At 40.5% G+C, this 144,179-nt stretch overlaps 7 protein-coding genes across 10 annotated transcripts; 3 read left to right on the top strand and 4 right to left on the bottom strand.

Annotated features, from left to right (window-relative positions):
• The first annotated feature begins 44,073 nt into the window (after window positions 1-44,073).
• On the top strand, window positions 44,074-44,961 carry ngfb (nerve growth factor b (beta polypeptide)). Its single transcript, XM_086041138.1, has one exon. It carries the CDS (start codon window positions 44,083-44,085, stop codon window positions 44,683-44,685), a length of 603 nt encoding a protein of 200 aa, XP_085897264.1. The 5' UTR covers window positions 44,074-44,082; the 3' UTR covers window positions 44,686-44,961.
• An 8,651-nt stretch (window positions 44,962-53,612) lies between these two features.
• LOC147141726 (CD9 antigen-like) lies at window positions 53,613-63,178 on the top strand. Its single transcript, XM_086040270.1, has 8 exons — window positions 53,613-53,846; window positions 56,972-57,074; window positions 60,596-60,693; window positions 61,005-61,079; window positions 61,584-61,676; window positions 61,744-61,815; window positions 62,131-62,214; window positions 62,328-63,178. Exons 1-8 carry the CDS (start codon window positions 53,778-53,780, stop codon window positions 62,391-62,393), a joined length of 660 nt encoding a protein of 219 aa, XP_085896396.1. The 5' UTR covers window positions 53,613-53,777; the 3' UTR covers window positions 62,394-63,178.
• Window positions 63,179-63,182: 4 nt separating this feature from the next.
• slc25a55a (solute carrier family 25 member 55a) lies at window positions 63,183-71,482 on the bottom strand. Its single transcript, XM_086040269.1, has 10 exons — window positions 71,330-71,482; window positions 70,651-70,728; window positions 70,414-70,539; window positions 70,161-70,216; window positions 67,809-67,899; window positions 67,603-67,721; window positions 67,261-67,462; window positions 67,026-67,180; window positions 66,862-66,937; window positions 63,183-63,900 (listed from the first exon to the last, which is right to left on the bottom strand). The coding sequence occupies exons 2-10, from the start codon at window positions 70,668-70,670 to the stop codon at window positions 63,741-63,743; spliced, it is 1,005 nt and encodes a 334-aa protein (XP_085896395.1). The 5' UTR covers window positions 70,671-70,728; window positions 71,330-71,482; the 3' UTR covers window positions 63,183-63,740.
• A 3,180-nt stretch (window positions 71,483-74,662) lies between these two features.
• tshba (thyroid stimulating hormone subunit beta a) lies at window positions 74,663-79,509 on the bottom strand. Of its 3 annotated transcripts, none has more exons than XM_086041146.1 (3): window positions 79,274-79,509; window positions 78,438-78,629; window positions 74,663-75,121 (listed from the first exon to the last, which is right to left on the bottom strand). In XM_086041146.1, exons 2-3 carry the CDS (start codon window positions 78,597-78,599, stop codon window positions 74,849-74,851), a joined length of 435 nt encoding a protein of 144 aa, XP_085897272.1. In that variant the 5' UTR covers window positions 78,600-78,629; window positions 79,274-79,509; the 3' UTR covers window positions 74,663-74,848. The 3 variants fall into 3 exon arrangements, with proteins under 3 accessions (XP_085897272.1, XP_085897273.1, XP_085897271.1); XM_086041147.1 differs by lacking the exon at window positions 79,274-79,509 and adding an exon at window positions 79,122-79,149; XM_086041145.1 differs by lacking the exon at window positions 79,274-79,509 and adding an exon at window positions 78,698-78,717.
• Window positions 79,510-82,658: 3,149 nt separating this feature from the next.
• slc5a8l (solute carrier family 5 member 8, like) lies at window positions 82,659-95,003 on the top strand. Its single transcript, XM_086041143.1, has 15 exons — window positions 82,659-83,012; window positions 83,823-83,888; window positions 84,075-84,126; window positions 85,927-85,994; window positions 86,132-86,286; window positions 86,765-86,905; window positions 86,997-87,126; window positions 87,216-87,304; window positions 88,499-88,611; window positions 92,065-92,132; window positions 92,205-92,291; window positions 92,388-92,566; window positions 93,979-94,088; window positions 94,172-94,257; window positions 94,350-95,003. The coding sequence occupies exons 1-15, from the start codon at window positions 82,659-82,661 to the stop codon at window positions 94,461-94,463; spliced, it is 1,812 nt and encodes a 603-aa protein (XP_085897269.1). The 3' UTR covers window positions 94,464-95,003.
• A 237-nt stretch (window positions 95,004-95,240) lies between these two features.
• sycp1 (synaptonemal complex protein 1) lies at window positions 95,241-110,715 on the bottom strand. 2 transcript variants are annotated; one of them, XM_086041072.1, is made up of 36 exons: window positions 110,587-110,715; window positions 110,375-110,512; window positions 110,140-110,253; window positions 108,063-108,138; window positions 107,934-107,974; window positions 107,025-107,189; window positions 106,866-106,933; window positions 106,719-106,792; window positions 106,580-106,638; window positions 106,440-106,506; window positions 106,293-106,366; window positions 106,126-106,234; window positions 103,954-104,048; window positions 103,626-103,810; window positions 103,474-103,541; window positions 103,321-103,382; window positions 103,117-103,233; window positions 102,934-103,029; window positions 102,735-102,838; window positions 102,535-102,652; window positions 102,348-102,418; window positions 98,944-99,025; window positions 98,808-98,870; window positions 98,676-98,735; window positions 98,544-98,606; window positions 98,358-98,474; window positions 97,370-97,480; window positions 97,198-97,290; window positions 97,048-97,113; window positions 96,889-96,975; window positions 96,713-96,802; window positions 96,494-96,547; window positions 96,352-96,423; window positions 96,170-96,277; window positions 96,027-96,092; window positions 95,241-95,941 (listed from the first exon to the last, which is right to left on the bottom strand). In XM_086041072.1, the coding sequence occupies exons 2-36, from the start codon at window positions 110,393-110,395 to the stop codon at window positions 95,807-95,809; spliced, it is 3,051 nt and encodes a 1,016-aa protein (XP_085897198.1). In that variant the 5' UTR covers window positions 110,396-110,512; window positions 110,587-110,715; the 3' UTR covers window positions 95,241-95,806. The 2 variants fall into 2 exon arrangements, with proteins under 2 accessions (XP_085897198.1, XP_085897199.1); XM_086041073.1 differs by lacking the exons at window positions 96,352-96,423; window positions 96,494-96,547; window positions 96,713-96,802; window positions 96,889-96,975 and having other exon boundaries at window positions 110,375-110,686.
• Window positions 110,716-111,661: 946 nt separating this feature from the next.
• slc16a1a (solute carrier family 16 member 1a) lies at window positions 111,662-118,016 on the bottom strand. The gene is made up of 4 exons (XM_086041074.1): window positions 117,800-118,016; window positions 114,987-115,130; window positions 113,362-114,135; window positions 111,662-111,973 (listed from the first exon to the last, which is right to left on the bottom strand). The coding sequence occupies exons 1-4, from the start codon at window positions 118,014-118,016 to the stop codon at window positions 111,750-111,752; spliced, it is 1,359 nt and encodes a 452-aa protein (XP_085897200.1). The 3' UTR covers window positions 111,662-111,749.
• Between the last annotated feature and the right edge of the window lie 26,163 nt (window positions 118,017-144,179).

Raw genomic sequence — 144,179 nt, 5'->3', positions numbered from 1 at the left:
CCCATTTGGTAGTTTTGATTAAATTGGTTTGTTTTCCTCGAACCTTCTTTGCTCCACTGGGATAACTGTTTAATTTTTCTCACAACAAGTTTGTTTTTCTGTACTCAACTCAAGCAAGGGTCGGGCAACCGCAGTCACTAGCAATCCCCCAGTGACCACATGAGTAGCCTGCGAGCCTGTTCTAAAATAACTCACCAGTGATGGAACAATGGGACTTTCTTGGAATGTTTTTAGTAAAATGCCCAGCTCTGTTAATGGTCGTGCTTTGCACGGGGCCTGGGAGAAAGAGAATACGCAAAATAGCTTTACATTTTCGCTACATTAAAGTAAAGAAAATAATCCTTATGCTTGACTTTCGTCGAAGAGAAGGAATGTGGGCAAGGTAGTTGTGTCATGTGTCATCTTCCAAACCGCTTATCCTGTGCAGGGTCACAGGGAGGTGCTGGAGCCTATCAGAGCTGACAATGGGCGAAAGGCCAGACTACACCCTGAACTGGTCACCATCCAGTCGCAGGGGACACAGACAGACACCGTCACTGAGCGGGAACGGATCCCACGCTGCCTGCACACAACTCAGGCGTGTGTACCACTACACCATCAGTGACGCAAGGTAGTTGGAAAAAACACAATGTAAGAGACAAGTCGCAGTTCACCACAAAGACATTGTTGCAAGATAACAAAAAGTTTGGTTGTGGTTGTTAATGTAACATTATACAAGTGGCTATAATGCTCCAACAATAATGTTAAACTGATAATTTACTAGATTGTAGCCTGTAGCGATAGTGGCCACTTGTTGATATAATTGTGCGTCAAGTTCAATTTGCGCTAAATGAATTACATTATACTGGTCGGGCAACTACGGTTTCAGTTTAGTTAAAGCAGACAGAAGTATGAGCTCATCTCGGATCTTAAAGCGAACTATACCCAATACTCAATCACCTGGGCAGCTAATCCAAACTAAAAACTAAAACGAACTAAAACAATTCATATAGCTAAAATAAATTAATATGCTACACAATTCAAAACAATTTTCACCTAGATTTAAATGAAATAAATACATTCAAATGTTCATTATTATCTGCTGACAAAAAATTTAAAAGGGTAAAATGATTGTCCTGATTAAAACTGGACTAAAATGTTGACAGTTTTTGTTGTAAAACCAGATGAATAAAATTATGTTTTCTTGGACTAAAATAAAGACTAAAATGCTTGACTCATAGTCAGAGCTGGGCACCGGTTAAGATGTTAAATAGGCATGTACGCTTAAGTGTGGTTAGTCTGTGTCGTCTATGAAAGTGACAACTCTGGGCCCACTCTTTGAGTAGCGCAGCCCAAGGATTTATCTGCCACGTCGTGTGCGGCCGTGGCAGACCGGACAATCAATAAGAACGAGAGAGAGAGAGAGAGCGGCATCGATCGGGTGCTCATACATGGGCCACCATGCCAGCCAGAGCGGAATCATTATGAGCTCACACGATTGGCTGCCGCGAGGCAAGGTGAAGGCCAAGGTCGTAAATAGCCGGGCGATTTTACTCGGCTTGATGAGAAGCGGCCGGGGCCAGGGTTAAACGGGAGACGTTAGCGCTGATTTGTCTGAAACCTGATGGGGCTACTCAAGTGGCCAGACCTGCTTCATTACAACAATCAGGCAAGAAGAATAAATGCCCGCCTCTACACAAGATGGTAGTTGTGATCAACGTATGGTCTTTTGGTTTTCAAAGGGATTTTTACACTATTAATTTTAGCATTATTAACAGCCAGTCTCCTTCTTTCTGGGATGCATTTTAAGCAGGAACACTGATTATTCATCAATTGACACAATGTTGAAGACCAGAACATGTTACCGCTTGACACTTAAGTAGTGACAATTTGCAATTGCTAACCCGCCCTATCAGCAGGAGATTTTTAGAATCTTCAAGCTCTTCAATTAACCTTTGCTTCTCCTTATCCCTTTCCGCATTCTCTAGTTCTGGGGTCACCAACTCCTGTCCTTGAGGGCACTTGTCCTGCAGGTTTCCCATCTCTCCCTGCTGCAACACACCTGTTAAAATGACAAGCTCATCAGCAAGCTCTTGAGAAGCCCGATAACGATCCTGATCATTTTAACAGGTGTGTTACAGCAGGGAGAGATGGAAAACCTGCAGGACAGGTGCCCTCGAGGACCGGAGTTGGTGACCCCTGCTCTAGTTGCTTCTTTTCAAAGACCTCATTGTCATCTTTATCCTTCTTAAACTCATTTTGGCATCGATTCAGTAGCAGCTTCCGGAAATTCACAGTGTCTCCTGGCTTATCTGTGGCTTGGACTTTTAGCCCCATAACGCAGCGGCACATGTTGGTATAGGTCACTGAACAGTCTGGCTCAGAGATGGCCTTTTCAAGGGTGAGGTCTATGATAACCTTTTAACCTCTCCTCCGTGTCAATAGTAAGTTCCGACACGTGTTTTATTAGCTGTTGAAACTTTTGAGGGGTCAGTTTGTTGAGGATACTGTGGGCCTTTTTCAACAATTCTTGTGTCTTGAGTTGATCTGGATCATTCTCCACAGTCTCTTCTGCTGCGCAACCACGCATTCCTTTTTTCAGTGAAGGCTTCCATGCATTCGCTGACCTAGCAACTTCAGAGCTTCCTTCAACCTCAGAAACCATGCCACTGCAACCTCCAGCCTTCTCCAGCTGGAGAAGTATGTGATCAACATGTCTGTAGGACTCTCAACTCTTTTGACAGTAGTTGCAATGGTTGGGTTTCTCTTAACCTCAGAAAGTGTGGTAGAGTCCAAAGGGAACCGTGGCCACTCCTCTTCCGACTTCCAAACCATTTCTGGCGACGAATGACGGACGGGAACCCAGGGCGCTTTTACGGATGATGAATGACGGAACAGCAAAAATTTGTAAAATGCCCACCTTTGGTAACTTGCTCTCTTGAAGTCATGCCACAGCATTTCGGATGGGTTGAGGTCCGGCTCTGACTGGGCCAATCCAGAAGCCATTTTGTCTTCTGTTGAAGTCATTCTGTAGTTGACTTGGTTTTTGTTTTTGTATGGCTCCATCCTGTAGTTTGGCAGTATTCTGCTATACCACATTTCTGTGTGTCTGCTCTTAACAACCTCTTCTCTCTTTGCAAGAATAAAACTCAAATGACAGCTCTCTGTGTTTCCCAGTGATGGGATTAAAAAAAAAATGAAGACAGGTGGTTGCTATTCCTAACGACATTCCACCAGTGAAACGTGAAGGCCAAAACGAGCATGTGGGTCTGGTAAGAGGAAGCATCCCCCTAAGGGAGGACCTGCTCGGCTCCCTGTATGACACCCTGTCAGCATAATGAATTGGCAAGATGCCTCCCAAAGACTGGAATAGTTGCTTTACACCCACCCTGAACAGAGGAGAAATGGACCTGAATGCTAATATTGATTGACTGTGGACCCTTCACAGTTATTTATATGTTTTGGAGGAAGGGGAGAGGCAAGAGATAATACAGGACCCCTGGGACTCACTTCCATTCTGGTCTGTGAGCTCCTTTTATATCTAAAATCCAATCAAAATAAATACAATCTGGGAAAATGGGAGCAAGTTCAAAATTGGTCATGCTGCAGCCATTAAATGAGGAGCAGCAAAACCCCCACAAATAAGCAAAGGCAGTTGCCAGTTGTGGCGACGAGCCTTCTGGCAAGCGCCACGTTTATAGAGAAGTAAGGGATGGTGTGAAAAAGTGTCACATCTGTTGTCCTGTCACAGTTTTCTTTGGCAACTTGTGGCATTGCAAGAAGAACTCTTGTATTTATTTTTACCCACTTTATTTTATAGTTAGCACAGGTAACATAGCATCTGTATTCTTACTTGTACTGAATAGCCACCAGATCCATTGCTCTTCTTCATCTCTTATCTACTGTATGTACTCCTTTTATATATAATGCCCCCTAGTGTGCAGACCGAGACACTGCATTACTGAAATGCCTTGTGTTACAGGCTACATTTACTGTAAATAAAATGTGTGGTATGATTGTTAGAAAACCATGCAGTTAGACGTTATTTGATTGAAACATATCCCATGTTCAAGAAAAGTTTGTTTTTAATCTATATTTGATCCAAATAAAATGCATTTTCATCATAATTGCAAGGTGTGATGTCATTAGCAATTTTGATACTGATAGTACTCAAATCTAAGTGCTTGTACTCGCACTCGGTCGAAAAAAACCTTTTTGTTTTATTTAGAATTAGTGTTAGGGGTTAAAAGTTATGCGTTAGAGTTAGGGTTGTGGTGTTTATTTGAAGTAGAATTATTAATGTTCTATTCTTACCTTACTTTAACTCTTTGGACAAAGTGTGAAACGCTTTGTTGTTACATTTTGTCTTTTTTTTTTCATATTCCAACTAATTAAGGTAATCTGCAAAGGTGAACGGCACAAGCATTTTTGCTTTATTTTCGGTGAGTTATTGACTTGATATGATTTCCAAAAAACATTTTTAAATTAGAAGTACATGGAAGTCAACAGATTTCAATCAGCTTTGGAGATCCCTTCGTAATCAAACAAATGTCACTTTTTCGGTGTGAGTAAATTCAGTCATTCATGATTAAACAAGATTACCCATTACCCAAGATTAAAAATTACCCATCCATTGTCATACTCGAATACAAGAAATGACAATTTCCCTCCTTGCTGCCTTGTTTCTCTGCAGCTAATTAATCCGGCTCGTGAGTGTGAGACACGCCTTGGAAGCGTGTGAAGCACACACTTTCAAAGGAGCAGATGGGCTGACGAAAGTAACCCCTGACGGGTGCCAAATCGCAGCGTGGAGAGGTGGCAGCAAGCCGTAGTACGGGGATGTGGCCTGCAAGGAATCGTGGAGTGGGGGCTCACTTAAAAAATTGTCGGTGCCATCATAAACAACCCACATATGCTCGGTCAGGATTGGGCTTTCTACAGCTTTCTACAGCTTCTTTGTAGAAAATCCTGACAACAACTGGGAGTGGTTACGAGGCAAATTGCCATTTAGTGGGAAATGAGGTGTGTGAGCTGGCCTGAAGGCAATTCAACCTTTACTGGAAAATTCATGAAGGGGAAATACACAAGCGTGTTATAATTTCTGTACTCTTGTGCAATCCAATGAGAGCTAATGCATGAGCTGTCTTAATGGGGGCGTAATTTGGCAATTTGACTTTTTAATTGCTTGGATACTAACAGTGGGGTCTCTGGCATGCCTTGCCACCCATCATGTGTGAAATTAAATGTCAAGTAAATCTACTTTCATCTACCTGTCTATGAAAATGTGTCTGTGAGTGATGTCGGAATGTGATGTCCCAATTTGGCAAATTAATATATCCCACCCCACCCTTTGCAGAGATTCTCCACCCAAAATTTGCAAGTCTTTCTGAAACATCCTAAGATGCCACAAGATGCTACCAAAGGCCTGTCTGAATAGGAAAATAGCACAATAATTGGTGATAAGGAAGTATATTGTAGCAACGCATCTCAACTAAAGGACATCCTTTGTATTTCTGAAGGAACTAAGTGTAGCCAGGGTTACTGGATACTTTCTGTAATATTTTCCATTTTCATCAAAAAGGCAAAACATTTTTTGTGGGGTGTAAAATTAGTCATTGTTTTTCCAGTATTTGTGGCAAGGCTCCGTCACTTTCCCTTGTGAATTGCCCTTACCTAGATGATTTCAGTCAGACATTTTTTTCTTTCCAACAACATAAATTTGCCAGAGCTGGGAATTTGGCTAAAAATTGAGCGTACGTCATCCGTTATCAGCGAGGGTACCCTTCCATCGTCCGTCATCCGTCATTTTTCCCGGGAGGAAAAAAACACTATCCGTCTATAGGCCAGTCAGCCTCTACAAATGGCCGGCCGTCGAACAGTCAGACTAAATTTCCACCACCCTGGGATCCCGTCAGTGTTTTCAAATTATTTCTTTTTTAAAAATTACAAATTAAAATGGCGGCATGGTGGACAACTGGTTAGCACGTCTGCCTGACAGTGAAGTCAAACTTGTCCCGTCGTTTGTCGACTGTCAGCAAAATGAGGCTCCTGTAAGATAACGTCCAGCATTTCCATCCATATTATGAAATTAACATCTTAAGAACACATTTCACAGTCGACTGAGCCCACCGTGCGCAACAGCTGCACCCTCCTCTCCACAAACACACACACATGTAAACTGTGGCAACATGTGCAAAGTAGGATTATATCTTACTTTTTGGACTTTCATTTGCTGCCAAAGGAAAGGAAAATCCAGGCGGAGTCTTCACCCACTTGCTTTCATGTAGACGCAAACAGTTTCACACACACACACACAACAACGCAGCTGCTAATGACGTGTGTGTGCGTGTGTGTGTGTGTGTAATAAAAGTAAAGTCTTGCTTGTGTTTCTCACGAGTGAATTATGTTAAAGTTCTATCCAAAATGAGTGGCCACACAGTGATTAAAAGTAACACCTGCTACACTATATCCATTACTGCCCCCCCCCCACACACACACACATTAGTCAGTAGGCACGGAAATGTTTACCGACATGGAGGCGTGGGCTGGCGATCCAGGTCAGTGGAGATGATGTCAGAGCGGGAAAAGACCCCAGTGACGGCAAACAGGCAAGCAGGCATGCCGCGCTGCAGGCCGCAGTGTTGATGCAGAGATTTAATTGGCATAATGAGGATTTCCGCTCTTAATGACGGCGATGCCAAAGAGGAAGCGTTTATCCGGATGTGGGATTTCCCTAAAGGCGCGCAAAATCAGGACACGTCGTGTTTAGGAAGTCTGAGTGCTTTTGTCTTATTGAGCTGCATGATGCAAGACTTTTATGTAATCCAAAAACAGAAGTATTTAATGCACTTTTAGCATGGTAGATCCATTAATGTTTTTACATCCGCAAACAAGACTAACATTTGACAGCTCTAACCGTAGTCCAAATCCAAAGGATCATTTGGATCCTTTAAACCGATTCCTAAAATGTGAGTGACTTCACATATCACTAGGGGGAAAAAATCTGTATTGATGTTGATTTTCTTACATTGTAGCACATTGAAACAGTAAATTATGCATTCATCACATTTTTACTCGATTACTGTAATCCACTTAATTTTGGAGTCAGCCAGCCGTCCCTCAAACGACTCCAGTCAGTTCAATTTGCTGCCGGTCGTTTCTTCTTGTAACACGTAAGACGGAGCACATACCTTTGATTCTGGCCTCTTTCCATTTGCTTTTTGTTTACTTTAAAGTTAATTTTAAGATTCTAGTATTTGTTTCAAAGTCTCCAATGGGGTTCGCCATGCCTTATTTCTCTGAGATTCTCCATCTCCATTCATTGTCACTTTTCTCCAGCTCAATACCAGTATGAGTGCTCAGCTCCGCAATACAGAATTTGAATTTAAAATTAAACACAAAATACTCACTCTGATTTATACAATACAATACAATGCAATTGTATTTATATAGCACATTTCACAACAGCTACAGCTGTAACAAAGCACTTTACATACAACAACTAGCCATAAGAAAACAAGTGAATTCAATAAATTAAGACAAAACATGATATACAATAGGCGGCACGGTGGGCGACTGGTTAGCACGTCCGCCTCACAGTTCAGCGGTCATGGGTTCGATCCCGGCTCCAGCCTCCCTGTGTGGAGTTTGCATGTTCTCCCCGTGCCTGCGTGGGTTTTCTCCGGGTACTCCGGTTTCCTGCCACATTCCAAAAACATGCATGGTAAGTTGATTGGACTCTCTAAAAAATTGCCCCTAGGTGTGATTGTGAGTGCGGTTGTTTGTCTCTGTGTGCCCTGCGATTGGCTGGCAACCAATTCGGGGTGTCCCCCGCCTACTGCCCGAAGACAGCTGGGATAGGCCTCAGCACGCCCGCGACCCTTGTGAGGATAAGCAGCATCGATAATGGATGGATGGACTATAGACACTGGGTAAACAGACGAATATTTTTCCATTCTCATGACGAATCAAAAGCCAACGAATAGAAATGTGTCTTGTCTTGTGTCTAACTTAAAACTTTGGAAACACATGCCTCAGCTTTTTAAATATATAGTTTTATAATATTTAAGTATCCCAATACATATTGGATTGCAACCTAACCCGATACGGATCACGATAAAAATCGTCCCAGCCCTAAAAAGCACTGTTGGCTTTATTGCATTCAACAGGAAAAATTTCAGAGATGGGGGACTCGAGTCATATGAATTGACTCGAGTCAGACTCGAGTTGCTATTTTTCGGACTTGCGACTTGGTTGCCAAAAACACATGAATGACTTGACTTGGGACTTGGTATCTAAGTGACTCGACTTGACTTAGACTTGGACCTCGTGACTTGACAAGTCAACCTGTTTATAGTTTTAAATTTACATTTGAAAACAGTTTGCCTTTTTAGGAAGGAAACCAAGAAAGAAAGAAAAAAAGAGGGTTTTTTGTTCATTCACGCCAACCTGGTAATCTGGTCAGCGTCACTGTTAGTGTGACAACATAAAAACCAAACAGCGTCGGAGCAACTCCGAGGATCATTCATTTGAATTGACGATCTTGTCAGTAAAGTTGGCAAAAATAGGATGACAAAACGCATGGTTTGGAACTCATGGAATGAAGAGACAACAACGACAACGTCTAACTTCATTCGTCATTATTACAAAATCCACAAAGAGGTAAGCCAACCTTAGTTTAGCTAGCTCTACGAACATTGGTTTGGGACAGCTAAGTACAGGGGTCACATGGTTTGTGAAAACTGTCCGAACCGTTTGTTTTGACTGTGGTGTTTCCATTCACATATGCAAAAAGTTCCTCCGGCCCTCTATTTAATAATGAGGTGAAGTGCAGTGCACTTAAAAAAGTAAATTCTATGAATCAAAACATAAGATACCGGCATGTTGCTAGCATAGAGCACTATGGAGTCTATGCAGAGCACTTCTCTGGTCGTTAACGTATCCACCATATTTGATGTGACAGCGCCCCCCCAAACTAATGCACGTCAACTTCACTCAACTTCAAAAGGCGACAACCTAAAAAGTGCACAAAGTTAATGCCTTTTGTTCACCCATTAACACACACCAATTAGATTTGGGTAACAGATTGGCACCTGAAACAAAGTACCGTATGTAGTTTTTAAATCTGATAATCCTACACACTTACACCCTCATTCAGCATATTTAACATGCATTCTTCTAAATAATTTAAGTGTAGATAATCATTTTATAATTTAAATGTTTTCATTTTGAGATGTAAATGTTTGTTAAATTTATAGAGATAATGTACTTTTTGTAGTAAGATCAGCGAAAAAAATATTTATTTTTATCACTCCATCATATGTTTTACTGAGCAAATTTTATGACTTGATTTATGACTTGCTTGAACCAAGTCATGACTTGACTTGCTTGAACTTTCGTGGCAACTTGACTTGCTTGATTTTTTTCCCACAGTAACACAGCTTGAGACTTGATGGTTACGACTCAAGACTTGTGACTTGCACGTATGTGACTTACTCCCCTAAGAAAAATAGACCTTATTAATGCATTGAATAATAATGGGCCCGTGACTGGTATCGGTAGTCTTTGCAGTATCAAGTAAGATACCTTGAAATATCGGTACTCACTCATTGCTAATCTCTATGCTTCATGTTGGACGTCCTTAGTCGGGACAAAAACAGCCCATTTATCTATACGCATGTACCTGTCTTAAGGCAGCGCAAAGTTAAACACCAGCTCACAGCCCATGCCCTCTGCGTTGAAAGCAGTTGTTCCTGTCGCGCTGACGTCACCACACACATCGATTATCCCAATGCGCCAAGCCACATTGGCTGTGTTACTGAACAAATCGGAAAAACAATCAACAGACTACTTTGTGCTTGTCGGAGGTTATGAGAGACGTTAACACCACACTTCTACGCCAGTGTGGCCTGAACTGTATCTAATTATAACCGCCATTATTACTACGCTGCGTTACCTTAAGGACGAGCATGCTGAAAGCCTTCACGCTGAAGTGACTATCTGCCGAACAATTGTTCACTATGCACATCACGGCATCCTAATGCTTCTCGGACCAGAACTCATTCCTGACTCACGAAGATAAAGTCACTTTTTGCCTGGAGGGCTGCGATTTTATCCGGCACGACGCACTTGATTTGATGCACCTCCTCTGAAAGCTACGATGCCTCGCAAAGAAAGCCTCATTAGGCGACAACTTTGAGCTTTCCAACAGGCGACATCTGCTGTTGTTGTTGTTGGCCTGCCACGCCAGCTCAGTCCCTGCGAGGATTCATTTGCTCTGTCGTCTAATGAGCGCTTGGACCCCCATACTTGTCCTGTCACTCGTACCTCTGGGACTCTAAAGGCATCAAAACAAGATGTGTTGTGCTGAACTGTTTGCAGGGAAGACACCATTGCTGTCATATGTAGAAGTGCTGTTTTGAAGACTCTCATTCAGGTACAGTATATGCAAGTAACTGAACTTTCTTTGAATATATGATCCAAAAACCTTAGGAATCTACCCCTTGATAAAAAACATAAGTGCCCATTAGATGGTGTAGGCAAAAAAGCTCAGCATCCCCGATTGATTCGGTGAGTGGTTCACTGGTTCCCAACCAGTGCCTCCTGGCACATTAGTGTGCCGAGAGACATCATTGGGTTTGTTGTAGGAAATCGCCCAATTTCACCAATTTTAATTGGTCCGAAAATTATTTAAAATCATGTTATATTCAATATGTTCCACTATGTATGCCAGAGACATACCGCGGCAGACGGAAAAATTAAAAGCTCTTCCGCTAGATAGTAAAAGGTACATAACGTTAGCACAATTGCCCAAGTAAATATTTAACCAATTGTCAAAATATCAATAAAATATTAGATGTGCTTTGGTGTTGTGTTTTTTTCTTGTTCTGAAAAAACCTTCAAGTAGGACTTTTAGGCAATTATGCAATGAGGATAAAAATCATTAACTTGAATCTCCACTCTTTGTAACACTTCAATATTGCCTTGGCTCACAATGCCTTGTACTCGGGTCCAAATAAAGAGAAAATATATCTCCTGAACATAAGACTTTATAGTTCTTAAAATTGTTTTTCAAACAGAAATCGTGCAAAATTGCTGCAACAGAAGACACATTATTTATTTGCTGCATGGTGAAATGGCATCCATTCAGATAGTCACGTAACTACTATGACATATGAATGACTTCAACACTACACGGCAGTGCCCAACTTCACACCCCTTAAATGCAAAATTGAGCATTATCATTTGACATTTGTTGTTTTCCACCTAAGCAGATACTGTGTGTGCCCCTTCCAACAAAGTTAAAAAGATTTCAAGTTGCAGTTTGAGCTACAAATTTTCATGAGGCTCTCATTCCTCAATTCCGGTTGTCTGTTTAAGGGTCACTCCACCGAATCAATGCCATGATAAAATAAAGTTACATTTTTGTCAGTGTTCAACTCTAAATCTGATAACATTCAAATGGAACTACTCCAAACGTGTTACGGTCCATCTCAGGCAATTCATTTTTATGTCATTATTTTATTGCACTAAAACTCCATATTTGAGTAACATGATAGAAAGTAACAGGAATGAGTTTTAACCTAGACTTACACGCAATATTTCCACATGGCATTGAAGCTAGTATCTTGTTGACACTGAGCACATTACAGCGATGAAAAAAAGGTATTTAAAAATAAATACATGTAAATAAATAAATTAAATAAATAAATAAATAAAGTCTAAAACACTAATTAAAGCACATGACACTAAATAAGCTATTAACCTTATTGTTATTATTTATTATTATTATTATTATTATTATTATTATTATTATTATTATTAATTAATTTATTTATTTAAAATTATTTCAACAGTAATTACAACAAACATGAATTTTGACAAATAAAATGCTGCTTGTAAGCAGGCAATCAATTAGCTTACAGCTCTAGAATGAAAATATCATCATATGGAAATGAGGTTTGTTGAAAGAGGCCATGTCAATCATTGCTTGTACAAGAGTCTGCAGCATATATCCACAGGGGGGCAGTAGATAGATTTACATATTTGCCCTCGCTCCGGCCTGACTTTTTTTCTTTCCCTCTTTTTTAACCATCTTGTTTCAATTGGAAACACAGAGAGCAGCGGCACTGCTGGAACCAAACGTGTACGGCATGCTTAATTGGAAATGACAGCAAAAGTTCAGAGATAGTTTTTTTTTTTTGTTGAGCTTTTTTTGAAATACACATGTTTGAGGTGAGGCAATCACATGCTCACCAAAGCAGATCGTCTCAGAGGGGCAAGGGCACGTGAAATAGTTGTGAATGCAGGTCACACTCAATGCACAAGGAACAACTCTAGTGCTTTGTTATGTTCTAACATATAGTGTTAAAGCCCATGTTGCCATATAAACTTTATACGATTTTTCCGTGCGGTTTAACTCAGATTTAAATTGACCTGCACACTCTAATGAGGTCAACACACGAGCGGTATCCAAAAGTCTACAATAATACTCTATTTGTTTATGAGGTATTAATTTGAAGCTTATAACTGTAGTTTTTATTGATATTAAATGGAGCTGTTTTTAATTTTTTGACCCTCTCCTTAGCCAAATAATTAGCAAATGACACCGTTTCTTGGTCTTGGAAAATCCCTTTCACTGTAAAAAAAAATTGGTGTGTATATACTTTGAGGAGTGTGGGGGGGGGGGGGGGGCTTCATGCTATCAGAAAAAGATATTTTGTTGGCCTCCTCATTTGTGGCATTGAGTGTTTTTTATTTCATCGCATCCAAGTATCGGTTACCGCAAGACAATGGCAAAGAGTCCGTGTCATAAGATATCGCCTGTGTCCATGTGTGTCAACCATATTTGTTTCAAGTAGCAGTACTTTCATTTAAAGGATAAAAATGCTTATTTGACATTTTTCACAATGGGTACATGGTCTAATTGCCGTGCTGGGGCCTATATCAGCTCATTAACATTTCTACAAAGGAGAACCTAATGAATAATGGAAAGAGTCATAAAAGGGGTTTAATGATAATAATGGGGAAAAAAAAGTTATCCCTGCAGGAAGAATGTGCCACTGCTTATTGACTGCATACAAAATGGGACATTATTGATCCATTAATGTTTACTGTGGAGTTGAGATAATCTTTCATTTAATATTTTTTAATATGTTATTATGTTTAACTTAGTAAATCAAAATTGGCTTAAATATTTTGCGGAGGATTGACGCAAAACGGACAGTACTCTCCACCTTGAGGGGGCGGAAATGAAGCAGCACAACCAACCACATACGGACACATTCTCTCTCTCTCTCTCTCTCTCTCTCTCTCTCTCTCTCTCTCTCTATCACACACACACACACACACACACACACCCAAAACACACACACACATACACTATAGAAGCCATGAATTGGTGCCATTTTGGAGTCTTGTTACTCAACTGGAAATCCGATCCAATGCAGAAACGATGTCCTACACAACACGGTCATTGTCCTGATGCAATGTAGAGGCTTCCCCTCTAAAAAGGCTATCTTGCCCGGGGGTTTAATCTGGCCTGGGAGGGCTGGGGTATGGGGGGTAGTTCAAAGGTCACACGCTTTGGATGACATTGTTGCCCATCAGAATGCTCAATCTCAATTCTGAGAACCATGAAAGTTACATCCAATGCACTACGTTCTATAATTCATCCACTCTTCCTTCTCACTTTGGCACCACCGATCAGTCTGTCTGTTTTGTAAACCGAGAGTCTGAAATTGTGGAAAAGGACAAAGTGGAAATCCACATCTGGCCCTGATCATCTCCTTCTACAAGATGGAGGAACTCTGCGGGATGTTCACAATCTTGACAAAGACTCAGCAGAAGAACACTTATGGATCACACACCATGTTCTCAGTGAGGGGGCTTTGTGTATATTATTTATGAAGGTCAATAGTACTGGTAGTGAACCTTTCTCATAAACATTAGGAAGCAACAAACGCTTTCACTTCTCTATTGATATACTGTATAAGGGGGGATCTGCTGAGTTATTTTTTAATCTTCCTAAACTGTGACATCATAACCACTCTTAGATGTCTTCATCAAGTGATATGGCCGCGAAAGGAAAGGAAGAGCAATGAAAAGGAAAATGAATGAATGGGAATATATTACAGAAGAAGAGAAATGGCAGGAAGGAAAGAGGTGAAGTACAAAATGAAACAAAATAATGACAAGGAATAGTGGGAAGAGGCGGAGAGATGACAAGCAAAGAGGAAAGAAAAATTCGAGACCAAAATAAATGGATGATTTCAAAAGGGACTGAGTGAAAGAGGGAAAGAAAAAAGATAAAGAAAAATACTAAAACAAAAGCAAGGGGAAAGGTGAAAGGACTGAATGAAGAGCCCAGAATGCAAGGAAATTAAGAAAGGAGGACATCGACAGAAGTGTGGGGGAAGTAGCATTTAAAGAATGAGAGGAGTAAAACAAGTGATGGGGGGTTGAGGCAGGGGTAAAACAAGGTCAAGGGGAAGGAGGACATTGATTAAAAAAGGAAAGCAAAATAAAGAAAGAGATGGAGTCAGTTAAAGGGGTGGACGGAAAGAATTAAGAACCAAAGAAAAATTAAAGCAGAGGATACCACAGGATGGAAAGAACATTCAAAGCAATGAGATGAAGACAGGGAAAAGAGGGAATGGAAAAGACAAGAAAGGAAGAAAGGAAGCTTGAATGGTGAAGGAAAAGAGGATGGAGAGAATCAGATTGAATGCTGAAACAAAAGAAGATGAAACAACCATATTTTTCGAACTATAAGTGACACATTTTTTTTATAGTTTGGCCGGTCCTATGACTTGTATATATCATAATTAGATATCGGACTGGCATCCAAAATCCCTGTTTCCTAATTGTCTTGTGTTTCTGTGCATTGGGCTGTAATGCACCAAAAGTATTTGCCAACCGCCAAAAGACAGTAGAACAAGAAAGAAGAAAAAGAAGTAGTCATACATCACCTTTATAGTATGTTAAAGAAGGTCGTAGACGAGAAAAGTAGAAGGAGAAATGAAAGCAGAAGAATTAGAAGACGAAGATCTGTAGTCATGGCAACTAAGGTGTGATGGAACCCTGCTGTTGCCGCTAGTACTACGTCCGCCACCATGCGGCATCCGCCACAACGGGGATTTACTATTTACAGCAGCAAAGGCGCAATAACCGACCAGGATTCTACCTTTGGCCTTTGGCAATGCGATGCAGGATTCTAGTTAAGGTACGCCATTTTAAACTAAAAAGAAAAACGTTTCTGTACTTAGAAGCAGAAGTTTAATCCAACTGGAAATGTTCGCTGCTGTCAACTGCCACTGTGCATTCGGAAATTCACTCTGATGCCCTAACACCACTCTGAGAGCGCGCTCCCCTTCTATTAATTTTCCCACGCAGCTTATCTTATAAAGCAATCAGAAGCTTGTGCTCGGTTTCCTTTGCTTGTAATGCCTGATGCACTGGCAGAATGGAAATCGTGCACACGCAGTTAAAAAAACAAAAATATACAATGTAAAAACAGTTGGGTGAAAAATAACACAATTTGGGGTCAAAAATGGACTGAACCACTAATTTAGGTCAATTTGACCCACTTTCTTGCATTGTTTTGTACAAAACAGTCCAATTTCATGGGTTGTTTTGCACAAAACTACCATGTGTTTGGGTTGTTTTCTGCATAAACAACAGAAAGTTGGATCAAATTGACCCAAGCAGTGGATTGGTCCATTTTTGACCCAAAATTGTGTTATTTTTAACCCAACTGTTTTTAGAGTGTAAACTTACAAATACATGATGTTGACTTACTTAATTTTCAAATGTATTGGAATTTTGTGGACCAAATGCTAAATACATTGCATTTTTTTTACTTGCACATACGCAAGTCAATACCCCGTGGCATTATGATAATAAATGCTATTATTCGCATTTAGCCTTTATTTAATCAATACATTGGAATGTAAAAAAAGAGTATTTTTGAAAATGAGAACCAAGATTTAGCAGCCAACAACCACAGGTCAACAGAGTTGCGTTGTATTTTTTTCATTTTATCAGAGGACAGTGAGCCCCTCCTCCACTCCACTCCAAGAAAACCAGTGTAGTCACTCCAGCGAACAAACAGAAGAGAAGATTTTTCTGTCAGTTATCAACGAAACGGGAGTCCGTCATTGGCGGATCTTCCATTGTTCCGAATGGGAAATGGAAAAAACGATGCGCCTCGGCTCAATAAAAGTTGTGAAACTATGGCCTAGAGCTGTCTTAATAACCCCACGCCCCCTAGCGTTGCGAGCGCCTAATTCAAAGCAGCAGCGGCAGTGGTAATCCTCGTGCGTAACGCGGTAAGCAGATTTGGCATCCATATGCTCCCATTTGGCTCCAGATGTGCGAGGCCGCTGACATCAGTGTGAACAAAAGCGGCGCATTTATTCCTCCACCGCCGTCGTCTCACTTATGAGGAATAAATCATCGACTCCCCTGCGACCTTGGAGTAACCTTGGGGCGAGGCGGGGGAATGACACCCACCGTACACATATATGTATTCCACACAACGTGAAACTGGATCTCATAAGCGGTGTTGATAATAAAGGAAAACTTTTAAAGGGCGATTTTCAAATTTTTCCAAAGTTAAAGGGTAAATGTTTGGCACCGGGAGCGGTTTGCTGAAAGTTCGCCAGTGCTGCCTCCAATTATATATCCAATTTGTAAACTTGTAATGCAAAACTTGCCCTGCAGGTAGAATGGCACACACAAGGTGATCCAGCGTGAGACATCTGCTCGCGATCAGCTCTCGAGAGTAATACTTTTGGGAATCACTGTACTTTTACACGCAACTTCGTAAAAAGTGCACATGTTTGAGTCGAACGGTGGGAAAAGGGAAAAGTAAGAACGAAGATCAGAGCTTTGAAAACTTCTGCATGAGGCCCTAACTTTCTTTTCAGAAACTTTACGCTATCTTCACGGCTCCTTAATGCTTAAAATTGCTGTATGAATGTTATTCCATTGCCCAATATCCAATTCAAATGTTTTTGCATATGTTTAGTTTTTATGTTGCATATCGTCGCTGTCCTGTGAAAAACACTTATGTCCATTTTTTTCAATGTTCTTATTTTTACGTGAATGGTGTTAACGCGTTACAGACATCGCATCAAAGTGAAAATGTAAAAAAATTCCCAAATTGGACACAAGTGTTTTTCACAGGACAGCGACGATATGTAGAAAGTAATACCTCATTGATCTCACAGAAAAACAGCATCCCATATGCAGTAACAAGATTGAAGTATGATCTTTGTGCAAAATGAAATTCTCTTTAAAGTGGAAATCAACCCAAACATTTTTTTTTTCAAGAATATGTTCCCAGCAGGCCCACCAGTTGAAACACGGCATTCTGATTAATATTGCGTTTATGGAATATAAGTTAAGCAGCAAAATACACCCGCTTTTAGCCATCTCAGGGGGCGGCCATTTTGCCACTTCTGTCGACACTTCTGTCAACTGAAAATGACAACTACTCAGGGCTCAGAGATGGCAGGGATGGCTAATAACTGGTGGCTTAACTCTTATTCTTCAAACGTAATATTTATCAGCATGCCTTATTTCAACTAGTGGGCTTGCATAGAACACATTCTTGAAAAAAATATGTTTGGGTCGACTTCCACTGTAATGGTTGGAAAACGTTGTTAGTGTAATAATTATTGGGATTGACCAAATTGACAAATTGGAACATTGACACCGAGTAAAATTGTTGGTTGGTGTTAAGGATTTTCTACCAACTTTTGGTGTTTTGCGTAACTTTTCAATATTGAATCTGGAATGTTGGACGTTTGTAATACAGTACTGCATTTAAAGCACATTTAGAACAAGCAGTACATTTGGGTTCAATTTAGTGCTTTGTTTCCATCGCAAAAAAATGGCATAAAGTAAGTGATCCATATCGTACCGCTTTTTGGCAGCCTTGTTGTATACAACAACAATATAACAACCACAGTGGCACAGCGCCTGAAGCTAGACACATTGCAGTCCACTGGAAAGAGAACGGTCACGTTTTCAAACAAATCAACCAAACGCAAAATGGCGAGTTGCATGTAAGGAATGAACAACAATGCTTTCAAATTATTTAAATTTCAGTTTGGGCTATGTGTATGCAAACAAAGCTTAGTTAGAAATAACTGTGACGACTCCTCCCCTGCAAGTTTATTGAGGGTGAGAGCTTATGTGCCGGGAAAGTGTGTGTGCGTGTGTGCGTGTGTGAGTGTGTGCGTGCGGATTGTATAACCTATTCCTATTGACCTCGCTCGATTTCAGTGAAACAAGCAATCTACACCAATATCAAAAATGAGATTGCTCACTAAGACTGCCTTACTTGAAAGTGAGCTGATGTTTAATTTTTAAACTGGTGATTTGATGTCAACCAAGGTGTGTCCTCTAAATTAGCATCAAATGTGTTTCCAAATTTGTAATCAGTCAGCTATTTAAAGAGTGACAAGTAGTCACTGTGCTGTTACCACTAAACAAGGAAAGGCAACCTAATGCAAAGGACAGAGATGTGAAGGAAAATTATAAACAAGCATGTTAAAGGTCAACGCTATGACTGTCTCCGAGCAGTTTGACTCAAGTTATTTCTGTGACCACTGTGGCCTACAATTTTGTCCACATTTGTATGACACAAGATAGTCTCTGTGAAGTTAAAGGTGGCTAATATTGAACATTATGATCCAACATCCAAAATTTCTTTTGTCAGCATAAAACAGTTTGCCATGATGGCTCTGAGTGCTGATTTTGCACAACAGTGGGCCTCCTCTGCGTTTATTCACTCTCAATGGCATGCAAAATGCACCCAATAGATCTTTATAGAGCAATTAAGGAGTGCAAATATTTACAAGGCACTTTAATAATGCGGCAGGAACGGAAATACTCCACATGAGTCTCACGGTTTTCAAAGTAATCGTTTTAAAAATATTTCCGAATACCGCAGTCTCGAGCCGTCCCAAAGAGCCAGTTAAGAGGACCAGGCCCTCAAAGAGGCAGGCACTAGGACCTCACAACACCCTCAACAAAGACACACAGTGTCTTGCTATACTTGCTCACTATCAGAACAAGTTTCCAACAAGTGCAGTGTTCCGAGAGCAACGTTTGAGACAAATGACAAAGAATGTGCTGGTCTCCTCCCGGGCATCCTGTGGACGCAAAGTGGAATATATGTCAATAATCCTCTGGAGGAGCAACAAGTCACCACCATTTGACTTTCAACCCCTTGGAATTACAGAAATCTACAATGCAGCAAAAGTAGTTTAAGCCACTCTTCACAGGTAAAACAATGGAGGTTTATTGAGCTTTCGAGGGGCACCACTCCCCGACTGACGCGACTTTCTCAGGTTTCATTTGCACACTCTTTATGTTTCCTGCCTCCGTGTTTGGTGATAAACACAACCTGCTGGTGGATTTTAATGACCACTGAGACACTTTCTGAGGGCTGAGCGTGTTGTAGATCAGCTTCAGAGGGGAACCTCCATCCCCTGCGAGACTGCTGAAGCGTAGCTGCGGGGCTCATCAGGTTACACCGTGGCCACTTGCATAGCTGCACACCTCTTCTCTGGAGGCACAAGAAAAAAAAAAAAAAATCCTGCAGAGTTCCAAGGTTTGTGTGGTATGTTGGCGTGGAAACACGGAGGTAGCTGCGGGGCAAGTTCTTCAAATTATGCTACAGAGCACGGCAACTGAATGATTGCATTCTTGTCATAATAGCAGGTGATTATACCGGAGAAGACTTGCTACTATTTGGATGTCTCTTCAGGAGACAATTTGCTCATAGGGTTGATAGGGTTTTCCTCAAAATCCATTCCTAAAGCTTTTTGGGTCCCCATGACAACCTGTACATTGTGTTTCATAGTTTGCATGCATACATCATCTTCCTCTGGGCGCAGTAAAGCTTGAACTCCTGCAGATGCGATTACTGTTCATTGTTCCACAAAGACTATTTTCCAAGTTTGGTCAGAAGACAAAAGTCAGTTTATAATACTGAGGAGTGATGGAAAATAAATCAGGGTGGGACAGGGAGGATGTTGGTCGCAGAATAGAACGTGAATGACATTTCAACAAGAAAATGTGATGGAAAAGTAAACTCATCATTCTTCTCTGTTTTTTGTCAATTAATGAACTATGATTCAAGAGGTGGGGAGTGTCAGGAAGACTTTTGGCTTGGTTGTGACCCCGTGTTGCCCTCAACTTGTCCTCTGGAGGGGAAACTATAAAGTAGTCGTGAAACTTTAGTTACGGATGCACTGGTTGAAGGGTCAAGTGGCTCTCAAGCGATTGGCAGATTTCTAGTTAGACCCTGTTTTTGCTGCAGAGCTGTCGAGTAATCCTTGAAGGTGCTTATGCATTGATTTACTAGTCAAATAATGGTGTCAAGTGGTATTCAAAGAGGTCTAACCCTATAACCTTAACTCATATCGCAAAGTGCCGCCACACACTGAGCAATGCGGCGGTGCGGGGATCTTTCATGAGTGGCCAAGCATTGCTCGCTGGCGGCGATTCCAAATTTGAATCGCTATCTCTCTCTCTGTCTCTCTCTCTCTCTCTCTCTCTCTCTCACTATACTGTATATATATATATAAATATTAATATGAATATTGACACTTGTGATAAAAATGTGTAGCATGCGGGTGGTATACGCACCGGTTCCAACAAATGAATGGGAGCAAGCCCCGCCTTTCAATATATCCCAATTTTATCATTCTTTATTCTCACCCATAGCCTGTTTCTGTAGCAACCTGCATATTTCTTAACTGACACTCCATCTTTTTTGGAGTACAAAAAGTGATAAGTTACAACATACCTTATGAGGAGCCTCAGATCGCGATAGAGGCTCGCTATTAAGTTAACATCACAAGGAGTCATTATGCTAAGTCACCAGTGTGCGTTTTTTTGCGATGGTCATGTCCTAGTTGGATTCGGAAGCCACACTTGAGCTCAGACAACAGCACTTAAATCTCATTGGGATGGCAGAGTTTTTTTTCAACCTTCCATCTAAAAGGAGAGCCCTGGCTCGTAATGTTCAGGGTTATCTCCGTATCATTCCAGACCCAAAGTTAGCAGGGGTAAGAGGCAAGCTGCCTGAAAGTGTACCCTGGACAAGCAATATAGTTAGTAGATAAGGGATGGGCAACTGGCAGCCCGGGAGTGGCCCCTTGATCGATTAAAAAAATAATGACTAAATAAATAATGACTAAATAAATAATGACGAAAAAAAAATGGTCTATGGGGGGATTATTAACATCTTTGCTCTACTACAGTAGGTCCCCAAATACTCTGTATGCACCCGCAAATTCACTTATTTTCTGACTTTTTTCCCCAATATTTTATGAAATGTTGGTGGGTTTTTTTCTTTGTTTTGGGTTTTTTGGGGGGAGTAAATGCCTGTTTTTGTACATTGTATGTATAATAGGTTTTTCAGTGTTTTTTTTAATAGAATTAAAAAAAAAAAAATTCCACCAATGCATTTCACTGGACGTCAGTTTTACGCAAATGTTTGCTATTGGCGGATGAAATACACACAAATATATATATATATATATATATATATATATATATATATATATATATATATATATATATATATATATATATATATATATATATATATATATATATATATATATATTCCAAATTTTAGGATGTTAGGGTAAAAGAGGCTCTGAACATATCTGTATGTTGGTTTGCTGTTTTTAGCAGTTTTGTGCCACCCTTGAATGGTAATTTTCATGCAAGAAAGCGCTTTGCATTGGTGGGGGTGGTGTCGGAACTCACAGTATGTGTTTATTTTTTTATTGTTCACCCCCTATGTTGTTGAAGGCTTGGATCTTTCATACATGCACTGACAACTGAATTATGACAAACAAAATAGATTAAAAACAGGTCTTTTGCACATATGGACGTATTATGTCCATATTTTAAATGACTTTTTTGTCATACTTCTGTTTAAGAGGTGCGTGGTCCTACGTGGCACCCCAATAACACTGATGAAAATTTGTGGCCCCATCCATCATTTAAGTTGCCCATCCTTGTGGATGGATGGTGATGAAAAAAGGGTCTATCTGAATCTTGTTATTTTAATTGACTTAAAACACCGCATTCAAATATAGTTTGAAGATGCTTCCTTTTTCTCTAGCACAACAACAACAACAGTAATGCTCTTAAGATTTTCATCAGTTTGAATGCATTGCTTGGTCCATATGTAGGGTCTGATTGGGGATACGGCCAAAGACCATAGATGTGGTCCGTCTTTTTAAAGTTATATATTCATATCCGGTGACTGACTAGTTTAGAAAGATAAGAATCTATGAGGCAATGCGGTGATTTTTTTGTGTTCATGATTACTGTCCTTGCAAAGAAATGTTGATATTCAGTAACTGATAACTGCTTGGGTGGAGAAGAACAATAGTTCACATCCTGAAAGAGATGCTTATTTTTAGGGATGGGTGAGTACCGATATCAGGTGTCTGTATCGGGACGATACTGGCTTTATTTTAAGATATACGGTTCTCTTGGAGGCTGCTCATACCAGCCACTGATACTTAAGGCAAAAAAAACAAAAAAACAGACATGGAGTAAGTCCTCCTCGACAGTAGATGGTGCTATATTGTGGCGGTTTAACACATCGGCCAATCATCCCCTGCATCAGAAAGAAAGATCTTGGTTCAAAATAGTCTCTCATTTTGTTAAATGAAATTGTGTGTATCAAAAGTAATAGAGGTATCGATACTCAGTATCGGTGAGTACTTAAAGAGTGAGTACTCGTATTGGTATAAAAAAATCGAACATCATTGCTTATTTTGTTCTTTGAGTTCGGATTTATAGGGAGCTAATTCTGTTAGTGAGGAAGAGAGCTTCAAATATCATTGCAGCATTAGCATTTGGTGATTTGTCTCCATTCACACAATTCTATAAAGTTTTTGCTCTGGACATCAATCACCTTTTCATTTTTTCTCCAAACCAGCTGTTACACATGTTTCCAGAATATTCTGGTTAAAACATTCATCAAACAAACAACAGTCCAAAACTCTTGGAGTAGTTCCCTGTGTGACTTCAGTAGCATACTTAGCAGTGCAACAACAGCATCACACTTAAAAAAATAATACTGTGTCAGGCAGTATGTTGGCACACTCTTTATAGTTTAAAATGGATTATGGTATTAGAATCCCTTAATTTTAAAGAGCCCATGTTGATGACTCCCCATAAAAGTCATTGACAGTCCCAAAAACTTTTCAATCATATTGAGTCATCTCTTCTTTGGTTTCCTTAATGTTCATAACCAAGTAATGGACAACGAAATGCATCATCGTTTGAGATGACTACTGATCCCCGAGGAGCAATCGATAATGAATTCTTGCTGAGACAGACAGATGAACAGCATTCCAATGGAAGTCCAGCATTCAAATTCTTTATCCTTGATCTTGAGCTTGCATGTGTACATGACTCTTCTGGCCCACAGATAATGGAACATGCCTACAAGTAAATTTGCTTCTTGGGAGGATGCTTCTGATGTCTCTCCAAACGCTTGGTAAGAAAAAAAATACAAAGTGACATGGGCCTCTACTCATCGGACATGTGCGAGCCCACTGTTTAGACACTGGGATTATTGCTAATGATTTTAAGCACGATGTTGGCTGGAGGCAGAATGAGGTAAACGATGTTTGGGGGGAAAAAAACTCTGAAAGATGATCCACAGCTGGTCCAACTGATTTATCTTGGGTTGGCACGCTGAGGGCTGGTTATGGGTTTAGTGTCATTTGAGGGCATTGTTTTTACTGTGAGACCACAAACTACACCAGCTGCTTTCGGCAGCAGAGGGAGAATGTGTACCTTTATAAGTGACAAGTGCAAACATGTCCTATATTAACACACCGGGTTTAGTGAAATTACTTCATTGATGTCCATACGGTAATTGAAAATACTGAACATTGAATACTCTTTAGAATCCATCCTAAGCTTCAACAGTTGTGAAAAACTCCATATAATGCAGGCATGTCCATCTTCGGTCCTCGATGGACAGCGGTCCTGTGTGATTTATATGTCTCCCTACTTCAACACATCTGATTCAAATGATCAGCTCATCAGCAAGCTATGAGGAAGCCTGATGATGATCCTGATGATTTGAATTAGGTGTGTTGGAGTAGGGAAACATATGCAGTACAGCGGGACTCGAGGAAGGGCTTTGGACACTCTTGAATTGTAATGGAACTAAATGATACAACTTGTTGAATTATTTCAACAATACACTCAAATTGCTGCCAAATGTGTAATTCGGTTTAGTTCCCGATGGCGTTGCATATGCACTGTGTCTGAAAAAAACGTAACACTTCATTACGATTTTGATGGTTTAACATTGATTGTGTGTATTGCGCGTCTTATAAGAAATGCATTGCTTAGCAACTAATGAAAACATGTTTTATAAGACTCACTACACAGAGAAAGACAAACTCAAACGCTGATGCTTTGTTTTGATAGTCAATTGCAGACCATCTAAGAAAACTGTCATGATAGTTTGAGCAGATGATTGAGAATAAAGGTACTGTTCCTGATAACTATATTAGATTCGTAAAAAGTGGATATTGGATGATGATGAGATTGTTGTGCTTCCATGGCCTCACAAAGAAAATGAAGACAGGAGTTTGTGTCAACCTCTCCCTCGTTGGCTTCCAACCAGATTCAGGCAGCCTTTAGTGTGTGTGAACAACGGCAAGCATTTAAGCTTCCACGCAGACATGTCCCGTCGTCTCTCACGGCCTCGGGCGCTCTCCCTGCGACGGTGATACCAACGTAAGCAACGGTGCGAGAGAAATGTACACGGCTGCAACTTGAAAACTCCATGATCTGTTGCGGGAACCTTTTGACTGGATTTCACCAGCCCTCACATACCGTTGTACTTTTTGGGGGGCTATTAATGAATCAAATTCAAACACAAGTGAAGACAGAGTACAACTACATTAAACATTAAGGAGGAAGCTGCAGGGGTACAACAAGGCCACACACACAAAACACACACACCAACTCATTAAACCATGTGACTCACTACTCATAACACCGCAGACGTCTGAGTTGATCATTTAAAACAAGCATTCCTCAACTTTTTCAACTAAGAACCAAGCATATCAAATTTCGTCAGACCCGGACCATCAACATACTGTAGTCCGGTGTAGAAGAAATGTATTCAATCACCTGTCGTAAATAACTCTGAGGGACTATCCAGCATCAGGAAGTGTTTTAATACTACTCCATCGGAGCCTTAGGACAATCCTGAGTCATGTGAGATGAATGACAGTTTTACAACAAGGTATTTTGTTCAAAATATTTGACAATATTTAGAGACCAAAGACAAAAAGTTTAGTTATTTTAAAAAGGAATGTAAGCATTTCAAAACTGAATTCACCTTTTCGGGCCCAATTTGAGAAGTTAGGAATGAATCAAGGGCTAAAACTTTCTGTTTATGAATGCAAATAAATTATAATTTGACATATTAATCAAGACGTGCTTTATTTTCTGTAAAGTATAAATAACAGGAATGTGCGCGCAAATGGTTGTTCGTCTATGAGTCCCTTGCAATTGGCTGGCAACCAGTTCGGGGTCTACCCTGCCAACTGCCCGAAGACAGCTGGGATAGGCTCCAGGACGCCTGCGACTCTCGTAAGGATACAGATACAATTTCAAACTAAAACATTGAGCGCAATCGCTGTATTAAAGTAGTAGTAAGGGGGAATTTGTTGGCCAAATAGAATAATTGCCGAAGTCATTTGAAAATTATGTCACAATAGCAATAAAAAAATATGTGTTTGCTAAAAATTGTATTTCTTGTTTTATGTTTGTGTAAATTCTCAGTCATGTAGGTCATACTAAGGTTCGGAAAATGGAAGGATATATATTACAATACAAAATTCATAGGTACAAATAATTATTTTTTTATATTAAAATGTCTTGGTTAATTACAACAAAATGATTTGGCATTTTAATCATTAAATACAAATAGTTTTTTGATTACACTGGTCAACAGCAAATGTTATCCTTTAAGTATCCCTTAAGGTACTTTTTTATGGTGATTTAAAAAATGTATTTCATTGTTTTCAAGTTTGACCTATAAAACAGCATGCGCAATATGGATTTTACCATGCATTGTAATTTATAGCCATGACGTTTCAGAAAAAAAAAAAAAACTTTTGCTGAACCTAACCCTTAATTCATAAATATTACTAAATTATATTACTATATTATACAATACGGTTATTAAATTATTATTATTATTATTATTATTATTATTATTATTATTATTATTATTATTATTATTATTATTATTATTATTATTATTATTATGAAAACCTGATGTGCTAGAGTAAAAAAACAATGGCAGATTCAGAATCAGAGCAAAAAAAAAAGTTTAACCCTAATTAAGTGGAGTGGCCCAATAAAGATTATTTAGCACTCTACATATGTTTGAATAATGGAGAACACACTGATTTCATGGCATTACGTTGATGTAGAGCATCCTGATAAACAGTAAAATAAAAAGTCTTGGAGTGTTTTACTGTTCAGCCAATGAAAACTGAAAGGCTTCCACTGAGAGGTAATGGAAGAAAAACACGGTAGAAAAAAAAAAGGCAGCCCTGATGAGATTTGACGTTACCAAAATATTAACCTATTAATTGATTTCTGAAAATGACTTCTGAATAAAACATCACAACTCTTTCAGGTAGTATTGTTCTGATAACTTCAACACTGGAACTGTGATATCCCCCTTCCCCCAAATCATAATTGAAATAACAATTAATCAAGAGTGAGTTTCCTTCTAGTCCATCTAGGAAACCCAGTCCAGAAAAAGGCAACATCTGACGTGCCCCCCTGCATCTTTGAATGGTTTGGTTCAACTGCTAGAATAGCGATGAAAGATATTGAGGAAGAACAACAATTAGACCTCCACAGAGGCAAACAGCCACAGCTTGTAATTCGCCGTGAATGCACAGCCAAAGTACGTCTACCTTGACGGAGGTACTGAAACAAATGCACTTCCCTATTTCTAAGACTATCTCGTGCCTGCTATTGTTTAGAGACTGTCAAAAGCACTAAAACGCAACATGCAAGCACAAACTATTTGCCCTGGCAATCCTCACAAATCCTACCGGGAGACATGCAGAGCTATAAAACAAAGATCTGCTCTACACTTGTTCTCCTGCAGACTGGCGTCTTCTTAAACACATTCTGTGATTTATTGTGTTTGCAGCACGACGGCATGCGTGCAGCGCGGGCCGCGAGGTACAAAAGGCGACGGACCTGCTGCAACGATGGCCGAGGGTGGAAAAAATGACGTATAGAGCAAATTAATTCCTTACGGCAGGGGTGAAGTTAGAACGTTTCGGTCCAGGCGTTGAAATTTTTTCTGGCAACGGAAGTCGCCGTGCCTTCCAGTGACTGAACAGGCCACCGCAATCAAGGAAGCTTTGGATGGGATTGATTTGGATTCCCAAGCATGCTAATGTACACTTCAGTTGAGGCGATGCAATCGTCTATCTTTTAATTCGGGAATCTGCCGTGTTGCCTTTAGTGACCGAGCCAAACTGTGCCCCACGTGTTTGTCATTGACACTCATTATATTTCATGTCAACTGGTATTAAAAAAAGCTGTTGCGGCCGTATGGAACATTCCTTCTAGAGCTGGTTTTACTTATCCCTGACAGCATGCATTTTCATAGATTTTCATATACTAGTGTGTGTGTGTGTGTGTGTGTTTAACAGGAAGTGCCGAGTCTTCTTACGAGAACTTTGCAGATTGTAAATCACACAAGTCACAGAAATTGTGCAGTGAGTGTATTGTGTTACACGGCGGACAGAAAAACAAATGTCTGTCACGCTCGTCCAGATGTTACCTTCAGGTCTTCTGGATATCACAGCTGTCACTGAGTTTGGATGGAAAGTTAGGATCCAATTGTCAGTGCGGCAAAGGAACAGATCACCGTTTAGAAGGGAGGGGCATGGGAGAAATGATATTTAAGTTTAGGTTGGCTTTATATGAAAAGTGGTTGCATTAATCCGTTCAGCAATACTGTAATGCAATGACAGTAAATCACCCTCTGCATTTACAGCACTTCATTTTTTAAAAGGTCTTTACAAACCCTTTTAAAAATTATACAAACACATTTTTATTGTGTATTATATTAAGACAGAGCCAGGAAAATGATAGCAAAATAATATTGTACAATCAATGTAAAATGTGTACTCACACCAGCAAGGATGACAAAGGCGATGATAATGATGATGATGATGATGAAGATGATGATGATTATGAGGCTGCCACAGTACAGTATATTCCTTTATAAAAAGGAAATTAACAGACTTGTCATTTGTTGAAAAGTTACGTCAATAATGAGCATGAGCATTAAAGTTGTGCATTAACATTGCACATACATCTGTGACATCATTTTTTTTTTTTTTTCGCAAACATATTTACAGAGCTGCCAACCTATAGACAGTGTGTAAACCTAAAATCCACGAACTTGCCACATACAAGAATTCCCCAATCTCAGAAAAGACGTTGAGGTAAAGCTACATAATTAATTACCCTTTCTTTAACTTGGCACTGGTTCAAGACATTAGTTTTGCATGCTGTATTAGCGTGGGTGTGTTGACCATTTGGTTCCTTTTCTTTGCTCTCCGGAAGACCTTTAAATGGGAACTGTGTGCACGTGTGTGTGCGTGTGTTATTCTGTTCGAACGAAATAGCGGCTCATTAATAAAAACCTTATTTCGAGAGGTGGGTCTACCTGCATGAGTCATCATGTCACAGTTCAAATCAATCCAGTCAGTTTATAGGGTGTGTTAAGGGATGAGCATTTTGAGAATTTAATGGCCTTCAAATTATATGACGTGAGGAGGAAATATCCGGTAAAAATACGTTTTACTTTTACTCACCAAGCACGTTTCAGAGCCTGTCCTTTTTTACTTTTATTTGAGTAATTATTTGAATCAGTATTTTTACCAAAGCGATTTACACAAGTAATTGTACTTTTACTCAAGTACAGAATGTCAGTACTTTTCCTGTCTCTGATTAAGGGTCATTGTGCTTTTTAGATATGACTTGAATGAATGTGCCACCAATTGCGGTATGCAAAAATAATGAACACTCTGATTGGCTGTTAATTACAGGTTGAGGGGGCTATCACTTTTTCACACAGGGCCATGTAGATTTGGATTTTGTTCTCCCTTGATAAAAAAAAAACTGTTTAAAACTGTATTTTGTGTTTAGTTGTGTTGAACAAATTTAAATTTGTTTGATGATTAATATTTAAGTGTGACAAACATGCAACAAAAAATAAGAGATCACTTTTTCACACAAATACAATAGACACATGATTGATGCAAAGTTTTTTCAGTCACACCATCCCATTTAGGCAGAGCATTGCATCGATATTTTAATATAATTTGAAAAGGGTTGAAAAAGAAATAGATGTACATGTTATTCTTTATATTCTTCCATGTGGTTGGATGCTTCTTATGCCACATAGTGGTACAACAGCATTAACATTGAGATTGTGTTCACAAAAACACACACGCATGGAAGAACAGTGATTATGCATGTCGGGTTAAAAACAGGGCCCATTACCTCGCTGATGTCATTTTTTTTTTTGTTATTTTAAAAGAAAAACACCAAACCTCACATCATTCATACTCTGCTGTCCTTGTGTAACAACTTTGATTCCCACATAATCAAAATGTTAATGTTCCAAAACAAAATTTCCCAAACATGTATGAACCTCAGCCTTGACCAGAGCTGCAATTTGCGGTGCAGTTTAAGTAGCTTTCCTTGGGTTTTGCTCTGTTTTCTAAATGTGTGTGTGTTGGTGCATTTGTAGGCTTTTGCTAGCATACAAGGTTTGTCAGACCTCCGCCAAATGCAGAGCTGCCCATCTATAGAAATTCACTTCCTGCCCAGTTTATCTGAATTATCACAGCAGAACTTTGAGCCGGACATTGTTTCAAACATGTCAATGTGTGTGTGTATGTATATATATTTTCATCATTTTTAAATCATAGATGGCAGTGCCCATGGTTACGGCGGCACGTCATGATTCGTCATATCCTTCCAGTGAAGTGGCAATCACATTGCAGTGGGGTGCGTCCTGCATTGGATTGTTTTTTTGTTTTTTTGGGGCCCTGCATCGGAGGCTCCTCCCGTTAGAATCATAATGACGCTAACGTCACCAATGAAGATATGCTACAGAGTGCATTTGCAACGCAAGACCTCTGGTACACAAAACGCATGACTTGGAATTACAACTCGCTGGAAATCGCTAAACTGAGGTGTTTTGATTATCAAGGAAACTTGGTTTAACAATAGTAAGGATAATAATAATAATACATTCCATTTGGAAGTGCCTTTCAAGACCCTCAAAGACAATGTATATCAATAATTAACAGTTAAAATGGAATTATACAGAAGAAGTAAGAAAATTTGATTAAAGATAATAATAATGAAAAGAAGAAGAATGAAGATGGTGCAGTGCAGTCACAGTGAGGGTTTGAATTTGAAGGTGGTAAGCAAGAGTGAGTTGCAGAGGTCAGGTGGCAGAGAGTTCCAAAGCTGGGGAGCAAAGTGGCTGAAGTCTCTGCTCTCCATGGTGCTGAGATGGACAGGTGGAACAGTCAGTCTGATGGAGGAGGAGGATGATGTGAGTGCGCAGACTGGAGTGGGTGATGTGGAGGAGGTCAGACAGGTATGGAGGAGCAAGATTTTTTGTTCGTTACGCCCATAACATTGAATGTAACGACGTAGCATTCAGTAATTTCTGTAACAAAATACGGACAATTGGTAACAGTTGGCAGCTCTGCAAATGTATGGATTCACACCAAATTATAATGGCGAAACTTATAAATGGATTTCATAAAAGATAGGATGTCATGCACAAACAAACCAACCTTTGGGCACAAAAACCCTCAGCTCCTCTGTGGAGGTAATAAAGTCCCTACGTGGCGTATGAAAAAAAAAATTGCCTGGTGAAGTAAAAGACAACACAGTTGCCGCAGCAACAAAAGGAGCCTGACTTTTACCGCCGGCTGCCTGCAAAATGCTATTCAGGTTGTCTCTCATGATAACATCACTGTGAACCATTTGATGTTAATTAAAGGATTCACAGACTATTATGGCAGATAGGAGCGGTTCAAGTTATTAAGTATAACTGCTGTAGAGTGGCTACTGGCAATATGACGTGTTTTTCACTTGACGTTTACAGCCCTTGTAGTGCTGCATGACAATCGATCGCAATCTTTCTGTATAATGCAAAAATAACTACACATACTGAATACATTAGATTAGTATGTAAGGTGACAGCAATTCTGTCTATCATAGATATGTTACAGGTTGCTAGAGTGTTGGAGGGATGGGATGGTTTGATATATGGAGGAAATGTAATGATTTAAGTATGATGGATGAGAGAAGGTCATGGATGGATAATGGCTGATAAAAGGGCACACAATGGATGGATGAATGGCAGAGGTAAGGGATACTGTATATAGTGAAAGAACACATTTCAATGATACATGGCTTTGGTGGAGGTCTGTCATCTTTTGTGTTAAAATGTGCAACTTGGAGCTTTTGGTGCTGAGCAGAATGAGGATTTCTTGAGGGTCCTTGGTGGAGTTTAGCTCCACCGCGTGTCATTCTTGCTGGATGGTTGCAGAACGGTAATGAATGAACGTCATACTAGGGGTGAAACAAGTCCTCTATTAATTTGACTGCGTCGATTCAAAAAAAATGCTCATGGATTTTTTTCTGCCTATGGTGACTGTTTATTGGGTGTGCATCATCGAGAAGACCAGTCAAGCCGACCGCGGCAACAATTATTCATGCTATGCATGACGGTAACGTGCCGCCAATGTGGTGAGAAGGCCAACTCCAAAATAAAAATTTACCAAATAGTATATGGGCATCAATTTCATGGTATGCTTTTATTTTGAAGTTGTTCCTGGTGGTGCATGGTGGCATGGCAGCTGAATTGACTTGTCTTCAAGCCTGGAGGCTGGGATAGTTTGAGCCCAGTTTATATTGCCACCAATATCAGCACAACGTTATCCTGAAATCATGTTTAATTGTTAATTAAGGACACTCCATCCATCCATCCATTATCCAAACCACTTTTTCTCACGAGGGTCGCGGCGTTTTGGAGCCTATCCCAGCTGACTTCGGGCAGTTCCTTGAACAGGTTGCCAGCCAATCGCAGGGCAAATATAGACAAACAAACATTCACACTAACAATCATACCTAGGTCCAATTTAAAGCAGGGGTGCTCAAGTCCGGTCCTATCCAGCCTGTTTTCCATCTCTCCCTACCTGAACACACCTGATACCAATGATCACAATCGTTATCAGGCTTGTGCAAAGTTTGGTGATGAGCGGATCATTGGAATCAGGTGTGTTGCAGGCAGGGAGGGATGGAAAACAGGCTTGATAAGGGCCCTTGAGGACTGGACTTGAGCACCGCTGATTTAGAGTGTTCTATTAACCCACCGTGCCTATTTTTGTGGGAGAAAACCAGAGTACCCGGAGAAAACCCACTCAGGCACGGGGAGAACATGCAAACTCCACACAGGAAGGCTGGAGCCCAGATATGAACCCCCACCCTAAGCACTGTGAGGCGCACGTGCTAAATTAAAGACATTAAAAAACAAATACACTATACTCACGTTGTATAATACGGCTTATGGGTTACTCAAATGGGCTGTTTAAGATGGCAAAATCGCTGCGGTTCTGCTGTGACTTCATATTATAGATCAAAATCTCACTTGCAAATGTTTCTAGAGAAGAAAATACAGATATGCACAATTTAAATTTAAAACATTTTGATTTTCTGAAAATGAAAACTAATTGGTCATGAATGTGCTATTTTCTCTTCCGTATTCATAATTGGTCTTGAACAAAGCAAAAATACCAGCAAAAATTTAAAAATATAAAAAAAATGTTAATATATTTTATCTGAATACTCAATTATTCAATAGAATTTTCAGTAGGATATCTGAATACCAAAATATTCAATAACTGCAGCCCTTCATCACACTGAAAGGTGTTTCTAAAATTTTGGTTACTGTAGTTGTCACTCATGACTCCATTGGCCCCGAGCTCAATGCTGGTGCGTGGCCCAGTCTTGTGAATTCTTTTAACCCGCCGAGTTGAGAAGCAACTGCTGAGTGGACACTTTTATTCTTTTCACTAAACCACTAAGACATTTTCGCATCAGACGTCTGTTTTCTATGAGCGACCTCCGCCATCATAAAGGAGGCCAACACAAGTAGAGGACACAAGATTTACATATCAATAAATTCCTCACACACTATAATTCATTTGGAAATTACCTTGACTAACACACAATAAGGCTTCCTTTGCTTTCCCTCACAGGGGAACATTTGGGTTGAATAAAAGTGTTTTTTTGTTTTTTTCACAGAGTAGCTGTGTTAAAAGTGCACACTTATAACCGTTGTTTTGTTTTGTCCATTTTGGAGGGAAAACTGACATAGGACTGCTGCTAGTTAGCTTATAAATAGCTTAGCATGAAAATAAAACATTCATCACGGCATCATTAAAAGAAACAAACTTCAAGCAACTTAATGTACAAATAATGACGTGAATTTACAAAATTAGATGGGCTTGGATTCAGAAGCTCATGGGTGCCATTCAACTTCCTCTTCCTGGTTGGACAAACAGGGGGCTCATCTCATTTATCTAATTGCAGCTTCCCAGGTCCTCACTCCTCTGTTTACATGCTTGCACTTCCCACCAGAAATTCGACTTACTATAACTGATAGTTAGGCTAATCTCAGACAAAAGAACTGCTTCTTTGGCATTCTTGTCTGCCATCTCATTCCCTGCTACTCCTACTGTATGTGCGATGGAAACCATACAAAAGCAACACAAACCCCACAGCTCTGCAACCTATGCCCCAACTGCACAATATTCCATTACATGTCTTGACTTTGATGATCCATTTTGAATACTCAGCACTGCAGAGGGGGAATCTGGTCTACTACCACACTCTTTGGTCTATTGCTCTCTACCCAAGAACAAACAGGAAGTACTGTTGTGTCGGTCGTGAGTATTTTGATCAAAAGAAAGAATCTTTTGAGTCAACGTAACTGAACGGATCACCTCTTGAAGTGATTCGTTCTTTACTCAGTTCCTTTCAGCGCAACTGCACACTGCCGGCTGGGAGCGGGAACAGAACTGCGGAGTCTGACGCTCGCTCATGAACCTTCGCCAACGACCAATCAGCAGCCAGTGTCAGGCGTAGCAGGGACTTTACGGAACATACGATCTTCCACGAACGAGTCGATGAGTTAATGTCCTGCGAACCACGAATCACTCACGTTCACTTAAAGAGCTGGTAATGTCGTTCTCGTTCACAAACGAGTCAGTGAACATACTGCCCTCCTCGTTCTCGTTTGCAAACGATTGGGTGAATGAATCTTTTTAACGGCTCTATTAATTAACCCGAGGAGACTAACATCGGGCGGTTTTCACCCACACCTTTTTTTGTGGTATTTTTTTATTGGGAAATTTAAAAAGACAACTTTAAATTTGGTATATAGTGCTGTAATTTTAAATAAATGAATGAAAACTGTATTGTATTTATTATGTATTATTATCCATCCATCCATTATCGATACCGCTTATCCTCACAAGGGTCGCGCGGCGTGCTGGAGCCTATCCCAGCTGTCTTCGGGCAGTAGACGGGGGACACCCTGAATTGGTTGCCAGCCAATCGCAGGGCACACAGAGACAAACATCCGCACTCACAATCACACCTAGGGGCAATTTAGAGAGTCCAATCAATTTACCATGCATGTTTTTGGAATGTGGGAGGAAACCGGAGTACCCCGAAAAAACCCAAGCAGGCATGGGCAGAACATGCAAACTCCACACAGGGAGGCCGGGATCGAACCCACGTCCTCTGAACTGTGAGGCGGATGTGCTAACCAGTCGACCAGCGTGCCTCCCTATGTTTTATCATTATTATTATGTTATTTATTTATCATATTGAGTTAAATGTACCCAACATCAGTGATGGTGTTACCAATCTTAACGTTACTATTCTAGGGTTAAGTGGACTGATTCTAATGATTTAGGACACTAGTGCCCATCACTAACAGGAAGTGATGCATGGCAAGCGCCTTAATTGACACGCATTGCATGCATTCAAGACTGCTGGGAAATGTCCCACTTTAAGCCTGCAAAGTCCAATTACTATTCAAAAAGCAAAATTGAGAATGACAAGCATTTTGTTATGTTTGTAATGATCAGAGCTGGGCACTTTATCCTTTTTTGCCTTCCCGTCCTCCGTCTTCGACCTGGTACCCTTCCGTCCTCGCCCCTCCGTCCTTATTCATAAAAATGACCATCCTCCTACCCCGTCTGTCCTCGTCTTTTTAAAGTGCTTCCGTCTTTACATTCCGTCAGTCCGTCCCCCCACCATGATCATGATCACGATGATGATGATGAAGACGCAGACCGGAGCATGTCAGGGGACATCACAAGAATATTTAAGATTGCATAATAGCACAATACTATTTTTGTTGCACGTTTTCACTTTGTGTTGCATTATTTTACAATAAGAATATTTATTGCAAAATAAGGCAATGTTATTTTAGGAGCTGAATGAACGTCTTCCACTTCCCGGTCATATCTTTCAGTGTTGTTTTTTTTTCCCCCTCATCAGTGAAATGGGCGTCCACTAGATGGCAAACTTTGCCTATGAGAACAATACTGCAGGAAGGGAACACACATGAAAAAGAGCTCTTCAGTGTTGGGCAGGCTTAGCAAGGCAGTCCTGCTTTTTAAAAGAACCCAACCCAACACGTCAGCCGGGACTTGACCCGGTTAGGGACGATTAGAGGGACGGACGAAAACCTACCTCCCTCCTTGCTTAGTCCGTCCTTTTTAAAAGTGTTCTCATCCTCAGTCCGACCGTCCACAAAATGGGCGTCCGGAGTGGACACTTTTTAAAAATGATGGACTAAGCATTGACAGAAGTGAAATTGCTGCCTGTTTTGCTGGCGGGGTTTTTTAGGATGGGGGGGACTGATGGACCGATGAACCTCTGATGAACTAACTGACGGACTTAACTAATAGACTGACAAACTGTGACAATTACAATTCGATTTGTCATGAAAAAAAATCACGGAGTGACGAATGACGGACAGGTGCCCTGGCTGCTGACGGATGATGAATGACGGCCAAGCAAAATTTTGCAAAATGCCCTCCTCTACAAGTTCTCACTTTTATTGAACACTGCAGAAAATTGTGCAAAGACGATTGTCCAGTTTACAAATAAATGACTACAGTTTATTAAAATTAAGTATAAATAAACATTGAGTAAATAAATAACTCTAAACTCTCAAGCAATTGTAAGTATTTCCCTGTTTTATCAAATATACACAAAAAATAAAACAAAAGTCCCCCAAAAAAGACTATATTGTATTTGACATGTTGAGGCATCTGGAGAGTATTGGACATTTTAATCTTGATGTTATTATTCTTTTTAAAATGCTAGGTCCAATTTAAATTTAAATGAATGTATTAAATGAAGACTACAGGTTGTTTTTATGACACTACAATATCTTCAGAGAATAATTATTATTATTCTGCTGCAGGTCTGGTATTGGATTTTCTAAGATTGTGCGGGGGTAGAAAATGTGTTCGCACATCTGCTTCACATCGAGGTGTTTCTACCTTTGAACCTCGGCTCAGTGTCAGATTGTGTGGGATTTCTTTGAGAACTGCTGCATCCTCCTGTATTCCAAAAAAACACACATTTTCATTGAAGACTCTAAATTGTGCCCTGCAAATGGATGGCAACTATTCCAGAATGTGCCCTGACTCTTGCCTAAAGTCAGCTGGGATAAGTTGCAGCACCTGTGAGTCTAATGAGGACAATCACTAAAGAACATTGATGGATGGTTAAATTGTGCAAATGGCCAGTGAGTGTATGATTGTCTATACTGAGCTAATAATTGCCTTGATGCAGCAGTGATGGTGCGGCTTGACCTGTTGACCAGGTTCAAATCCTCAGATCCATGCTAAGCACCGCAATAAGGCACGGAACACTTCCTGTGCCACAGCGCATAGTTCACTGTCACGTAGATTTGCAACCCGTTTACTCGGAGTAGCGCAATGGCTTACATTACCCCGTCGGCTTGTCTCGCTGTGCACTCCCCGAGGCAAGTCACCATACGATCATGACAAACGACTGTTGTGGTCTGTCATCGGCTGTCGTGTGACGGGCGAATGAACACATTCCGCCTGAGCCTATGACAAGATGACACATCAAAAGGGAAGATGTCTGCAGTGACACTCTGTGCCATGCCAAATCCATCATGTCGCTACGGTGGGCATTGATGTAAGCACGCACACATGGCGGTCTGCTTTTCAGCAGTGGTGGGCCGTGCATTTGATACCTGAGCCTTCATTAGGGACTTAATGGACTTAATCCCATTGTTATCATGTCCAGTCGCGGCTGGCGGAGTTTTCGCCAGAGGGGGAGCTGTAAAAATATATACTGTGTAAGTTCAGTATGACCTTTAAATTTTTATATAACATTCAAATGAAGAAAGGCATTACAACTTTGTTTTCAGGCCAAAAGAGTAAATGTGTAACCAAAGCCATTCTTAATATAGCTGAAGAGTGCAGTCGTACTATTATATATATATATATATATATATATATATATATATAAATATACGTCTGTAATTTTGTTGAGAAACCCACCATATCTGATCTTACCAGTGCAGCCTGGGCTCCACGTTCTTCTCTCGAAATATTTTGAATTGACTTTACTGAACTAAATATGAAGACAACACTAGATACGATGTGGGACAGCTTGGCTGGTTCACATCCAATATGCTCACCACATTAACGTGCCGCGACCAAGTACATGTGGCAGCCATATTGGATGTGGCAAGTTTCAGTCAAACGCAAGAGCCACTCGGGTTCTGACAGGAAATGCTGTCAGGTTTATCGGAATTCAGTGGCCTACGGTGCCCAGTACATGTTTATTGCACGAGGAGAGACTATCAGCGATGTTGTGTGCACCCAAACCAGGAGTAGGTCATCGTTTGAGACACCATAGATAAACAAATCAATTTTACTCACAAATGATATACTATTTATCATGCTCCTACAAAAAAACTGATATTTTGAAGTACATCTGTTATAATATTTCAGTTTCAATATTAAATGTATGCTCTTTTCAATGTGACTCAACTGGAGAGCACCCTAGCCCTCTATTGACAAGCCACCACTGGTGGAAACTACAAAAACCATCAATACTATATACACACACACACATAAAAAAAAACACAATATCACCAGGGGGGTGTTAAGTCATTTGGGGGCACAAGGCAAACCAAGTTATGGGGCCCTCAACATCCTGCACTGCTATGGTTTTGAAAATTAGCATAGCTCTATTTTCTGATCTAGATAAAGTCCAAGATAAAGTCTTTAAAATCCTTCTTGAGGGTTATCTAACAAGTGGGTCATCACAACATTTGTAATGTACCTGATGTAAAGAGTAATCAACATTGAATAATTTTAGCATTTCAACCACTTTAATACATATCGGTGATGAAACGTATCAGTCTTGTTACTCTTTATTTAATCTTTGCTACATCCTCCTCAGCTGACATTGACTTGACTTGACTATTCACTTTTTGCGCTCAGGCCAAAGCAATAACATGACTGCTTTGTCGCTAATCACAGCAGGGCTTTGTACCTATTTTCCCCAGTCGAGGTTCACTGTACGGTTTAAATTGACAGTAACTATTGAATCTGAAGGCCCTGCACAGGCAGATTGGTGTGGCAGCACGTAACGGTAGAATTCTGATTAGACAAAAAAAATAAAAATAAAAATCAGTCACAGTCACAATATTGGAAACAGTACAGCCAAGAGAAGCGCTACAAAATGAGGAGAAATGACCATTAGGAATAAATTAATACAATTTCATGGAACAAATATTAGAATTTTGGTGTTGGGAAGTATACATGTGATGGTGTTTAGGCAAGCAGAGAAGTTAACCTGCTTTTGAGCCTCATGTATGTTCGCTATGTGAAAGTCTAGTGATGATTGCTAACAATGTGTTTATAGTATTTTTATGAGGGCACTAAGGAAAGTTCTGCCTTATGTCTCGGCAGGCGAGCCAAGGAGGCGAGGTGTGCTGGACGGGGGCCACATGGCAGGAGCCCCGAGCGCAGCACACAGCTTCATTCGCGTCCTCTAGGTGCCACAGTGAGGCGCTTCCGTTCCCAAGCTGACTCTGAAAAGGTAAACATGATGCACGGCATGCCGAGAAGCCAAAACACCCGTGTGTGTCCCAGAAAAGACAATACAGCTCTGCTTACCTTGTAGGCATTGTCATGATAGCAGAGGTGGGTAGTTAATCTAAACTGGCCCCATTACAATTATTTATAAGTAACTTTCTGGATGATTTAAATAATTTAAATAAAATAATACATTCAAATTTAAATAAAATAAAATAATTATGAATCAGAAGTTAGTCACCGGTTACATAGTAATTGAAACGTTTTGTCACTGAGTACTTATAAGTAATTATTTGGAGGACTACTTTCACTTTACTCTTGTTATTCTAATCGTACACTTTCTTGAACAAGTTTTGGCTACTCTGTCCACCTCTAGGGGCATTGCAAACTTAAGAGATGTGAGTGTTTCTGCATAATAGTGCCTCTGCATTGTTTTAGACAACGTGTACTCTGCCATTGCTTGAAAGTGGCTCTGGATCTTTACCCAACCCAGCAGATGATGACAAGGGCACTCAATGTGTTTTTTTTTAATGTAAATTACTCCCACTGCCCAATCACAGATACATTTTCAGAAATAGGCAAATATCAAAAGATTTGTTTGATTAGGCACTACAGAGCCCCAAATATTTGCACACAACCCATTAAAAAGTAAAGTTTACATCATATGTCGCCTTGAAGCTCTTGGGTAAAGCGATAACTCATCTCAAGTAAACTCAGCTAAAACATTATCAATTTATTTTCACTACTCCTGAAATCAGGAATTTTTAGCCACAAAGCCACATGGTTCTGCGCATCTTTTTATACCTGTGATGGCGGGAAAGCGTAGCACAATGTGCTCTAGTGAGCCGGAGTTTGAACTGCATCCTGCATGAGACACAAAAAACCCCAACATGGCACACAAACTATTTTAGAGTATGAAAGGAAAAGTACAAAACTGACATTATACTTTCCTTTTGCACAATTCACTCATACGTGACCCTGGAGCTCCCAGAGGGCCGTCATATATCACCTCGAGTCACGTGACGGGCTTTCGTTTAATTGGAATTGCCAACCATGTTGAATACGTACATTGAGGGCGACCCCTCGTCCCCCACTTCCAAGGGGCAAAGCGTGGCATAATAAACCTACCTGACAGAGTGACAGAGGAGCCCGCTCATGGCGCCGTCACGGGTGTCGTCCCGGATGTCGACACGCCTGCTCGCTTCCACGCCGCCTGTTAGTCCTCACAGAAAATTACAATTAGTAGAAATGACACTTTTATGGAGGGTCAACCCTGCCATTCAACACCAAAATTGAATGTGAATGAAATTTATGGAGAGTTTTGGTTTAGCAGATGATTATTCCAAGTTATGAAGCATACCTCAGTCACATTCAATTACTATCGTGTCGCAAAGTGGTTGGAAAAAGCATCCTTTCAATATGTATCTGTGATGAGTTCGCCATTTCTGCCAATTTCTTTTATGGGAACTTCACTTATGGACGATGGTTCTGTTTGGCACACTCTGTCGCGGTGGCTCCGATTGTTTGTCTTTGGTGTAAAAATGAGGATATTTAACTGAGAGCCACTCAAACTTGCACAAACTCTGACTTGTTAAGAGAGCCAGAGGCCACTGTCACGCTGGAGCGTGAAGACATTTAACGATGGGTTGCAAAGTTTAGGAAAATAACTCATTCACTCACTCATTTTTGTTTTCCACGTTGACAATGGAAATAGTCATTTGTGAAAATGGAGGACATATGCATGTATGTTAAAAGGAGGTACCGGTCCCCCAAACATAGGTTAATTTGTTCTTACTGTTGTAATAGTGTGTGCTGTACTCAAGATGATCAAGATGACTAAAAAAGAATACTTGATTTTCAGTTGCACATGATTAAAACGTGTTAAACTAATACATATAATGTGTTTATTTTTTTAGGAAAACACAGGAAAATTACACAGGTTTACCACATTTTAATCATGTGCACCCGAAGTACATGTTCGAATTAAGTAAATCCAAAGGATCTTTGTTTTTCAGTATACATAACCATATCAATTGTGAAGTTTACAAAAACTTGTAAATTGTATTTTTCAAAAACTTTCAAAAACACATGTACAAGACCAGATTTTCTTTGACGTTGACAAAGAGTTTATTAACTGAAGAAAGACTAAATCGTCATAAAAGTTCCCAATGTAACACTGTTGTCAATATTTTCAGAAAACCTGCAATGCATGTTCGGCAATACATTGATGCCATCTTAATTGCAACTTCTGTCATTTAGTGGAAGAGAATTTCATTGTTCTGCCCGCCTTTCACTATCATAGATGGCTATAGATAAACACGCAAACATTATTCCTCATAAATAAATCATTTTTCGACATTGTGCTGCAGCACAGTGGTTAAGAACCACTGATACACTGGATATAAAAGTCTGCACACCCCTGTTCATCTTACAGGTTTTTGTGGAAAAAAAAGGAATGAGATCAGGATAAATCATTTCCAAACTTGTTAAAACTTTATGTGGCCTATAACCTAAAAAATAAACATAAAACATGGCTGCATGTGAACACTATTTTCTAATTACGGATGTGGCTATGTTAACAAACAACCAGACCCATTCAAACCAATGTTTTTGGAGTCAGCACACACCTGCCATCATTTAAAGTGCTTTTGATTAACTCCAAGTAAAGTCAAGATGTTCTAACACAGTGATTCTCAATTAGTGTGCCATGAGAGATCATCAGGTGTGCCGTGGGAAATTATCCAATGTCAATTATTTTGACAAAAAAAAATATTTCCTAATTTGAAAAAAAAAAACAATTGTTTTGCTAATTTATTCATGCCAACCACATATAGTAACAGGCAAAACAATGTGATTTTCTTATGATTTTCGAGATGACAGAAGGTTCATAATGAAACTGTATAGACACTTTTTGTGAATCGTTTTGCTAAGCTACTTCGTCTAAGTAGTCTAAAGGAGGATAACCAGCCCCGAAGCACGATGCCATGATCACTGCACTGTAAATTGTGGTGTTCTTTTGGTGATGTGACCACTGTGGACTACAGATACATTTTGGAATTATGGTCAGAAAGTTAAATTATGCTTTGATCACATCATAACACATTTTCCCATGTGTTTGGAAAATAGCAAATCTCATAGCTGAGACATACAAAGGACTGGAGGAGATTGCTGTTACATGTATAAACAGCCAGTACTTGCCAGAAATTTCTGCAGCTCCTTCAATGTTGCCTCTTGGCACCCTCTTTCTTTATGGTCGTCTCATAAATATTGAAGAAGGTGAAATAATTTCAAATCAGCGTCCCTGCCCAGGCAGAAAAGTTAATTCACCTGCAGTTGAATAAACTCTTGATTGCTATCAGATCCGACAAAAACGGGCAAAGGAAATTGTGGATCCCAAAAACGCAGAATCGGACAAAATCGTCAAATAGAAAAATCTTAAATTACAAAATTCAAAAAAGATTGACAAAGTATGAACAAAGGACACTGGCGAAAACTAAGCCAGGGAACATCAAATAGGAAACACAAAACGCTTGCACAATGCAAGGAAGAATTGATTAACCGAAAGAGAGAGAGAGAGAGAGAGAGAGACGCCCATCAAGACATGACAATTGCTAGTCCTAATCGCTGTATATTTCTGAATTTATGATGGTGGTAGTTGCACTTTAAATGTTTTATGGAAATAAAATTATTCCATGATTGAATAACAAAATTTGAAATAACAAAATTTTTAATACAAATATTTTATATTAAATCGCAATAAGAACATGAATACGTACACATTATTTAATGTTAAACTAAAAGTACTGAATGCTGAAAGAGACAAAAGACAAACGTTGCTTGATCATTGACTAAAATCCTGATAAAATCCTCTGTGAATGAATGAATTACTATAAATGATAATTATTCCCTCCTCTGGCTGATTGGTATCATGATAGCTCTCCGTGGGGACAGGGGCAAATTCATTGATGTGACCCCAGAAAACTTTGTAAACATGTCAAAATGACCCAAACTATCCAGAGCACAGAGAATAATAAAGAGGCGGGAAGAAAGAAAAGAAGGGAAAATGGGACAACGAGAGGTCAAATTGTTGGTTCCTGTTGGTTTGCACATTCAGATGTCGCAACTGCAAGTCACTCGCATAATTTGTTTGACGGTAATGAAACAGTCAGGAAATTAAAAAAATGTTCCATTTTATGTTTTAAATTTTATGGTGTTATTTTATTACTATAGGTCAATATTCAAAACTTGACTTCTTTCGTTAGTGTATGCAAATAGTTGATGGAGGGGGGTGCTCTCTAAAATCTCACATAGGACAACAATCAGGCACAATGAGATTCATCTGATACCGAGGAAGCTCTCTGCGGAGCATGACTTGTGCTTGTGTCAAATGTGACTACAAAAAAGTCATGAAAAGCCAGCTAGAACATCTGAACTTCATTTGTGGTTAATCAGAAGAACTTCAAATTGTGAGAGGTGTTTGCTGAGTCCCATTTATGTGCCTTTGAATGTCAATGGCTAATTATGAACACAGTAAGTAAGAGAGTATACTTGTGCGATCACAATTTCTCAGTTATTTATAGCTTCCCATATATTCTACAGGCTATAGGTCACATTAAAAGTATGAAATGTTTAGAAATGATCTTGGTCTCCTTTTTTTTATATTACTATACAAATAATGGGCATTTGAACAGGGGTGCGTAGATATTATATTTCCACTGTTTGTTACCGATTGTATTTTACCAAGAATGCATTACTGCTCCCCACAGGCGGTGTGCCCATGAGGTCGTCTATGCTGGTCCTGTTGCTTTGCTTCAGTGCCCAGGCTGTAGCCTCCGTCGGGGAGGATTCGGGCGCCGCAGCCTCCAAGGCACAGCGGCGGGACTCAGGCGCTGTCGCCGCCGCCCCTCGAGTGGACCCGAAACTCTTCAGCAGGCGGCGCAGGCTCTCCCCCAGGGTGCTGTTCAGTGCCCAGCCACCCGACGCCGAGCCGACCGGGTCCCATGGGGAGCGCAGGAGCCGGCGGCGAGTGGGCCAGCCCCAGCACCGAGGCGTGTATTCGGTGTGTGAGAGTGTCAGTGTGTGGGTGGGCAACAAGACAAAGGCCACGGACATTTCGGGCAACGAGGTGACAGTGCTGCCGGACGTCAACATCAACAATGTCAACAAGAAGCAGTACTTTTTCGAGACCACGTGTCACAGCTTGCATGTAGGCAATTCGGGCTGCCTGGGCATCGACGCCCGACACTGGAACTCCCGCTGCACCAACTCACACACGTTTGTGCGGGCCTTGACGTCTTTTAAGAACCTGGTGGCATGGAGGCTCATACGCATCAACGTGGCCTGCGTGTGCGTGCTCAGCCGCAAGTCGTGGCGGCAGTAATGAGGCATATACATAAATATAAAAAAAAAAGACTTCTACACAGAGTAAATTATTAGTATTATGCCAAAGTACGGGGACTGCATGAACTGCGTATTTACGGCAGGCCTGGGTCAAAGCCTATGTTCCCCCTATGAAGAAAAATAGTCCGGGAAGAAAAGAGAGAAAATCCATGAGTAATTGCCAATAGATACCAAAAGATGGCAACAAAGCATGACTTATGTTGAAATGAATGTGTGTGTATGTCTCAACTCACTTTGAAATATTGCTAGGCTCAATTTCTTGACATATTTACTTCCTGCTATATGATCCGCAAATACCTTCAGTATCATTTCTAATTCACATTACAATACCATGAACAATTAAATAGCTTACAGATGATTTGATTACAGCAGAATAATAAAAAAAAAGCATATATGTGGTGAAGACTGTCTGGAACTCTCGCTAACAACCCTAGCTAAGCTTAGCTTCTCGCTTTACATCACTCAAGATCACTACTGCACAATTCCTTTACACCAATGACTACTTTCTTATTTGCTAGGACATTGGCGTTATCTTGTGCCATCTTAGGGTGTTGCAGAAAATGTTGAAATAAACCGCAAAGCAGAAAGTAGGTGATTTCCTCCCCACACACACTCACACACAAAAATAAAGAATGATATGTTAATTAAAAAAAAAAAAAAAGTTAAAAGGCAAAGCTCAAGCTAAAGGAAACGTATTGGACAATTGTATGCTATTAGGCTACTGTTATGAAAGAAGAACTGACTTTTGGATTCATCAATAATTTAAAACCACAATTAAAGGACAAACATTTTAATATAAGTCACTGATAGTGTAGTGGTACACACGCCTGAGTTGTGTGTGGGCAGCGTGGGATTGATTCCCGCTCAGTGACGGTGTCTATGTGTGCCCTGCGACTGGCTGGCGACCAGTTCGGGGTGTCGTCTGCCTTCGCCCATTGACGGCTGGGATAGGCTGCAGCAACTCCCCGCGCCCCTTTATAGGATAAGCGGTTTGGAAGATGACATGACATGACATTTTAATATCATATCAAACTGATACCACAAGTTGCTAAAATTCAGAATGGCTCATTCGAAGAGACATTTACAGAAATCTTCAGCTCACCAAAGATTTATTGGGTTATTTAATTTTATGCTTGTTGGGTGGGCAGGTATTCCAGAGACCCAAGTGTTTGAATATCTACATTGAAAAAGTCAGTTTTACTTAATATGTGGTCTTTATGATCCCTGCTACCCCTATTTCAGACATGCAAAAACACACTGCTGGGTTATAACGGGGCGAAACAATTACCCAAGGAAATCTACACACTGTAACTTTGTGGAACAATTACTTATGCAAATATTTCAAATGTCATTCAATCTGCTGGCTTCAAACTAGAAAGGGATAAAAAATGGTTCAGAATGATTTTATGACGCATAGTGGAGAATAAAATGCAGCCGAAGGGAACTAAACTTTCCTCCAAACAGCAGGTTTAAACTTGTCATAGACATAGAGGCAGCTAAGCAGACAGCACAGCCCTCAACACAACAATCATACTAGAGGTGCCCTGTTTTTTCTTTTTTTTTTACTTGGCCCAGGTCTGACATGAGGAAGCTATGTTGATAATAGTGTTTATTATTTATTAAATATGTTCATCATTATACATTGTGTGTTGGAATTCATCAAAGTTACTTTAAACTGGATTGGGGGGAAAAAAAACAAAAAACATATGGCTTCAATTTACTGCAATCTTGATATTTTCCCATATTTTCTTCGGGAGCATCAGAATAACTTTTCCCCAAATTAAAAATAACTAACTTTTCCCATAAATTACAGCTTTGGCTGGAAATAAAATGTATTATTATTATTATAATTATTATTGTTATTAGTTGTATTATTATTATAATTACTATAATAATAATAATAATTATTATTATTGTTATTATTATTATTATTATTATAATAATAATTATTATTATTATTATTATTATTATTATTATTATTATTATTATTATTATTATTATTATTATTATAGAAGTGATTTTCCAGCTAGTTCAGTCTGAATCAATTTGTGAGCTTGTTGAATTATTATGGCAGCTAAAACACTGAGTAGTAGCTGTGAGAGTTAGTCCCCCCAGAAAAAAAAGGCTTCTGTTTGCTTTTACGTGAGTCATAACAAGAATTCCCTTGTTTTGTTTGCTACTGGTTTTGTTCAGCCAACTCAAAAGCAACACTGTCCTCTAGAGGAGAAATAGCTTAATAACGCCTCTTCGCACAAATCAGTCCTATCCACGGATGTACAGTGAATGAATTATTGCTGCATTCGAGGAAGGTGGGAAATGATCCCACTCGGATTGTCCCAGCTCCTATCTCAAAGCGTTCGAGGCAAATGTAAACAACAAAAGATGTGGCTGAGTCCAATAAATTGTTTGTCATTTTGGTTCACCACAACATATTTTGACCTTCAGCAAACCTTCTTCATAAATTCCATAATTTATTTAAATAAAGGAATATTTTATCTTCAAAGCGTTTCATTAATGTTACCAAATAACTTCATACAGGGAGACAATGGTATATCTTCTTGCAGTCAGTGTGTTGCTTGAAGTTATTTTGAATAACTAAATTAATGTTTCCTCCCACATTCCAAAAACATGCATGGTAGGTTGATTGGACACTCTAAATTGGCCCTAGGTGTGATTGTGAGTGCAGATGTTTGTCTCTGTGTGCCCTGCGATTGGCTGGCAACCAGTTCAGGGTGTCCCCCGCCTACTGCCCGAAGACAGCTGGGATAGGCTCCAGCACGCGCCGCGAATCTTGTGAGGATAAACGGTATAGATAATGGATGGATGGATAAATTAATGTTGTGATCAGTGTTGGAGGTAATACATTACATGTCGGCGATTGGGTAATATAGTGCGTTACTCATTATATTTTTGACTTAAATATGGAGTTACTAAATGCGCGACATGGATGAAGTGTGTCATTCAACGGTTTTCTCGCCGAAAAGGACAAGAATCTAACCGCACGGCGCACTTTATACACTGTGGGAGGCCGAAGGAACTGTCTACGGCTAAGAATAGCACTAGCAACCTCAAGAAACACTTGGATAGAGTGCATTGCACCTTAAACTAGAGATTAAAGCAACTCTGGCTAGCAAACAGGTGGAAGATGACGCGAGTAGTTTGCATAATTTTCTTTGTTTGCAGCATTTCTTACATGCAGCGTTTTGTTTTGCAGTTGTTTTGTGTGTGTTTTTAATTTGTATGAGTGTGGGTTTTTTTGGGGTGTTGTTTGTTTGTATCATTTTCTTTGTTTGCAGGATTCCTCTGTTTGCAGCGTTCGGCCATTTGTAGCGCGTTTGATCCAGTCAGCCACCGTAGGAAACCTACTACGTAAATGGAATAACACTAGAGATTAGAGTATTGTAGATTCAATTTGTGCATAGATTAAGGAAAAAGAAGACGCTTTCGCCACTTTGCAAATTAATCACAATTGAATTGAAATAAAAGTTGACAAGTGCAATTTCCTCTCTGTCAAGACTTGTGGTGGAAAATACAGTTAAAATAAACAAGTAAAGCCATGCAGGAAACCTACTATATCTCATTATATGGTGGCGGTAAAATATAGACTGGTATTTGTTGACGACTGCTCCCATCTAGAGGCCAAACGTTATACTAAACCCTTTTTCATCATTGATGAAAATGTGCTGCCACTGTTTGTTCTCATTGCTTCATTACAAATGGGACTCGCATACCAACCCCGGGGTGTACGAAATCTTATGAAAGTCGTAATTTGCCGTTATATATCCGTATATAATCAGCCTGCACACACCGCATTCCTGTCACAATGAAAGACCAAGTCAAAGATGGACTAGGAAGAATGGAGAAGTTAGGTGTCATCACACCCATCTTAAAGTCCACTGACTGTGTATCCTCTGCGATTGCTACCAACAAAAAGGATAACATTTAATTAAATAAGGATCTGTATTCCTAAAGAGTTAAACACGAATCTGGAATAAAATACCCAATATGCAAAGTGGGTGAAGTTGCCTCATTAATGTCTAACGCTACCGTTTTCTCAGTCTTAGATCCAAGGAAATCGTTCTAGTAGACATTACTGGACCACAGATCTTGAATGCAAAACCACTTTCAGCACCTGTTTTGGTTGCGTACAGGTTCCTGCAAATGCTGTTTGGTCTCAGCTCTTCCAGTGATGTATTCTAGCGCTCCATGGAGCAGATCTTCGCTGGTTACCCCTACGCGATCATTGTGGATGATATACTCATTGAAGGACATTGAGGAGCATGACGCGAATCTGAGAAAAGTACTCAACAGAGCCACGGTAGTCAAGTTGAGACTCAACCCGATCAAATGCAAGTTCAGGCTCGACTATGCTGGACATGTTTTTATGGCTCAAGGTTTGAAAAGCAATCAGTGAAATGCCAGTGCTGAGTGATGTTCCAGCCCTGCAAAGAGTTCTTGGTATGACCTCAGGAAATATATCCCCTGCTCACGTTTTGCCCGTTTCACACTATTTAATGTGTTTATGGGTCCTGGTATTATCAATCATTGTTTATTACATATCTAGTATGTGGTAGTAGCTCCATTCCATGAACATTCATCAAATGTTCCACAGAATTAATATACAGTTTCCATGGTATTACGTTGTTGTCAAATTTTGATATTGAACAGACTATTTCGCATATGGTGACTTACACAATGAAATCATGCTGACATGTTTTGGAGAGAACAACCATTAGAGTGATAATCAACTAATATGTTTAGATCAGCAAGATCTATTTATTTGGAAAATGTGCTAATTGAAGGCTACTTGGACATTTGCATTTGCTAAGATACACTGAGACATTTGCAATGATGACATTCTGTTGAGAACAATTGCAAGGTGGTTTAGGGATTTGTCCATGTTATTCTGAGGATGCCATTTCTGTTTCAAGAAATGAACCAAAGCAATGGAGAAAAACTGTAGTAAGACTATATTTTGAAATACTCTAAGGAGGCAGCCTCCCAATGTACAGTATCAATGCCAATGATTAATTTGTCTATTCCTGTGCCCATTGACAATGGGTGCTGCTGTAGCATGCTGGTGGTGGGCACTGGGCAGTAGCTCAATAAGTCTTGTGATGATCACACCATCGACTCCCCTGGCAAACAAATGAGGTCGCTGTTTGCCGCCCACATGACATGAGTAAATGCGGTGACACGACGGCAGCTGAACCACAGGAGGGTAGAGCGGGTGAACCCAAGTTGACCCACAGCGATGCCCCATATGTCATTGGCATGCACATGCATACAGTACAAAGCAGGATCAGGGAAAAAGGAGAATGACAAGGCAACACAAAAGGAATGTCATTCAATTACTACAATGGGCACTTTCTTTTTAAAACTACTGTACACAAAGTTGTGTAGTGTATGAAGTGTCACTTGCTATTTATTTGATTATGCATTTATTTATTTTTCAACCGCACTCTACAAATGCCCTGGTGGCGAAGTATCCACTGCTAAAGGGCCAGGAACCAAGCCTCAATTAATCTTTGTGGAAGACATTTTTTTCACAGGTATGTGTAAAATTTAAAGAGGAAATAAACCCAAACATATATTTTTTTCAAGAATATGTTCCCAGCAGGCACACTAATTGAGACACTACATTCTGATTAATATTGCGTTTGTGCAATATGAGTTAAGCAGCAAATTCCACTCATTTTTAGCCATCTCAGGGAGCGGCCATTTTGTCATTTCTGTCGACTGAAAATGGCATCACAACTACCCAGAGCTCAGGGAACGATCAGTCACAGCTCGCCTGTTTTCTAAAGCTGAGCAGTGATTGGTCGTTACCCCTGTGTAGTCGTGATGTCATTTTCAGTCGACAGAAGTGTCTGCTGCTGTCAGACTCTTTAACAAGAACATTGTGTAGTCTCTACAAACTGGCGGACATTAGTGCTATCGTGCAGTCCTGCTCCTGAGCTTATATTGTGCAATACCCAACATTCCCCAGTACTGTAATACTGTGCAATAATCAACATTCCCCACTACTGTAAGTCTAGTTTTATTTTTATCAAATGCTGTTCCTTATATTTCGCTGCAGCACTGCAGCACTGTCACTTAGAGTATTTTTCCTCTGTATTATGTACAGGCTAAAATGAGTGTTTCTTCATACTTTATATGTAGATGTATGTTGGTGTGTATATACATATGTATATACACATAGTTACTGCGTATATTTACATAGGTTTGATGCTGAGTGTTTGCTGTTAATGTTATACATTAATGGCTACATTATGCCGCCGTCTCTGTGTGACCTATATCTTTGCTGCTGTAACACTGAAAATTTCCCCACTGTGGGATCAATAAAGGCATTCTTATCTTAAATTGGCTGCCCCCAGAGATGGCTACAAATGAGTGGATTCACTCTTATTCCACAAACGCAATATTTATCAGAATGCCTTGTTTCAACTAGTGGGCTTGCATATAACATATTCTTGAAAAACATATGTTTGGGTTAATTTCCCCTTTAAATTCTGATGTTTGGTTGGATTGTCTTTGAGTAATTTAGCAAAACATAGTGGTTAGCCTCAGAGGTAACACCAGCCCTAGTTTAGGTTGTTCTCATGCATTCAATCATTTTCAGTGCCATCAGTCTGAGCAAAAGAAAAGTCAAGATCAACACATCATGAAGGTTTCATTACATAATAAGGAAATGGAAGGTCTACCAACCACAGACTACCTCAGTTTTAGTACAGTAATATTACCAATAGATGCCCCTATTGAACTGCTATTTATGCTTTTTGTGGCCGATTGTGCCAGCTGAAGTGAGGCTGGCTTGCATGCTTCCGCACCTCCTGTCACACTCATGAATTTGAACAGGAAATATGCAGTCAGCAGTTTTAGTGATGAAATCATGAACATTATTGAAATATTGGGCATAGCCAATAAACAATTTGTAATGTCCTGAAAAAGAAACTACAGGTGAACTGAGCAACAGTCAGAACAGTTATTAACAGCAGTTGATTTTAGAAAAATTGTGAGAGCTGTGACCCAAAGACAATAGTCAATGACATCACTGCCAAACTCCACAGGGCAGGGGTGAAGCTATCACAATGTACTGTTCAAAGAAGACTTGGAGAGAAGAACTATACAGGCCATACCACAAGATGCAAACCACTCATCAGCAAAAACAATCACATTGGATTTTGCAAAGAAGTACAAACAAAAGTTTGATGAACTGATGAGACCAAACCTCCACCAAATTGAGGGGAAGGCCAAAGTATGGAGAAAGAAATGATCTTCTTACATTCTAAAACACACAAGCTCATCTGTGAAGAATGGTGGAGGCAATGTCATGGCTTGTACTTGCATGGCTGCTTCTGGATGGGCTTGCTAGTCTTTCCTGATAGTAGCAGCATCAATTCTGAAGTCTATACAACCATTTTGTCTAGCAATTTGCAGAAAAATGCATGCAAACTAATCGAGAGAAGCTTCGTCATGCAACAAGACAATGACCCAAACACACTGCCAACACAAAAAGGGACTTCATCTGGCCAAGTCAATCACCAGACCGTAACCCAATAGAGAAACCCCCAGAAACTAACATGAACTGAAAGAGGCTGCAGCAAAGGCCTGGAAAGGGTATTTGAACTGATGAATATCACAGTCTGTTAACCCATTAAGGATGGGCGCGCATAACCGCGTTTCCACCACTAGAGCCGGTTGCGCTGTTGCGTCATTCTACCTTTAAAGCCGGGAGAGCGGATACGTCGGTGTCATTTTTAATCCAATTCTCCATCTCAATTTAATGCATCAGAATATACATGGGAGGGTGGCGTGAGATTTTTTTCGTGGATTTTTTTTCGAGCCGTAGGTAGGCTAATGGCGGACGCCGTCGATCGCCGGAGCTCTGATAAGTTAACGGCAGTGATATATAGACCACGCGCACGACCAGTGGAACCAGTCGAACGTAATATGATATGGTTTGTAGACAATGATGATATAGACGTCTTTGTAACAGAATAGAGGATGGTAATTACGACTCCATTTTTTTTTTTTATTAAAATGGTGCTTCTCTTGCACTGACACATTATTTTTACATCATCGATTGAAACAGTAAATAATAAATTCTGCCTGTGTGAAAGCCGCATGTCTAAGATCTTTAATTCTTTTGGAATTATGTTTCTGTCTGCTACAGGGGCTGAGATATTAATTATTTTGTAAGTGTTGGATTTCTGGGAAATCTTCAGGTTTTCAAGGGTAATTGCAAAGGCGACCTTAGGTTTTGGGGAGCTGTTGAGACAGGCACTTTAGTCCTTAATGGGTTAAAGGCAATGACTTGCAGGGTTGTTGCAGTTATTGCAAGTAAGAATCATGTTTTGCCACCAAATATTAAATGTTATTCACTTTAAGTTCATGTAATAATGTCTGTTCCAAAACTTTTGCTCACTCTAAGTATGTGGCTTCAAACAAAAGTGATGCTCTGTCTTGAGTTGTTCAACACATTTAGATTTAAATACAGTACCACAAAATAAAATCTGGACTTCTGAACATTTGACTCATATTTGACTTTTTATCTGAACTTCAGTATACAACGGAAACAAATGTATTGACCTTATTTTTGGAGGGGACTGTATATTGCCTCCTGGTGAACAAGTCACCTGAAGGAGCACAATGTCAATTCTATATTTGACACAATATGCACAAGCCTGTATACATTCTATTCAATTGTGTTATGTATGTTTTTGTAAATTACAATAGTAGTAATATAGTGCTGTTTTTGTTATTAAACATATTACAGTTTTTTTCTGGGGGGGGTAGTGTTTATTGTGGGCTCACACATACAGACACGCAAGCTCACACACGACTGTGGGGGGGAGATGGAGATGGGCGTGGCCAGGCTGCATCTCGCACGCGCGCATGTTTTCGGATGTTGGTGTCGCGCGCACGCACGCTCGCTCCCAGGTCCGCCGTGGTCGCGACGACGTGAACGTGCACGACGAGAACCAGGCGCGCACATCTGCGAGTACTGTTTTGTTACCGATTTGCGTCAAAAGCGGCTCATCACGACTCGGCTCGGATCAGGTGGCAATCATGAGCAAAGTGCACGGGGGGATGAAATGCGTGAAATATCTGCTGTTTCTGTTCAACTTCATCTTTTGGGTGAGTCCATTTGCAGCGTGGGCGGGAGGGGGAATTGGTTGAAATTACATCATTTTTTTAAGTTGTCCATTATCTGGGAATGAGTTGCATGTTGCAATATGTGCGTATATGGTAGATTGTCACGATACGCTTTATTGTGTAATTCCCAAAACAGCTAGCGGCGCACTGTGTTGTTCACGGTCCACAATGTGCACAATTTGGGTGCTGCATAGAAACAGTTCAGCCCACTTCGAGCCTGAAACAACCATCAATTTCCATGTGTACCTTTGGACAATTAAAGCAAGTTATGCGGTCACTTACTCCAATAACGGCCTGTTGTGTTGCGGGTCAAATAGATTCTGTAGAAAATCCTTAGGGTGGGGGCATTACTTAATCCTGCAGGTTTTTTCTTTTCTTTATAGAACACTGAAATTATAAAAATAACAATAATCATTGCATTTTTTGCATCTTTTACAAAAATTTAGAATGCTTGTTCGTATTTGCATTATTCTCATGTTAGACACTACGTGACATTGTTCCGTGACATTGCTTGCAGGAGACGGCGTTAATCTGCTTTTCAGATAGTTTGTTTTGGTCTGTCTCACTTCTTGAGGTATGCTCAGATAAGAGGACCTGCCAAGCAATCTATGTTTTCAACATCAGGAGTCATTTCATGTCTTCTAAAGTCCTCCAAAGGCTGCATTATTGAATGGAAAATAGGTTTAGTATTACATATCATGAACATACAACTTGTGAGTATTCTGTGAGTTATTTTATTATACTTAACATTAGGTATGTCTGCACAGTCAAAGAGATCCAATGTAAAAGCTCTATTTATTTGTAAAAAAATGCTTTTACATAGGTGATAATAAGGGTAATTTAACCATACACTATTGTAGTTGTTGTTTGTAGTGGTTTACAACTGCATTGCGCCATTATTGAGAGCTGTTGTTGTGCCCATTGTTCTCTCGTCACTCTGACAGAGCCTAGGATCTATTCGAGGTCTCTTCCTTGTCTGTCGACCATTGTTTGCTCACATGGGATTCAGTATGCCTGTATTATACTGGCCCAGGTGGCCGAGGCACACACATTTGAAGAAGAAGCCCAAAGTCCACTGAATCGAAGCAAAAACTCTTTTTTCCTTTCCATTCTATTTAATGATGTCATTACCCTATATCAGTGGTTGTCAACAGTTGTCATCCTCAGTCTTATGTACAGTCACTTACATTTTAAACACTGTTTAGGATGAGTTTGACATACTGCCAAAAGCCTATTGCTAGCCTAAGGCTGAGCTGCGCTGTATTTGTTAACAGAGTAGCTAGTGACTAAAGCGCAAGTGAGTAATATTTCCTTACGCTTACTGTAGTGTTGTGAAAAACTGCTCAGTTGAGAATCACTGCTATACATTGTTATATAGTGCAATAATATTGAGTGTTATTTTTCTTACTACAAAAATGTATTTTTTTATGTTGGCTTTTCTTGGGAGTCTGGAGCAGATTAATGGCATTTCTATTCATTTCAAGAGGGAAAGATGATCAGTAAAAAAAAAAAAAAGTAATGTAGAACAGTCAAATTTTCTGCCTGTAATTTCATTTTTGAAAGTGTCATGGGACCAAGAAATTATTTTATTCCCTCGTTCTCGCTCTTTTTTTTTTTTTAACCGGTAGCCTAATCAGTTATCGGAATTTTATCCTGCCAAATATAAGAATCGGCATCGACCTCTGAAAAATCCATATCTCGTTTGTAATATTTATTTCCTTGATTGCTCTCCATGTGATCTAGTTGCTATAACCACAAGAGTAAATACTAATCAAAACTGAGTATTATTATCGTTGTAAAGGCGTACATACAGCTCTTGTATTGGCTCTCAATAGCGTCAGTGATGGACTGGAGAGCGTTATAGTCCGATTGAGGCACTCCCAATCACCCAAGGCTGCTGTGTCGAATGACCACTTGTGTGTCATAAAAGGAAACAGCGGCTCTTTGTTGCAAGGAGCCCGTGGGACCGACGGCTCTTGTGGCAGACGCCAAAAGAGGCGGAACTCGTGTTGGTGTTTTTTTTTTTTTTTCTTTTTTATAGACGGGGCGGGGGTTGTGAGGACAACAGGGTGGGTTACGTCACCCCCTAGAAAATACTCGCCCGCCCCTCACGGTTGTGAGGCTGGCACGGCTTGTGGGCTTAGTGCACCATGGCTAATGTTAAATACACAACTTTTATTCAATCTGTGACCATGCTTTACATTCAAAGCACTTTCATCTCAAATCCCACTGAATTGTATGGAAATACGACTAACCCCTTCCAGCCTCACCGTGTTTATTAAGAAAATTAGTACGCTATGAGGTTGCACCTTATGCAGAACATACAGCAGTGACAATTAATTTGAGTCCAAAGAATTTACCAATCTTTGTTTTACATGTTTTACAACATGCGAGTGCATTATCTGTCTACATGTGTTGCACTACCTTTTGTGTTGAAATATCCATCGCTTAAAGGGTTATGACACTGCAACACCGGTGTTATTCGGTGGTTAGCCAATCAATCAATGGTGTTTTGTATTGTTTGTTAGCATTAAGCTAAACTGTAGATATGTGGCACAAGCGCACATGTAATTCTCGTTGTGGTATGTTTAGTATGATAATCAATTCCCAACTGGGAGCCGCGATAAACAACTTGAAGCCTCTTTTGCTTGTTGTGAAGTAAGTTGAGTTGAGTTTACTGCCTTCATATAGCGTTTGTATTTCCAATTTTTAATCGCAAGTCAAAGAAAAGAAAATCATCCGAATGACAGTTCTAATCAGGACAAACTTCAAGTCAGGTTAGTCATATCTCAAGGCACCACTGTATACAATCTTCATTAATAGGGTTCTTGCACTTGCATAATTTAATAATCCTGTGAAGAGTGATGCTTGCGAACTGTGGCTAGTCAATAGGTGACAAGGAACAGATATGAAATTGACCACTCCTACACGTACTTTGAAGTGCACTTTTTGAGGATTTTTTCTGGTAGAAAAGTGAAAAAGGAACGGCAAACCACTGACCGCCACTTGCATGTGCAATCTTGAATCAGATACATTTTAAAATCAAATGGTGCTCTTAACCTGGCATCATTTCATCATCCCATACTTGTGGCTTTCTGCCCCCTCAGTTATCCGGCTTGTTGGTTCTGGCCGTGGGACTTTGGCTTCGGTTTGATCCAGAAACAGTGGAGCTGCTGACAGGCAACGATGCCCCCGACACTTTCTTCATCGGTATGTGCTTGACCGCCCTTCCAGTGGTGGAAATGGTGCAATATGGTCCACATTGTGAACCATGCTACAAGAAAGTCATATCTAATAGTAATCGTTAATATGCTTGGTGGTGCTAAACAGTGCTCCGATGTCTTACACATTACATTACAGTGCAAAATAGTGCATTATTGTTTGCCATGGCGCAAGAGTGTAAACACTAAAAACGGGTGGATTAAACTCTTATTCCACAAACGCAATATTAATCAGAATGCCGTGTTTCAACTAGTGGGTCTGCATAGAAAATATTCTTGAAAAAAATATGTTTGGGTTGACTTCCACTTTAAGAATCAGTAAATAATTAACACACCCACCCACCGCAAAAGAGGGTTGTTATTGCAAATAGATGCCACAATATCGTGGCAAAGCACTTACAACGGGGTGGATCATAAAACATCTATTCCACACATCTAGAATGTAGACAATCATGTTATATAAACAACTGCATTCAGTAATATAATATTGAACACAAACAAATCACCTTTACATGAAGGAGTATTAGCTAGCATAGCAGATAGATAGATGGATGGATGGATGGATGGATGGATGGATGGATGGATGGATGGATGGGTAGGTAGGTAGGTAGGTAGGTAGGTAGATAGATAGATAGATAGATAGATAGATAGATAGATAGATAGATAGATAGATAGATAGATAGATAGATAGATAGATAGATAGATAGATAGATAGATAGATGCTCAGTGGATAGATAAGCAATATGCCTGTAGCGCTTAGTCATGGAAAAACACACTATAGTATAGTATGGTGCATCATAGTGACTTATAATGCCCAATATTGCATCCTGCTGCATAAAGGCAATACTGTTTCCAGTTTCTCATTTCATTCCCCCTTCCTTTAGAAAGCACCACAAATGGCTGCAAATGCCCCCGAACTGTCTGATTATAATAAACTGCTCGAGGCTGAAATATACAGCAAACAGTAAACATATCACCTTGAATGTGGAGCTTTCCGAAACAACCAAAAAAAGGCCTTCTGTGGCTTTGGGTGTGGGCGCAGATGCTGCGAATAAGGCCTTTTCTCTCTGCATGTGCGTGTGTGTCACATGACTTGACATGGTCTCCCCTCAAGGCCCCTCCTCGAGGCTCTTTGGGAGGGGCAGATATGAGGAGAAAGTGACAGATGGAAGGAGCACTGTTAAATAATCATTTTTATACATCATATTGTAGAAAAACACGCTTAATATCCAACTAATATGGTATGTCCAGAACACACACCTGTCACGTTGAATTCTCTGGTTATGATTATTGTATTTACCAGCCATCCGCCTCTTCTTTATTCTCCTCAGTCAGCTCTTTTGTTTTGGAAAAACAACAGCCTGCTGGTCTCCCGCGTGGCTTCATTAAATTTGTGCAGCCCTTACTCCCTGGAGTAGGGGTCTGCATAGTGTCTCCTACAACACCCCCCACCCCAAAGGAGCTGGTGTATAAATATTGAGGAGGTGCCGACATCTCAGCAGAAAGGATAATGATGCTAAGCTAAGCTAACGTGGTGGCTAACAAGGTGATTGGAACAAAAGAGTAGGACCAGCATGAAACAGTGCTGCCCCCCCCTCACTCCGTTGAAAGTCTGAACTGCAGTCACATTACTAGCAGTTGAAATGACTTAAATCTTTGTTATATTTTTGCTTTATTTGATATTAAATTTAGGTGATTTGCACATAATGCTGTCATAACATTAAAACCCCTCTTACAATTAATTTTTAATGATGGATGAGGTCGCTTATGGTTGTGGTACACTCGCCTGATTTGTGTGCGGGCAGTGTGGGATGGGTTCCTGCTCAGTGACGGTGTCTGCGACAGGCTGGCAACCACTTCAGGGTGTAGTCCGCCTTTTGCCAAAAGTCAGTTGGGATAGGCTCCAGTACCTCCCAGCCACCCTATAAAGAATAATTGGCGTTGAAGATAATGTGTGATGGATGAGTGATCTTCTCGTCAGCGACAGCTCCAGATTTTTTCTCTCCCTGGGCTAAAGTGGGCCTCAACCGATACATAGAGGGGCTGAGAAAATAGTTTATAAATATTATTATATTTAGAAATATCAAATAAAATGCTGGAGGGTCTTAGGTGGGGCTACACAGATTTCTGATGGGGCAATAGTCCCCCCTTAGCCCCGGTGTAGTGCCATCCCTGCCTCCAGTGATGTTCCAGTTACATTTGTTATCAAAAAGGCGCACAAAAATGACTTCAGGTTAAATTTGAAACTTCCTTTTCTAACCACAATACGTTTTTCTTTTTAGTTTAAAATGGCTTTTTTCTTAACTAGCCTAAGGCATAATACTGGTTAAGGTAGTTATTACACCGTTTGGTGCTGTAGATTGTAAATCTATGATGTGGGGGATGCCGCATGTTAAAGAAGGTGGCTGTAATCCATCAAAAGTTTTTGCCAACCACCAAAAGAAAGTAGAAGAAGAAATGTAAGAAGACAATGAAGAAGAAAATGAAGAAATAGAAGCAGTCATCAATGTGTGACATATGTTTCCCCGTGTGTGTGTGTGGGGGGGTTGTGCATGTGTGGGGTTGGAGGTGTGTGTAAATGGACACTTTACCCTTATTTTGCTGGTCCGTCCTACGTCTTCCTTGCGCGACCTGGGTACCCTTCTGTCTTCGACCCCCTGTCCTTATTCATAAAAAGAATCGTCCTCTGACCCTGTCCGTCATCGTCCCTTTAATGTGCTTCCGTCCTTACATTCTGTCAGTCTGCCCACCCCCTCAGCCGTCCAAATAGGGGGGAAAAAAGCATCAAAAAAAGCACCGTGCTCTCATAAACATAATATAATATATATTGGGCACAACCCAAATAGTCCAATAGTTGAAACAAGGCATTCTGATAATTATTGCGTTTGTGGAATAAGAGTTGATCCACCCGTTTTTGTCCATCTCTGGGGGCAGCCATTTTGTCACTTCTATCGACTGAAAATGACATCACAACTGCTCAGGGCTCAGTAACGACCAATCATGGCTCAGCTTCAGAAGACAGGTCAGCCGTGATTGGTCGTTACCCGAGCCCTGGGTAGTTGTGAAGTCATTTTCAGTTGACAGAAGTGACAAAATGGCCACCCCCTGAGATGGCTAAAAAGGGTTGTATTTTGCTGCTGAACTCATATTCCACACACAAAACAACACGTCAGTCGGTACTTGACCCTGTTAGGGATCAATAGAGGGATGGACGAAAACCCACTTCCTTATTTGCTTAGTCTGTCCTTTTCAAAAGACCTCTCATCCTCTGTCCGTCCGTCCGCAAAATGGGTGTCCATTCCGTCCCTGGGACAGAATGTCCATCTCAGTTTGTTTTTTTACCTTTGTAAATTTAGAATGGAATTTGCTTTGTGAAATGCAAGTCTGAACAAGGAATCAGGATCTGATACAGAGACCAATTCTAGCATTTGGCAGAGGTTTGTTTAAAAAATCTGTTGTTTTTATGTGTCACATTTATCAATCACGCCAACCATGTGTTTGTATACGCAGCTGTGTACATTCTCCTCGGTGCAGGCAGTTTAATGATGCTCGTCGGCTTCTTGGGCTGTTTCGGGGCAGTTCGGGAATCTCAGTGTCTTCTCGCTTCGGTAAGTTTAATCACAAGTTTACGTTATGTTGGATTATAAAATGTTCTAGGGCAGTGATTCGGAAAGTGTGGCGCGGGCACCACGAGGGGTGCCCCGGCTTCCTCTAGTGGTATGCAAAGAATCACTGAATTAAATGTTTACTGTTCATCATGTTACAGTGAATTAAACTTGTATTTACAATTTGCTAAGTACAACTCGATTGTATTTAACTTTTAAGCACAATACAATTACATTTGATCATTTAATTTTTTTTTGTTTTCTCTGTGTCAGAATTAAAGGGAAACCTATTATTATAAATTTCTCTTTTGCAGTTCTTTGCCTGCCTGTTGATCATTTTTGCTGCAGAGATTGCAGCAGGCGTGTTTGGATTCATCAACAAGGAGCAGGTACAACAAATAACAAAGCTGTGCAAGGATGTAGGGAGTGTGTGGTCGGTTTAACATAATGCTTTCAAATGCTCGAGTGATAGTGATGAAAAAAAATCTCTCTATATTTTTTTAAAAGGTGTAAATGTTTGGGGGGAAAACATGGCCTACGAGTGTTTGAGTTAGGTCTCTTGCAAATTGAGGTGCCACTGTATATGATATTGATAACAGTAATAGTGAGGCTGCTGAACACTTTTATTAGGAAAATCTGGATGTTTAGATCACTCCCCAGAAAAAAGTGTGGGTGTTGAAACACCTCCATACCCCGGGTGTAACAAACAATATAATAATTAATAATTAATATAGAGAATCAGGCAGAAATTGCCCTAATCAAAAGTATTTTACCATGTGTTTAATCAATCTAGGGTTAATTCGTGAATTTCAAATTTTGAGTTGAAGTTCGTACTGAAATAAAAAAACAAAAAGTCATTTTCAACCATATTTTAACCTGCATTTATTTACCAGATTGTCGAGGAGGTGCAAAAATTCTACAGCAGCTCAATCGGTGACGTGTCCAATCCCAACGCCACTGCCATCGCACTCATTTATCATAAAACTGTGAGTCATCTCTTTCATTCCCACGTTGTATATATTTGAATTGAAAAAAAACCATTTTGATTTGCAGCTCAACTGCTGTGGGGGCTCGACGTCGACGGCCACATCTGACCTGTGTGCTGACGCCCCAGAGGAGACCAAGGTAAGGTAAAGATGAGTGATTGTGATGATGTCCACGAGATGGCGCTCTGAGATTGAACTATCAATGCAACGAGTTAGTGAGGTGGTCAACAATATTAGGAGCCCATCGTCGCTAGACAATCACATGGGACATACAGACAATGTGATCATTTGTGGTCATCAGAATCACATTCACATCTATGGATGATTTAGAATCTTCAGTGCACCCAACGTAGGTTACATGTGAAGTGATCCCAGTGTCTTTGCTCACTCAAAAAGGCAATATTTTTGTTTTTAACTGTAGGTGTACCTAATGAATTGTCCAATGTCATTCCAGGACTGTCTGAGCGCTATCACAGATTTCTTCAACAACAAGCTACACGTCATCGGCTACATCGGGATCGGCATTGGAGGAGTAATGGTGTGTAATTATAGTGTATCAGTGAACACTGAGTCCTGCAAGGAGTCCTCTAAGCTGAAGATTTTCAAAGTGTCCGTGTGTGTGTGTGTGTGTGTGTGTGGGTGTGATTTCAGATCCTAGGCATGATCTTCAGCATGGTGCTGTGTTGTGCCATCCGGAACAGCAGGGAGGTCATATAGTAGTCAACGCAGTTGGACTGATCCCTTGTCTCCTCACCCCCCTCTGCATATAACACATGTGCTCTGCTTGTGGCACGTTTCTGCAACATTTCTGCTGTAAATATGGTGGCATCTTCGCATGTCCTATACATGTTGTTGTTTCGGAGAACTAGCCTGCCTTTTTTTTAAGCCTGATGTCTTATACAATGTACATACTGTACGTGCCTACTGGGCAAGCCTTGTGCAACTAACAGTCTTTATTTATTACATTTGATTTAAATGTGAGGCAGCACCGTGAACTGGTGGACGTGTTTTGAGGTACTGGGTTCGAATCTCAAGCTTGCATGTTCTCCCGTGCTTGCGTGGGTTTTCTTCGACAACTCGGCTTCCTCCCAATTGACAAAAACATGCATGTTTTATTTTTTAAATGCCCACAGGTGAAGAATTTGTGTGTGTGTTAGTCACTGAGCGATGCAATTGGCTGGTGACCAGTCAAGGGTGTAAGACACCTCTGCTCAGTCATCTGGAATAGGCTCCAGCTCTCTGCGGCGCCCTAATGAGAAACATTATACAAATTGATTTAAATGTATATTAATGCGAGTCTGCAACTAATCACCAACCAATCTTTGTACTTTTAAAGCACAGTAAAAGTTTTAATGATCTTTTTAAAAGTTTAGTAAATACTATAATCGTGAATGTACTGTACATTATTTTGGGTGTGCCAATAAAAACACAGAAGTCAATTTAAGTCAAAATTTCTTGCAATGTAATTGTGTGCCATCATTCAATTAAATGAACCAACAAAGGGAGTGGAGTGCATTATTTAATGCGTATACAGTCATACACAGTACCAAAAAGTTGCATATACAGTGTAATAATTTTTTCACTCTAAGGCATTGCTGCAGGTTGAAATTTCATGTAAATTCATATGCAAATTCATGTGGACAAAACACACATTCACAGACATATACAATGTGCATGGAGATTCACAGTGACGTGGTGGTAACAAAGCCCTTTACACTTAAAAATGACTTCATGTGTAGTGAGGCCTAGTAACTACGGAACAAACTGAAAAACTAAAATAGGTGTCTCTCTTTCTGCTCCTTACGCCCTCATGGAGGTGGGAAAAAAGGAGCTACTGCGACAAAACACAAAAGAGGAGTAACATCGCCACTCTGCGCTCGGTAAGGCTGACGATCGTCAAAGTGCGAACACAGGCCGAGGCCGAGTTAAGCCACCAAAAGTGTTTCAAGTGCAACACAACTCTTCTTCCTCCTAGCGTGGATGTAAACTGATAGAACGTAGCTGCCAGTCACGGCCATCCTTCCTGGCTCCAAGTGGTCCCTTTGTGTGCGTGGCAGCAATTTCTCACGGCGACAGGACACTGAGAGGGGAGTTGTCCAGGATGTACTCGCCCACGCCGACGAAATACATGACCTGGGCGATGCCGAACAGCGGGGCAATGACCAGGGCCCGGCAGCCGGCCCCTTTCATGAAGGCAGACGGTCCCTCCTTGCGCAGGATTTTGCTGTGGGCACAAAGCAGGAGCAAGTTATTTAAAAAAGGGTGGCAGCTATCGAATAGTTTTAGAATCGAGTATTTTACCATTATCCCATCGAGTAAATCCGATAAAAATTCATCCGCATGATTAAACAATACCAATTCAAAATGTTCATGCAGGGTGCAGGTACGATTGTCTACTTGGGTCGCCATCCTCAGGTTCTACACTGTTGTATCTGTGACTTTGAATGTACAGCATCTGGCTTTTGGGCAGGGCCTGGCCAAAGATTTACCATATTTCCCGGACTGTAAGCCGCACATTTATATAAGCCACACCCACTCTATTTTTTTTAAATACTGAAGAAAACATATAAGCCGCACCTATCTATGTTGTAAAATGAGGTATTTACCGCATTTGATTTTGAACATGTATGTACCTGAACAAATTCTTTCCGAACAGTCTCTTTAACACGGCAGCTTTGCTGATTAAAGCGGAACAGAACCGAGAGAAAATAAAGGTCTTATCTTCATTTCACTGCGACTCCAGTTTGTCACTTAAAATCCTTTAATTGCTCTACTTCCACATACCACCCAATACAACGCCTAGTGCTTGAAGGCACGGTGGGGCCGGATGGCTACGTTTTCACTAACAAGTTCATTTTATATATTTTTTGATCAGGAAAATGAAAAAAGTTGTCATTTTCTATTTTATCAATACATTCGGGAGAAATTAGTAAATAAGTGACTATGAATAACGCCCCTTGTTAACGAGCAGAACGGCAGCGCCCCCTACAGTTCTATCCTTGTTCGGCCGGAGTCACGCGAGGGACAGATTACGCGAGGGACAGATTCCAAACCCTCCATTGGAAATGATTGTACTTTTATTGCTTATAACGTCCAAAAACGGCGATCAATTGGCACCAAAATTTATGTGGACATCTCTACTAATGCCCACTTCAACATATCACAAGGATTAACCTCTCCGTGGCTGATTTATATGAGAATGAGGAAATGTGGAAGTCAGCAGAGCTACATAGGCTGGAACCAGTGCATACTGCTTTTTTGTTTTAAAAAAAAAAAAAAAAACTCTGCTTCTTTGCCGATCACGTTTAGGACGGGCAGGCATTAAACACCAGTCAGGATATTTACAGAGACTGAACTGGAAATGAGACGTGCAAATTTATTTGGATGAGGAATGGGCCCAGTTTCTCATCTTACAACGCGCCGTCCAATTTGGAAGGCAACAGCCGAAATGGCATGTTCCAATGCGGCCACACTCGGCTGTGCAGTCAACCTCGCTAGAAATTTTTGTTCGCTGTTCGGTGAGGGCTTTCGTCACTCTCACGCCGCTTCACTTGGGCAGAAGGTGGCGGCTGCAAGCAAGCAAGCTGGGACACCGCACGCGACTGCTTGCGAGGCGACATGAAGACACAGGCTCATCTTCACCTCCACACGCTGGGCGGACAGTAAGGAGCTAATGTTGTTGTGCTAACGCCTTTTGTTTTAACGGCATGAAGCTAGTTGTTGCTAAACTTTCTCTGTCCCAATCCTAACTTTAACCGGGGAGGGAAGCGGGGGGCTCCAATCTGCCTGCTGCTGCTGCAAGCCGCCGTCTCCCTCCTGAGAGTTAACAATAGTTTAGCGTCGCTAAATGTCCGAAATATAACCAGTCGGGGTTCGTGTTCGCATTCATGCTCTTGTCCGCTTCAGCTTGTGAAAGTGGAGGAGCAATCGCCACGGTATTTTTGATTTTGTGGAGGTGATCATGATGAGATCACGTTTTATGTCAATAAATCCAAACTATTGTGCAGAACACTTTTATACTTTCACAGGTTGGACAAATGGACAAGAGTAGTAATGTGCATTTGCATTTTGGTGGCGATCAGTCACCGTTTTAGACAACAGAACTGACAAAGCGAGTAATATTACCAAGCATGCCTTCCTCGCGTGACGTAGACCGCTGAGACCAAAAACAAACACTTTTGGGGCGTGGAAATTTGTCGTAAACCTAATTGCAAAAAACAACCTTAAATCACTACAGAGTGTTTTGAGGTGGGCATTTTAGTACTAATGTCGTTTTTACATGCAAACCTATTATTTAAGTGCCAATGTTAACCTCACCCCAGTGTCCCTTTAACCTAGTGGATAGCGCCCTCGCCTGTTGAACTCCTCCACCTGCAGTCACATCCAATTAATGGCTGTTGTATTGTAATTGGGGTGCAGGTGGCGTTATCTTTCTTTTGGTATTTTCGCAGATGCATTTGGGAAACCGTCTTTTGAATCATTGTGGGCGTGAACATTGTCGTGTCTCATTCAATATAAAGTCAGCTTGCTTGAGGCGCACAATTTTTGACATTGCGAAAGCAGAAATAAATTTGCCAAATTCCATGCACAAGATTGAAGCGCATGAGGTACGTTTATAAATAACTGTAAGCAGACAGGGAGATCACAAATCAATGCTGTGAAGGGGACACTTTCACAGTTCCTGTCCTTCAACCGGCTGATTCGTGTCCATGTGTGAACCCCAACCCCGCCCACCGAATTGCTATGCTACGGCCATGCAGGGTGATTTTAAAAATATAATAAAGATGATAATAATGCTTTCAATGAATTTCTTTCTACAATGATTCAATGCACTGTTGTATCATTCATATTTATGAATGAAATATGTTGACATGCACCTGACCACACATATCCACTGCGCTCTCAGCATTTGTCTGCCTGTGCCAAAATCGCGTTAGACCACCTGCGCCACAACTTTGACCTGCTTTTTTTTCCTGGTGTAAAGATTATTCTAGTTGTATCTGTCAGCAAATTCTTATGTGCTCCGCAGGGTGTGCGATAGAAAACGCCCTCGCCGATGCAAGGCGTCCTGCCAAATTTTCAAACACGCTAAACTAGGCTGGTGCCAGCACGATAATCAGATGTGCCAGTTTTTACGCCTAAGCACACATGCACTGTCGAGGAAAAGCGAGCCCGTGAGTCTCACCTAACACAGTCGACTACTCCACTGTAAGCCTCCTCAGCGGAGCCTTTGTTCAGTGACTGCAGTCTGGTCTTCACCACTGGAAAGCAACAAAAGCAGATGCTTTTAGAGAGAATATTCCTATTATGCCGATTTGGAAATTTTGCTGATAACTCGGTACGCCTCACCGTCACAGGGGTTGACGGCCACCGCGGCAGTGGAGCCCGCCACGCAACCCGAGAGAAAGGCCCAGTAGAAGGGCGATGACTGGTCGGCGCTTGGCTGGCCGACTCTGTTCAGGTTGGCGAACAACGGGAAGTAGACCACTGAGAACGGGACATCCCTGAAGCGCAATAGAAGACATGTTCGACTTGAAGACACTTGTAAAACCAGTATGTTTGGGGAGGAACGCAGGGATCTTACCTCATGAGCGTGGCCCCAAGGCCTTTGTAGAGCCCCTGGATGCCCTGCGTGCGGAGCAGCTCCCTGGCAATCTGTGTTGCCGACACGGCTCGCGGCGGTGCCAACGTGGTCACAGTTCCCGAGTTGAAGGAGCGGCTCAGCAATGTATTGGTGGCCACCAGCTTGGAGGGAGATGTCATGACTGGCTTTTGTTGCTGGGCAACTATGGAGAAAAGTCAGTTGTTTACATCAATTCAACATGTTTTTTTTACATGACCATACAGCATGTTAATCTAAAGTATTTCAATGTTTCCCCTATAGACTACTGTCTGAACTCGTCCAGTCTGATAAACATGTGCTAACCGAGTCTGCCCGCATCCTGCAATTGTATCTTGAGCATTTCCATGGGCGTGGTGACAATGACTTGACACATGCCTGCGCCGCAGCCAGCCAGCATCTCTTTGAACACAGTCAGACCCTGGCTGCAAACACAAGCAAGCAACAGTCAGACTCCATAATGAATCAAGTTGCTTCGATTCCAAGCGGTGCTCAAACGAGAGAAACCTCACCCATTTTTCGCAAAGTGGTGGCGGAAAAAGTCATTGGCGGCCAACTTAATGGCCTTCTCGGGCGTCACTAGTGTCAAATTCACGGCAGCGCCTAAGGGTCAAACAAGATGACAGTTAGAAGGCAAGCCGTCAGATAAGACTTCGCATATACAACAACAAATATTCCCCACCATTACCATTACGAAACTAGAATTTAAAAACAGTCCAGTATGTGGCTAATGAAGCACAAAGAGAAGCTTGAGTCATAAAGTCAAAGTAGAGGAAATTACAGAGTGAAAATGGAGGAGCCAAACAACAGAAAGACATAATGCTGAAAAGAGAATACAGAGAGAAGGTAGATGCAGACAATACGAGACACAAAGGAGCAAAGAATCAGATGACAAGACAAAGAGCATGTTAGCATAAAGAAAAGACAAATAGAGAACGGTACGTGATCAGACTTTGGCCAGACTTGAAAATGGAGCCTTGTGAGTTTCACAAGTCACTTGCAAGCTCAAGCAAAAGTCATGAAAGCACGCTCCATAAGTCTAGAAAGTGAAGGAGCAGCACGGATGTTACTGACAAGTTGTTGACACAAGAGGACAAGTAAAGATTGCAAAAACAACTTATGTGCCTGTAGTTTGGAATAGAGCAATATAGTAAGAACCATTAATGGTTTCCCTCCAGCGTGGCTGCGCCTTATCGGCTAGCCTTCAATATCCCAGGGGGACCCATGTCTGTAATATGAAAAACACAGATGCAAACAAACAGCATTCCTCACACAGGCAGAGACCCACAACATAAGGGCCCCGATTTTTCCTTATTAAATCACTACAACCACTTTTATTTTAATGACATCTAACAATCATTTAAAAGCCTTGTCAGTTTATTTATGGTCATCACAATTAACATGAGAATGTTATGGCCTAAAAACAGCCACATTACTAGTTGAAACACTAAAAATACACCGCTTCAAAGGTGTAGCCTTGCATTATATAATGCAGTGGAACCTCCAAGGTCACTCAATCCATGATTATATAATCCATCCATCCATTATCCATACCGCTTATCCTCACAAGTGTTGCGGGCGTGCTAGAGCCTATCCCAGCTGTCTTCGGGCAGTAGGCGGGTGACACCCTGAATTGGTTGCCAGCCAATCGCAAGGCAATGATTATATCATATATTATATTCCCATAGAACATCTAACGTGATTTAAATTGCTCCTGTATGAACTCTTCCAGTGATGTTAAATAACAATTATACAGATATTAAGAAAAAGTGAGCCACTGTACTATAGAACTAAAAGAAAATCAATCCTTGAAGAAGCCTAACATACATGTACTGCTTAGTACAATTTCTATATTTTTTTAAAATGTTATACTTAACTGAGCAGCAAGATGCTATCCTATGATAGCGGCAGCTGTTGAATATTTGTATTGCAATGACTACGTTTATATGCAGCCAATAAACCTTTTAAAATTATTGGTAGTATTCGGCTTTTTGAAAGCCATGTGCGCCATAACCCGAATATGCACTCAAATATTCTGCCCGGGTTACTCTTTTTCTAACCCGAACATGCATGCATGTATACGCCCATCGGCGTAACCCAAATGCAGGGGACACTCTGCGCATGCTCAACCACAAGGAATCTTGGTCTTTGTAGTACAGGAAGTGGTTGAATGCACGGCGCTTGGCGCACGCACTCCTTCAGAAATACACATTTAGTGATAAAAACGACAAAAGGTATAGCGAAAGCTATAGTAAGTACGACACCACACTTTTAAAGCGAGGAGGAAACCATCTGTTTCATTGGTGCGGTGAGTGACATGAATATGTGTTTTATTGACGGAAGCAAGCACAAGCGGACATGTGCGTTGTCATCTCAATCGGGTTATTTAAATGTGCGGGGCAACTCTGTCCGCTGAAGCCATATTAAACGGGTTATTCTGAATGACTCAAAATTCTGAATTTTGACCATCACCCAAAGATTGATTGCATGTAAACACAGTCCATGATTCCGATTGTTTCAGCCTGATAGCTAATGCAACACGAACACTACAATTTCCTGGCATACGGATAAGTACCTGTTCCTCTAAACAAAAAGAAAGAAAGAAAGAAAAAAAAACAACGTAAGGAGTCAAATCAGTGAACTGCTTGCTGAGCTAGAGTCTCATGAGATTTGCAGATGTTCACGCCTGATGTTCTGAGCCCCAAATCATACGACTTTTCCGACTTTGGAGGTTCCACTGTATCGAAAAATATTACCCTCCTAGCCAGTAATATTAAACAACACATCCTGATCTTACCCTCTCTTTACAATAAATCCTCTTCGAGCATTTCTAGTCATTGTAATCACTCTATTTGGAATCTTACCTCTGTACATGCCAAAGTAGCCCTCCGATCGAACGGTTTTCACAAGGCAGTCCATCCTAAATAAAATTGAAACAATCAAATACTGTACACAGTAACCTACTTAACACATGGAATTTCAGGAATTGCTCCCATTCACACAGTGGATTGCACCTGAGGGGGATTAGTAACACTCAAGCCTTTTGAAAACAGGGCATGGCAGGGTGTACAATGCTCTAGGAATGTATATTTCGGAAGCCAATGCATGACTACTCACATGCTCTTGTAGACCTGCTGCCCTTGTCTCTGGTTCTGTAACCTTGTTTTTGCCAAGTCAATGGGGAAAACGCAAGTGACGCCAACGATGCCGGCGATGCCGCCATTGATGAGTTTGGCTGGGAGGCTTTAGAAATATATTTTTTTATAAATAAACAGTCTAAAAACTGGACATTACATAAACACTAATATTCTACTCATTAAAGATGCAAAGTTAATGAGAAAAAAACATACATACCTGATCTGTTGTTGAGACATGATGACTTTGAATTAAAGATGTATATTTGAACGTCCAGTCAAAAATCAATGGAGAGTTCTAGGTAGATCAAAATAAAGTCAGGAGTTACTTTTCTGGTGGACACACTCAACGGCACTGTTGTAGTTGATGCAACCCACAGAGGCTGGGGACTTAAAATAAATTTAACTCAAGGTCCTACGACGTCACAAAGTTTGCAACCAGCGGCCATGCACTAATTACCATTCCGGAACGACAAAAAGGATATGAGTCACCATCGCAAACACACAGATGGGAAAACATTTCTAGTTTATAGCCTGGAGAAACTCGAACATAAGGGCTTACATAGACGCTTTTATCGTCCGTTAGTTAGTTTTACGCTCAATGAAAAATAAATACAGTAAATGAATGAATAATATTCTCCCTAATAACGACTAAAACCATCAAAAAAATACTGCAACTTGGATCGGTAAACTAGCATCACTTAAGTTTTATGAGTAATGATCGCTCACGTATAACAGAAAAAAATAAAAGTCCCGAGACGCACTACCATTCCATTTTCGCCTAACGGTTAACATTGGCTAGCCATATAGCATCCGCGAAAAGTGACGCTAAATTCTACCATAAAGACATCGCTGGAACGCAAAAGTGCACGCTATATGATGTGAAATAATCAACTCACCTAAATTAGCCTGTGCTGAGCCCCTTTTTTTTTTTTAATTCTTTAATAATCGGCGCTGTTAAGTTTTAGAGAGGTCTGTCAACACCACCGCTTCGATTGAGAGAATCTACAGATAGTGGAAATTTCCATTGAGTATCTACATTTGAGTAAGACTCAGGCAAGTCCGCCCTTTCACGAGTACATAACCAATCAACGCCTTCCTAGTTTCCCTACTCGACGTCGATTGGCTGCTTTTATGCCACTGCCATTGGACCACAAGGCAATCCTTTAAACTGTTCGAACAATGAGGTGCATAGTTTGACGGGGTAGGGCCTGAAAATGAAAAGCGTTATAAAATGAATGCAAGTCATGTTCACGTTGAGATTCAGAATAGCTAACTTGCATTGCGTTTACGGACACAAATATTATTGTATCGTTGTAAATATATTTCATGGTAACTACAGTGATACTCAAGACTGTTTTATTGCAGTCTTTTAAATGTGCTTGTACATTTGTATATTGCTTTTCACATGTGAAACATTTTACCAGACAGACCAGGACCATTCTATCCCATCTATTATCTGAACCTTTTATCCTCACAAGGGACGCGTGCGTGCTGGAGCCTATCCCAGCTCACTTCAGGTAGTACGGTACATTTAATGGTAGAATGTAGAAAATTATCGGGTTTTACTTCCTTTAAGGTTTAAGCAAGAAAGGTGGGGAGGCAGTAATTACTATCCTACTGTAAAAATTCTCAGGATACGACCCTACAGGTGCTCTCGTTTACAATGGTCACATAACAAGCAAGAAAGTGCTCATTTTGTTTGCATAGGAACTGGTTTATTTGAGCTGGCACACAGAATAGACTGCATACTTTATAGTAGTAGTAAAGCTACTGTTCAAAGTGCGTATAAAATCTCAAATGATTGCCTCACTTGAGAAATAAGGTGTCTGTGGCCCATAAATCCATCATATGGCAGTACAATTGAATCAATGCTTCTGTTGTTAGGTAAGCACAATACTGACCAAACTGCATGTTGGGTTTTTTTTGCAAATGGATGAATGGTATGTGCATCACAGATCAGGCCCACATGTATAGGCTGACGGCTGTAGATTCCATAAGGACCCCACTCCACGTTGTTTTACAAAATGTCATTTAAGGCCATAACGTTCATGCAGACCTCCCAAGCTACAGAGGCTCAGATTCTATAAGCTAAGGTTAGGTCATCTTGTATTAGCATTTTTAATCAACCATTTTTTTTTTTTTTAACTCTTTCCCTATCTTTAGCCTCTGTGTCATCAGCTTTAAACCAAGAACATGAGCCCTTGTCAGGTGTGCCGGGAACAGGAAGGATCACAAAGACAACAAGGTGGACATCACATGATGACGGGAGCGATGTCATTGATTCACATGACAACGTGCATCATGCATTCTCCCACTCTTGAGCACCCGTGCTATTAATACACTCCAGCTGTCTTCCCAAAAGCCCCTGTGGGGATGAGAGCTGTAACACACAGCACATTATCAGTCAAATCAAATAATTTGGAAAAAGGTAATTCTAGGTCATAGCTTATTGCTACTGGAAACAGTGTGACCATGAAAAGGAATGCAGAAGTATGTGCAGTGTTGACAATGTGATACACCACCAGAGAGGATTTGAAAGCAGCCAGCAGTTGTGGTTGAATGCCGACTTGCAGGTTAAAGGGAAGTCGACCCAAAAATGTTCTTTACAAGAATATGTCCCATGCAGTCCCACAAGCCGAAACACGACATTCTGGAGATTATTGTGTTTGTAGAATATGACTTAAAGCGGAAATCAACCCGAACATATTTTTTTTCAAGAATATGTTCCCGGCAGGCCCACTAATTGAAACAGGGCATTCTGGTTAATTTTGCATTTGTGGAATATAAGGTAAGCAGCAAAATGAACTTTGTTTTTAGCCATCTCTGGGAGCGGCCATTTTGTCTTCTGTCAACTGAAAATGACATCACAACTGCTCACAACGACCAATCTCGAATTACCTGTTTTCTGAATCTGAGCCGTGATTGGTCGTTGTGATTTTTTTTTAGTATTTTTTTTATTTCTGTTCCGTTGTGCATATCATTTTATGGAATATTAAGAATGGCATATTGTGGTTGTGTAAGGTATGAACGTCATATTATTCGGTTCATCATTTTATTTGAATATATACGATGTGTCGGGACAGGATGATTGTGCTCAGTGAGAGAAATATTCAGGCCCACCCATTAGCCACGCTCTAGCTCCGCCCCTGGGTGCCGCGACTGCTTTAGGCCTTGTCTACACGTAGCCAGGGTTTTTTTAACAACGCGCTGGAAGACACATTAAAAAAACGCATCCACACGAAACCGCGGGAGTGCGTTTTCAAATGCATGCCAAGCCTCTGGGTGGCAGTAGTTAGCCAAATATTGTCCATTCAGAAGGAACTTCTATCCTTTGACGTCACTTCTGCGAAACCAAAAACACGGCGCCAAACTCGTTCGGGAGAACCGACAAGAGGTCAGAATTGCTTCACAAAGATTGCGGACAAATAAGTAAGCAACAAGCGCATAGAGAATGGCTATAACCAACGCAGCGCCGTGAGAATCCATGTAAACTCGCATGAAATCACAAGTCGCGCAATGACGTCAAAGCATTGTTGTCGCACGGTGACGACATAAATCATCGGGTGTAACCGTCCACAGCAAAACGCAATCCGGAGATATCCGCAAATCTCCACTGCGGCGGAGTTTTGCTTTTCACTGAATTCATCTGTTTTTATGCATCCTATTTTGCCAGTTACTGAAAAAAATGGCATCACAGGTGCTGAGAGCCCAGGTAACAACCAATCACGGCTCAGCTTGCAAATGTCACATGACCCAACTCAGAAAAAAGGTGAGCTGTGTATGGTCGTTTACTCTGCCCTGAGCAACTTTGATGTCATTTCCAGTCGAGAGCAAGTGGCAAAATGGCCGCGCCCTGAGAAAAACGTGTGGATTTTGCTGCTTAATACATATTCCCCAAACACAATATTAATCAGAATATTGTGTTTAGAATAGCGGGGCCATTATTGTAAATGTTTCAGTTCCGCTTTAATGTATACGATTCAATCACAAATGATTTCCAGTTCACTGTAGAACTGTAAACTCTCTTGGTGACACTGTGCCCAAATAATCAAGGAATGCAATATTTTGACGGCCTTCAACCCTCAACCAGTAACGGCTTCGTGTGCACGTACCTCGCAGTCACGACAAATATAACCTCCGAGGTGACATTGTGGAAAGTTCAGCAGTTTGTTTGTATAACTAGTCAACAGAAAGCAAAACCGGATGTGATTAAGTCAAGGGCAGCTTAGTTGGGAGGCTATTTAGAGGCTTTAATCAAGAGCACATAATCAGCCTGGGAGTCAACAAACACATTTGTATACATGGGGAATTAATGAGGTCAGTGACTCAGACACACATGAGGCTCACACGCCTTCACTGACACAGGCATAACAAAGCGGACAGGACACAAGACGGAGGAAAAACACCAACTGAATTCAGAAGGACAGCATGTAGTCACCAGGGAACGGGTACATGTGTCGGACCGGCTTGGTGCACACGGTGCCACCCACGTCCGCCCTATGGGCACACTCGTCGGTATCAGTCCGGCAGGCTCCACAGTGGCAGCTGAGGGCTACCGGGTAGGTGAAGGCGGCACTGGCCGCTGCAGGACATCCGGGCAGCTGGGCCGTGCGGTACTCCACCCTATCGTAGGTGCAGCCTGTCTGGATCAGGAAGCGAGAGCCGAATGTGTCCCTGACGTTGCTGTCCTGCTCACCGTACACAAGCAGCACAGTGTTGGCATGTTAATATGGAAACATAAATGAAAAACAAATTTGCCTGTCCCAGATATTTTCAAGACAATGACTTATTATTTAATTAAAACTTCACTGAGTGATAGTTCTTCAACCATTTACACACACGGGCCTAAATGTAATCTGCATTTCGGGGCACTTATTATTCCGTGAGCAAAGGTAATGTGATTAGCCTCTGCACGGACACAATAAAGCAATAGACCAATTTTCTCACCCTTAAAACCTGACGGCTTTCTTTGATGCTTCCACTCACCAAGTAGCTGGTGATTGTAACTGTTAGTTTGAGTTTGATTACATGATAAACTCCTAGAAATAATGTTTTTCTGGGTTAATTTTTTTGGTCAATTGAGAATGATGGTTTTATCTTAATTTGTGACAACACAGTGACCCTTTTTGTACAAACGCTGTAATGTACATATTTTACATAATGTACATATTTTATTTCTTGGGAGGGTTGCTAATGCTACAAACATATTTCCTGTGTTTGTGTACTGTATTAAAACAGACTGAAATAACATTACAAATCTAATCTGTTGATTTTGAACTTTTACACAGTAATATCAGCCCTTCTTAGCTGCTTGTGAAATGTGCTCGTGTCCTGGGTTTGTCCACATCCCGTACCCCCCACCCCCCTCTCCCCATCCATACAACCTAGTGATGCCCCAGACATATAAGAATAACATTACTACAGGCAATTTGAGCAGATTTGTTATTTCAGTAGTCTGTATCAAAGTGGGGCGGCACGGTGGTCGACTGGTTAGCACGTCCGCCTCACAGTTCAGAGGTCGTGGGTTCGATCCCGGCTCCAGCCTCCCTGTGTGGAGTTTGCATGTTCTCCCCGTGCCTGCGTGGGTTTCCTCCGGGTACTCCGGTTTCCTCCCACATTCCAAAAACATGCATGGTAAGTTGATTGGACTGTCTAAATTGCCCCTAGGTGTGATTGTGAGTGCGGATGTTTGTCTCTGTGTGCCCTGCGATTGGCTGGCAACCGGTTCAGGGTGTCCCCCGCCTACTGCCCAAAGACAGCTGGGATAGGCTCCAGCACGCCCGCGACCCTTGTGAGGATAAGCGGTATGGATAATGAATGAATGAATGAATGAATGTATCAAAGTGGTAGCCCTTCGCATTTAGCAGTACCCAAGAAGTAGCTCTCCGTTTCAAAAAGTAGTGACCTGTGCTCAGGAGCATGCAAATAAAAAAGTGCAGGGGAAGTCAACGCAAACATTTTTTTTTTTCAATAATATGTTCTATGCAAGACCACTAGTTGGAACAGGGCATTCTGATAAATATTGCGTTTGTGAAATAAGTGTTAATCCACTTGTTTTTAGCCATCTCGGGGGGGGGCATTTTGTCTTCTGTCGACTGAAAATGACATCACAACTGTTCACAACGACCAATCACGGCTCAGATTCAGAAAACAGGTCAGCCGTGATTGGTCGTTGTGAGCAGTTGTGATGTCATTTTCAGTCGACAAAAGACAAAATGGCCGCCCCCGGAGATGGCTAAAAACGAGTGCATTTTGCTGCTTATCTTATATTCCACAAACGCAAAATTAATCAGAATGCCGTGTTTCAACTAGTGGGCCTGCTGGGAACATGTTCTTGAAAAAAATATGTTTGGGTTGATTTCTGCTTTAAGTCATATTCTACAAACACAATAATCACCAGAATGCCGTGTTTCGGCTTGTGGGCCTGCTGGGAACATATTCTTGAAAAAAACATGTTTGGTTTGACTTCCGCTTTATGGATCATTACAATGGCGAGTCTCTTCTCTCATATTAGATGTCTGTCATCGTACCATGCCTGAGCTATGAAAGCCAGTCTGGCGCCGCAGGGCATCCAGATTGACAGAAAATATAAATAACAGGGAAGAGTATAGTAGTCCAAGTAAAAAGAAGTAGAAGTAGAAGAAGCCAGGCTAACCATTTGCTTGTTTAGCAACTTAATTGTAGCTACAAATGCTTCTCTTTTGCGTTGAATGACAATACAATATACAAACAACTAGTTGCTCCTCTGACTCTTTTCGAGAGGTATCAAAATTTATAACTAATCAATTATCAAATTAATCAACAACTATTTTCGTTTAGAGACATTGTTTAACTTAAAATTGTCCAAATCTCAGATTTTAATAACTGTTTTTAACAGTAAATCTGCACGATTACCAACTACATACTGGTACTTCTCACTCTTTGGACATGTTTTCATCAATTATCTTTTTGGCGGCCACTTTGTCATTTTTGTCAACTGAAAATGACATCACAACTATTCAGGGCTCAGGTCACAACCAATCACGACACATCACATGAAATCACATGCCTGAGCAGTTGTGATGTAATTTTCAGTCGACAAAAACGAGAGGATTAACTCTTATTCCACAAACACAATATTTATTAGAATGCCTTGTTTCAACTAGTGGGCTTGCATAGAACATATTCTTGAAAAAAATATGTTTGAGTTGACTTCCCACTTTAAAGAAGACATATTTTGGAACATTTACTTTTTAATTGTTTGTGTACAAATAATATAGGATTGTGCCTGCCATCAATTGAGAAATTAAACAACAAACTGTCTTTTCCGCTACTCAGCCAGTTCAATTAAAATAGATTTTGAATTGATCACATAGGTAAGTGTTTAATAAAATTCCTTTCATTTTCAAAAATAGAATTTACAAACCATTTATTGTATTGTCACCTCCTGTTTTCTAACTGACGTCCGACAATGCAAAGCAAACACACTACGAACATATTCTTGAAAAAATTATGTTTGGGTTGACTTCCTCTTTAAGTCAATGCAACTATACATGGACCGTCAGATTTGACAGGTATGGCCCACATTTTTGGGGTTGCTCCACCCAGAGTGTGTAAATGACAGTTAGTGGATGGGAGAATCCGCACAACCAGAAAAACGTGCAGCTAAATGTCATTTCTCACTTAAGCACACAGTAGAATATGGCCCTATAAGAACAGCAACAATGCAGCCAAATTTTTCTTCATCGTGTCTCTCACTTTGAAAGATTTCTTTCGATGTTAAATCATATGAGTGTACCCTGTTTTAATTGAGTGCTTATGGGATTAGAAAGGAAGAAGTTATATTTGGGTGCAAATCTGGATGAAGGTGCAATCCCTGAATTTTTCTTTGCTACATTTGTTAACATTGTGAGATTGCATTGTGGTGCATTGTTCCAGTCTTTGAATTCTTCTCCAATAAAGCATGACTCTTAACCGAATGCAAGATATTCTACGTTCTGGTTGTCGAGTATGTACAGTACGCACCCTGGAGTAGCAAAATCCCATGCAGATGGTGGTGTTGATGGCCACGCAGAAGTCACACTCGGGCTTCTCCACGTACAAGGTGTAATCGGTGGCTATGCACATTGGCACTGCCGGGCTGCAGAGCAGCAAGAGGAGGCAGCAGGTGAACACGGCAGCGTTCATCTTCAGCCAGGGTCCGAGTCACGGCGTCACCTAGCAAAGGATGAGAAGATTAAAGTATGTCATTTTAGTATGTTCTCATGTTCTCTCTTCTGCATCACCTGCTCAAGAGACACCTGGCTATGCGGCAACTAAAAAGAATCCTTGGGGCACTTATATACACAACGCAGTATACATAATGTATTGTCTGTTGTCTTGTCTACCTTTTTTCTGCAGTCTGTGATCTAATGGAACCCCTAAGGAATAGGGCCATTACGCTGATGACATGAATTACTTATTATGTTCGCTTAGTATTCAGTTAAAATAATTTCCACCAGTTTCCATGTGTGTTGAGCAGAGCTGCTCCGTGCGGTGTTATCAGATGTGCTGCAGGAAATTATTCAAATTCACTTATTTTGTCAGAAAATTATCATTTATTTACTACTAAATAAATGTTGTGTGTTGTGACTGGTTGTTCTTTGATGCATCAGTTGCTATGCATGCTATGGTCATTTTATGCTTTGTCCTATAGGGCTGATGTCTCACCGTATATACACTCGGGTTACTCAGTGACACGTTATTAGGGCATCAAGTTTTCTTTTGAGTCAGAATCATGTCAGCATTTTTCCATATCTTCTACATCCAGCCCCTACTCTCTGTGGTAGTTACTTTGCTTTTTCATAGACAAAGACTTTTACTTTTGAACTCCCGTGTCATGTCTGCTTCTGGGTCCAAGTTCTGCTCCTCACGTAACATAACATATTGTTCAGCTATTCAAGCCAGCGACGTACAGTGCCAGGCAGAATAATTCAATTAACTGCCCTTCCACTAGATGACAGTCCTGATTAACCTGTGTGTGTCCACCTGTTGCCAACTTAACCATTCACAGTATCTTATCTTTGAGTTCATGTGAAGATTACACACTTAACTGTCATAGTCTGTCTTTCGAGTTTGTTTTTTGACTTTAGTTTTAAGTTTTTCCTTGTGCTCCTTTTTCTGTCTCTCGTTAGGTTATTGATTCCACCTGTGCTCGTCATCCCGGTCCCTGGTGTTAGCCAATCAGCTCCCTTCTACCCTGTGTCTTGTCCAGGTGTTCCTCGGTGTATCATCAAATGGTCTGTATTTAGTTGCCCGCTTTCTTTCAGTCCTCGTGGGTTCATTGTGAGTTGTCAATTGTCTGTCATGCCTGAGCCCTTTTCCCCCCCCGAGCCCTTTTCCCCCCCCGAGCCCTTTTCCCCCCCCGAGCCCTTTTCCCCCCCCCGAGCCCTTTTCCCCCCCTGAGCCCTTTGCCCCCCCCCCCCCCCGAGCCCTTTTTTCCCCCCCGAGCCCTTTTTTTCCCCCCGAGCCCTTTTTTTCTCCCCGAGCCCTTTTTTCCCCCCCGAGCCCTTTTTTCCCTGAGCGTTTGTTTAGGTTCTTCCATATTTGTTGTTTTTGGACTTGATATTTTAGTTATCCCAGTGCCTTGTTTCCTTTAATTAAATACTTAATATTGCACTGAATTTTTGCATCCTATCGCCCTAGGTTTGGGTCCTCCTCCACGCTAAATACAACACTTAGCAAGTCTATTTGTGAGTAAATTTATGTGAGATCATTAGTTAAGTGTACAGCATATGTTTTTTGTTTTTTTGACATTTTGGTTTGATGGTGTGCCGCAATAGTTTTCCTATGTAATGTGTATGTGTCTCAAAAGTTGGGAAACACTGCACTAGAGGCCCTACACTCCTCGTTTTTGCTGGAAGGATTGGATATTATGAGCCTATTAAATATTAAACCGAGGTTCACTTCATCTTGCAAAGATGCTCTAATCTCTCTCATTTGTGTAAACATTAATCCAGGGAATGTGTCTTCACACTTTTCTTGTTTTGTTTTCTGTCTATACTGTTGTCAGTAAAACACTAGGCTACAGTGAATGGTCCACAAAGTTGCCACACACTTAAATGTGTTATCTAGTTTCAGGAGCATAAAAAAAAAATAAAAATATTATAAATTTGAAAAACTCTGTACTCTATAAACTCAAAGATACCGTGATGTCCTTATCTAACTTATTGTTGAATCATTGTCGAGCATGTTCGAGGCATGTGCTTTTTGTGACCTGACAATGATGCTTTTAAACTGTTCTGTTATCATACAGGTGGGATCCATTGGAAACACAGAGTACTCATTATAACCATAGGGAGCATTTGATGAGACTCCACCATTTCACTCCCCCAAATGCCAAAGATTTTTCATTGAACTTCATATTTTTTGTACTGTATTAAGTAGATGTTGTTAGAAATGCATGCTGGATGACCTCCCAAACTTTTTTTTAATATGAATTAACTGCAAGAAAACAATATACAGGTACATGCGAACAGCAAAATACAGTATGTGAGCTTGCTGACAGGGTGAACATTTTTGGATAATCATTAGCATTTTAATGAGCACAAGGTGGACCTTCACTTAGCAACATCATTCAGTTAGTAAAATGACTGTGTACTGTTTAACAAATATATTCAGAAATTCTGAAGGTATACTTCAGTATCAATTCATATTTCACTATGACAGAGTGGACATGTTAAGATGGACATCTAACTATGCACATACCGTATAATATGCAATTGCAAGTGTTGTTGTTGTCCTTTCGGCATTTCCCCTCAGGGGTCGCCACAGCGAATCAAGTGCACGCTCGATTCGCATTATCGATTTGGCAAAGCATTTTACGCCGGCTGCCCTTACTGACGCAACCCTATTAGCAGGGCACACACACAGACACCATTCATCACTGAGCGGGAATCGATCCCATGCTGCCCGCACACAAGTCGGGCGCGTGTACCACTACTCTATCAGTGACTGTATGCAATTGCAAGTATAATTATTTATTTTAATCGGCAACTATCCACTGTTTCAGCCTCCACTGAAGAATGATTAAATAAAATGTTGGGTGTTATGTCATTAAAACATACTTATTTTACTGCATGTTATTTCATAATGAAAGGATGGACAGCAATTTCAAGGACAAAAAATTGTCAATATGATTATGAAAATATAATTGTGTATACATGATTAAAATGCGTTGTTTTGGTCAAATAGCGTAGAATGAAGCAAACACATTTTAAGAGACCTGTCATTGTCCCTATATGTTTTCAAATGTTTGGCCTCGTATGAGGCCTCAAAGTTTGATTATTCGGATATTTTTTCACGATGACTGAGTAATTCACACTAAACACACACTATAGTGATTTTAACCCATGAAGACAAATGTGTTGGTCAGGTGATATTAATTGATCTTCTGTAGCACCTGTATTTCACACCTAGTCAAAGTCAGTCCTCTTGCACCGTAGGTCAACAAATATTAATATGTTAGTTGAAGCATTTACTAAACCTGATGAATCAACTGAATTACTTCATTAATTCAAGTTGAATTAAATCACCCAGAAAAAGCCTGTTATTGTATATAATGTTGCACATAGTACAGGAAATTTGTTGTAAAGTATACAAAGGTATCTTTACTTTTACCACATTTGACCTGCCAAATTATTTAAAAATAGAAAAATAAAAAAGCTCCACTGTGCATGATTTAAGTATAAAAAAAATACCAGTGGAGTGATATTAAATAATGTGACCATCTGATGATATCATTATGGTGATCCAGCTGCCTTCTTATATAAGCAATAGGTAGTTAGCAACCTGGAGCTGCTCATTTATGGGAAATGTTTCACTGAGGGTGTATCTTTTGTTTGACATCAGAACAACAACAACAGATACACCACAGTCAATACTTTATTTATGTATTTTTTTAATATTTGCACGAGAAGGAGAAGACAGCTAACCACAGCCCCAGGCTGTCCTTGATAGATTATTAACAAAGTGAAATAATCTTTATGGTCTTCAGGGAAGCTCTTGCGAGGCAGAGGAGTGTCAGTGTGAATCAGTGCTGGTGACTCCACGGCGTGCGCATGTATTATTTGTTTTCGATCAGCTCCGAAAGGACTTTTTCTCTGAGTGTCTACTTTTTGGGATCTCATTTTTTTCACAAGTGTATTATTTTGAGATATTCCATCTTCAAGAATCAAGCACAAGGCATCCTCCGCACCTGAACTTACCATGACTGGCACGGGTGGCCCGGTGGCCACCTTCTCTGTGTGGGACTATGTTGTGTTTGCCGGTATAATTGTGGGCTCTGCTGGCATTGGCCTCTTCCAGGCCTTTCGAGGACGCAAGGAGAACAGCAGTGCAGAGTACTTTCTGGGCGGGCGGCAAATGACGGCGGTACCTGTGGCCATGTCGCTCACGGCCAGCTTCATGTCCGGCGTCTCCGTCATTGGCATGCCGGCAGAAGCGTACTCGTACGGAACGGCCTTCTGGCTCATCAACATCGGCTACGTCTTCACGTCGATTGTCACTGCTGAGATCTTTGTGCCGCTTTTCTACCGGCTGGGGATCACCAGCGCCTATGAAGTAAGAGGAAGACAAACAAATATAATTCTAATGTAAACTTATCAATGGAAACCCTCCCACAGATTTTAGAAAATACAACAAAGTTATCTCCAAATACTTAATCTTCATATTTAATCCACAGACCTTGTTTGAGTTTTCAACCTTTGAGCTTGTTTGTTTGTAATTTTTAAGATTTTTAAAAACAGTTTTACCTCTCTTACCTCATTAAGGTTTCGTCATTAGTAAATCAATTCATTTTAATTTTCTATTCCTTCAAATTCCACTTCATTTGCATAATGCATGGCAATGGCTATAGACAATAGAGCCAAAGAGTAAAACTGGATGTAAACAGTTTATTATTGACGTGCATAACAACCTGAACCTGGAATTTACAAAATCAGATATAAATCCACACTCCTGGAAAGCTCCATTACATTTGCAATCACACAGCTAAAATGGTTCAAAAAGGTAGCCAGGTGGACACAAATGGCCAGCATAGAGCTCAGAGGATTATGAATGAAGAGGTGCTAGTAAACGTGCAACAGGAAGTCAAAAATAAGGTACTCTAAAAACAGTCGGGTTAAAAATAACACAATTTGGGGTCAAAATTGGACCAATCCACAAATTGGGTCAATTTGACCCACCTTCTTGTGATGTTTTGTCCAAAACTACCCATTTTTGAGGTTGTTTTAGCAGAAAACAACCCAGAAAGTTGGGTCAAATTGACTCAAGTAGTGGACCCTTTTTGACCCCAAATTGTGTTATTTTTAACTCAACTATTTTTAGAGTGCAAGTGAGATTTTTATTTGTATGACTCCCTTTCAATTCTAGTACCTGGAGATGCGTTTCAACCGGCTCACTCGCCTACTTGGGACTCTGATGTACACCATGCAGACGGTTGGTAATTCAACACAACTTAGCAAACACCCAACTTTGCACTATTCATCATGACAAACAACACCTGCCTTTGTTTTCTCTGCTGGTTATTTGGAAAAATGAAACATCTTTCCAATCTCCATGAATATAAATGGCAAGCTTGTGTTGTTTCCAATCCAATCAACTAATGGCGGCCTCTCATAACAGGTCCTGTACACCGGTTTGGTCATCTATGCTCCAGCTCTTGCTCTGAATCAAAGTAAGTCAGCAAAGAATACATTTTAAAGCTTTGAAACATCAATCTCTGATGAGTGACATTTAATCCGAGCTGTTTTTTTCTTATAAATTCATACTCATTTGTTAAAGGGACTGTTTTCCCTTATGTTCTGTGTCAACACAACAAAACCTAGAAATATGCTATTAAGTTCTTGACGAAAGAAAATCAGGTATTTAGTTCAGAAAAATCTGGAATAGCAGGGAATTTTAATAGTCAAAAAGCACTGATTTACTGTATTTGTGGGAGGTGTCTGTAGAAGAGCAAACAAGGAGGTTTGCAGGAAGGCAGGCGACTAGTGTCTCCAGAAGCAGATAGAGGAAATAGATACAGTACTATATGCTGACAGCCAACAGAATGGAGGAAAATGTCTCCCAAAAACAAGATAGTGGACACAAACTACACCTAAAAATGCAAGCGAAGCAACTGGAATCATGATTGTCTGAGGCTATGACAAAACAAACAAACAAATGGTGAGTAAATTGTCTTAGTGACTCAATGACATGCGCCAAATTACTGTGCTGTATTTCTGTAAATAGTGGCCAGGGAAATTTATTTACTCAACTCAACTGCAGATGATGGGGAGGCATCTCCATAGGCAAGCATTTTTTTGTACAACAATTCCAAATCAGCACGTGTGCGCTAGCTGCTCTTACGGTATGACATGTACTCCAGTAGACCAACACAGCACACGGCACACTTAAAGCGGAAGTCAACGCAAACACTTTTTTTCAAGAATATGTTCTATGAAAGCCCACTAGTTGAAACAGGGCCTTCTGATAAATATTGCGCTTGTGGAAAAAGTGTTAATCCACTCGTTTTTAGCCATCTCTGGAGGCGGCCATTTTGTCTTCTGTCGACTGAAAATGACATCACAACTGCTCACAACGACTAATCACGGCTCAGAGTCAGAAAACAGGTCAGCCGTGATTGGTCATTTTCAGTCGAGAGAAGACAAAATGGCCGCCACCAGAGATGGCTAAAAACGAGTGCATTCTGCTGCTTAACTTATATTCCACGAACGCAAAATTAATCAGAATGCTGTGTTTCAACTAGTGTGCCTGCTGAGAACATATTCTTGAGAAAAATATGTTTGGGTTGACTTCCGTTTTAAGAATCATTATAACGGCGGGTCTCTTCTCCCATACTAGATGTCTGTCATAGTACCATGCCTGAACTATGAAAGCCAGTCTGGCGCCGCAGGGCATCCAGACTGACAGAAAATCTAAATACGGGGGAAGACTATAGTAGTACAAGTAAAAAGAAGTAGAAGTAGAAGAAGCCAGGCTAACCATTTGCTTATTTAGTAACTTAATTGTAGTTGCAAACGCTTCTCCTTTTCATTTCTGTTGCAATGAATGACTTGAATGAGACATTTTATACAAACAACTATTGCTCCTCTGACTCTTTTCGAGAGGTATCACAATTGATAACTAATCAATTATCAAATTAATCAACAACTATTTTCGTTTAGAGCCATTGTTGAACTTAAAATTGGCCAAATCTCAGATTTTAAAAACTGTTTTTAACAGTAAATCTGCACCATTCCCAACTACATACTGGTACTTCTCACTCTTTGGACATGTTTTCATCAATTATCTTCAAAAAAGTACAATATCTTTAGAAACTCATTTCTGATTTCACTTTACAGGGTCTTTATTAACAGAACTGTAATGCACTCAGCAGTTAACTCATGAACGGAACGAACTGAGATAATAACACTTACTTGCTAATGGGAAAAAGTTGACACCGGCTTAACAGTCATGTGCCTTTCTGATTATTTAGTCACTGGAATGGATCTGTGGGGAGTGCTGGTGGCTACAGGGGTAGTGTGCATCATCTACTGCACTTTGGTTGGTAAAGCACACTCACGTGTTTCCATGTTTACTGTGACATGTTTGTACTGCCACACTAAATACCTCTGAGCCTCATTTTTGCTTGTCTGCTCAAAGTGGTTGAAGTCTATCATCAGTGTTGGTGTCGTCTTCAGGGTGGCCTGAAAGCTGTCATTTGGACAGACGTGCTACAGCTGGTGATCATGCTGGCCGGTTTTGTGGTCGTAATAGCGAGAGGGGCCGTGCTTCAGGGAGGCTTGGACAAGATTTGGGAAGACGCCAGACAAAGGGGCAGACTTGAGACATTTGAGTAAGGACGGTCGGGTAGGATATCACTGTTGTACAAATGTGTTATCTGTTTAAGAATCAAAAAATACAGGGGGTGCTCGGTTCACTCGATCCCATCATATGACTTTATGAGGCTACAAATGTATTGTCACACTAAGGCACAAGACCAAGAAAAATCATTTAAAAACCTTTTCCACCAATAATGTGGCCTTTAACCTGTACAACTCAATTCCATCAGGAAAGAAACCTGTTTTATCAAGAAGGGCAATATGGCTGCACAGGTGTGCACATCCTCTTATTACTGGGGTGTTGCTGTTTTCAGGATTAACCACTCACATTCAAACTCATGTTAAATGGCAGTCAGACACTTCTGCTGCCAATTCAATTGATTGTTTTGATATTTTTGGCCTATAGGAGTGTTTTGGAATTTGTAAACCGAGAACCCCCTGTATACAACATTTTCCACTTACAAGCTGCCTTTTATTTTGGGCCTGGCTCAGCTTTGACCCTGATCCCCTGAAGCGACATACTTTCTGGAGCATCATTCTAGGCGGTAGCCTGACGTGGATGTCTGTCTACTGTATAAACCAATCCCAGGTGCAGCGCTACATCTCATGCAAAACACTGTGCCATGCCAAGATGTGAGCGTTCCTGCACCCTACATTTTTTTGCATTATTATTACTATTATTTAGTAATAAATTCCCTGACGGCACCTCTCTCTCCTCACCCAGGTCTTTGTATGTGAATATGGTGGGCTTGTGCGTAACTCTCAGTCTGGCTATGTTTTCTGGCCTCACCATGTTCTCCATTTACAAGAACTGCGACCCGTTCACCAATGGCGATGTTGGTTCCACAGACCAGGTAGCCGCCACTTCAAAACCCAACCATTACACAGGAGCCTATGCGTTGTATAACATTCTCTTTGTCTGAATGTCTTTGCAAAAACCAAGTTGCTTCCCTACCTGGTCATGGACATCTTGGGTGCCTACCCCGGAATCCCTGGTTTGTTTGTGGCTGCTGCATACAGTGGGACCCTGAGGTGAGGCTAAAGAGAGAGAAATGCATTGATTTAGAGCAGGCGTGTCCTAACTTTTTTTTCCCAAGGGCCATTTGGAGAGGCTTTCCGTCAAATTTATTAAAATCACTCCACACAGTTGTACAGCTGTTGTTTGATTAAAACTAGAATGTAACTAATTATAGTGCAGACTTCCACCAAGGGTGAAAAATTAATAAATATCTCAATATAAATAAATACCGACCTGGAATAAGGGGTAGACAATGGATGGATGGATGGAAATAAATAAATATAAAAAATATTTTATATAAAATATAAAAAGTCATAGAGCTTTGCATTTGGGTTTGTCTATGTGTTAGTTAATGGGCAACTTCCCGGTTAGTGGAGGATGGGGAAAGGACGAGACATGCCAATATGATTCTTTGGGTTGGACAGTTGGTATCATTGACTCACACTTACATATTTGTATATAAGGTTACACATTATTTTTGAATGGCTGCTGACACGCAAACAGAGATAAGCGATGTATGGCGTACATGTTTGAAAAGGTGTTTCCACCTGTACAAATTACGCTGACAGTGTACAACTTGACAGGTATGCATTTTTTTTGTGCTGTAACTGACTTATCTTTATTCATTGGGGCACTATTAATAAAAAAATTGTATTTTATCTGTATATAGTTTAGTTGTGATTTGACGAATCTAGCGCAAAATATAATCGATGTAGTAGTACTAGAAGTAGTGAGGTGTCGTACTCAAACAGGCAAACAGCACGGGGGATGTCAATTGTTAATTTAAGGGGCGAGAAATGGATGGTGGGCTACGGTGGGCCATAATTTGGACATTTTTCATTTAGTTCGCATGAAAACGACAGCAATCTCACAGGGCACGAAAATTCTGTCTTGGCATAAGAAATGAATGGTCCCTTTTGAATGCCACTGTCAAAGTTTGCTTGCAAAACAATGCTGTGCATGATGTTCCACACCTCAAAATTACAACCATAATTTTACGCTGACAACTGAGCATTCTTATCTGTTATCTTAGTAAAAGTACATTTTTGTGCTGGTGTGTCTTAAAAGTTAGGGCGGATGAGCAAATGAGCTGTGATTCATTCGGGAGGGCACTTCCAGATAAGCATGACTTGGCCCGCTTCGCTGAATGAGTGTCATTAAATAATAAAACGATCACAGATGCTACATGATGAGTGTGTGTTTTTCAGTACAGTGTCCTCCAGCATCAATGCCCTTGTTGCCGTCACCGTGGAAGACTTCATTCGTCCCGTGTACAAAAACATCTCAGTCAAGCAGACAACCTGGATAAGCATGGGCCTCAGTAAGTGTAGATAAAAAGGCGCAAATATATATATATATATATATATATATATATATATATATATATATATATATATATATATATATATATATATATATATATATATATATATATATATATATATATATATATATATATATATATATATATATATATGCGCGCGCAGACACACACGCACACAGGGGGCCAAATAGGTAGCACGTCCGTCTCACAGTGCAGAGGTTGTGGTTAGAACCCTGCCCCGGTTTTCCTGAGTGGAGTTTGCATATTGCCCCCGTGCCTGCGTGTGTTTACTCCGGGTACGTTTTCCCCCCACATTCCCAAAACATGCATGGTAGCTTAATTGGACACTCTAAATTGGTGTGTTTGTGAGTGTGAATGTTTGTCTCTGAGTGCCCTACGATTGGCAAGCAACCAATTCAGGGTGTACCCCGTCCACTGCCCGAAGAGAGCTAGGGCGCCCACGACCCTTGTGAGGATAAGCGGTTTGGATAATGGATGTACAGGACAGATAGATGGATGTACAGGATGTCCCAAAAGATGTACGCACACTTTAAAGCGGAAGTCAACCCAAACATATTTTTTTCAAGAATACGTTCCCAGCAGGCCCACTAGTTGAAACACGGCATTCTAGTTAATATTGCATTTGTGAAATATGAGTCAAGCAGGAAAATCCACCCCTTTTTGGTTATCTCAGGGGGCGACCATTTTGTCACTTCTGTCGACTGGAAATGACATCACGACTGCTCAGGGCTCAGGTAACGACCAACCATGGCTCAGCTTCAGAAAACAGGTCAGCCGTGATTGGTCGTTAAAGAGACGGTGGCCATGTTTTCCCTAACAAGTTCATTTTATATATTTTTTGATCAGGAAAATGAAAAGAGTTGCCATTTTCTATTTTAGCAATTCATTTAGGAGAAATTAGGAAATAAGTGACTCCATGAATAGCGGCTCTTGTTAATGAGATGAATGGCAGCGCCCCCTACCGTTCTATCCCTGTTCGGTCGGAGTCACGGGAGGAACCGATTACAAACTCTCCATTGGAAACCATTGTACTTTCAATGCTTATAATGTCCAAAAACTGTGATCAATTGGTACCATAAATGTGGACATCCTTACTAATGACTACTTCAACATATCAAAAGTATTAACCTCTCCGTGGGTGATTTGTATGACAATGAGGAAATGTGGAAGTGAGCAGAGCTACAAAGCTTTATGCTGGGACGAGCGCACACTGCTTTGTTGCTTAAAAAAAAAAAACACTGCTTCTTTGCTGATCACGGTTAGGCCGGGCGAGGCATTAAACACCAGTCAGGATATTTACAGAGACTGAAGTGGGAATGAGTAGACGTGCACATTTATTTGGATGAGGAATGGCCCCGGTTTTTCGACCTACAACACACCGTCCAATTTGGAACTTAACAGTCGAAATGGCAGGTTCCAAAGCAGCCACACTCGGCTGTGCAGTCAGCCTCGCTGGAACCTTTTGTTCGCTGAACATTGGCGCTTGTTCGATGAGGGCTTACCTCACTCTCACGCCGCTTCACTCAGGCAGAAGGTGGCGGCTGCAAGCAGTGTTGGACACCGCATGTGACTGCTTGGGAGGCAACCCCGCGACATGAAGACGCAGGCTCATTTTCACCTCCACACGCTGGGCGGACAGTAAGGAGCTAATGTTGTTGTTTTAACGGCCTGAAGCTAGCTGTTGCTATTAGCCGTCCCGTTATCCTACCTTTAGCCAGGGAGGGAAGGGGTTGGGGGTATAAAGATCCAATCTGCCTGCCCTGCTACTTGTTGCAAGCCGCCGTCTCCCTCTTGGGAGTTGACACGAGTTTAGCGTAAATCTAGTTTAGCTAAATGTCCGGAATATAACCAGTCGGGGTTCGTGTGCGCATTCATGCTCTTGTCCGCTTCACCTTGTGAAAGTGGAGGAGCAATCGCCACGGTATTTTTGATTTTGTGGAGGTGATCATGATGAGATCACGTTTTATGTCAATAAATCCAAATTATTGTGCAGAACACTTTTATACTTTGCCAGGTTGAAGTGGACAAGAGTAGTAATGTGCTTTTGCATTTTGGTGGCGATCGGTCGCTGTTTTAGGCAACAGGGTTTGCCTCCCTCCCGTGACGTAGACCGCTGAGACCGAAAACATAACATAAGCCACGCCCCAAAAGGGTGCAAGGCAATTTGTCGTAAATCTAATCACAAAAAAAAAGACCTTAAATCACGACAGAGTCTTTTCGGGGGGCACTTTAGTACTGACGTCACGTTTACATGCAAACCTATTATATAAGTGCCAATGTTAAGCTCACCCAAGTGACAAAACGGCCGCCCCCAGAGATGGCTAAAAACTGGTACATTAACTCTTATTCCACAAACGCAATATTTATCGGAATGCCTTGTTTCAACTAATGGGCTTTCATAGAACAAATTCAAAAAAAATACTTTTGAGTTGACTCCACTTTAAATAATTGTAAATTAGGTAAGTGTTTAATAACATTCCTTTCATTTTCAAAAATAAGAATTTACAAACCATTAATTGTTTTGTCATCTCCTGTTGTCTAACTGACGTTCGACAATGCAAAGCAAACACACTACGAAACAATGCCCTAGGTATTTGAACTTGAATTGTGTTTTCATACTTCCAGTAGGATTTGAATGAATTTCCTTTCTTCAAGTTTAGTCTGGCTGTCATCATTAATTCCAAAGGGTTTAATTTGCAAAGAAAAACCCTCGAAAATTGTTATCAGAAACTAAAGTGCGTATACATTTATTATTTTATCATTATTTTGATACTTAACCATCTTATTTTTTCAAAACTCAGGTATCAGATCCATTGATTTTTTTTCCACAGGATTATTTTATACACACTGCACTTTTTAATCGAATGTTGAACATTTAATTTTCTGTTTAATCAGTATTGTGTTCCTTTAACAACTAAGTACTTCTTTTGGTAGCTGCCTATTTCTGAAAATGTGTCTGTGAGCAAATCCTTCTGTAATTCTGTACCACTGTTATGACACAGAAACAGTGGGGCTGATTTAAAGAAGGAACATCTCCTGCTCTGGAAGGAGTTTCATAGTCTCTGTAAACATTCAACACCTCAAATAGTTGGTCAGAAAAAACGTTGGGTGTTTGGAAAATTTGCCAAATCTATCATGTAACAAGTTGGCAACAATGAGAAGTCATAGAGCTTTGCATAGCTTGCCACCAGTTGCCATAGGTATGAAAAACGATTCTGGGCTGGGCATTTGTATGAGACAGAACTGGCCACAAAACCACTTGATTTAAACTGTGTCACAAGTGGATGGTAAGTCTGATGTAATTCTTTATGAGAATTTTTACGAAAGAATGTCAGAGACCATTTATTAAAACACCTGGTGGCTGTTTTAAATTGTTGAAAAAAGGTGTATTGTATCGCCTTTACCTGAAATCTATTGTTTTGTCATTAGGTGTGTTCTTTGGCGCTCTGTGCATTGGGATGGCTGGAGTTGCTTCACAGTTGGGAAGCGTTCTGCAGGTAAACCTGACGGACACTGACACACTGACAGTTTAAGCTCTCCAGCGCAGTGTCCTGACAGTGTGTCTACAGGCAGCTCTCTCCATATTTGGGATGCTGAGTGGGCCACTTCTGGGGCTGTACCTATTAGGCATGCTTTTCCGCACAGCCAACTCAACTGTGAGTTGTACGAAAACACACACCGACACACGCCTGCTACCGCACCCTGTGGGAAGCAAGCATGAACATTTCAGCGCTCACATGTTGACTTTGCAGGGAGGCCTCGTAGGAATGCTCCTCAGCTTGGCGTTGACACTTTGGGTGGGGATCGGAGGTCAGATCTACCCACCGACAGCAGCCAAGACGAACCCTCTGCCAGTCAGCACTGCGGGCTGCAACAGCACACTCCACTACAACACGACCACGGTGGCTCCCTGGACCACTTCGCTACCCGAGTGAGACATATGAGACAACTAACCAGCATTCTTGTCATACGAGCACAAAGAGAAGTTGACTTAAGTAAATCAGCCATGGGGCATTTTTAACAAGATAAAAATCTCATGGCACATTGTTGAACAAAAATGTCACAAACATCGGTGCCTTGAGAAATGGGTTGAATTCGTTCTGTGACCACGCTTGTAACTTAAAGGGGAAGTCAACCCAAACAATTTTTTCCCCAGAATATGTTCTATGCAGGCCCACTAGTTGAAACAAGGCATTCCGATTAATATTGTGTTTGTGGAATATGAGAAATCCACCCGTTTTTAGACATACAAGTGGGCGGCTATTTTGTCACTTCTGTCGACTGAAAATGACATCAAAGTTGCTCAGGGCTCAGGTAACGACATTTGATGTCATTTTCAGTCGACAGAAGTGACAAAATGGCCGCCCCCTCGGATGTCTAAAAACGGGTAGATTTTGCTGCTTAACTCATATTCCACAAACACAATATTAATCAGAATGCCTTGTTTCAACTAGTAGGCCTACAACATATTCTGGTAAAAAGTATGTTTGGGTTGACTTCCACTTTAACGCACTCAAATCATTTTTCCCCATTGAAATGATTGAAATGCCATTAATTCTGTCCAGCCTTTCTCCCCAAAACTTATGTTTTTAATAACATAAATTGCACTCTATAATAATGTACTTTATAAAGATGTACAGTAATGGGAGGAGCAATGATTAATCAATAAATTAACAACTAATCAATTATCAATCTAAGCACGAATTATATTGATTATTAGAGACTATATTTAATTTTAAATTGTCCAAATTGAATTTCAGTCTCTCAACAGTAAATATTCTCAGACTTCTGTAGTCCTCAATGCAGACTTACTGGGCCCTTTTTTCCTTGCCCAGCACAAGTCTAACACAAGGTGCAGTCTAACTGTGTGCAAAGGGTGGAGTTTTTTCTTTTTCTTTTGGCATTTGCATAGACAGGCAGTTAGAAAAAGGCGTTGAGCGTTTGTGGGACAGAACACAGCCAACTTGATTCTCACCCAATCATAGCCCGTGAGCTATTTTTTTTTTTTAACTCTATTATGAATTTTTAGACAGTATGTATCGTTTGTGTTTTATAATATCAAAATGCCAACTTGCCCACAATATCGTGCTGATTGTCATAGTGTGAGGTTCATATCGTGATCATTTAATCGTATCACGACATTTGGATATCGTTACATCCATAGGCCAGGTATGACAATAAGTCAATTATAGTAAAGTTTTGTTTTACTGTAGCTGACAGTTAACCTAATAAAAATTCACCCACCACCCAAGCTAAGTTAGTTAAAGGCTGCTTTCTAATTATACAGTACACACAATACTGTATATGATAATCTATGGTTTCCTGTGTGTGCTTGTGTATCAGTGTTAGGCCCCCTTTGGCAGACTACTGGTACTCTCTGTCCTACCTCTACATCTCCTTCCTCGGTACATTGACGACCATTGTGATCGGCATCTTGGTGAGCATGATCACAGGTGAGGACCAGCCATCGACCTGCACTGTGACAAATGCATATTGTAACACAAGAAGACAATGCAGTAAATTCACCTTTTTTTAGGTGGCTGCAAGCAAAGCAAGATTAACTCCCAATTATTTGTAAGGAAAAGTGACTTGGTGTGTTTCTCCTGCAGCAGTAAATCAAAGGTAGTGCTTTGTTTTGTTTTGTTTGATTGAATTATTGAAAAGAAAAATTCAAGTCAAGGTAATCTTACCTCTCCATTACCCTCTCATGACAGGCTTCAGGAAAAACAGATAAGGGTGCGTCTGAGTTCTCCACAGGAGCCAACAAGTCAGGATTTGTACACCGTGACCCGACAAGTGCCGATTTTGTTGAAGCAACCAAACTATAATAATAATATTCAGATATTGTACCTCTGATATTTAATATAAATATTGTATCTTGGTTTTACATCCAATTACGTATTGAACATCAGATAATTCAAAGGTTAGTTTTTACAATTTAAGGCATGTATTATAACGGAAAGGAATGGTACTGCCCAATAATGTCTGTTTGAAATGTACAGTCGGACCCGGCTATTTGCGGGGAACAAATTGTAAATTAAATTGATTAAACTCATAAAATTCCTCAAAAATGCTGATATTCAATACACTTTGTTTTCCCTAAAAAACTGTCAAATGAAGTATTTTTTAAAAATCTGCAAATACGCAGGTGCTGAACCGTGAGTATGCAGGGATCGACTGTACAGTTTACCTGTGCTCTAGAAAGCGCTTCAGGAGTGCAAAATGCTGTACACGTGAAGTACTTGCAATATACTATTTCACCGTTTGATGTTCCTAAATCTTATCACCTTGTGGTCTGAAGGCAAACGCACAATACTGTATTGATGACAGAACAATATTTTAATTCTTTTACAAATAATTCTTCTACAGCTACTGCTGATGCACAATTCTACATTCACTTTTATTATGTTAAGTACACTTCCGGTCAGTAACACATGATTTTTTTATAAAAAATGTTTTAGCACCTACTTTTCATTTTATAGTAAAGGATTTCCTTTTTTATTAACAAGTTGTTTAAGCTTAAAGGCTCATCAAATAAATGTTTTATATTTAAGCTCATGCATCGATATTACCTCAGCTTTTCATGGTAAGTACCAAACTCCCAATTTTTTGTTGCAGAAAATGTATTTATTATCTTTATTTGATTTCTGTTAATAAACATATTAAGACTAATGTTCAGTTCACATTTGATTACATAAATAAAAGTTAACATTTCTTTGACAAGTTACTGTCAAACTGTGAAAAGGCATGCAAATATCAAATCAATAACTATTAAAGTACTAAAGTATACAACACTATGACTTTTACTACAGCAACAAGAACGTGTAGTAGCTAGTAGTATATGCCAGTCCTACACTAGCAAACTGTTACAATGACTGAAATAAATAAATAATCACGCCGAAAAACATTTTTTTAACTACACTTGACTACTCTACCACAACTATAAGACACAATGACTTCTATACCAGCAATCTATGACTACTACTACAGCATTAATATGCTTAGGACAATACTAAGAGTTACAACTACAAAACTATACACCCCTTTCTTCTATTCTTCTCTGACTACCAGAACAGTATTTTTTCTACATGACCACCACCAAAGATATGTGATTTTCCAACTTCCAGAATAGCAAACCTAACTGTGTCTAAGGTGTCTGCAAAGGCACTGCTTATGTAAAAATCTTCCCCTCAGCCTTTTTCTTCTTTTTCTCACTGTCACTGACAGCGATCCATCCAGCATCACGCATCCTTTTGATGGCCGCTAACTTTAGGGAGGCTCCTGGTGACTTAACAGCAGTGGGGCTCTGGAAGTGGGTAAAAACAAATGCAGCGGCTTGGTTATTAAAATAATTTTAATTCATTCTTAAACATGCAGATTATTCACTTTACCTTTTTGGATCGGTTGCATTTAGAGAGGGGAACAGAGGAGTAGGGTGCTGTCATGTTTTTAAAAGTCTGTCGAAACCGGAAGGACAAATGACACTTCCCATGACCTACTTCTGTTATCGGATAACAAATTAAAAAATTCTCACCGAATCATTGTTTAGATCAGAGCTGTCAGATTTGGGCTCCAGTTCCAAGGCTCTCTTTCTCCAGCGCCCTGACTTTTCAGCACTAGGGGGCGTCCTTATTCTGTAGGTCTGCAAAACGGTCACAACACATCAGCCTGTGAGGAGTCAAAACTTTCAGACTGTCCAAATGATAAATCAATTACTTTGATTTTTTCTGTTCTTCCAGCCGGCTTTTTCCTATTTACAGGGGAAGCAAAGTCTTGATGACGGAGTTCCTTGAGCATAAAAGAGAGTTGAGGTGACTATTGGTAAATGATCCCCATTCATCACCAATGAGGGTTCTACCTTGATCTTTGGGGTTCTTTGACCTGACATCATCATGGATTCAAAGTCAGATTCCTAACACACACATGATGAACGAAATGTCGAGTGTTACGTTTCATTTTCCTCAACAAAATAAATTTGTGATATTTAAATAGTGACCAGTACATATTAATGCAGAAGTACATCTAGTTTAGGCTTCTTCATTAGTGAAAAGTATGCATACAGCAGTCTTCTACAGACCTCGGCAAAGTCAAACACGTTCATCTTTGAAGACACGTTTCTTGGTGTTTCTGCATGTCTCCCTTTATCATTCGTATTGAAGGCATTTGCCTAGAAGTAGCAGTAGTAGTTACACATGAACGTATGTAAACAGATGAGGCGATGGGTGCTCTTGCATTTGTGCCATGTATGCATACCGTGTTGTTCTTCTCTTGGGACATCCGAGAGAATTTAAGCGATGACAATTCTTTCTTCAGATCACTTACCTCCTTCTGAAAGTTATCCTGACAGCAAATAGCATGATAGTTTATCGATTGCATATAAAAAGTAAAAAAAGAAATAAATTAAAAATACACCTTCTCAGTCATCAGCTGCTTCTTCAGTTGACTGTTTTCTGTCTTAAGCTTGGAGACATCAAACTCCTATTTAGAATTTAAAGAATAAATATTCAGCCAACTACATATTTAGGTTTGTATTGTGACTGAAGTAGTTTGAGTCCTCAGTACCAGTGTCATCCTGCAGCTAACTGCCTCTGTCTCACTCTTCCTCATCTCGTCCAGCTCCGCATCCTTTTCTTTGACCATGCGGTCATACTGGCTCTAGGAAGGACAAAATGAAGGATGTGTTTGTACGGGTAGTCAAAGTGTGCAGGGGTCTTCTCTTGGGGGCAAAGTGGACCTTGTGTTTTTCCATTAGTGCGACAATATCTGCCGTCTTGTTTTGACACTTGAGTTCTGCATCCTCTTTGCTCTTGATGGCCTCGGCTGCTGTTAATCGCAGCTCTTGTATCTATGGGGAAAACTTGTTATTCAATCACTTTGACATTCTAAAGCAGTGTTTCCCAACCAGGGGTACGGTACATGAGCTCATTGCAAGGGATATGTGGGAACATTTAATAATTTATTTACCAGATCAATAATGTGGAAGAGCCGCGCCAAAATCACAACAATCATGTGTCAGCTCAAGTGTCTCATGACTGAGAAACGAAGGTAAAACTGCTATAGCGGGTCTGAATATGATTCTTATGTGTTTTGTTGCTGATATTCAAAGTTTACATGCCTGTTTAAAGGGGACTTGGTCAAAGGAGCTCCGTTTTTTGTGGTACATTTTGTTATAGTTACAGTGCATACAGTATAACAAAGGCATTTTTTTTTATTCCTATTTTTTTTTATTTGTATTACCATACTTATTTATTTTCAAGGCTAAATATTTATTTTTATATTTGAGTAAAAAAAAAAAAGACCCCTAAAAAGTTAATGTTCAAATTAACGAAACAAAATAAAATGATTTTCATTTAAAAATCAGTTGTTACGTTCTACTTTTTAATTCTTTATCACGGGGGTCTTCAATCCTGCTCGACGACCACTGTCCCGCCTGCTTTCCATCCCCCCCTGCTGCAACACGGCTGATTCAAATGATCAGGATCATTATACAGCTTCTGCAGACCTTGCTGATTATCTGATCATTTGAATCAGGTGTGCTGCAAAAGGGAGAGATGGAAAACAGGCAGTACAGCAGCCCTCGAGGAACAGGATTGAAGACACTTTTGAGTGAGGGCGTACTCATGGTATGATGAAATGGTTCGGGCTGCAGAAGCCAAAAAAGGTTTGGAACCACTGCTCTAAGCGACAAAATGTTTTTATAAAAAATATATTATAAAAATGACCTCATTGTCAAGCTCTGAAGCAAATGAAGATTTATCCTGAAGTTCTTCAAGCAATTTTTGATGCTTTTCCTCAAGCTGTCTTTTCTGGGTGTTGGATTCCTCATTCAGACTGCTCATCTAACAAAAAAAAGGACTTCATTAACCATTTTTTGTGTGTTTTACCACAGAAGAGGACCATAACCATACCTTATTTTCAAGTTGACCGTATTTGACAAGTTCTTTTGTCATTTGTGTCTTAAGCTTTTTAATCTGAAATATACAAATGAGAAGCTGAGCTGTGCAGAAAGACAGTGGATGATCTAGCACGAACGTACAAACCTCTTTCTGGTATTCCCTTGCTTTACGATGAGATCCAATTTTCTTCTTAAGGAAAGAGCACTGAAAAAATAATGTCATATTAGTTTCATAAAGTGAGAAAACTAAGAACTGCACATCTTTATTTCCCGTCACCTTTACTTCTGCGGCTTTAATCTGTCCTTCTGCTTGCATAATTTTCTCCTGCAAATGCTCACACTACACAAAGATATGAGACACATTAAAATCAGGAAAGCAAAAAGCTGCTGAGCATTAAGTTGAAGTTGCTTACGTTGTCTTCCATTTTCTTCTGCAACATCTCAATTTCTTCACACTGTCGTTGGGTTAAACTCTGAATGGTGTACATTTCCGCCCTATAAAATACCCAAGATATACTAAAGTCAAACACTCGGTTTGTTTTTGTCCAACATTATTTGGGGAATATATTTAATTGAAATTGCAATAAAATAAGAAGATAAGATAAGAAGGCCTTTATCAGTGTTACAGCAGCAAAGATATAGGTCACACAGAGACGGCGGCATAATGTAGCCATTAATGTATAACATTAACGGTAATCATTCAGAATCAAACCTTTGTAAATATACATAGTAACTATGTGTATATACGCATGTATATACACACCAACATATATCTACATATAAAGTACGAAGAAACACTCATTTTAGCCTGTACATAGTACAGAGGAAAAACACTCAAAGTAAGTGACAGTGCTGCAGTGAAATATAAGGAACAGCATTTGATAAAAATAAAACTAGACTAACAGTAGTGGGGATACATGATTAATGTAACATGAAACTTTAGTGTACTTTAAGTGACTTCCATTCAGGGAGCATTATGAGAATGTGAAATGTATATACTGTACACTTTAATCATCTTGATAGACACTCTATGCCTTTAGAAAATACAGTTAAGTTTTACAATGCTTCACTTTTTTAATTTGAATTGACTCCAACCCACAGGATGTTGAATTGAACTTGAATTATAGGAAGTGGAATTGAATTCAATGCAATTCTGAAAAACTCATTCTTAATACATATCAGTGAGAATGCGACAGTGCATGTTATTAGTTGCGCCAAACAAAGTGTCCAAAATGTTTGGGCAACCATTTTTAGACTTACTGGTAGATAAAGCAATGTATTCTGTGAAATGAAGTGCCATTCTACCATCATATCAAACAATTTAATTGTTTTTACAATTTTAATGATCTATTTTATCTGAGTAGGCTTTTAATATTCATAAAAAAACAATTTCCCTGTGAGATGGGTGGCGGCAAAAGGCAGGTCCGGTCCTCAGCTATAGAAACTAGCTCTAGGGACATGAAATGTCTCCTCTCTGGCAAGGAAGGAGCCTGAGTTGGAGTGGGAGGCAGAGAAGGTCTGACTAGATATCGGGGCTCGTACAACTCTGGAACCAGTCCTCTCGTGAGAGGTTGGCCACTCTTCCACTCTGGAGTTGCCCAAGTAGGTGTGGGCATATTTATTGCCCCCCGACTTGGCGCCTGTGTGATGGGGTTCAAACTGGTGGACGAGAGGGTAGCCTCCCTCCACCTTCGGGTGGGGGACCTGACTGTTGTTTGTGCCTATGCAACAAACAGCAGTTCAGAGTACCCACCGTTTTAGGAGTCCTTGGAGGGTGTGCTGGAGAGCGCCCCCTCTGGGGACGCCATTGTTCTGCTGGGGGACTTTAATGCTCATGTGGGCAATGACAGTGAGACCTCAAAGTGCATGATTTCTGTGCTCATCATGGATTGTCTATATCAAAAACCGTGTTCGTTTGAATATATGGGTGTGCATGTGTGCACAAAGTTGGCACCAGGTCACCCATGTTTTGGACTGAGCTGAAGAGAGGGGCGGAGGTGTCCATGATCATCACCTGGTGGTGTGTTGGCTCCGATGGTGGGGGAGATGCTGACCTGGCAGACCCAAACATATTGTGAGGGTTTGCTGGGAACGTCTGGCAGAATCCCCTAGCAGAGAGTTTCAACTCCCACCTTCGGAAGAACTTCGCTCACGTCCCGGGGGAGGCAGGGGACACTGAGTGCGAGGGGATCATGTTCCATTCTTCAAATGTTGCAGCGGCCGACCAGAGCTGTGGCCGTAAGGTGGCACTGTGGCAGGAGTAGTTTGGCAAGGCCATGGAAAATGACGTCTGGACAACTTAGAGGTAATTGTGTTCCACCATCTGGCGTCTTGGGAGGGGAAAGCAGTGCACCATTAACATTGTGTATAGTGGATATGGGGTGCCACTGACCTCAACTCGGGACGTTGTGAGTCGGTGGGGAGAATACTTTGAAGATCTCCTCAATTCCATTGACACACCTTCCTTGAAGGAAGCAGAGCCTGGAGACTCTGAGGTGAGTTCTCCAGTCTCTGGGGTTGAAGTAGTCGAAGTGGTTAAAAAGCTCCTCAGTGGCAGAGCCCGGGGGGGTGGATGAGATCCGCCCAGAGTTTCTAAAGGCTCTGGATATTGTGGGCTGGACTCAGGGTTTTTCCTGCATTCAAAATTGCAAGGCGGCCAATTCCAGCTAATTGTGTGCCCACCTCCGGCCAGAGCGATTGATATTGCTCAACACAGCGCAAGATCACTTGAATCCGACTCGCAGGTTGCCATCTTGAATGGTCAAGTGGTCCAAAACATGTGATTAACGCAACTTTACGCAGCTAGTAAGACAAGTATATTTTCCGCGTCGCTTTATGTTTGCTTATGGTAGTGTTTGTTATTTTTCTGTATTAATTAAGCTCTACGTACTCTCGGTTGTGGCATCCTTGACTTTTGCAAGCGTTTTGTGTTTCGTTTATCCTGGCTGTTTCATGCCAGCGTCTTTTGTTGTACTTTGACGTTATCTGAGTTTTCTGTAATAAAATCTATCTTTTGTTAATTCCACATTTTGTTCGTGTCTACATTTTTGGAATCCCTATGTATTTTTCGCAGGTTCACTTTAGCTGAACCTGACAGTTCATTTGTCTATGGTGGTCTTGTTAGGTTATTGGTTCCACCTGTGCTTGTTATCCCGGTCCCTTGTGTCTTCCAATCAGCTCCCTCAGCTAATTGTGTATGATCCAGGTGTTTGTTGTTGTGTCGTCAATTTGTTTGTATTTAGTGCCCTGCTTTTGTTCAGTCTTGGTCGGATCATTGTCAATGTATATTCTTAATTTGCAGAACCAGGTCCATAAAATCAACATAAGAGAAACAAACGGGAAAAGGGATAAAAGGTGTTGCTGTCGCAAGTCTTTACTAGTTGTCCTGGTCAGTGCTTTTGTTTCCCAATGTTTCTTTCTTACTTTGAGTTTTGATGTTGACAACTTTGTTGATTTTGTTTTTTTATCTTCTACAGTACCTCTGCTAGTGTTTTTGTGAATACATTATTTTGTTTAGTACAACCTGCATCCCTGCCATGCATTCCTGCCTCCCTGCTTTTGGGTGCTGAACCACGCAAAACCAGACACATTGTTGAACATTATTTAGTTTAATTAGAATTACTTAGAATAAATTGAGCTTGCTTATTTTGCTGCATGATTAAAAAAAATATATCTTTCAATAGATAATAGTGTAATTTCATTAAATACATGTTAAATATCGCATTCTTCAAGAACCATATCACACATCGCATGGTTTTCCAATATCGTTCCAATATTTTAATACCACGATATTGTGACATCACTTATACAAACTGACCTTAAACGTTCATTTTCCTCTTCCAGCTTTTGAATTTCCTTTGAGAGCTTCACGGCCGTTTCCTCACTTACCTGCCAGTCAAATTGACAAATTACTTATTTTTTACTAATTGATGGACACAATTTGCAAGTTTACATTACTAGTTTACATTCATTTTAGCGATCTAAATGTGAGGAAAAACTCAGACCTTCATGTTTGCCTCGATGGCTTTCATATAAGAGGACCTGCTCTCAAACTTCTGCTCAACAGCCTTCTTCTCCAAATTAACCTCATTAAAGTTAGACAGTAGCTCTTCATACTTAGCTCTGGAAAGCGGAACAGCACACTGGTCATGGGTAATACAACAGAACAACATAATAGGTGACTGTTTATTATGGAGCGACTCACTGGTGCTGTGTGAGTTTTGCCTTGAGTTGCACTATCTCAAGGCTGCACTCCTCTGTTTTCTTCATTTCATTGAGCAACTTTTCCTCCAGTTCGTGTACTTTGCTCTGTGGAACAGCATAAAAACATGCATAGCTGAGTAGTGCAATCATTACAATGTGTCTGCTTCCTTTCCTCCAATTTCCACAGGTGATGTAAAAACCTCTGTGTTGCTATGCTTCTCCATGAAAAGTTCTTCTGCCTTTTCACCAGCTTTCTTGAGCTTTTCGTTGTCTGCACGTATAGTCTCTGCCTCATACTGTTTTTTTTAAAAAAAAAAAAGTTGTTTGGTCAGTGTAGTGTTCTTAAAATATGCATCCATTTCAAAATGACTCGTGTGCATCACCATGGCTAGCTGGGCTTCGATGGTTTTTGCTGAAAGCTCAGCTTGGAGATCGTTCACTCTGACCTCAAGGACATCAGCTTTTCCCTTCACAAGCTCGACTGAGTTCAAGCTTTTTTCCTGAGAGCACAAACAAAAAAGAGCCAGTGTTTTCAATTGCTGTCATAAGTGAAATATAGTAAGGTACAGTAAAATAAGTAAACACACCAATTCACTCTGAAGGATGGTGAATTGCTCATCTTTCCTTGCCCTTTGTTTTTGAATTTCTCCTGCCAGGTAAATAAAGTTGCATTGATTTTTTTTGTTTGTTTTAAATAAAAATTGAGCATGGAACTTGAGATTAATTTCATTAAGACTGACCTAAAACTTTGTGACTCCTTTCAAGTTCTTTGTTTTTCTCCATTAGTTTTTCCTCGCAATCCTTAGACCTTAAAACAGTAATTCCAGGAAGCAAAATGACCAGAGTAATCATCATTCATGCTTGTGAGCTGTCAATTGTCAAGAGTGTGTACCTTTGTTCCTCAAAGGCTAATGAATTCTTCAGCTCCACAAGGGTTCTCTGAACTTGCTCGAGCTTCTTGGCTTGTTCATTTTTAACTCTGCAAACCTCCTGCAAGCTTGAATCTTTGCTGCTGAGGATCTGTACATGTTCTTCTTTGCTCTGTCTAAGCACGACGACCATGGCTTCCCGGCTTGTCTATGAGGGAAGAAACATGTTTCAGCTAAAGCAGACAACTCACATGTGAGCCCCATTTGAAGGGCACTAGGAGAGTATAATGATGTTGAGCAGATACTGTAAGCAAATCAAGCAGACAAGGACAGGGCAGTAACAGAAATCACCTCGCTTTTTTTATAGCGCTGCTCTGCTGAGTGCAGTTTTTCAAGAATGGACTCTTTCTCCATTTTTGAGCTTTTCAGATCTTCACTCTGTTGAGCTGCAAAAGTAAAACAAATATTTTGTGTATTACAACATAAATTGAACATTTTGAAGAGTCACATGCACTATTTTATTTTACAATTTCAATCGCAGTAGTCTTAATAACATGCTTGTGTCAAAATATCCAAAGTGTCGAGAATTACAGCACAGCTTTCCACTCTTTTTAGAGCCTCGCTATAACTAGTTGACATTGGAGTGACCTGTCTCATGCAAAGAAGTCAATGGTCACTCTAACCCCATATATTGCTGAATGTGCCATGAGGTAGGGCAGAGGTCACCAACACGGTGCCCATGGGCACCTGGTAGCCCGAAAGGACTACATGAGTAGACCAAGAGACTAATGAAACAAGCTCACCAGTGATGGGACATTGTGGATTTCTAGTTATTTTGCAGAAGTGATGATTTGAAAATGTAAACACTGGCATTGATTTACAGAAATAGAGCCTTGCATTTTGATATTTATTTTTCCTAATTATTGAGAGAAATTATTGATATGATCAGTGTCGTCACATAAATTAATATCATTAATTATTAATAACATATAACGAGAACCTCAAAACTAATTTCAGTGATCTATTATTGTAGAAGTATGTGCCAAACTGGTAGCCCTTTGAACTAATTGGTAGCCAAGAAGTAGCTCTCAGTTTCAAAAAGAGTGGTGGCCCCTGGGTTATGGCTTTCTTTACAATGACAACTACGGACCAATGTTAATATAGTTTATGAAAACTAATGAAATAATTCAAACTAAAATTGAAAAAAACATTTTAATGAAATGACATGAAAACAAAAAATGTTTTTAACAAAGAGTAACTGAAATTACATCTTACATTTCTAAAAGTAATTATAATTATTGCGGAAATGTCCTTTGTTTTCATTTTTGTCAATTGATATGCCACATGAGCTTTCGGGGTTCATTTTAAATGTATTTATTTCGGTATTATTGTACGTCCGTACAGAAGAAGGAAGTGTAGTTTACTTTATTACACACTACTTGGCGACTTTCTTTTATATTGCACTTGACAAATACTCCATATAAAAAAATAATGAATAAAATTAATACTAATAGTTAAACTAAACTAAAACCAAGCTTTTTTGAAAAAAATAAAACTCATTAAAATTAACAAACATGCTCTAAAAACTATCCATCCATCCATTATCTGTACCGCTTATCCTCACAAGGGTCGCGGGGCGTGCTGGAGCCTATCCCAGCTGTCTTTGGGCAGTAGGTGGGGGACACCCTGAATTGGTTGCCAGCCAATCGCAGGGCACACAGAGACAAACATCCACACTCACAATCACACCTAGGGGCAATTTAGAGTATACAATCAACTTACCATGCATGTTTTTGGAATGTGGGAGGAAACCGGAGTACCCGGAGAAAACCCACGCAGGCACGGGGAGAACATGCAAACTCCACACAGGGAGGCCGGAGCCGGGATCGAACCCACGACCTCTGAACTGTGAGGCGGACGTGCTAACCAGTCGATCACCGTGCCGCGCTCTAAAAACTAATTAAAACTAAATAAATTAAAAAAATAAATAAATAAATAAATATTTCTAAACGAAATAAAAGCTATCCGTATTTAAAATTCAACTTTACGACTCCCGTGCCACTTCCGCCATTTTGTTCCCAGCACCATAGTGTTTCTGCTTAGCTAGTGCATGCTTGTCTGTGTTTGTTCGCCGGGAGTATCTTTTTTGCTTTTCTCACCCTCCCCTTCTTCTTCTCCATCCATCTCTCAGCAGTAATGGTAAATACAGCATCTTATTTTTAACGTCAGACGTTAGTTTAGTTATCTCCTTTTTATTATTATAACACCGCTATTGCGGGCCGTAGCCGACGGCAACTACAGAGAAACATCCGTTCCGTCATGAGTACACACAGATGTCTCCTCTTCCTCCCGTCCGCTCTCTCAAAATTTCATAAATTTCGACTTTAATGGTGAAATCCGACTTACACGGAAAATCGGGTTACAGCGTAGGAACAGAACTCGTTCATATATCGAGGACTTCCTGTAATTAACTGGATGGCGATAAATGTAATTATGTGTTTGATTTCGTGGCATCGTTCTTACTTGTGGCCTCTTGAAGCAGTCTGCATTGATTCTGAGTATCATGGAGGTCACACTGGACTTTCTCTAGTTCACCTTCTTTCTCCTGGAGTTTAGCTTTAAGTGTCGCCACCTATGGAGTCGTCAAGTCTTTTTAGCAGTTTGTTACAAACAGCCTTCTACTTACTGACCTCTTTCTCTTTTAGGGTGTTTTCTAGCAGATTCTTTTCTTTCACTTCTTCAAGTTTTTGCAAACTCTCTTTGACTGTGAATAAAAAGAGATGAGGATTTTTTTTTTTAAGTCAAAATGCAAAAAAGAAAAAATTAAAAGAACAAACCAGACTGCATCTCTTTCTGATCGGCTTCAGCTTGACCGTGAAGGTGTTCAAATGCTACAATCAGTTTCTGGAAACATGAATTATTCCTTGACTGACTGTTTATTGATCACTTTTTATCCTCTGTGCTATATATATTTTACCTCAACACGTTGACTGTTTTCCATTAGAAGGTGATGTGTCTCCTCTCGCTCAGATTCAACTACAAAACGCAGGTATGTGTGTCAATTTCCAGCACATCGATGAGGCTGCGAGACGTGCAACGGAGCTGAACACACTCACATAATTGCATTTTGTCTGCCGACCGCTCGAAGGTTTCTTTCAGCAAAGTACACAAGTTGCGTGTTGCATTGTGTCTGAAGCAAAACATTGATTATTCATGAGCAAAACTGTATGTCGAATCTGCTGAGTAAAAAAAAAAAAACATACTTGTTTCGCCAATCTTCATTTTCACTCATCTGCTCCTCAAGCTTGATGCTGAGACGTTCATTTTGAAACTTTAAAGTGCACACAAACCATTGCACAAACACACATATAATATGAAATAACATAAATACACGCACAGCATTTGTATCAAAAGGCACACACCTGCAACTCCTGAATGGCCTTGCGCTGCGTCTCAATTGTACTTTTGTTCTCCTGAAGTTTCCTGTCGCTTTGTGCAGCATCAGAGTCTACTTTGACTTTCCAGCATTTGATTTTCTCCACCTCATCAAACATTTTAGAACAAAGCTGTCCAGGAGTACAGTCGCTCTGTGGAACATTGACAATGGCAGGAAATAATCCACATTATTTACCCAGGGTTGGCCCAAAGATTTTGGTTGGCTCGACATGACATATTATGTAGCCACAAAACACAGCACGGTCGCCAACAGTATAGTGCAGCCCTGTGCCGTGCGCTTGTTAAGGCGCCCAAGGGTTGGGCATCGTTTGAATTGGAATTCTGGTTCTAAACCAATGACTCTCTATTCCAATTCTTTTAGGGGGCAGGGACGAAAATATGTGCATTGTTTTAATCAGGGTTGTCCAAACACGAACAGTCCACAGCATAAACGAAAATTAAGATTTGGCACTGCCCGTGTTGTTTTCCCACATTGTACTACAGCATTTACTTTCTACGCTTGGTGCCAAACAAAGAAGAAGAGAAGTTTAACATCTCTCGCTTCTTTGTATTAAACCAATCGCAAATCATTTTGTAGGGCCACTGGCCACCCCAAAAATCTGAAAAAGTAGTGATGTTTTGCTTTATAATCATCTGTATTTTTTTGTGACTATGCTATTAGTCATCCTATTTTTCTTGGTTATGCTGTAGTTGGTTAACTCAGGGTGGGCAAGTGGCATAAAAAGTTTGTACAGTGTAGCACCAGAATTAATGTGGCCCCACCTCGCAGTTGTGGCCCTAAACAACCGCATTGGCTGTTTATTCCACGGGCCGGCCCTGCATTTACCTTCGTGTCAATGGAGAATTAGAGGCTGTTGACTGTTTATTTACGTTACCTCCTCTTTCTCTGTTGGGGCCACTGTCATCTTAAGGCAATCTTTTAAGGATAAAAAACAACATCAAACTTGTAAGCTTGGTGCATTGCATCATTATATTTTAGATGTGTGGTTCTTGGTAGACATTACCTTGTGTCATTGGGGCGACAGCACTTTTGTTGAGGGCAGGCATGTTTTGGTCTTTAACAAAATATTTACTGGGACCCTAAATGAAAGGAGTAGTTCAATACATTATTCAGCGGTTATAAAAAGTCTACACACCTCAGTTCAAATGCCAGGTTTTTGCAATTTAAAAAAAAAAATCATTTAAGTTTTTAGTTTAAAAAATGTCCAGAAATTACAAAGATTTTTTTTACCATTATGTGACTTTTAACCTATAAACTCAAGTGAAAACAAATTCAAAAAATTTTGATAGAGGATATAAAAACAATCTGGTGGTAGCACAAGCTTTGAAATGATTTATCTTGATCTCATTTTTTTTAATATCACAAAAACCTAGTATTTGAAAAGGGGAAGACTTTTTATATCCACTCTACATGCAAATTGTTAAAGAGCAAAAATCAACCCAAACACATTTTTTTCAACAATATGTTCCCAGTAGGCCCACTAGTTGTAACACAGCATTCTGATTAATATTGCGTGGAATGAGTTAAGCAGCAAGATCCACCCCTTTTTACCCATCTCAGTGGGCGGCCATTTTGTCATTTCTGTCGACTGAAAATAACATCACAACTGTTCAGGGCTCGGGTAACAACCAATCACGGCTCAGGTCAAAACAGGTCAGCCGAGAGTCTGTAGTGATTTATGGGCTTTTTTGTGATGACTAAAGCTGCAAATTGGCTCGCCCAGTTTTGGGGCGTGTTTTTTTTTGTTCTCCATCTCACGCTGTCAATGTCATCGCAGGGAGGCTTGATCCGTGTTGTTCCTAGTTTAGTTTTGTCACGTTCTCTTGTCACCTAGTGTCTGAAAATGATTAATTGCCACTAAAATTCATTTGCAAATTCCTACTCTTGTCCATTTCAAACTGTGAAAATATTGGTTCTGCCATGATTAGTCGACTAATCACGACGACGTCGACGATCAAAATCGTTGACAATTAATTTTAATGCCAGGAGCACCGTGTTTGCTAAAGACGTCTCATTGCTGCAAACGCTTTAATTCTGTCCAGCCAGAGATCCAGCGGCGTCGCCGTGCGAGTGGGCCGGCCTGTGTGCGTCAATTTCATATTAATACAAGCCCCGGAGGTCGGCTTGTCAAAATGTTTAAGTTCGACTTTAAGAGCACTGGACCACGCGCAGAGGTGGACCTCGGAGAAAAAGAAAGTCAAGTTAACACTTTAAATGTAATCTATAACAAACTACGAGCAATTCAGCTAACGGAAAAGCTTCTCGGAACGCAATGTGTTTGAGTAGCTTGGTGACTTATGACATGAAACGACGTTTGTGATAAGTGCACCTCAGCTGCATGTAGGCTGCTCATTTCTTGCTCTTTTTGGTCAGCACGTAAAGAGGCTAATCGTTTTGCGATGTTTTCAGAGTTTGAAGTGGGCCTAAGTAGAAATGTCCACATGTATTGGAGCCGATTGATCCCCGTTATTTTGACAGTATTAGACATGTTATTTACAATGACTTAGAATGCCAAAATGTAATCGTCCCCCATCGTGACACAAGGCATGGAGGGAGGGGAGGGAGTGTGGTTACTTTGCTCATTTCTTGTAGGCGTTTCTGAACATGTTAATTCTGTACTGATTTCTCCAAAACAAATTGATAAAAGTTAAAATGCAAGCTAGTATAATTTTCCTGATAATAAAAAAAATACATAAATTGAGCTTGTTATTGAAAAATATATTTAATTTTGAGGTATCGATTTTTTTGACAACCCTAATGGGGAATATCTTGCTTCTCTGATTCTATTGCCATCATCGTTGTGTTCAACTTCCTCCATATTGCTGCCATCTCAATTTTTGCCCCTTGCCTTATCAGACAAGATCTTCAAAATCTCAAGAGTGGTTGAGATTTATATGTTGTCTGTGGGTCTTCATTTGCGAGATTGACAAAAGTAACAACTGACAGGCACATTTCGACCAACTAAGTCGTAGAAATGATATATGTTACCAAATGTAGGGAGTAGAGTAAGTAAAACAGAAACATATTTAAGTATAATAGGGCACACCTGAAAATGTATACGGTATAAACTTCGTACTGACCAGCTCAGCTCTTTTCTCGACACTCTCTTGGGGTTTAACGGCAGACACCTGGCTGCTGTTATTCACCCTCGGTGGCACCAAGAGTTTGAAGTTGAAGCGGCCGTCTTTCTCCATCTAGGAATCAAGTGTGACGCCTCGGCTCAATAACTGCCTCACAGGGGACACTTTTGTACTGTATATGTGTTTTTTTTTAAATCAAATATGTATTTTTTTTGTAGCGAAAATGAGCGCTCACCTTCGGATATGACGAAAGCATCGACAGAAGAATTATTACGCAGTTCGTTCAAGACAAAGTAACGGACGCTGATGGCGACGATACACAGTTGTATAAAGGTTTAGCTCGTGGCTGACCTTAGCCGCTACTTTCTAGTTCCTACTTACAGAAAGATAACTGTACGTAAAACGACAACAAAAAATCAAGAGCAACAACAAGCGAATGCCACGTACGTAACAAAGGCGTTTTTAAACTCCGTTCGTATCTCCAACGCTGGAACGTTACAGCTGATAAACCGAACCACCTGTGTACGAAGTCAGTTAATTTTATAAAATGGCGACGTCACGTCTGATCAAAAAAAGTTGACGTTAACGTAAGCACACTTACAAGGCTTAATTTTAAATGATTAAGTTCTAAACTGTATAATTTTAATTGTAATTAATTAATTAACTAACCAATTATTATATATAATTAAACGTTATATTTCAAATTGCATATATATATATATATATATATATATATATATATATATATATATATATATATATATATATATATATATATATATATATATATATATAAGAAAAGCTATGATGCCAGTCAGGTGGCATGTTGAAATGCAGGGACTGTTATTATAAGACTAATAACAAATCCACAACTATTCACAGCATTAATGTAGAATTTCTGGGTGAATTGCAATGTTTCCAAGCCTTCTACCAGTCATTATGAAGCAAGACATTAATACATTTATATTTAGACAAACATAGTGCTTTTCTATTTATTTGTGTAAAGAAAAAATAAACAGTTGGGAAGTTCCGAAGTTCCTCTGTAATTGTGAATAAAATACATGACTTGTAAAGCAACTCAGTCAGTCAGTCATTACAATGTTTCCCTGTAGAAGAAGGCGCAAGCAATGCAATGAGGTCTCTCTCTATGCCCTAATTTCAAAACATTTTCTGGAAAGAAAAAAATAGTGAAGTAGCATGTGCTAAACGAAATGATATAAGTAGAATAGTTATACACTTTTATAGAGAATTTACAGTACATACAGTCCTCCAGGAATTAAACCCCTGTGCTGTACACTCTGCATGACTACATACATTTAGAGAAGGAGAAAATAACATACTGTGTAATGTCATGCAGGCATAAGGTACTACTGTAAACCTAAGTAAAAAGTGTTTATTGCAACCAGACACAATAATAGTCCCCATTTCAAAATGATTAGTATATACCAATAGTAGCATATAAATATTTACCAATTAAGTGCATGTGATGGTACAATATACATATATTTTTTTGTGGTCATAATAAAAGTGTATACTATCCAGAAAGTTGTTTTCAGGTTTATATCTACGACTTGAAACACACTAAGTGACTTCAAATGAGGCCAAAACACTTAGACAGTGTCAGTGTTCCTCGCCTCCACCACCTTGGCTGCATTGTCTCTGTAGGATTTATGACCTCCCACCCTGGCCATGCGCTCCTCCTCTTTCTTCTCTTTCCTCAGCAGCCGATAGTTGAGTCCCATGCCCATGAAGAGGAAGAAACTGGAGACGATGAGAAGGATCCCGCAGCCCTGGTACGTGTACTTGTAGTCATGATAGATGTCTTTGAACTTCCCTGTGAGGAGGAAAACAATAAGGTTGTGATTTAATTACAGCAGTCCACAGCACAGTTATAGCATGAACCCTCCACAGTCAAACGGCGCTAAAGTCGGAATGATTTAGAGTACACCCAAAGGTGTGATGATAACCATAGAAACGTAAATGCAAATTACATAGAACAGAGCCTTTCAGTTTAGCTCAACAGGTAATATCAGTTACATTGCACAAATTCAATGAATGACTAGAATTAACATGACTAAAGTAAGGTTGCCAAAAAAAACAACAACACATTTTTAATACAGGGGGCCTAGGTTTCACAACGGTTCCAACATACAAGGTTTCAAGAGTAAGATTAGTGTGCATTTAAGTAGTTTGCACAGCAGTGTACTTTTTACCTGTAGAAGCATTTTTCATACAAATATTTACTGAAATTATTACGTTACTACTGCATTATTGTAGGTTATTGCCTTACTACCATGATGCATTGACTTAAATTTGGGTTATTTACTAAGGATGAGCATTTTTACTTTTACAGGGTTGCCATGCTATATCGCAGTTGTTCTTTGGTGTCCCCGCTGTCTCGCATTTTTTAAAGCACTTGTTTTTTAAAATATTTTTCAGTATATTGACTTACTGTAATGCCCCTTTTATGTAGGAAAGGAGAGCTCGATTCATGATGCACGTTTTAACTGTTCATTTAACACCTAAAACAGTAAAACTAATCAATACAATAAGCATTCTCGCTCAGAAGCTACTATTAGGCACAACGCTCACCCAGATGCTGGCACGCAGACTTACTGATGTCGCATGCCAAAGGCACATGCATTCACACAGCCACGACATGGTCAGTATTTTCTGCTTTTTTTTCTCTCTTTCTAGTACGTGGCATTTGTTTTGGGCGGGTTAAATATGCTTACAATGTCTTTGGAAAAAGTGTATAATTGACGGCCATTAAGATGCATTGGAAAACAAAGACAACCACAAAACCAAAACGTTTTTCAAAAGACCCTGCTAAAACTCCAATCTGCTTTTTCCACAAGAAATAGGGTGAAATGGGAAAAACAAAATAAAAACCAGACAAACACAAAAATAAATAAAGTCCATGAATAGGTAAATTCGCGGGCACCAAATGTTGATTATGCAGGGTCCACTCTACTCTCTATTTTGCGGATATTCACCTGCTTAGTTTCTTTTTTTCACTTGTATGAGAGTGAAGAACATTAGGTTCTTAAACCAGTGCCACTACTGTTAATAGTATTAATGATGGTGACAGTTTAAACCGGGAACAAATTAATACACTTTACATTATTTCCTAGTGGTAAAATGTTTTGAAATAAGAACAACAGAACAGATAGCGTTTGACTGTAGAGGTTCCACTGTAATGTTTGCAACTGAGTCGGTTACCTAGCAAAGGCGGCCCCAGCAACACAGGGCCACATTCAATGATAGTGACCAGGCCAACGGCACTGGAAAAGCGTTGTGCTCCCACCAGGTCCATCAGGGTCTCGAACAATACGGAGCTCAGCCAGCCGAAAGCAAAGCCAAAGAACATGGAGTAAATCACAAAGCCTTTGTAGTCGACTGACAAAGGGGCGAAGATGTGACACACGCCATTGTACAGCACAGAGGCGGCAAAGAAGTACTGGATCCTGGGCCGAACCCATTTGGTGTTGGCCACAAGGCCCATCGAGGGCCTGGCGACCATGTCAACAAACGCCAGGACAGACAGCAGGAAAGCGGCTTTCTCTTTCGGGATGTCTTTGCTCTTCGCAAAATTGCTCAGGAACACTAACGGTGCAAAAAGGCCAAAGAACATGACGATATTGCCCGAAATGTAAAGCAAGAAGCCACGGTGCTTGAACAACGACAGGTCGAGGAAGCTGTTCATGATTTGCGAACAGGTTCTCCGCTCCGTAGTCTTCTCCACCGGCTTGGGCTTTGGTCCGATGGGTCGCATGAGGGAACCGGCAACGCAGCAGTTGAGCAACAGGCCGCCCAGGATGAGGAAGCTTCCTCTCCAGCCAAAGCGGTCATAGAACCATGTGTTAAGAGGTGCCAGAGTGGAAAGGAAGACTGGACTACCAGCCATGGCAATGCCGTTGGCAATGGGCCGCTTCTTGTAGAAGTATTTCCCAATCATAGTGAGGGCGGGGTTTAGGTTGAAGGACAATCCCAATCCTAAAACATAGTCACAATTATTATTATTTACATGGCACATATGATGGAAAATGTACTTTATCATGGTGTATACAAAAAGCTGGATCACTGTCAGGCCTGCCCAATCATGAAATGTGAATTTTTGTTTTGCAGTCTCTAATCTTTTTTCTAAAGTGTGAGTGAGCCATTCTGAAATGTGAAAGTATGTTGTCACAATATACTTGACAAACATCATCAGTAGGGTAAAACTAAACTGTCTCACGACGGTCTAATCCCAGCTCACGTTCCCGATTAGTGGGTGGACTATCCAATATTCACCTAATACCTAATATTAGGTAAATATTAGAATGTACCTAATATCTGTTCAGTGTTTCTCCACAAATCTGAAAAGCTAGAATGGGGAAAATTTGTCATTTTCTGAATATGTGTATGAGGTATTGCGAGTGAGCCCTGCCTCCTCGAGTGAAAATGATTTTTTGGGTTTACAGGCAGTTGAATTTTTACAAAATATGGGCTCTACTTCCACAAGTACAAGCCACTTACCCCATAGTTACACCCTTGGCTCTGCTACCTGTTATTTCTGTAACGAAGGCTTCCTGTGTTGCTGCCGCAGTATATGCGGTGAGTTGCTCCCTTACATGAGACTGGGCCACGCCCTCAAACTGGTTCTGATTCCAGCTGCTACACAATAAAGTGCTATTGTTCTTGATCATAGTCGGAGACATGTAAAGACACGCTAACCTAATTTTAAATTGTGGGAAAAACGCCCAAAGTCTCCTATACAGCATTTGGACAACCTATTATAGTTTCAGAACACTAGATGGCAGAAGTGCGCATGATGGTGATTAAAAAATAGAACGTAAGTACAGTACCTCCCACCACACCAATGCAAAAATACAGAGCTTGGACAGAGTTGCAGAAAGAGGCAGCTACCAGGCCCAATCCCGAAAGACATCCTCCCAGCATCATAACAGGACGACTGCCATATTTATTCACCAGGATGCTGCTGATAGGACCTGAGAATAAATAAACAACCACACACACGATGACTGTATTGGGTTGGGTTGGATGTGAATGCAATTCTATTTTTGCCCACAAGAGAGCCACAGCACCACATCTGAGGGCCAGCAAACTCACAACAACTTGTGCATCATTTGTGTCAGTGGTGCACTGCAGTAGATGTGTTTTCATTCCATTAATAATAGGATCTGTCAGAAAAACTGTGAGAGCTGTAATGAAATAATCATTTATTTGGCTTGGCGATGCATATACATTGACAGATGTAATTTGTTTGTGGAATCGCCTTAAATTGACTTTAAACGCATTTGAAAGATGATTGGAAGTTCAGGCGCGGCTGTTTTATTGTGTGAAAGTGTGGATTGAAGTTGAGGACGCAGTGTGTAGCATTACAATATCAGCAAATCTTTACCACAAGGTTCTTCATACCAGGTTGTGATTAAAGGTGTAACTAAACCACAAGCATTTGTGGTTCTGCACACGTCTCAAAATATGATCCGTGAGAAGATTTCATTCGGCTTTCCTATCAATTCAAATGTCCATATGTGGGTTCTAACAGGCCTGAGTGTCTAGGAGGGCCCACGATGAAGATCACCGTCTTGCCAAATTCCTACACTGCCCAGTCCATCTAAATAGAAACTGACAGTTTTTGTTTAGAGGTTTCCAAACTCATTTGCCAATGCCACGCGAGACAAAGGGTCTTTAAATTGTAATGCAGGCCGTCTCTGAGCTATCAATGAGTTCTTTCCTGGCAGGCCCGCAGGGAGAGCTGCCTGGGATAAAAAGGTTGAAGACGAACCGGTGCGGAATATTATGAAGGTAATGGATCAAAAATGGAAGGAGTACAGGGGTGCGCAACAGTCGCTTAATGAACTCATCCCGCTGACGTGCAGTGAATGCTTAGCAGGCAAAGCATCAACATCGCAGTGACGGCAGACACACTTCCCTGCTAACTTTCAATTTCCGATGTGCCACTTGCTGTCAGCTGTGTGTATTTACATCGAAACGTTTGCATTAATTGATGGTGTCAGTCGGCCTCTCGATGGAGTGTGTCGCTGTACGATAAGCTGCTTTGATTCATTGATGATAAACATCCTGCTTGCTGATGTAATGAGGAATGAGTGATTAAGATGGATGTGTAGTTTCACTTGAATTTGACATGAAATGAGCTATTGTTGACTTGAACAGCAGAATTCACTCGAACAATACGGAGCTCAGCCAGCCGAAAGCAAATATGATTACACATATTCACATCGGAAATATGATTGCATGAAATGCATTCATAGTGCAACTAGATTTAATTTGTTTGCACACTTTCCTAATACACTACACTTAAAAACTTGAAATTGTGTTTGTGGTGTTATGTTGTGGAAGGTAATGTTTTCAGCTTCATATCAGTTTGCCACACTGAGGAAATATGGTCCAGAAACTTTCCAGACAACGCAAAAATTGGTCTGTATCATCCTTTTTAGCAGTTTATCTCAAATTGGAATAAAGAAGTGCAACTCTTTTTCATTCCGGAGCAGATAGCTGCAAGTGTATTCCCCCTGTGAGGAATATCATGCTGCGTAAACAAAAGCTTGCGTGTTTTCTTTCACCTCATCAGAGTGGCCTCACTTCTAAAGAAACACATTCCGGATGAGTACAAATCAATCTCTCAGTCAAAAAAAAATCACCCAATGGTCATGTTTTGTAAACCTCAAAGACAAATTAGAGTCTTCATAGCGGCGTTTCTTGAGAGTCTTTAAAGATGTTTTTGCAAACTCGATTTTAGACAGCAGTGGTTCTTTCTGTCCATCAGAACTTCAGAGGGTTATAATCTTGCTGCAGAACTAAATAAGGGAATTACAGCTAATTGTTGGAAGAAATGCTAGTGTGGTTCCGAAGTGTTGTTGAAGTACCCTTGGCCAAGGCACTCAAACTGTTCAGGAGTCCCTTACCTTCCTTGCATGGTGTGAATGTATGGTGAACAGCATACAACACTGAAACAAAGTATAAGGACTGCTTTCTTTAAATTAGTCAATATCACCACATTAAGACATTCCCATTTCACTATTAAGTCATTATGCTGTCAGAAATGCATAGTTTGCAAGGTGACTGCGTACTGTTCAATAAATGTACATTATTTGAACTTCTGGTAGGTTTTTATAGAGTTACAACAGCCAACTACATGCATAATGTGAGGAAAATTTGAAAACATAAACATATTTATTCTGCAATTTACCTACTGTTTCAGTGTCAATTTGAAGAAAGACAAATGCAAATGTTCAATATTCATTAATATGTATGATCAAAATGATTCATTTTATTGTTTAACCGTGTAAATTTATTTAATTTAGTATCATTTAACCACTTGTTACACACACTTTAGTTAGCAGAGCAGTGTGTGGGACATCTTAAAATCACGTACATCTTATTTAAAAAAAAAAACATAGTATGAAATGAAGGACACACATTATAAGATCATTATTTTACTGGTCACACAAAATCCTTTGGAAGTGTTTCACCACTTAAAATAGTGCCTCAGAGTTTCATTCTTCGGCTCTATTTTCATAATGACTGATTCTGATGCGGACACTAAAAGAGCATTATAGATTGATGCAAATGGTCTGTTTGAAATATTGAAAAAATTCTACTGGTAAAATCCCGTAATTGAGTATGCAGTTACCTCCTCCGTATGTGACCGCTAACATGATGGAGGAGATCCAGGAGACCTGGCTGCTGGTAACGTTGAAGATCATTTCGATTTCCTTGAAGAAGACAGTGATGGACTTGGGGAATGCGTAAGAGAAGCCAATAGAGATGAAGGCCCCAATCACCACCATCCATCCCCAGCCGCCCTCCGGGGGGGTGTAGCCGACTGGACCACCGACGGCCGGTGCCATCTTGACTTGCAAGGTTTGGTTTCTGTTTCTCTATATGTGGTGCAAACAGGAGAACCTAGGCAAAAAAGAACAAAACACACATTTATTAATTACCATTTCCTATTCTATTGTACAATTTCACCGTTTGTCATTTTTCAGCACGATAGGATTTTGTGTCACCATCCTTTAGCTGATATCTGATGTGCTTTTATTAATACCCCTTAATACCCTGAAGAACAAGAATTACCATTACACTTTTAGCTTTCTTTTTCTAGCCTCACTGAAATTAGCCTGCTTTGAGGGGGTACTCTTGCATGTGCAAATCATCAACACAGTAAAAGCATTTGTTGTATTTTCAATAGGAGAGGCAGCCAAACCGCCAAATTAAACTAGCCAATTAGCATTGTGGATCCATCCCAAAACTTGAGCCGGGCAAATTTTGTCTTATTTCATCTCAACCTTCCATTCAGTGTGACGAAGAGAAAACTGCGGTTGAGTACTGAATCTCTTGCTCTATCTACAGGTAAAAAATCAACATGAGTTCTGTAGCCATAGCCACCAAGACCAAAGTACGCCTTTGAGCCCTTCCAGTCGACCACATCCTAAACATTTTGCTAACTGGACAACAGGGTGCAAGATTGAGGATGCTATTTAGGAGCTAGCTTGGCTCTGCATGCGCTCCCACCCGCTGATCTCCAACAGTCTCGCTTAAGTCGTGATGAATAAGAGTCCATGTGCAGAGTCAAACAACTTACTGTGTTGTTTACACTGGGGAGGCCACTCAGAGAGAGCATCGATCAGAGCATGAACACAAGGAATTCACACTGTTCCGTAGCCCCCAGCTCTGCGGAGTGCACCTTTTTCTTCAGCCGATTTGTACTTGATTTGGTTGACGAATACTCTTATAAAAGACTGTTGTTATAAACGTATTGGGTAGGCCACTTGTGCGTAGTGAGGAGTAAATATTTAATGTGTTAAAGAACTTTTGTTATTGAGCTGGGATTTTGGCTGCTGCTATGCAGCTGTAAATGTGCCTGCTGCATTGAACTAGTGAACAAATGGGGGAGAAACTGACATGTTCTTATTTATAGCATTCATACACACTTTAGATGTCGCCTGGTATACATAAATAGTTATCACTTCCTCCTTGAGCCATTCGTTTTTGGATGGATGCATTGGTTGGACAAAGCACAATCGTTTATTCCTTCACAACGTTATTTTTATTATTTAACAAGACGACAGTACATATCACTGTACAGTGATTTTCCCACAATACTGTATACGTTGTGAGTCTTCAATTGACTTGATCATTGACTTGTGTCCCAGCTGTGTAGCTATAAACATGGGATAGCTTTGGTGAATGGAGTGACTTATTCTGGATTCCCCCTTTATGCTTGTTGTGTATCCGACTTTGCAAACCAAAGGTTGGCATGAATGCAAGAAAGGCCACTTGAAAAATATTCGCTGTCTAGAAATAGTCGCCACACGTCCATGGGTGACGGGGGAGAGGTGGGGGCGGGGGTGGGAGGGTGTGGGTTGGCTGTTCTGTCCTGGCGTTTAAAGGATGAAAAATTCAGCGGCTGACTGGAGATGATAAATGGACAACATGGTAAACACAGACAAGGCTCAAGATAAAGCGGCAAAAGCGCTGAGATAATGAAACGAAAAAGCCACATTTTATGTAAAAGGATTGATTGCCAAGTCCTAAACCAAATTGGTGGAAATTAAAGTCAATAAATGGACTGCAACGGGCAGAGACGTTAATGCCCCTGAAACTTTAAAGGTCTAAAAAGAGCAGTGGGTGGCTTTTGTGCCTAAAAAGAAATAGCAGCGCAAGGCAGCTAGCTGGTGGGGGGCTCTGCAGAGACTCAGTGGGAGTGCGCATTACTGCCAAATGTATACACTACTTGCTACTTGCTTTCCAGACACTGCTAACTTAATTGAAGTTTAATGTTGAGATAAGAGCTGTTGAATTGGGATAACATTAAAAGTAGTCTTGAAACAACATCCCAACTGCAACAAATCCTCCATAGCGGCTGATATTTCTCATTTCTCATTTATGATTAGTTTTGTACAGCCACTAACTTGGTGACAATTCCCACTGAAGCCACTGGAAAATCATTAGGTGAACATGTAGCTTTGCAATGCTTCAAGCAATTTCATTCATTCTGCCGGCAGCCAAGCTTTGGGCCTCTTGCGACTCGTGTATGCTAATCGAGTGGTTTTGTCTCATTGAAAATAAATGAGTATTAAATATTTGCATAGGGAAATTCGATCTTCACCTAATACTTGTATGTGTCGCCACAAGCCTGACAAAGTGACACACGTTTCATGAATGCTAAATCTTGTAGGCCATGTACAAGATCAGGAATTTTGAAAGCATAGCCTGGCTAGTGTTAAAAGTGGGAAGCATCTTACCTCGGCTGGCAGGCGCTCTCAAAACGGGGCCAGATAAGCTCAGCGGGACACGTCAATGCAGATCATGGAGGAGACTCCTTGACTATGTTGCGAAAGGAATACACCGCATATGTTTCGCAGACGCTCCAAAAGTAATCTGTCAATTTTCATCCAGTCTGACAGCAATAAACCTCGCTGGCGGCAACTCTGCCTCAAATGTCATCCGTTTTTTTTTTTTGTTTCCTAGATAACCTCAAAGTTTGGAGTCCATTCAGTGCCAAGATGAAACTTGGACAGTCTGGTGCAAGGGAGTTTGGTAGGTCACCTCTTATTAGGTGGGGGAGGCTTAGTGCTATGGCCTTACAATGCTTTCCCCACCCCTCCGTCATGTGCCGAGGCCACACTCATTCACGGCCGGGCCTTATGGCATGTTTGACCTACGAGGATATCCAATCATGTCTGCACTCTCAGAGATAAGATGCTTTCTGTCATACCGACTTCCTCTATTGGCTGATTTATCCGGTTCTGAATATTAGAAGTCGTGACCGTCCAACAACAGATATTGTTAATAGTCGTCATTTTTAACACTTCTTAGGTCAGCTCTGGCCAGGCATTTCCTTCCCCGTGAGTCTGTATCAAGGCTTGGGAATGTGAAATCTTATCTTCATGAAGCATGTCTTCTCTTTGTTTGGAGGGTCAGTGTTGCCAACCCATTTTTGGTGCTCTAAAATCACACACTTAAACACCCTTTGAAACATGTTTAGTGCACTAACCTCATACCTACACACTTGGTAAATATCACCAAGAGGCACTTGACCGACCAATAGACTTATCCATGGGCTAAATTTGTATTTTTTTAATCTGACACTGCAGCGTAAAAGAACATCACATTATCTTATAGGAAAAAAACAACCCCCAAAAATGTTATATATGACAGTTTTCCTCTATGTGTATATGTATTTTTCTTCTGTTTATGTATTGTTATTTTTCTTTTTTAAACAATCTGCTGTGTGCTGCTTTACCCTGCACTGCTCTAACAATTGAATTCCTCCTGTTTGGATCTTATCTTATTCTGCATACCTCTCATATAAATATAAGTTCATGTATATATATTCATGCCACACGACAGTTTGATTTTTAAATCAGAAGGGAACTGGGATTATATAAAACAAACTGAGCCTCCATCTCTGGCTATGGATTCAATCCCTCAGAGGCAAGAATGACATGCACTTGCATGGGGCTATTCGGTCCTGTACCAGCAACAAATCCCTGCTTTCTTCATCGGCAATTGCTTTTAGCCATACTCTAAGACTCTGTAAAGGACGGAACAGAGGCTTCCTCATGTGCCTCATCACGTCCCAGAACGCCTACTTGTTGGAACGTTTTCCACTTGTGACTTTGAATTTCAGACATGTCATGTCTTGTATTATAGGATGTAGTGTGTTTTACTGTTTGCATTAAGTTGTCTATGCTTGACTGGCGACCAGTACACGATAGCCTTACTGAATAGGCTCCAGCTTACCCGAGAGCCTGAACAGGGTAAGCCAAACAAAATGGATAGATGAACAAATTCCATATAGTGTAGTGGTCCCCAACCTTTCTTGTTCCATAGGTCGGTTACATGTAAAGTAGCTTACGTTCTCATCAAGTAAAAGTTGATTTTAATCGTTTCGAGTGCAATTAATCCACCACTTTGAGTAAAATTTACTCAGAATCTTTTACTCTCTTCCAAGTGTAAATTTAGACCGCAACCACATAGTGAGATATTGGAAATGGAAGCAAGATACTAAGTGTTTTTTTTGGGGGGGGCAGTTTGAAGGCTTGATTACCTCATTTATCAATTTGTCGTCAGAAATTTCACACAGTGGGTTTAGTGCGGGAAAATCACCTTGAGTGATAAACCCATATTAACAATTCAACAGCTGATATTGTTTTTTTTTTAAATGCAGCTGTCATTTTCTTGGAAGTTGTGGGCTCTTTTTCTGTCTCATCATTTATCCTTTTCACCTTTCAGAAGACTTTTATCCACAGTTTTTTTTCGCTTGTGGACTCACTTTTTTACTACCATGTGGCATATAGGAGCTTGACTTACAGAAGAGCAGGTGGATGCATCTTATTTTCAAAATAAAACTTCATTTAGACACTGATCACTGATGAGCTATTTTTTAACTTGCCTTTTAAGTCTGGCTCTGCGGCCTGGTACCAAATCTGCCAGTCGATCTGTAACCTGGTGGTTGGGGGCCGCTGCTGTTTACAAAGGTCCAGATATACAATACTTTGTTTCGAGATCAAGAATGGCTGCAATGAATGGCGTAAGGCGACGATGTCACAAGGCACAGTCAGTTATCGCCGTACTTTTCTTACAGTATAACCTAGAAGTGCTTTTTATACAAATATTTACTGGCTTTAAAAGTTAAGTTAAGTTAAGTTTCAAGTTACGTAGTTGTTTGGGTTTGTAGCTGAGACTTCTGCACCTATTTAAAGAAAATAAAACCAGGTGTCAACCCACGCTGCAAACATTCAATACTGTATCTGCCCTGCCATAATTTAAACCCATATGTAGTGCAACCCGACCCTACCTGCATAATAAAGACCCGTGATCCATCACTATTATCATCAATGTCCACAAACAATCTTTTCCACATTCTCGCTAAGTTTTCGTGTTAAGAAGCTGTAACTGAGCTTTCATTAACACCCATCTGCTACGTGCGGTTTGGTGTATTTCCAGCTCAGTGTTTGAGGGAAAAAAGGCTATACTGTATAGCATTTTCAGTGGGATTAAAATTGATTATCTCAGCTAAAGACGGCTCCTATACAGTATAATCAGCTGTAAGGCGTCGTGGCACACGTTCTCCTTCAACGTGCTAGTGTTCATTACTGCGCCTGAGCCCCTAAAGTGTGCCGCATGCAGCTTTTCATTTTACACCCATAAGGCATGATCTTAACTGGAGTTGGTTAGCAAAACAACACCCCGCCGCGTAAGCGGGAAAGCAATAAACGCCGCACCGCCTCCGCAACTTTGACGTGACTGAGTGTGATTGCGTGCCGGACAACGGAAAGACACGCTTGTGGGGCAAAAAGTCGGTGCCAATTACCTTTTACCCATGAAAAGGTGTGTGTGCTACAAATGAAAGTGGAGTAAATCGTGTCTTGATGGACTGAGAGGCAGCCAGGTCCTTATAAGGGTCATACGCTCAATGTTTCCAAACTCAATTAGCTAAAAGTAAGGAAGCATCCATTCTGTTAAAGAGACTGCAGTGACAGGAGAGCTTTCACCTTACAGAGCACAATGAACCAATAACACACACACACACACACTAATAATCATGTGTTTTTCTGTGTTTAGGAAAGACTTTTTGCAGCAATACTGGCAACGCGATACCAAGCTACACAGCACCACTCACGCAGGAAAGCAATTAAGAGGACTTTAGCCTCATGAGTGGCTTATTATTATGATGCGTATGTTTTATCAATGAGTTTGGGTAATTGTGGTAAAAGTCATTCAGAACTTCAAAAGTATTGAAGTTACATTTATATCAGCTTCCAAATTAGACTTGCATGGGAATATGTTTCAAACGTTAGCACGAAGGTTAACATTTTTTTGATTTTATAATGAGTTGTCTTTTTGATTTCCACATTATCTCGAAAGTGCAAGGTGTTGTTTTAATCACCATTGCTTGGTTAGTTAGGCAAGGCAAGGTAGCTTTATTTATGTAGTGTATTTCATACTCAACGCAATGTGCTTCACACAAGCAAAGACACAACATCTAACATCAACAGTTAACGACATTGAAAGGCAAAGCACAGAAAACAAGTACCGGTAGCTTACAAAAATTACTAAAAGAACATACGTTGACACCATTTAAACACATTAATAGAAAACTTTAAAAACATTTCAAATTATAGTCAAGAAATAGTAATTGTTTTTTGTTTAGAAGACCTTAATCAAAGGTATGGGGAAAAAAGCAAAGTTTTAAACCTGGATTAAAAAGCATTTACACTCGGGTTTGACTTTACTTCTGTTGGCATCTTATTCCATTTGTGTGCAGCATAACAGCTAAATGCAGCTTCACCACACTTATTGGCCCAAGTCTGTAGATCTAAGGGCCCAACTGGGTTTATATTCAATTAGCGTTTCTTTAAAGCAGGAGGGTCCAAATACTATTGTGAATGTTTTAGATGGTTTCCTCCTCCAAAACACCTGATTCAAATGATCAGGATTGTTTTCAGGTGTTGGAGGAGAGAGACATCTAAATCATGAAGGATAGCGGTCCTCGAGAACTGGATTTAGACACCCCTGCTTTAATGTACAACTTTATTCAGGACCCATAACATTCAGTGATTTATACAGACCAGTAGCAGAATTTCGTAAGCCATTCTACAGCTGATTGGGAACCAGTGTAAAGACTTTAGGACTGGCGTAATATGTTCAGATTTTTTTGCTCAGAATCCGAGCTACTACATTTTGAATGAGCTGTTAGATACTCTTTCAAGAGAGCCCAGTAAGCAGATAGTTACAATAATCAAGTCTACTGTAGATAAAAGCATGGATACGTTTCTCCTGGTCTGCTTGGAGAATGCAAGCCTTCAGTCTGGATGTTTTTCAGCTAGTATAAGGCTGTTTTAGGGATTGATTTGATATGAGTGCTGAAAGTCAAGATTTCTGACTTGGTCTTTCGTTCTGAAGGGGGTTTGTCATTTGAAGAGAAGTGTGGTCCAAATCAGTTTAAGAGTGCGGATAGAGGAACTTATTTTCTGTTTTCAGCATTTAATTTCGGATAAAAGAGTTCCACTAACCCGTAAATGTAAATGTCGAGTCCTGACGGTAAAATACCGACAAATAAATACATTTTCACTTTTGTTCTTTTGATAGAGCTTTGCTCTTTTGGACTTGACAATGGACGCTGATAGTGTAGTGGTACACACGCCTGAGTTGTGTGCGGGCAGCGTGGGATCGATTCCCGCTCAGTGACAGTGTCTATGTGTGCCCTGCGACTGGCTGGCGACCAGTGCGGGGTGTAGTCTGCCTTCGCCCATTGACGGCTGGGATAGGCTCCAGCAACTCCCCGCGACCCTATATAGGATAAGCGGTTTGGAAGATGACATGACTTGACAATGGAAACAACTACCATCCCAATGGCTATTTGAACACAAATGGCGGAGAAACACAAGTAGACTGACAATATAACAATACCCACAGACATATTTTTCCTTGGAGAAAAACTGCTAATTTTATTGCAGTTTACTGAGTCACTTACCGTAGTTGTGGATCTCTTCTTTGTTTATGTTTGCATGACTGTATTACACTGAAGTTGCAAACACAAGGGGCCACAATAAATTAATCGTGATGGACAAACTGTTTAATTCCTTGCATTTTATTTAATTGTAGTTATACATTTTTGTAGAGCACAGTATTATAAAAAGAACTCTATAATGGCCAGTCAAAGAGTGTATACATTTTTTTGAGGCACCCTGGATAAAATCCTTTCGTGTGTCTTGCAAGACAGGGTTTCTGTTGCATTTTTATTTCCACTTCATTTTTATTTGTTTGAAGCATAAAACTTAAAGTAAGTATAGATTGTCTTGTACAGTTGACACTTTTTCAGGTCTTGATCACATCTTATTTAGACACGCAATTACACAATGTAACCTCTATCTGGGGCGCAGAAAAAAAAAAACCATCTTGCAGGTCTTTGCCAGGGTGACATGCATCAAGGTGTTCATGAAGTGACAAAGCAATTTGGGGCCTGCTTTGTGCATGAGCCGAGCGCATTTCAATGTTATCGCTGGGATTGTGAACGCCGCACAAAGGGAGCACAGCGACACACACCAGTGGGCGCTACAAAGGCGAGCCAAGACAGCGTCGGGAGCGACAGCTCTTGGAAAGCTTCCTGATAAGTACGTCAGTTGAATGAGATTTATTTTTTTATTTTTTAATCTTTTGTCTTATTTACAACGCGCACACACACAAGCATATATACGTATATTCACGTTTATAAACACATTGCGCTCCCCATCTAGTTTGGAGCATTTTAAGCACCCCCTTTGTACTGACACATATCCGGCTATACAATGCTTCCTGTCATAACGCCAAATAGCAGTATTGTAATCATGCTTAAGTTGTTTTCCTATGCAGCAACATACTGGATTGACAGTATTTACTGACTGGATATGTCCAACTTTTAAAAACATCTTATGTGCCTGTAATGGACAGATGAAAGGCATTTTATTTACATGCAGCACTTAGTCTTGACACGGGCTGTTTATGGTATTTGGCACAAAGAGTAAAAGGAGGTATTGAAATCAAATGCTACTAAATCGGGGTATACAATTACCAACAATCAGAATAAGTTGAACAGTTTCCCTTTGTTGCGATCTCTGATCTCTCTGAAAGATCATCGTATGTGATGATCCCGTAGGGCGGGCTGCATTAAAAGGGATTGATCCTCGGTAAATGGTCAGGCCCAAATGTAAACCTGTTAAATTTTCTTGATGGGAAACTAATGTGTATGCTAAGCCAGAGGTGGGCATTGTCTACCCGTCACTAGGTTTGTTGGCAGAGTGGTACTACGCAGCAGTAGTATCGCATCCTTCTAATTTCAAGATTGTCAGGGTTCAGCATGATGCAAGGGCGTGGATGACCCAAATACAGGGAGGCGAGGCAGGGGGATAGTTTATGCGATTTTAATGAAATGAGAAGTAATGAAATACAAGTGACCGGAAACTGAGGATTGGCGTGTGTGATGAGGATGGGTTTGGCGTGGAGACGAGGTTTAGCTTGGCTTGCTGTGGTGACGAGGTTCGAATTGGCATGGTTATGAGGCTTGACGTGGTGACAAGACTAAACTGGACTTAACTGGACAACAGGTAAATTTGTTCAAATGACAGCAACGACAGCAACCGACTACAACGGCACACTACAACAATTATGACCCGTCAAAAACTGTATAAAAACAACAACTAGCAACTTAAATACAAGCACACTGACGAGACAACGAGAAACACCTGGATAAGACACACAAGGTAAAAGGGAGCTGATTGGTTAGCACTAGTGAGGGGAAGGCACACAGGTGGACACAATAATCATGACGAGACAGACAGAACACTGAGCAAAACATGAAACTAAAAAAAAACAAAAAACAAAGCAGAAACAGAAAACATGACAAGGATCATGAAACCGCTAATATATCGCTATATAGACAGAGGAATAACTACACACAACCTGCCTCGTCTGACATTGTGGCAGAGGTTTAAAATTGAATACAGCGAAGGGGGACAGTGAACCCCCCTGCCAACCCGCCAGTGGCGGGGGGAGAGCGTTGGGTACCCGGGGCAGGGGTACGGGTTCCGAGGCGGCCGGGGCGAACTGGCACCGGGCGTGGGAGGAGTCCCATCGCCGCATTTTTAGAGCACATATCTTAAACAAAGTTCCCTTCTGTATTCCCGACCAACCCATGTGGTCCCAGTCCATCCCTCGTCGGAACAGACGTAGAGACGAGAACTCAAAGACGGACTAAAGCACTGACAAATGCCCACCTCTGTGGTCAACACCTCGTTGATGATAGTCAGTTCGGAAGTGACCCGAAGCTCATGCTGTTATTGGACTTCACTCAATAGTCTAAAGTTATTCACCAATGTCAACATGGAGAAGAGGAACTGCAATGTAATTACCAGATAATGTAACAGTTAGCCTAGTCTCTTCTATTTCTTATTCTTCTACTTTTACTATTATTACAACTACTACTACACTTTTTTCTTTTTAATTTCCAGCAGTATGGATGCCCAGTGCTGACTGTAATAGTTAAACTTTGGAACTTCTTGTTTGGGGTAGAGGATTCGTAATTGTTAGCAGTGATAATCGTTTTGTGTGTGGCGTACTATGTTGGTTATCTCAAGTACACCACACATGATAAGAGCAGTAAGAATCCACTTTCCGATTGTTTTTCCTCATCATGTGTGGGGTCTTTCGCATTTTGAAAATTTGTGAAGGTGTTACAAATCGTCATGTACGCTCCTTTAAACAGAGTAGGCCTACATGTGATCCGCATGAAAGTAACTAGAATAGAATGAGTTTTAAAAAAGGCCTTAAATGATTAACACTTGCTAAAATCTAAACAAACACAAATAAAGCATTGAGAAAGATTATAAAGGAAGCAGTGCTTGGCTCATTTGTAGGTTTTTGTTCTTTCTTGCGTGCACTTCAGAAACCACCTGCTTCGAAGAGAGAGAAATAAAATGGCTTGTTGGAGTGTGCTTCCTGCTCCTTTGTGGCGCGTTCAATGGCATTCGCTTTGCAAGTGTCACATTTCATCCACATGACACTTCATTGTAAAATACAGAGCTGGGCATTCCGTCCCAGGGGCGGAACGGTCCGTCTGTCTGTCCCGGACGGACGCTCATTTTGTGGGCAGTCAGACGGAGGATGAGAACTCTTTTAAAAAGGACAGACTAAGCAAGGACAGGGGTAGATTTTTGTCCATGCCTCTAATCATCCCTAGCCTGGTCAAGTCCCAGATGACGTCCTGTGTTGTTGTTTTTTTTAAAAAAGCAAGACTGCCTTGCTAAGCCTGCACAACACTGGAGTGCTCTTTTTCATGTGTGTTCCGTCCCTGCGGTATTGTTCTCACAGGCATGGTCTGCCCTCTAGTGGATGCCCATTTCACTGATGAAGGAAAAAAAAAGACCGAAAGCTATGACCCAGAAGTGGAAGACGCTCGTTCTCCTCCTAAAATAACATTGCCTTATTTTGCAATAATTATTTTTATTGCGAAATAACGCAACACAAGTGAAAACATGCAACAAAACCTAATAGTATTGTGTTATTACGCAAGCTAGTCCTTCCCTTTGGAATTACCTCCAAATGGATGTGAGGTAAGCCCCCTCTCTGTCCATTTTTAAAACCCGGTTGAAGACACATTTCTATTCTCTGGCTTTTGATCAGACCTGAAATTTTCGGCTCTTTTCCGGTGTCTATTGTATATAGTCTTTTATGTTAATTTATTGATTCCACTTGTTGTAATGTGGCCTTTTTACTGTTTGTATGTAAAGTGCTCTGTTACAGCTCTAGTTGTTATGAAATGCGCTGTATAAATAAAAATGTATTGTATTGCATTGTATTGTATGATAATTTTTATGAATACGTGTGGAGGGACAAGGACGGACGGGTACACAGGTCGTGGACGGAGAACGGAGGACGTAGCGGCAAAAAAAGAGTAAAGTGCCCAGCTCTGGTAAAATATGAACAAATGCTTCATTAGAAATAAAATAGAATGCTGGTCTTGGATCTCTGCAGAGGGAATCTTAAATGGTGTTTTCCCTGCAATATTTTGGTTCACCCACTGCGTCCTTGCTACACTACAGATTTGTTTTTTCTGGAATCTATTTACTTGCGTTCTCCCTACACTGTCCACCCACCCGGGGTTCGAAACCGCGATGCCATCATGTCACTGGCTTGGAAGCAGAGAGTGCTGACTACTACACTAAAAGCCCCAGATGCACGATTGAGGGTGGAAGCCGCAGACTCCAAGCGCCCACAACTTGACATCATCCGCAAGTGGAGATCTTGTAGTTCCTTATAAACGTATGTTGCATGCATCGATTTCCTGCACAGGCTCCAGCAAGTCTGCCTCACCTGTGCCAAATTTAAAGGGAACAAGGGGAGTCACTTTCATTGGTTGAGAGTGAAGTCAGCTGTATTCAGTGTCACAGCGGCGCAATCCCCCATTTCTATCTGCGCCCCAATACGAAATGTCAAAAGAAATAAAACTCCACCCATGTGCACAGTTAAGGTGGTATCACACTGAGCGCCGAATGCTTGCGAGTGTTTGCGAGCGTAGCGTTTGTTAGTTTTTCATCAGGGCTTGTTAAAGGTTGAAAAAGTTTGCATTTGAAAGGCATTTGAAAACAGTTTTTTTGTTGGAAACAGTTTTGTTGCCCTCCCAACGTGTTGAACATGTTAAAAAAAACAACAACATTCATTATGTTCACAAACATTCACTGCTCAGTGGAGAAACCGCTTTTAGACTGCACTTTGCGCTAGACTTGCGCTGGGCACGAAAGTAGTGCTGTCAGACTCACCCACACACACACTTCATCCTCGTCAGGCCCCACCTCTTAAAGACACATTTTCCTCTACATTTTATACTTGCATTTTTTTCTTCAAATATATTTTAAATGTCTTTTATTTTAATTATTTTTGTTTATTTATTTTATCTTTATTTTATTTTTGACAGCATAACAAACTTTTGCCAAAAGTGTTAAAATTTCTGCAAAAATTGGGGACACTCATGTCTGGGGGAAGTAGACGAGGGAGCTCAAGAGGTATTAAGATAGGAGAGTGGATCCGCTACTTTGTACAGCAGCATAGAGAGCTGACCTTGAGGGGAAAAGGGAAAATTGGCACGGGGGGACAGGGTGGGGGTGAGGTACAGGGGTACGGTAACAAGTAACAAGAGGCTGCTATATATCAGGGAGGCAATTCGGAGCGGTTTATCCGATGAGGGTCAAGTCCCGCTGCGGTGCCGTAGATCAGAGTTTTCCGAGCCTGAGTGCGCCTCCTTCATGGGAAGCACTGTTTGGACACAAGTATTGGGACAACTAACCATTATTACTACAGGACCTGTAAAGCCACCAACTGGTAGATTTTTTTTCAATGAAACACTTTGTGGATTTGTAAACCCGAATGTGATCCGGTGTAGCTACTCCAAACGAGTAGCAAAGCAGCCTAGGCCACTTTTATACTTTAAGGCGTGATGCCCAATTGAGATTTTTTGTTAAATTTGATCTTTTTATGTACTTGTTCATGTTACAAAAATGAATGCGACTTATAAAGTGGACGCAACGCGTCTGTGATGTGACACGCATGTGCACACAGCACGACGTCGAGTGACGTGCACCCAAAAGACGACGTCACGTGGCGCGTAAATATGGACCCGCATGTAGGGGCTCATTTTATAATTTCATATTGCCAAAGTAGCGAGGCGGGAGGAGTTAGAAATATTTTGGGGATATGAGGCAACGCTTCTCAATCTCCTCATTTAATATAGACGTCAACTAAAGATGTCGTCACATCATTGCCGTGCATACCGTATTTCCCGGACTATAAGTCGCTCCGGAGTACAAGTCGCACCAGCCATAAAATGCATAATAAAGAGGGGGAAAAAACATATATAAGTCGCACTGGAGTATAAGTCGCATTTCGGGAGGAAATTGTGCGCTTAGTAGTGTTGTTCCGATGCCATTTTTTGGCCCCGATACCGATTCCAATACCCAGCTATGCGATATCGGCCGATGCCGATACTGTACCGATACCAGACTTTTGAAAAAAAAAAAAGAAAGATATATATGAGCATTTTCTTGTAATTCTAAAGAACTGTATACTCACTTGGATATAAAATCATTGCTATCATGGCTTGGTCAGACTTAAAAACCTTTGTGAAAAAGGAAAAAATAAGAAATAATATATATGAGGTATCTTTGAGAGAGATTGTGTTGTATTAATTACAAAAACTATATGGCATTATTATAAAAGTTTGTTTTGAGTATTACTGACCCATCGCAACAACTTCCGCTCCCAAATCCACTTTCAAAACCAAAAACAAGCAGTAGAAAAATCCAAAAGTTCAGTCTTGTTCAACCATTGTCTGTAAGTAACTTAGACAATAGTGTGTAATGAGCTGAATTGTGGATGATTGTACTGCGTTGTTGACTGAACATACTAATCGCGATCGCTAATGCTAATCGCGATCGCTAATCGTTAGCATGTCTGCCTGTTTGTGGTTCATTCTTGTTCAACCATCGTCTGAAACTAACATCGACAATTGTGTGTAATGACATTTATATACGAGTTGAATTGTGGATGATTGTAGATTGTTGACTGAACATACTAATCGCTATTGCTAATGCTAATCGTGATCGCTAATCGTTAGCAAAGGCTGTAGATTGTTGACTGAACATACTAATCGCTATTGCTAATGCTAATCGTGATCGCAAATAGTTAGCAAAGGCTCATCTTGTTCATGTCTATGAAAATACATGGGTATGTAATTTATAGATTGATAGTATTTTCTGTTTTTTGTGCGGTTTCACAATATAAACAGGCAACTTCGCTGCACACCTGGAGTCTGTGGCGTTTGTTTGTGAATGTTTAGCTGTTTGGATAAACTGGCTTCCTCGACTAGCAAGGCCTTAACAGTCAAATTGTCTTTTTATCATACCATATTAATTACTTATTTAACAAAACATTAGACTTTAACCGTTTTAATTATTCATGCATTTTAATAGCTTTTAGGATGTATCTTATGTTTCTTTATGTGGGTTACAATAACGTGAAATGATATAGAAGTAATTCTCATGGCTTGTTAGTGCTGACTTGTATTTGTGATGTTTTGTCTCCCTCTGCAGGCGCTTTAGCGCTAAAGAGGGAGGCTTTAGCGCTAAAGAGGGAGGCAAAACATCATAAATACAAGTCATCACTAATAAGCCATGACAGTAATAATGTGTTAATAATTTCACACATAAATCGCTCCAGAGTATAAGTCGCAACCCCGGCCAAACTATATATATATATATATATATATATATATATATATATATATATATATATATATATATATATATATATATATATATATATATATAAACGCGATTTATAGTCTGGAAAATACGGTAATAAATGAAGCGTCTGCGTTGCTGAATTACTACTATGACAACCAACGTCAACTTTATGCTTCATGTTTCAAATAGAAGTCAAATATACAGACAACAACTGTTTCTCAAAACAACTAGATATGCACAGACGATGTCAGTGGTCTCCCAAACACTCACTCTCATCCACGCAGGGCGAAAACAGGGCTATTGATAATGTATAAGTGGGATGTGTGCAGATGAGCGTTCATACTGCGTTCATACTGCAGACATATTGCTTACATATCCGATTTATATCCACATACAAAAGAGGCCCAGGTTCCACTTGAAAAAATCTGAATTTTATTGTTCATACTCCATGCATGCCTTAATTGACATCAACTAAGGGGTCTAATTCTGAGTGGAAAACATTTCATCCATCTTGTGAATTCTTTTGTGAATATGCACATCATCCATTACTGTCTTAAAACTACAGTGAATACTGAGCTGATGCCTTCTTTTTTTATAATTCTCCAACATGTGCCTGACCTGTTTTATTTTGAATCACTATCACCTCTGAGAGAAGCCATATGGCCGCTGTGTTGAGTGACACAATTTGAAAGACAAGAGCACTATTGCACGGTGGTGCCGAGGCCCATTGGCTCAGAGCCCAGTAATGGAAAAAGCACACAGGCGCTGCAAAATGTTGGAATTCTTTATAATCATCGTCTTCATCGTTGCCTTCACCTGCATGGTTTAAGTAGGTGCTGTCTGCAGGTAATAAAGGGTGGAAAATATAAAATGAGATGGTCAGTGGCATGCTGTTGAAATAAGCAAGTTATAGCAGACTCATATGTATACAGGTATTAGAATGAATGAGGACATCTTGTGGACAGAGTTCACTCTGCGCCTCAGTCTCATTAGATTATGTCACTGTACCTAATAAAGTGCCATTTGTTAAAACACAAGAATCTAGTCTTGATTCGCAATACTAAAAAGCTTTTGATCTCATACTCTTGTCAGCTTTTAAAATAGATGTCAGATGACGGATAGCATGGTCAAATAACAGCCTCATTTATGTCCGTCATATGGATCTTGCGGGCTTGACATGTGGATCAATCAGAACCACCGCAAAGGCTCTTTGCTGCCGACGAGCATCGGGTCGTATCATATGAAGGTGTTGTCAGGTTGTTGTCGACTGGAAACAACTTGACATTTACTTTTGCCTTTTTCTGTTTGTAATATTTTTAGAATCGATTATTTTAGCGATTATTCCAGTGAATAATCGTTTAACATTTTTGTTTGCATTAAAGTGTATTACAAAAACCTTTTTCACAAATTACTGTTTATTAACCAATTATTGTTTTTATTTGGTTTTGTTTTGTGATTAAAAAAAAACCCAAACAACAATCAAGCCATATATCACACGAGAGGGATTGATGTTGTACTCACCAACCTTTCAGCCGCTGGTTGGGTCATTGTTTTCCAAAGTAAATGCAGGTGTTTGCAGCTGTGAATGACTTGGGAGTTTCTGAGTCCGTGGATTGTCTGACTTCGGTGTTGACCACACGCGTAAGCTACCAAAATTTGATGTAGCCTCACATCACTTATCCCTTCCCGCGTGAAGCACCCTCAGGTTACTAACACGCATGCCTGTGCCGTATACTGCTAGCTTAATGGAGTTTTCAGGATGGAGTATTGCCAAAACTAAAATATTACCGGCTTGATGTTGTATTCTTTGGAATGTACAATCAATGAAAATAAGAGAGGAAACCAACTTACCCGATAGGGTATGGTCACGTCAGCGCACATTCTTACCGATGGTTGCAGCTATAGGTGGTTGTTCAAATGCAAATATTCATGCCTCAAACACCATATTTCCATTTTTTCTCATTAAGTAGAGAACTTTCCAATCCCTTCTTTTCAACAAACTGCTAACCAGAGTTGAATAACTGTCCAAGAAACTAGAATAGTCTCCTTTGCGAGAGCCTTGTGTCTCCCCATAAGCCTCTGTGAGCGAATGTGTGCGTGAGCCAATGATTGACATATCCCTTTGTCACACTTGCTGTCTCTTACAGACTCTGACTGGCTAGTTTAGTCTTTTCAGAAAGGTTCCAGGATTGGTGTCACAAAGGATAAATTTCAAGTAAAAAGTACAAGTGTTCCCGTTATGAGTAATCACCCTGGAGTCTAATGCACTTTCCCAGCCTTCTCTGACTAGCCTTGTTGTACTCTTCTTCACAGGATTCTTCTGTGACCACCCTCAGCTCCATTGTCATGCCATCTATGTCTTCAAAACGGGTTCCCTTGATGTCCTCCTTGAGCTTGGGAAAGAGATAAAAAAAAACAAAAAAACACATGAAGCCAGGTTGAGTGAGTGGGGAGGTTGCTCCAGCAGCGCAACGGTCTCCTTGTCCAAGAACGCTTGGATGTGCAGGGCTTTGTAAGCAGGTGTGTTGTGATGGTGAGGCAGCCACAAGTTGTCCTGTCACAACCCTTGCCTCTCTGAACAAAGCAAAGGATGCAGGATTTCTTTGTAGACTTGCCGGTCGATCGTCTGGTCCTGTTGTAAGAACTCACATTGAAGAATCCGATCTACATGACTTTGAATTTGGACTTGGAATGCCTTAATGTCATCTGACTCAGGCTCTGGCGTTCGGTGTCCGTGGTCGCAATCGAAGATCCATGACTCATCATTAGTGATGACTCTGTTTGATCTCGTTGGTCTCATCATCACTTACTTTGCTCATTGCTTGATGACTTGATAGAGGATAAGCATGTAAAAGCAAAAGCAAAGTTTAATGGTTGCATAGAGCTGTGGTCACTGTTAGATACTCCACGGTGGTCGTAGTTTGGGTTTGAACTGTATCTTTCATGACACCAATCATAAAAAGTTTCTTGATAAAAATTTCAAATCTCATCAATGAATAATTTAAAACACGGGGCGATTATGTATTCTATTTAGCTATGTCTCGGTTCAAACATCGCAATTCACTGACAATTAATTGATCTTTATATAAGAAAAATAAAATCATTCACTAGTCGTCTTCAACTGTCAAGTTGCTTTTTTTTTCATGTCTGAGTAAGAATCCTACTGACTTTGAATAACATGACATTCAAAATGTACATGTGAAGGGGAGTCATCACAATTTACCACTGCACTGTTTCATTTGACCTTGTTTTGTTGATTTTAACTCACTCTGCGCTCTAGGCGGAGGTTTATGACAACCCCAAAATAAAAATAAAAGATGATAAGTTCTGTAAATGATTGCTGGAGCCCGGCACATTACCGTGGCTCATGCGAGACTATTGATGCAACGTGATTCAAGCATGTCCTGCCGATCTGGTCTACAGCATGTACACTGTTTGCCGCCATAAAGCCGGTATATACCCCAACGGAGCACTTTTGCATCTTATCTGCGCTCTGCTCATTTTCCGCTTGAGGAAGTCGTGAAAATTGACTGGGAATTGTTAAATGCAAACTAGCTGTTCTTTCCACGTCGAGAGTGTCGCACAGGTAGGGGCACGCTTTTCAATAAGGCCCCATCCCATAACGGGAGACCGCCTGAGCGTCCATCCTGCAAATGAAAGCCATCAGCAGTCATGCACTTACGATGCCGCTTGTGTCCCCCGCAGGGACATATAAAAAAATGCTCTTCATGCTTGAATACGATAATGGATTATGCAGTCAAAGTGCCACCTTGGTCTCCTTTGAAAACCAATTTGTTGTGGTTGGAGCAAGAGAGGATGACACTCTTGTTTAAGCTTGTCTATTTCTTGGGCATTTAGGTGTGTTACCACTGAATGAAGTCTTGTTATGTGTGCCCCACTAGATGCAGCAGGTTTGTGAAAGAGTAGTCCTTCAATTGTAAAACAGTTTTGTATCTCTCTGGTAATGTTTAAATTAGACATTAGACTTTTGTCACAACGGAACATAATTCTTGGGCACAAGCGCTTCCATAGGCAAGCGACATTTGAAACATTTGTGTTGATCTTTATAACGCGTCATGTTATGTTTAGGTTTCGTGCATGACAAAATGCATTAAAAGTACATGAATTGTGTTTCTATATTCTGTATGTGATAGCCAAGCCATATCTAAGAATGGCAAAATTATCTAAGAATGGTATGCACCATGGCATGCACCATGTGGGTGACTTACCGATTTGACCCCTTTCCGCCTTAGAGTAAAATAAATAAGTAAATAAAATTACTGAAATGGTTTTCCAAAAACAAAACATATATTTGTCTTTGTTTTGTTTGTTTGTTTGTTTTACTGGTAATGGATTTCCAGTACAAATACAAATACCGGAATGTTACATCAGGCAGTAAAAGAGAGTACAGTCGTTTTCTTGGTATGTCGTCTACCTAATTGGTTGGTTCATTTGTTTCATATAAACAGCTTACTGTGCTCACACCCTGCAGGATTACAGTACGCGGCGCACGGATGTTGCTTTCTTTGCCAGTAAATCTAATTTGACCTCTAAGCTTAAGTGTGTTAGTATGCGCAACATATCCATCACAATCATTTCTCAATAAAGCTGCAATTTTAGTCCCGAGTTCAGTAAACAAAGCTCTGGCGACAAGAAGGAGCCTGTGATATAATTCAATTTGCACCAGATGTACATGTGATCCTTCACATCTTCCTCACCGAATGCTAAAGCTACGTCGCAGGCTTTTTCAGGGAAGCTACAGATGAATAATTAATTGATGCCGCCACAATTAGGGTGTAATTTACTCTCCCATTACACAGTGATTTTATTAAGGACCGCTGATGGGCTGGCAAGGAATTCATGCAAAATTCATGGGACGGCAGCACATCAAGAAGATTTGGAGTAAAGGGGGGATACATTTGACAACAAATACCACCTCTTGAAAAAAAAAAAACGTAATTGTGAACAGGTTCTTTAGGGTGTGTGTGTTGGATTAATAGAAGCCTCTCTGAAAAGTGCCGCTTGGTTTTTGAGAGGAGCTGCTGTCATAGACCAGGATGCATCAGGGATCTCCCGATAAGAAAATTTTGGTGAAGATGCAAACACGCTTGGGACGTACCTTTTTAAATAATGAACTCCTCAATCATTGTTTAGGAAAGACTCCTAATTGTTCATCGTAAATGGGGTCATACTAATAATTGGGCCATTTTGAGCATTCCACCCCCACCACTTCTGACTTGTTACTATGAGTCCTATGTGACTCTCACATTGCGTAGTGGGATTTTACACACCACATACACAACAAACAAAAATGAAGGGCATTGGTTTTTTGATTGAATTTTTAGAATAAAACTCAAAATGCACTTCATATGCTTCCAACAGTGTTGTAAAAGTTTGGTAAATGGGCCTTTCTGCTCTGAGTGCACACCGCAAAGTCCATAAAATCTTGCTTGGATGAGTTTGATACGCAACAGAAACCTTCCATTTTTGAAGAAAGTCTTCCCAGAAAAGTGAAAGCCATACTGTCTTCCCTTTTCGCTTCCTATGGTGGAATTGTCTGGTGTCCCAAAACCTTTGGACATATACAATATTTTGGACAACTTTACAAACTTCTACTCAAACTTAACGCTTTCCATGTGAACTTTATAACACGAGCAGGTTTAAGCACCACACTTGAAATAATGTAAAGGCATCGACATTTGGTCTTATGGTATTTTTACCTGAAGTTGCCAGTTGATGCAAAATCCAAATGGCCCAAAATGTCAGCCATGTAGCTGTGTTCAAACACAATTACTGAAAGTGAGTCCTTAAATTGGATCAAACACATGATACATCTGCCTGAGGTTATTTATTTGAATGCTCAATAATAATCATAGATAAGTGTAATTGGTGTCTTTATGTTACATGGTAAAATAATGACTTAACTGAGTATGAAACATGAGTTATCGCTTCTTTTTATTGCTGTGTTTGGTTGTATTGGGCTTGACTAAAATATCTCTGCTACAAACCCGGAATGTGTGCATATTCATTTCACCTGTGCGAGGTGACAATAAACAAGCGCTTCTCCTACAAAGCGCTTGATGACAGCGCCCGAGCCCCCTAAACCAGAAGCGTCATGGAGCCAAACAGTGTTTTAATGCGGTGAACATCTGTATGCAGGCAGCAAAGGTGCAGCGCGAAGCGGGGATGAAATATTCATTGCGACCCGTTTCTTGACGATGAAGCGATGCGACAGCGTTCAATACATCCAAATGGGAGACCAAAACCCGCCACCGTGCGTCTTGACTTACTCTCAGTTCAACAGAACGCAAAGTTAGTTAATCAGCGCTGTACAAAAAGTAAAAGCCTGTCCTTGAAAGAGGCTAACCTACAGAGAGCACATTGTATGTAAATATGGCGTAAGAATTCCCATGAATATTTAACGGCCTGACAGTGTAGCGCAGGAGATAAAAATAATTCTCCCGTCAAGTGAGGACCTCCTTATGAAATGGGGTAAAAGCTATTCTGTGTTATCAGATTTTTGTAGCAAGAGCGGCGTTTCTTTTGGATTGCATCATCTTTTATTTAAATGTCAGGACCCGGCGCTGTATGACGACTGGCTTTTCACAGCTTGCCGAGATCAGCCCGATGAGGCGGGCCTCGGAATTGGATTTGATGCCACTCGTGATGCAAAAGGTCATAGTAAAAACAAAAAAAGAAGACGAAAAAAGGGGATTATACACATTTGTGATATTAAGGATTAGTGTTTTTGCTCTCTCTCTTGGAAAAACTCTAAAGGAGAGTGTTTCAATTCAAAAATAAGATTTACACTCTGACCTTCAATCCATTCGATATCAACAACAGCAGGATGAACCAATCTGATCTGACGACCAGATGCTACATGATCAATCTTTGAGTTTAAAATGAACATTACCCATGCACAACGATATGCTGCACAAATTATGGTCCAACTGAATCTGACTTAACTGGCATCATGCAATTCGTTTTCATGCGCGACCGGCAGTCAGCAACCAGTTTTGCCGCAATTTGAAATTTGCAACATTGACTTTCCAATGCACAACAAAAATGGCGTTTGTCCGTCTCAATTCAGTAAAACGCTGAATTCCATCATCTCACAGAATTGTTCACGGCTCAGCCGTCATTAAAAGGTCACACGCCGCTGGATGTTTACGCTGACGCAATCCATGCATATTGTCTTGCAACTGCAATTGATGCCTTGGTAAGTAAATGTGTGTGTTGGCACTTGTGTGTTTTTGTGTGTGAGAGGAATACAGCAAACAAGGGTGCATCAAGAATGGCTTTGTGTGATCAGGACGAGTACACATAACAGTGGATAATTGACTGTGCCAACAAACGGGCCTCACAAAGCATGTTTACTATTAACATTGTTTGCAATGGATTTGGTTTTGTGTGCATATGGAAGTTGGCAAACTGACATGATCAAGTAGCAATTTAATTGAAAGTGAATGCTTGGAACTTTTTACGACAAACAGGCTTAGCAAAGCAATCTGTCACCTTTTCATAGATTTTAAAGCGGAAATCAACCTTAACACATTTTTTCCAAGAATATGTTCCCAGCAGGCCCACTAGTTGAAACATTAATTCAACTGATTAATATTGTGTTTGTGGAATATGAGTTAAGCAACAAAATCCAGCCGTTTTTAGCCATCTCAGGGGTCAGCCATTTTGTTACTTCTGTCGACTGAAAATGACATCACAACTGGTCAGGGCTCAGGTAACAACCAATCACGGCTCAGCTTCAGAAAACAGGTCAGCCGTGATTGGTCGTTACCTGAGCCCTGAGAAGTTGTGATGTCATTTTTAGTCGACAGAAGTCACAAAATGGCCACCCCCAGAGATGGCTAAAAACGGGTGGATTTCTTATTCCACAAATTTATCAGAATACCTTGTTTCAACTAGTGGGCTTGCATAGATCATATTCTGGAAAAAAATGTTTTTGCAAGCATACTTTTTTTCCAGAACATATTCTCTGCAAAAAGATATGTTTGAGTTGGACAACAAAGACAACTGATGTGGCATGCTTGTGTTTTCTGCTTTTGTCAACACTATAAAAGGTTGTATTTTTACTGAAAGAAAAGGAAAGCCAAAGAGGTGGTCGTATTTTTATTTTTATTCTTGAAAGGATCGCTGCCTCTACTAAATGAGATCGGAGATTTTTTTTGGTCATAAAACGCTTGAAATTGTGAGGAATGAATGCCTTGCCTGCGGGATACATGAGGAACTGTGGGAAGGAGCAGTAGCCTGAGAAAATGCAAAAAAGCCCAGACAAAACAGTAATAAGTGCAATGTTTTGCTATTTCCGGGTCCGGTTGGGGCCCTGGTGTCGGTGTGGAAGTTTCTCCAGCTTTCCTGAAACCCAAACGTTGCAAATTTGTGACAGCAGACTTTGACCTATAAAGTGGCCATAAATGAAACTCCAGGAAAAGACACATTTTTTTTTTTGTTTGCCACTTCTGAGACCAGCCAATGCCCCTGGTCTCGTTGTGCAAGGTTTCTGGCCCTGCTGAATCTTAAAGTAGTTCTTTAGCAAAAACCCCGTAAAAAGAGCAATGTTTTGCCATTTACCAAAAACTGGGCATTCGAGCAACTTGAGCTGTAAAGTTGACATAAGTCCTCGCTCACCCCCCACGGAAGACAACGAGGAAATGAGCAGCTTACATGCAGTTTCTCTCATGCCAGATTTGCTTTCTCTGTTAAGTCCCCAAGATACGAACACAATGCGTTCCAAGAGACTTTTGATAAGATGAATTATTCATTAATCATTATACATTAAATCTCAATCCATAACGGTTTGTCCGTCCCAAAATGAGGCGCCCTAAATGGCCACACTTAGCTGAAGGGTCGGCCTCCTCGCAGATCTGAATTTTTCAATGCCTATCAATCCATCCATCCATCAATCCATTCATTTTCTACATGGATATCCTCACTAGGATTGCACAGGTGTGCTGGATTTTCAAAGTTCAATTTAGAAATTTCTGCAAGCCGACGACCTCCATGGCTTGTCCCATTGCTCAATGTCTGAAATCGACACAATTGAACAGGCCACTTCCACCTCTATGCCGATCTTCATCTCTGGCCGGACGGCTGTTTGAGCTGCAATTACTAGTTACTGACTCGCCAGCTCTAGTGGTGTTAGCTAGCGGAGCTAGCAGGAGCGAGCCGCCAGCCTACCTGCCTCTGAAGTCTAACAAAACGCTTGCGTCGCTAAATGTCTAAAAGCTGCAACCAACCGCCTCCAAAATCCATAAGGGAGAGGGGGGTAAGTAGTGCCAATTTTTACTTCAAGTGCCTTTTACGCAAGGGGATCAGAGGAACGCCTCCAACTAAAATCTGTACATATAATTTAGGATATTGTACATCCCTGGGAGCAATCACTTTGGCTCTTAAATAAACAGTTTGAGGAATATAGCATTAAAAATAAAAGTGGTTTTGTGACACAACTTGCCCCGAGTGCGGGGTGAATTAACAAACTGACAAAGTCTGTCTGATGTATCAATGAAGCAGTCTCCTCCTGATTTTGTGGCATTACAACTTGTGCTAAAATTTGTGACAAAAAAAAAAAAATTAAATCATTGCAGCATTTTCAGGGGGGTGAATTTTAGTGCTGACAATTTTTATATACAGGCTCATTATGAGTGCCGATGTTCAGCTCAATCAAGTGTCTCTTTAACGATACTCCCAATACTGACATTTTACACCTGGCATCACAAGAGCGACGTGTAATATCAAGAAAACACAAATCTGAACTAAAAGTATTATCAATGATTACCAAACCTCAGTCAGCGTAAAGTCTATGTGCAGGTTATCGAGTTGATCGTGACCGCTTTTAACGGTCCGCAGCACAGACCCGGGTGAAGAGGCCTGCCTGACTCAGATACAGCGAGGTCCGACGAAACACCACCGCCCGCTTGTGATGAGATTAAAAGACACGCTGGCTCACGATAGCATCTGATGTAATTTATTGGATGTCTGCGGTTGCTGGTCCACACTCTACAAAAAGTCTAAAGTTGTGCAGAACACCTCGGGATGTGTGGGCCGGCCCCTGACTTAAAAGGCAACGCTTAGTAGGGTTTCTGCATGTGTTTATCTACAAATGCAGATGGGGAAATTCACAGGCAGCTATACTGCGCATGGGGGTTCAGCCAAGTGCAGGCGATTTCATTTGCTCTGTGACAACGTGATAAAAAGAAATAAGAATGTACAGTGGTACCTTAACTTACGAGTTTCTGGAGAAACAAATCTCCGTATATCATGTTGCGACCAAATATCTGAGTCGAGAGCGTTAGATGGTGGCAGCAAACTTAACAGCAAGCGGCAGGTGAACAATTCTTGAAAAAATAAAAAAAGCTTCAGGCTGCTCAACGCCTCTCGCAGTTGAAGTGCACTGGAAACTAATTGTGTTTGGTGAACCTGACCACGCTATTGACCTTGGCGATTCTCAAAGTTCCTGCATGTATAAAGAGCCTTGGCACCATGTTTGACAGTTCTTTTGAACTGGATAAGCAAATCAGCGCAATGGTTAAAGCACGCTTTTTTTAGCTTGCCAAAGTGAAATCTTACTTGCCTCCTGACTAATTGGAAAAACTAACTCAAACATTTATGACAGCATGTGTGGATTATAATAATTCCTTGTATTATGGCCTGGATGATATATCCATTCGTCGCTTCCAGCTGGTTCAGAATGTGGACATGATACAGATATTGCAGCCTAGAGAACTGTCCAATCCCAATATCGATCCGATATGATATCAGCAGGCATGATACATGCTTTTATTTATTTTTTTAGTTGTTAGAAGAGACTTGATCAAGCAATACTATTCAAACAAAAAACAATAGTCAGCAAAAGTAGGTCTGAGAAAATATGACCCATTTATTCCAAACATTTGGTATGCATAAATTCAACCTCAAACATAACAATATATTGCACTGGAATAAAATGAATACAGAAAATTAAAACGAAAGCTCCACTTCACACGCACGGTTGTTTTGATCACATGGGCTCTGCATACTAGATCCATAAGCTGCTGATATCAGACCGAAATCCGATATAAATATCAAATTGAGACCGCCCTACTTTTGATCACATTACACGCTGTGCTGCCATCACTTCATTGGCTACCTGTGTCTTTTAAGATTAATTTTGTGTTTAGATCTCGGAATGGCTCCTGTATACTGGACTGAAATGTTGTGTTTGTATAGTCCAGTTGGAGC

This window comes from Filicampus tigris, chromosome 9, assembly GCF_054856515.1.
Source record: "Filicampus tigris isolate MCC_2025a chromosome 9, RoL_Ftig_1.0, whole genome shotgun sequence".
In the NCBI taxonomy this organism is placed as follows: Eukaryota; Metazoa; Chordata; class Actinopteri; order Syngnathiformes; family Syngnathidae; genus Filicampus; species Filicampus tigris.
Note: the sequence above shows the minus strand (reverse complement) of the source record. Positions and strands in the feature narration are given on the sequence as shown.

What these genes read in the sequence shown, in the direction of transcription:
- slc5a8l (XM_086041143.1), top strand. Translation starts at nt 82,659, where the DNA reads ATGACTGGCACGGGTGGCCCGGTGGCCACCTTCTCTGTGTGGGACTAT. An exon ending in AGCTCTTGCTCTGAATCAAA is followed by an intron (nt 84,127 to 85,926) that starts GTAAGTCAGCAA and finishes CTGATTATTTAG; the next exon opens with TCACTGGAATGGATCTGTGG. An exon ending in GCATCATCTACTGCACTTTG is followed by an intron (nt 85,995 to 86,131) that starts GTTGGTAAAGCA and finishes TGTCGTCTTCAG; the next exon opens with GGTGGCCTGAAAGCTGTCAT.
- sycp1 (XM_086041072.1), bottom strand. Translation starts at nt 110,395, where the DNA reads ATGCTTTCGTCATATCCGAAG. An exon ending in ACACCCTAAAAGAGAAAGAG is followed by an intron (nt 106,235 to 106,292) that starts GTCAGTAAGTAG and finishes ACGACTCCATAG; the next exon opens with GTGGCGACACTTAAAGCTAA. An exon ending in GCAAAACTCACACAGCACCA is followed by an intron (nt 102,653 to 102,734) that starts GTGAGTCGCTCC and finishes TCCGCTTTCCAG; the next exon opens with AGCTAAGTATGAAGAGCTAC.
- LOC147141726 (XM_086040270.1), top strand. Translation starts at nt 53,778, where the DNA reads ATGAGCAAAGTGCACGGGGGGATGAAATGCGTGAAATATCTGCTGTTT. An exon ending in TGTTCAACTTCATCTTTTGG is followed by an intron (nt 53,847 to 56,971) that starts GTGAGTCCATTT and finishes CTGCCCCCTCAG; the next exon opens with TTATCCGGCTTGTTGGTTCT. An exon ending in CCCCGACACTTTCTTCATCG is followed by an intron (nt 57,075 to 60,595) that starts GTATGTGCTTGA and finishes TTGTATACGCAG; the next exon opens with CTGTGTACATTCTCCTCGGT.
- slc16a1a (XM_086041074.1), bottom strand. Translation starts at nt 118,016, where the DNA reads ATGGCACCGGCCGTCGGTGGTCCAGTCGGCTACACCCCCCCGGAGGGC. An exon ending in AGCGGTCACATACGGAGGAG is followed by an intron (nt 115,131 to 117,799) that starts GTAACTGCATAC and finishes ATTTATTCTCAG; the next exon opens with GTCCTATCAGCAGCATCCTG. An exon ending in GCTGGGGCCGCCTTTGCTAG is followed by an intron (nt 111,974 to 113,361) that starts GTAACCGACTCA and finishes TCCTCCTCACAG; the next exon opens with GGAAGTTCAAAGACATCTAT.
- slc25a55a (XM_086040269.1), bottom strand. Translation starts at nt 70,670, where the DNA reads ATGTCTCAACAACAGATCAG. An exon ending in CTACTTTGGCATGTACAGAG is followed by an intron (nt 67,900 to 70,160) that starts GTAAGATTCCAA and finishes TTTGACCCTTAG; the next exon opens with GCGCTGCCGTGAATTTGACA. An exon ending in CTTGGGGCCACGCTCATGAG is followed by an intron (nt 67,181 to 67,260) that starts GTAAGATCCCTG and finishes ATTGCGCTTCAG; the next exon opens with GGATGTCCCGTTCTCAGTGG.
- ngfb (XM_086041138.1), top strand. Translation starts at nt 44,083, where the DNA reads ATGAGGTCGTCTATGCTGGTCCTGTTGCTTTGCTTCAGTGCCCAGGCT.
- tshba (XM_086041146.1), bottom strand. Translation starts at nt 78,599, where the DNA reads ATGAACGCTGCCGTGTTCACCTGCTGCCTCCTCTTGCTGCTCTGCAGC. An exon ending in TGGGATTTTGCTACTCCAGG is followed by an intron (nt 75,122 to 78,437) that starts GTGCGTACTGTA and finishes TACGGTGAGCAG; the next exon opens with GACAGCAACGTCAGGGACAC.